This window comes from Chroicocephalus ridibundus, chromosome 8, assembly GCF_963924245.1.
Source record: "Chroicocephalus ridibundus chromosome 8, bChrRid1.1, whole genome shotgun sequence".
Classification (NCBI taxonomy): Eukaryota; Metazoa; Chordata; class Aves; order Charadriiformes; family Laridae; genus Chroicocephalus; species Chroicocephalus ridibundus.
Window position 1 is genome coordinate 18,583,287 of NC_086291.1, and position 116,034 is coordinate 18,699,320.

The following is a 116,034-nucleotide window of genomic DNA, read 5'->3' on the forward strand; positions in this document are numbered from 1 at the left end:
ATGCAAATGTCGAGGTGAGCGCAGACACTCTCATCGCGAAGGGTTTGGAAGAAAAAAAAAGAAAGCAGGGCGGGAAGACAGAAAGCGCGCAGGGATATATTTTTTTTTAATTATTATTATTTTTTTTAACTGCACGTTGTTAACGCTCGCCGGTAACACGGGGCTCCGGCCCCCGGGCAGCGCTGCGGGGCGGGCTGGGGGGACCGGCCGCCCGCGCCCAGCGGAGCCGGGCAGAGCTATCGGGGGAGGTGGGGGTGGTGTAGAAATTCCCAGGCTATCGATCAGACATCCTAATTTATCCTCCGGTACCCGGGAGGGACTAATGGAGGCTTCTCCCTTTGCACAGCCCCGGAGGGGAGGCAGCCAGCACAAATAGGTGGGTGCGGGAAAGAGGTGGCGGGGGGGCCCCTTCCCCCGGCTTGTTCCCTGCGATATAATCATCTGAGCGCACAAGGGTGGCACCCGAGCTTTTATGTCTTTTACAAAAGTTGCCAAATTAAGGCCGGATTAGGGCTCCCTTCAGGATTTGTGGGCTCTTTAGAGGCTGGGAGCTGCCCATATAGCCCGCCAGTGCTTATGAAAAGCTTAAAAAGTAATAAAAGGGGGAGTGATCCCGAGAGAAAGTAACATGTATAACTCTTATTAAAGGAGCAGCGAGCGGGGCTGTGAACTTGAATAACTGTTTGAACTTTAATTTGTTCATTAACAGGATTTGCCCCTGACTGCGAATGTTATTACTTCTCTTAAAAGCGAGGTGCAAATGCAAAGCCATAATGAAAGAGCCTGGCAAAAAGTTAAACGCCTCGTAATTACACTACCCTCATTGAAAACTTAAAGTAATACAAAAGTGAGGAAAACGGGAGCCGGGCCGATATTCTCCCACTGCCCCAGCCTCGGACAACGGCGGCGGCGAGCTCCGGGCCCCGGCTGCCGTCCCCACGAGCTCCCGGTAGCTCCCTATAACCGCATGCGAAAGGGTTGTGGTTAAACAAGTTTAAAAAGCCTTTAAAACATATTAAAAAATAATAATAAAAAAATAATCCGTGTCTTTCCGTTTTCCTTTTCCTCAGTGGGGGAAGCCTGGTTTATTCCTCTGTTTTAAGTCTTGAGTGAAACACGGTGTCTGAAGTCTGATCTAATCTGCATGTTTGTATCCTAAACAGGGCACATTAGCTCCTCTCTCCCCCATCACACCGACAGTAGATAAAACTCTGGAGAACCGGAATAAAACAAACTACTACTCCTCTCAGAAGGTATATGACTTTGTACTGATGCGTTTGCCAGTTAGCTCCGCGCCGACTGTCGTTTCATCTGTCAGTTATCCCTTTCCCGGGTTTGTCAACTGCGTTTTTATAGATTCGCTTGTCATCTGCATCCTTCCTCAACAGGAACATGCAGCCAGGTCGCAATTAAATATACAGATACACGAGCTGTTAGCAAGATTTCACCCTCCCATCCGCAGCCGAGCCGGGGAGATGATTGCCCTGTCACTTCTTCTTTAGACTTAAAACGCCTTAAAACTCGCCGGCAGAGCGCCGCGCGGGTTAGCCGGGCGCTTGCCTTTGTCCGCCTCCCTCTCGCCACCGGCGGCTTCTTTCAAGGATCGATTTCCCCGGCTCCTTTTCTGCCGGCCCCGCTCGGCCCGGCGCCCCGCGGACCCCCGCACCCCCCCGCACCCCGCTCCCTGCCCGCGGGACCGCGGCCTGAATAACGGATTTGGCGCGTCGGGGTGGGTGAGTGGTGGGGGGGTGTGTGCTCCCAGCGCCGGGGCGACACGCTGATGGCGAACCCCGAGAAACGCAGCCGTGCCCTGGCCAAGGCTCTGCCACCCGCGGCGGTGGCAGCAGGCATCACCTCCGGCCGCAATTCCCAGCGCGGGTGAACACGGGGACACCTGATCGAGCCAGGGTTTGCAGTCATGGGTCAGACCAGAGCAAAAGGAAAACGGTGCTTCATAAAGAAAGCGGGACTGAAAAACCCTCTACTACTATAAAACGTTTTTCTACGCTTACAACTACCTGCCCATTGAGGAGATTATGCTATCTTAACACTACGAAGTTGCATCGTTTCAATCACACCACTACAAATAAATACATGTCTTATTTTATAGGTCTAATTATTTACTTCCTACATTTTTCCAGCACCATTAAAATCATTAGGAAAAAAAGCAAAAACTATTTAATCAAATTGGTAATAAAAAAAAAAACCAAAACCTGTATTACTCAAAGAATAAAAAAATTTCTTCAGCTCTACTTGTGCAACCCAGCATGGACAGTCGCCACTGTCACTTGAGCCAAGGTCTGCAAACCCAGCAAGACACAGCTATTATCAGCTGAGCAGCACCAAATGCAGCCTGGCCTTGACCAAGAAGACATCAGATGGGAAGGGGATACCGTTTTCTGTACTTGAACTCATCAGAATTTTTGTACTAACTTGGAAATGGAAAGAAACTTTCCAAAATACTCAGGTCCAAAGACAGTAGCATCTTGTCTACAAAAATACCTTCCTCTGCACCTGGAGGTGAAGCAGCAGGCCAGGCAGGGCGTGGAGCACAGGTGGAATGTGTTTCCTATGAAAAACAGGACAAACTCACACAGCTGCATTCAGAGGCCTTCAGCTCCCACTGCTCTGCTACCACATCACACACAAGCACAAGCGACAGGACAGTTATCTCAAACAGCATCCCCAAAGGAAGTGTCCCAGCCTTCTCACCAGGCACAAAAAAAGCGTTCCTGGCAAGGGTTGCTAAGTAATAGCACACCCAGGCTGTAATCTGGTTAGCGAACAGCACGGAAGTGTCCCGAGAAGAGGAGCCTCACCATGGCCTTGGCCTTGCAATGACCACGTACCGGGACAGGCTGCCGTGCTCACACAACGGTGGTGTGACTGCACAGTGTTTCTTGCAGGATCAGGGCAGAAGCTACTACTATGTTGTCCGGTTCACCCCATCTAACCTCTGATGATTGCTTTAGGTTTGAAGACAATTAGATATAGCGCAGACGAATTGCATCCAAGGCTTCATCAGACACTGATTGAATTGTTCAACTTCACCAAGTGGACTTGATGAACTGCAAACTTGGAGCTGGATGTCACCTTCATAGGAGCATCACAAGCCCATCTATTTCTGCTGGCACCTGCATGCTGACAGGAGGATAACAAAATGGAGCCTGCAGGAGCCACCCCCCAGAGACTCTTGGGCACAGAGACCACTGAGGCTGCTCAGAAAGCAACCGATTACAGGAAAGCAACACCCTCGGCAGCTCGTAGGCCCCGAGGGTGTGTCACCTGGTGGTCAAGAGCCCACCAAAGTCAGAAAAGATTTAAAAAAAATTAGTAGGCATCTATTTGGTTTGCAGGAGGTATTTTTCACTTTTAGCAGGGCAAGGTGCTTACCACTCCTAGAAAGGGCTTGGGCGAGGACTGCGCACATTAGGCCACAGGAGTTTGTTACCAGAACACAGGAGGGCTTTGCCACAGCTTCACCAGGCTGGGGTTGGTTGTAAGATGCTCCTTCTAGCTTCTGCTCTGGTACCTCTCCAGCACCCTCACCTTTGAAGACAACAGGAATTTTGCTTTAAATATGCACTGGCAGATCAATCCTCTAAGTATTTCTGATCATCTAATGCATGCAATTCGACCTGCAAGATATATGGATTGTAACACTTTTATAAATCAGCATTTTACACAGCACATCCTGCTCCTGTGAGCTAACCTTGTCTTCAGAGCTGACAATCCTCAACATCATCGCTTTGAAGCGCTGAAATGGCAAGACGGCAATCTACTGAGCTAGAATATACCTCTGAAAATAAGTATATAAATACCGTACAGTGCATCTGAAGTTGATTTATGAAATAGTCAGGAGTTAAAATCTTGATATATTAGCAAAAATAACTAGACCTTTAAAGCCAAGAAGCCCTTAGGCTGTAGTGAAAATCATTGATGTAGACTTCAGTTGGAGCAGGAAAACCATCTGTATTTCGATGACAGTGCCATCACACACAGGAAAAAAAAATAATCCTAAAACTGTTCTTCCTTTCCTGCAGATAAAAAATAAAAGCGATTTTGCACCAGCTGCATGAAATGATTCCTAGCGAAGCGTTTGCATTTTAACTTTCGGTTATTAGTGATTCAACTTTATATCGCTCCGTAAAACAGCCTGGTCCTTCGCAGACAAAATAATAATAATAAACAAAGCAAGTCCTCGTCCCGGCAGCCTGCGATGATGCTTCTCTCCGGGGTGGATGGAGTAACCCGGGGGTGCCGGCAGCAGCCGGGGCTCGGCGGGGCCGGGGCCGCTTACCTGCACGGCGGCGGAGGGGCGGGCGAGGGAGTGGGGCAGGAGAGGGGAGAGGACTCTCTTCTCCGGGAGCCGCTTTGGAGCGTCGCCCTCGCCTCCTCCCCGTTTTCCTTCCAGGGAACGGGGAGACGGAGCCAGGGTGCGCGGGGTTCCCGGGCAGGGAACGGACGCGCTTTGCCCGCGGAGCCGGGAGGTGCTGCTCCGCCGAGCCCCGCTCCCCCCGCCACGGACACGTTGCGCTTCGGCCCGGGAGCACCCACCCAGGGGCAGCGCTCGGCCCGGGAGCACCGGCGGCGCGGTGCGGGCGGCGCGGCACCGCCGCCGCGCTACGGGCTCATCCCCGCGCCCTCCCCAGATAAAGCCTTTTTTTTTTAGTAAATAAAAGAAAAATATTACTAACACGCGTGCTTGTATCATCAAAAAAACGCTATTTTTAACGGGAAAAGACTCGCAGGGAGTAAAACCCGCGGAGGACGGCAGCAGCACGGCGGCACCTGCCAGCTGTCGCTGTCGGAGGCTACCGGGGCTATGTCCGCGCCCGTTCCAGTCCCCGGTCTGTCTCAAATAGACAGATACATATATATATATTAGATATATATATATATTATTGGCAAACCTCGCTAGCAGGGCGCGGTGGGACAGGGAGCCGCGCAGGGCGGCGATCCCCGCCTAGGCGCCGAGCCGCGTAGCGGCGGCGGGGAAGGGCCCGGCAGGGCGGGCGGCGGGACAGGTGGCGGGACGCGGTTCCCCCCCACCACCACCGGCGCGGGCCGTGCCGGTGATGGGTAGCGGTACTTACGGTGCCGCGGCCGGCCCTGCCGAGGGAGGCGGGAGCGGGCGCGGGCACCGCCGGGGCGCGGAGCCGCCGCCGCCGCGCGGGAGGGGCGCCCCCTGGCGGCCGCGGGGGGAGGCGCCGCGCGTGCCCCCGCCCTGCCGGTGCCCGGCGAGGCGGGATGCGTCCCGCCGGCCCGAGCCCGCCACGGCCCTTTGGTGGCCGTCGCTTGTGCCGCCCCCCGTCCTTGGGCTGGGGAGATCAATTAGCACCGACCAGTTAATCGCCTTCATCCGGCGCCCGGGAGGCGCGTCTCCCGCCCGGAGACACCGCCGCACCGCGACCGTCCCCGGGCCGGGCTCCCCGCACGGGCACCGCACCGGGACCGGCCCGGCCGCCTCCCCCGGCGCGGCTCTGCCCGCGCAAGGAGCCGCCCGCTCCCCCCCGCATCTGGAATCCGCAATCGAGAGCCCAATTTTGTCATTTGGAGCCACTAATTATCTAATCACGCCACGCTACAGAGCGTACTTGTCTGCCCAATTAGCTAGGACAATTATTAAAATTCGGAGGCCTAATTATGTCTCAATTTAATGCTGGCAAACTCGCGCGTAGAGCAGTAATTAAAATCCTCTCCTTGGCTCTGCCTTTAGGGCAGCGGTTGATTAGGACCTGTCAGGGCTGCGCGGCACCGAACCAGCCGAGCGGATTGTGCGACATGACCCCGCATTGTTAAGTGTGTCAACATATTAACCTGAATTCCCTTCAGCCCCCGTAATCACATTTGGTAGGAGGAAGAAAAGGGGCTAAAACATGAAGCATTTTATTAAAAAAACATAAATTCTTTTTAATTAATGCTGTAAGAGATCTGACGCGGCTTGAGCTACCAAATGCTGCGAGTCATTTAAGGCTGGTGCTTCTAATTACCAGTAAAGGAAGGTTTGCTCTTCTCCGTTAAAAAGGCTTCCCTCTCCTCTCATTTAAAGAAAATGATCTTTCTTTTGGGTAGTGTATTTTTTAAAACCCAGCTAGTTGGCTTCCAGTGATAAAGTTGATTACCAGTTTTTTGTTTGATGATGGAACACAAGCGAATATTGACTTCTGCGAGAATCAAACAGAAGACCGGAGGCGTAAATAAAACGGTCAGGATTTAACACTTGAAAGAAGTTAATAAAGTTGAAAATTAAAAATCATAATATTGGGATAATTTCTAAATATTTATTTTTGCTCAGCTCTCAAGTTTGATAGTAATTCAGTGTTAAAACACAGACAGACAAGAGCTGGAGTTAACCCCGTCGGCTGCGTTCCCACACGGTGTAGCACGGATCCTGCCACAGACGAGGAGCCCCCGAGCCCAGCATCCCCCAGCCATGGCCACCGCAGAAAGAAGACTAGCCACGCTGGCCGTGGCAGCAGAAACATTCCCCTTTTTGGCTGGAAAAACACAGCACCGAGGAAGGTGGTTCTTTCATTTCTAGTTCGTGAGTTCTCCAGGGTCTGGGACTGTGGAAGCAAACCTTAATTCCCGGCGCGGAGAAGGCCTGCCTGCTGTGGGGGGGAGCGAGGGAGGGAGGGGGCCTCTGCTCCCACTGTGCGTGCCCTACATCTTGGAAATAGCCCTGCTCCCAGCCCCCTCGGATGGCAAACTGAAGTGCAAATCTGTGTTCTGGCTTGTTCCGGTGGCTGTTGGCGCGTTTTCCTCTTGTCAGCAGCGATTGACTGGTCAGGCTCACCCTTGTACAGCGATTGTAACAGCTCATTGACAGACCGGTGACCCAGCCGGACCCGATAATGGAAAACTATTGATTTCTGTGGGCTCAGCAGATCTAAAATGAATGCCCAATATAATGTCATCAGCTGTCTTGGACTCTGATAAAGAGACAAAGTATCAAAGACGTGCTGCCTATCCTGACAATTTACTTGAGAAAAAAAAACAAACAAAACTAGATACAAACAAACGCCGAAGTGGCCTTTCTCAGTTTTTCCCCTAATAAGCAACGAGCAATCAATGCCTGAGCAAATGCTAAGAAACCGCAGCCCAGATGTGGCGGGGGCTCCAGCTGCCCTTTTAACCGAGGTGGCCCGTGACAGCCCCTCCAGGTTTTAAACCCGTGCCGCAGAAGAAAAGCATGTAGGTGACACCAAACCCCACACCCAGCCACCAGCCGCCGGCGAGGGAGCAAGGTGAGGGGCAGAAAGGCTGCCAGATGTCACCCAACAGGGGCCACCATTTGCTCCTACCTGCAGGAAACCAAAAAAGCTTGAACAAGCCCATGAGGCTTGAGCTAATCACACACCCCTCCCGTGTCACAACAAGTGCCCTGGGCTTAGGAGGATGTTAGGTAATAGTGATAAACCCTAGTTAACAAAAAATCCAATAACGCAAGGTGAAATTTCAAATTTGTGTAGCAGCCCGCATGCGGCTGAAGTGTTCATGGATAGAAAAGTACTGCGAGTCCGATTGAAATTTTGGGAGGGGGGAGATCAATACATAAGGACTTGCAGAATTGCACGGGCTGTTTGCCATAAGCAATACCATTTATAAGTTTTAACAGGAAGAGACACTGGTATGGCAACCTTCTTAGAAAATGTTTGGGGGAAAAAGCAATAGCTCAAAGATTGACTTTTTTTGGTCTTAGGGAACCAAACCATGGGCTGTCCTTCTGAGGCAGGTCATTCCACCTGGATAAAGCAGCCGTCAGTTCCGTGTCCCCATGTCTGATGGGTGGAGCTCAGACCTCACCGACACTTTGGCACATCAGGAAGTCGGTGGGTCATTTACCAGTGGAAAGTCTGTGGGAATAGGGCTCAGACAGATGCCAGTTTTCTGTGGGATACCAAGTGCTTGGAGGAGATGTTTCGCTGTGCCCCAAACCCCTTCTTGTAGGGCTTGGAGCCTTCCAGAACTTAACTCCTTCCACATTAACCAAGTTTCCTGTAAGGGGTGGAAGGAAAAAACAGAGACTTACCCTGGCAGATGCCAGCACACATTTAATTCAAGATCTAATACCAGTGGAGATTAGAACAGCTTTGTGATCCTGGCGAAAAAATTCAAGTGACCTTGGGGAAACATTTCTTTTAATTATGAACAACTGGTCAGTTTTATCACAAAAATACAGGCCCTTCTTGAGTGCATTTTTCATCTTCTGTAGCCTTCTGCTCAGTGGCTTCTCCCCATATGTGCCTCGTACCCCTCGCACCGTTGTTCTGCCCGTGACACACGCACACGTGTGTGTTGCCTTTGCTTTTCCGTGACAGCCCATCCGGCTCCGTGATGTGCTACACACTCTCGTCAAGAGGAAATGACTGCACACATTACGTTAACATGATCGCAGCCGAATATATTTCAGTTCCTACATATTTTCCTTTTCTACACGCTTCCCACTGCGCAGCCTTGGCTCCTGCAGACGGCCCCCGAACCCACCTACCTCCACTCGAGCTTTTACTTCGTGTTCAATTTCCAGATGTTGCTTTCAAGCATTTCTCTTCTTGGCGTCCCCTCAGGGCCTGATCCTGTGAGAGTAAGTGTGCCGCACCTGAGAAGCGTTAAGCAAGGCTGTGCGAATTGCTGGCGACGCTTTGGGTTTTGCTTTTTTAATGATCGTTTTGAATTAAATGAAATGTAAACTCTTGCAGCTTTTTGCGTTGTTTATCCAACACCCACACACCCACACACACGCCCCGACCATTTTCCATTAGCTAGAATGAGGAGCTGAAATCCCCCCATCCATCTCACTGCAGAGTTTTTTAGTGATGCTCAAACCCAGATGTCTTGTCCCCGGAGAGGCAGTTCTCCGTTCTCAGCTCCTCCTGCCCATTTATCAGAACCCCAAATCTTGTGTGAAGCCAAGCGGAGATAACATCCCCACACCGCTCCCTCCCTAAGTACAGCGAACATGCTCAGGCTTTTGGATAGCAAGCTCCTGAGGCAGGGATTATGCTCTGTAGCATTACTGTTGTCATATTTTCCCTGTTGTAATGTTCCATGTACATTTATGTCATTTATAAAATACAATTAACAGACATATTGGAATCCACAATGGCCCAAAGAAGGGAATAAAAGTAGAGTAACCATGTACTTTTGCTTCCTACAAGTAGGCTGGCTGTGGTGACCCACTCCCAACCAGCAGATGAGTAGTAAAATTGAAACACAGTCCTGAATATTTAAAAGGTATGGCAGAGCCATCCACAGTTCCCTTTCACTTAGCAGAGACCTCACAACGGGGTCCGGCTTCTCTCCCTCCGCAGACATCGAGCCCCCGTGTCTCACTGCACACCTCGCCTCCCTCCAGTGAGTACCAATAACTAAGCCTTAATACGGTTATGACCTGATGGTTCATCCAGCCACCAAGAAAGCATCCAAACACGGTCATCCAAAATGAGCCAGTGGAAGGCTTGTACCAAGTCGTTATCCTTCCCCGAGGAAGACCACTCTGACCTGTACCTAGCTGCACTTCCCAAAGATACTCCCTGTGGGACCAGCTGCCCCTTGTTTCCCATGAAAGGCATCAAGGGACTATAGAGTGCCAATTTTTCACTAAAGTTTCTAAATCAATGTAAATACATATTTTATAGCATTCAGTATTTCAATAATGTGTACACATACCTGTCTACTCACAGGTCCGAGCCCACCGCACCACCTCCACGAGCTCTGCTCTGCTGGGAGCTACTGTCACTGGGAGGATCGCAGCCCACCAGTATGGGCTGAGATTTTGTAGGCAACTGTCCTCTGGCAAAGCCCAAATTGTAGGTTTTAACATTTACAAATAGGTTTGCGCAAATAATTGAATCCACTGTAAAGCAACCGAATGAAACTAAAATGAGCAAAACCCCTGCCTTCAGATCAATCTGAAATAATATTTTCCAGATTTCTTTGCTGAAACAAAACAAATCCCATAAATTTTGCAGCGAGGGAAGTGCTTTGTTTCAGCGAAAATGCTTCGTTTTGGGCACTTGCAACAGAAAAAAACCCCAAACCCACAAAGGAAATAAGAGGTTGGATTCACCACAGCTGCTGTCATTCCCTTTCTATCCACTAACCCAGTAATTAGGGCAGTGACCCAGGATGTGGAAGATCCATGTTCAATCCCTTCTCTGCCTGGAGGGATTTGAACCTCCATCTCTCATCTCCGAGGAGAGCGTTGGAGCTGCGGTGCTGGAGGGGGCCCTTCTCCGCCGTCTCCTCTGGGCTGGGTCCCTCCTGGAGAGGTGCTTGGCGCCGGCTGGACGCTGCGTGCCCCCGGGTGCCCCATCTCCCCTGAGCACAGCCCGGCTCCCAGCAGCATCCGGCGACCTCCTCTCCCTCTGCCCTGTGGCCCAGCCCGTGCGGAGATGCCGTGTGCCAGGTGGAGGAGTTCCAGCAGGTTAGACCACTCTCCGATGCACGACACCGACATGTTTAAGGTATGTCCGTAACCCGACCGCCGAGGTGATCCCAGGTCTGGGTATCGAAACCCTAAGGCAGAATGCGAGTCCTCCTCCCTAGATACATACCGTAATGCCAGGGCTTTTCCCCAGTAAATAAGCAATATGCTAAAAAAAAAAAAAAAAGAGAAAAAAGAGGAAAAAATCTCAGTCTAGTTCAGATAAATATTGTATTTCCCTAAACCTAAATCTCTTCCCACTTTTCTAGCCACACCTTGCTACAATTTTCAATTACTCCCATCAATCTTTCCTAACGTCAGAGGCAATTTGCAATAATAGACAAAAATTGTAGCAAGGTGTGGCTGGAAAAGTGGGAAGAGATTTAGGTTTAGGGAAAGACTGATGTTAAGAAGGGTTTCCTGCTATGAACATATTACTTCCTTGTCATCTTCTTTTGTACCTTGTAACCACAACTAGTTTCATAAGCAGCTTACACTTGCCCAGCAATGAGCTGTAAGATACTGGATATAGAACTGAACGTGTCAAACGTCCAGCCTTCTGCAGAGCTTTGCGGGGAAGCTTTGCACACAGTAGTTCATGTGCACAATTTTCATATTACCAGTGAGATGAGTCCTGTTTTTAACTAAGAAAATTTGCCGCCTCAATGCTACATTTTAAATTATCTTCATCATCTTAATAATGCTACTTAAAATTATTTTCTAGTACATATTTCTGTTGAAAGGAACATCCTCCTCCATTCAAATTTTGCTCTACTGTTTCTAGAAGGTAAATAAATTATCTGGCACTTCCTATGAGCAGACTTTGATTACCCAGAAGTCCATAATTTCTGGGTATTTGATAACCTTTTATTAGGGCTGACCTCTGGGGACCCTCCAGACAAGTGGCCACACGAAGTCACAGTCGGAAAAGGGATTCACCCAGCCAAGTGTGAGAAGGACTCCTTTGTAATGAACATTAAAAAAACCCCCTCTACTTTCATCTTGCTTTAAGAGCCTCTAGCACAGCATATTTACGGAATAATAAAAGAGGGCTTCAGGCCTTTTCTTCTCATACATCAGTAACAGGATTCTCATATCACGCTTATATGCTCTGCATGCTATATAATTTACTGTACCTTGCTTCTCATAGCTAATAGTCTCAAATAGAGTAAATGAAATAAATCATCTGATACTGTTCTCACACGAGAATTAAACCACGGCACAAAACTGGCTGAGAATATCCCCGTGACAACTCCTGTCCCCTCCTCCCCCCGTGCAAGCGTTACCCCGTCTCACCCTGGCACGCCGCTTGTGGTGCTCAGGTATCGCTGCCCAGTACAAACCAAATAAATAAATGACCATTTATTTGTACTACCAAGAGGAAACTTGAAATGAAATCCCTGGTACCAAAAGCTACGCAGATACAAAATTAAGATGTTTCCCTTCTGGAATATCTTACACTCTACGAGATGGCACAGACAGGGGGTGGGAGGAAGGAGCGGAGCGTTTGCAAACAGTTGCCACAGAGCCGACTGCGTTCACAAATAGAGGGAAACCACTGCTTCCAGAATTAACTGTGTCTCTCCTTTGCATCGACTTTAGAAAGGACAAAAAACTGTGGAGTTACTAAAGGTAGAAATGAAAACAGTGAATGAACGGCTTGTTCTGGGCAATAACAAGAACCACAATCCATCAAGGTTACCTGAGACCTTCATCTCCAAAGCAATGAACGTCTGGGGTTTTTATACTCTCTTAAGTCAGTGGGAAAATGCTACTGTGAATTATCTGCATTTGGTGTGAATGGGTGTGCAAGTGTGTGTGTATGCGCTCATTGTTTCATTTCATTTTTGTATCAATCAAAGATATATTAAATGGTACAGAAAAAGTAACAGTCTTTCTTCTCATGGTATTTTTAAGCTGAAATTGTGCAAGAGATGAAAAAAACGAGGTCTCGTGTTATTTTGAGTCACAAGGGGGGATTTATTTTTTTTTGGTAATGAAATCCAAAGTGATTGCAGACACCGAAGGAAGCCACCGCAGCCCAGGTGCCCTCATGCCCCCAGCTGCAGCCACAGCCCTGTCCTGCAGACACCCAAAGCGGCACGAGGAGGGCGGGCACCTAGCTGCCGGCACAAAGCCTGTGGCCCCAGCATGGCCATCCTCGATGCTGGAGCCACCACAGACCTACCTCTGGTTCCCACGGACCCTCTTCAGTAAGGAGACAACGTGGGCGCTGAGGAGTCACTCACGGCGCAGATTGAGGGGCGTCCTGCTCTCACACTTGGCCCGCGGAACACTGGGCAGAGCCGGCGCGGCAGCGCTGGCGCTGTGTTATGAGCTGCCCTGGTGAAGAGATGCAGCAGGGAAGGAAAGCCCCGCTTGTCCTGCTCCCTTACATCTCCACCAGTTCACCCAAATGCGCTTTTGATGTGATTTGGGATCATGGCCCAGGAGTCCACCCACAGAATCACGGGCAATGCAGCCCTGTGATCCTACGGGCATCCTCCTTTGAAGCAAAGTGTAAAACGTTAACGATTCCACTGGCTGCTGACAATCCCTGCTAAGAACTCCCCTATTCCTAACCCCATATGGGGCACTCTTAATTCAGTCTCACGTGGAGCACCAGATGCTCTAATCACATCATCCTGATCTTCTGTAAGGTGTATTAGACAAAGAAATACTACATCTGTAACTGCGACAAGTATTATTTTTAATCGTGTCCATGATGGTTTCATTTCAAGGCTCAAGAATCCGCTCCAGCAGGCCCATTTTATGTTTTTACGCAACCCAGGAGCCCCAGTGAGGAATTCCTGAGATACGTTCACTTGTATCTGTTTACGAAAAGCCACAGGCACATAAGGCCATGAACATTTCTTGCCCATCTGCTCCATAAATTTTTCTGTAAGGCTTATTGCGGAACACACTAAATGAGTTATGGGTGGTCAGCTGTTGCTTTTAGGTTTTGCTGCAGTTGTTGCCCAGGATGTTGCAGATAGAGCCCGTACCTGCATCAGTCTGCTTGATACCATTTCTGACCCAATGAAGCTGTTAAGTACGGCATCTGAATTACTGTATCATCTGCATCATCTCTTATGATTCTACTCATGTACAGGCGCTGGAAAGGACCTTGCGGCCTCTAAGTTATTTTGTTGTAGTATTGTAGAAAAGAGATGTTTTTTCCCTTAATCCTGATAACACACTTATAACACAGCCCAGGACACTTAGAAATCCAGTGCCCTGGAGACTGATTATCCAGCACTGACAATTTTCCACATTATCCTTTTTGCTCTCACAAGTGATACGTGTATCATTGCTGGCCTCCATCCTCTTGGAGTATATAAAAAAAACCCCACTTCTAAAAAGTAGTTCTCCACCAACTTTCTTTAAGACTAGCAGCAGTAACATCCAACGTGATGAGTGACATTTCAGAAATAATTGAACGTCTCCATGGCACACAGAAACACAAGACAGAAAGCCAGCGTCTCCATCAGCTGAGACACGCTCAGTGCCAGCCCCCTCGCTCGCTCCAGATCACACACAGTAGAACTTGAAGAGCTAATCTGATTCCTCTCCTGATGCTACTCATTTCAGAGTATGAATTATGCTGGAAAATCAACATATGAAAACAACGACATGTATGTTAAAGGAAAAGGCACAACCTAAAATGATGAAAACAAGCTCACGTCCTGAGCAGCAGCTGCAGCACGGCCACCCATTAAACTCCACCAGGCTCCATATTTGTTCCAGAATAGTCCAATTGACAAATGGGATCTGGGGCAAAGAAGAGAAGGACAAACAAGATGGTGCACCTTCTGCTCCCCAGGCATCGCCAGTCTCGGAGAATTTCGGGTCCGTGTCTCCGCTCTGTCTACTGTTGCCTTAGCACAAGGGAATGCACAGGCAGCAGCCCTTAGGGCAGGTGTCACTGGGTCTTTTGGCCATTGATCCATCCGACCAATTCACTTCCCAAATTTCTTCACCATCAGAATATCATCTGGAATCAGGAATTTCAATCAGGAATCAGGAATTTCACATGGTGAAAGCTTTTGCTGCATCAGCCCAAGTGGGGCAGGAAAGGTCTTCCTTTTGCCTTGTTTGTGCTGCGAACAAGCAGAAGACGACACAAGTCAAATGTATTTGGCTGGAATAACCGTCCTCAGTACTGAGTGTTCACAGCAGGGCTGAGGAGATCTTTCTAAAGAGCTCCGGCACCAGCTAATGTCTGCTTTACTGACATATTTAGGCATTTCTCTCCGTGCAGGTGAAGTGTTGTGATTTCTGCAACTCCAGTATCTCATTTGCCTTTAAATCCTGCCTTTCATCCCTGTAGTTTGTCCTTTACATGGGTGAAAAATCCCAAATCCACCTCCTTTCTGAAAAAGTATTTAATTTAAATATTTAAATTAAAAATATTTAACTTACAGAAACTGTTTCTAGAATTGTTATGTCTATAGACTATCCAGATACTTGTTTACTTCACAGAATAACTTTGACTAACAAAACTGTGTGGCCCAAATAGAGGCTTACAAATCCAGGCACTGTTATACCTACGTATTTATGGCATGTAAGGAAAAAAAGCCATTTTTTTAAACATGGTACTATCAGAGGGAGGGAGATGTAAGGGGATAATTCCCATCAGAGTGAAGACAGGGGTTGACAAGAAAAGCAGAGGGAGAAGTGACGGAGATCCACCCTCGAAGAAGTTGCTTCCCAGGAAGAGCGGGACAGCTTGGGCGGAGGCTTCCGAAGAAGGCGCTGCCTGGCCTGCTGTTAGCAATGATCCCTCTTCGAAGACCAGTGACAGGTAAATAAATCCACTATGCTTTAAAGGACAGCAACACACACCTACACCAGACTCGGGGAATATTCAGTAGATGGCACAGGAAGTTTAGAAGTGGAAGCAAATAAATCAGCCCCCATTAATAACATGTTGACTAGAAGAAACCAGACAAAACTGAAAGAGGGTAGGTTTGGATGAGATATCAGGAAGAAATTCTTTACTGTGCGGGTGGTGAGGCACTGGAGCAGGTTGCCCAGAGAAGCTGTGGATGCCCCATCCCTGGAAGTGTTCAAGGCCAGGCTGGATGGGGCTTTGAGCAGCCTGGTCTAGTGGGAGGTGTCCCTGCCCAGGGCAGGGGGGTGGGAAATGGATGATCTTTAAGGTCCCTTCCAACCTGAACCATCCTGTGATTCTCTGAATTACAAAAAAAAAAAAAAAAAAAAGTTAAAATATGGATGACATGAAAACTGGTGCCTTTTAAAAGGACTTAAAAGCAGAAGTATTCTGCCAAAAGGAAGCTATGGAAAAAGAAAGCCCAGCTCACGTGCCCTTCCCATGGCTGGGCTTTTGGGACAGAGGACGCATATTACAGCTTTACCAAATTTCTTGAGCAAGAGCGTAATGCTGCTCTGCGGCCCACGGTGCTCAGCACAGACCTTCCCCACCTTCCTGCTCAGCACACACCTTCCCCACCGCGCCTGCGAGCGGCAGGAGTATGGGAAGGAGATTTACAGGCATGTGTCCAAGATACACTATATCTTTGTTTTTAATCCCTTTTAAATGACATACTCCCACACGAGGGAAAATTAGGGCCATGTTCAAGCTTTTGTTATGGGAAGTATGCCGTGCCTACTTTAAAGCGAATCCGCTGCGTCCCACCGGGTTGCGCGTCCCTCTCCGCGCCGCGCTCCTGCGGCCCCAGCCAGATGGCCGGAGCGGGAGCCTGTCGCCGGAGCACATCTCCATGGAGGAGGACGTCACACTGTGCTGGGTGACCAGGCTGTCCCTGAATGCAACTCCGTCACGGTATTTAAATCGCATTAAAGCTTTCTTTTATTACATACCCCCTTGTGGTTTTGCCCGGCTACATTCTAATTACCAGCCTTGCTGCAGCACACGCGGGTTCCGCTGCTCTCCACCCCTCCCGTTTTATGGGAAATTACTTATTCCGCACAACCCTAATGAAAATACTGCAGTGAGACAACTCTCTCCTTTTATCTTGCGTTTCCCGTTCTATCGCGTAAGCCATTTTTTGTATGGAAGAGAGACAACAAAATATTCAGGTTTGCATGCATTTTCAGGAAGAGCAGATACACCTATGAAGGGTCCCCAAAGCAGTTCAATCGCTTTTCCTATTTTCTTCCGTAATACCTGATCCTGAAATCTTGAAATCTCAATATGTTTTTCCATGTCAGATGTCAGCCGCACCTGTTCTTCGAAGATATTACATTTTGCATTTCTTATTCTCCACCTATTAACTTCTGGAATAGAGTATTTTAAAGAAGATGCATTTCAGTAACTTCTGATGACTTATACCGCATTCTGTTCCTGAGCACTTTTTTTCAGCAGTAGGCACAATTCCTCTCTCCTACCCAATTAGTTCCCAGCACTAATCAGGTCAGAGGTCATGTGGACTTTAATGGAGAACGTAACACTCAGGACAGCTTCAGGACTAGGACGTGGCTGGGTTCGGTGTGTCGGCAGCACCACCGCTGCCCTCGGCCACGGCTCGGCCGTTCCCCATTTTCCAGCTATGGCACTATCCACACCTCAACGAGACGATGGTTTCACGCCACCTTGCTGTCTTCAGAGCGTCCCTGTTGAGCAAGGTCGAAACCGATTTGACTCTTAACCAAGGCAAAATAATGACATGGTGAAAGGCTACATTTATACTTATTATTTGATTTGATTTACTGCCTAGGTACAGCCCTGGAGCTGGGCCTCGGTAACCCCTGCAGGCAGAGACCACCTTACCTCTGCGTGGGGAAGCAGTTCAGATCTGCAGGGTAACGAGGGGTAAGAAATCTCACCTTTGCGAGTCTTCTAGAATTAACACAGACTTTTAATGAGAAACTTTCTAGTTAAAAACAAGACAACGAACGCTTTCCTGGGGCAGGGGAAAGGGACTGAGAGAGAAGGTGCATGCAGGGCAAGTTCAAAAAAAGTAGGGAAAGTGCTCAGATTTTCTCCGTCGATAAACGAGCTCCCCGCGACAGCAGTGAATACTTGCGCTGGCTGCGGGCAGCACGTGCTGCCGTTTGCTGGCAGCTGGATATGAACGTGAAGCAGTTGAAGCTCTGAGTACCCCCGGTTCAGTTTTCAGGACCCGCTCCATTTTCAGTTTGACCCCAAACGGGTCAGAGCTCGCTCTCTGTGCGCAGTAATAACAGCAACGGCAGAATAGATGTGCCAGCTTCAGTCAAATTCCTCAGAGATAGAAACCTGAAATCAAGTACCTAAATTCACGATGGGGAGCTCTCACCCGCCCTTTTGGAGCACTGGATAGCCAGGATTGACATTTTCAGTCTGTTAAGGTAGGGAAGACACCTGAAATCTGAAGGACAAGAGCAAGATAAGCACCTACTGCTTCAACAAAGGGAAAAATAAAAGATCCGTCCACCGTAAACCTGGCTGCGACGGTAGCAGGTATCTAACGCATCTAGACCGTAGATACTCTTGTGTAACATACCTGCTGCTTTCCATTTCTAAAGTAACGTGAAGAAAACGTAGTCTGGACCACCGTACAACTTCCACGGCCCAGCACACACCGCGTGTCGGGAAAGCAGGGCTTCCCTCCCTCCTCCCCAGCCTTCACGGGATCCTCTGCCGGCTCCTGCGGAGTGCAGGAAACCCCAGGAACCTGCAGGCTGCTGATGTTGTTCGCTGCTGGCAGCGGAGGGTGCTGCTCACGTACTGCTGGCGCTTTTCTACATCTGAATCTGAAACCACAGTCTAATTTCCGAAGAATTTCATGCTATCATCTATCGCATTCATCATTTACTAGTAGATGGGCTGAGATTCTTATCTCTGGTATGTTTTTACCAGTTTTTAATAGATATCCCTGTTCTGCTTTGCTCAAAGCTAAGCAGCTGCTTGTTCACAAAAACCGTTCAAGCAAACGCTTCATTACATAAATACTTCTGTGGTTTCAGAAAGGCTGTCAGGAAAAAAAAAAGAAAAGAAAAGATAGGAAAAAAAATAAAAGAAAAAACAACAACAACGACAAAAGAAAAACACAAAAAATAAAAGCCAGCAACCCACTTTTATGCAGACAAAAGAGGAAGATGGTACAAGATGTTCACTTTCGAGGATGGGCTCATGCTACGTATGGTAACTCACGAGGCAGGAGTTCAGTTCCCAACAGCGGAGTCGGCTCCGGAGCCCTGGGTTGGTACCAACTGTGTAACTTAGGATTTTTGTTCTGTGCAATTTCTCTTCCAAATGTGCAATTTCTCCTCCTCCCCCCACCACTTAGGTACAGACAGCTACCGTCTCCATATAAATCAGAAATCAGGCCATTAACTAAGCTTTTAAGAATACTAAGCAGTACTCTACTGCATTCACTGCGACATAGCTCACAGGATTTTCCAGAAAAGCTTCCTTGCTGGTAGCCAGTGGTAAAATAAAGTCCTAAAGAACAAGAGGGATGAAAAATGAAGAAGAAAAAGCAAATGTGGATATAAGCAAAAAAAGCGAGGAAGGGGAAAACAAACCATGCTCGGAATGAAGATAATGAAAACGGTCAGGCTAGAGCCCAGTGAGACGCGGCTGAGTACCGTCCCCAGATGGGAACCTGGGCCTGAGGGCAAAGAAATGAGTTGGGGATCCTGGAAGAACACTCACATTCTGGGTCAGGGTCTTCAGTCCTTTATCAGCACTCGTGGTCAGCTGCAGCGAGAGAGCACCGGGTTTGGTAGTGGAGGTTATTGCCACGAGGAGAGAGCGTTATAAAACGATGGGTGCCAAATAGCAAAGAGGAGAGGTATTTCTGAGGCAGTGAATGCTAATCCCTACGTGAACAGAACCTGGAAAATTCAGATTTGAGTACCAAATTTGTGAGTGAGGCCATATGTGGGAAGAGCAGCTCATGCTCCTTCATGACAGGACCAAGTGCCTATGGATTTATACGCAGCACTTAAAAAGCATCAGCAAACGTACTCCAGATGGCAAATGGAATGGGTACAGTTGACTTCCAACACAAGAAATTGGATTTAAATCCACTTTTCCCTGTCACTGCCTATTTCTTTCAGTTGGGGGTTAAAACTTATTCCTTGGCTGTTCAGCTAAGGAGAATATTTGCCCTAACCGCCTCTGTGCCGGGAACCCAAACACACCCCTGAAGATTTGGAGGCGCAGCAAATGCAGCCATCAGCTGGATTTCAGGGACTACAAAACAAGTGTCAACCTCAGGCTTAGACTGTCTTCCCCTGTTTGCAGTTTCTGTTTCAACCTGTGGGGGTTTTGTTTGTTTGGTTTTAAAAGATTTTTTTTTCCCCCCTGCTTCTTCATCCAAATAAGGCTATTTTCTTTCTCCTACTTTCACACAATTGTTTTTTCAGGGAAGAGACAGATGAAAGAATTATTCCTTGTCAGCAAGACTTGTACCTGGGTGACACACGATTCCTTATTTGGTTAAAACACAGGTTAACGGCGTCAGCTTGCATTCTGCTTTATCACTCACTTCTCTGAAGCCATTTCAAAGAGCACAATGGGATTCGGAGCTTCAGCAGTTGTCGCTGCAGCAATGAGGATGGATTTGGAGGAGTTTCACGGAGCGCTACAAACATGACTCACAGCTGCTGCCGGTTTAAAGATACATAATCCAATGTTTAAACATGTGAAGTTTCCAGTTTCCTATAAACAGTTTTTTTTGGAAAGTGGTAGATTGTATTTAGGAACACTCACCATAAACGTCAGGTGAGGATGTTTCACGTTGCAGGTCCGTGACACAAATGCAGAAGGATTATCGTCATCGCTTGGTACGTAAACCTCGGCTCTTATGAGTCAAAAGTGTACTTTTAAGGGAAAACAGAAAGCCCAACAGTGTTGCGATTTATACAACATGCATACTACAAACACTTTGGAAGCTGTGAGAAGGCTCCAGGGCTCGCTTCGCTCCCCCGCTGGACAGTAAGAGTTGCAATTTTGAGGTCTCTGGGCTCACAGTTACCAAGGATGACGTTTGCTCGGGCTTTAATTGTAGTTAAAAAAGCATGCAGTGCCTGCGCGAGAAAGGTCTTCCAGGGCTTTTTTAACAAACTTTGCCTCCACCTAGAGAAGAGCCTATATGGGATACAGTTATCCCTGTACCCTGCAGGGATAAATTCATTCCAATTTTTACTTCTAGCAAAAATAACAGCACGTCAGTCTTCAGGAAACACCCGTGAAGTCCCCGTGTAACCAGCAAGTGCACAGCCCCCGCCACCCCCTGCCACCCGGGCCAAGGCACCGCAGCCGGACACCAGCCACTCCGAACACCAGGTCCTTCTACTTGACACACTCGAGCATTCCCAAGAAGTTTCATTCCAAGGCTCTTAGCGGACATACGTTCACACTGGGCGCTAAAGTTAGGGGGATTTCTTGCTTTGGCTTTTAAAATACAAGTTTATCAGCCTAAAGTGCAAGTAGAAATGAGAACGAGCAGTGCCAGAGTACCCTTAGCAAGACAAGGCAGAGGGAACCCATACTCCAGCCCTTGCTTTAAAACAAAAGTGGGAAATAGAAGGGGAAAAGAAAAAAAAAAAAAAGGAAAAAAGTACTTTTACACTAAATTTGATCAGTTTTCACATTTTTGTTCTTATAGTGCATGTGTGAGAGTGGTGGTGGTACGGCAATAAATCCTTTCGTGCTGCAGCAGGAGACTGCGGGGAATGGCGGGCACACAGGGACACCCCAGGTACACCCACCAGGTTTTCCAGAGAACTTGGGGTCCAGGTACACGTGGAAGCCACCACGCAGCTTCTGCTGTAGGCAAAACCAGCTTCCAGCTGGGAAAGAAGGCACCAGAGAAACTAGACCGTGTAGAGTGGGAAGCGTGAGGACACGTGGATGAGAGCCGCTGCTATTTGTGAAGCGAGGGATTTGGCTTCAGGTTTGGGCCCCTGGCTCTGGTGATGTTCCCTCCACCACCAATCCTCCTTCCTTGCCTCCAACTCCAGAATGTGAACACCCTCTCCTCGCCTCACCTCTCTGAATTTCCAGACGGCTACAGCCAGCAAAGCCGCCCCCTTCGCCTCAGCATCCAGCCGTGGAGCGGCAGCGGCGGGCTCAGGCGACGCGTGCCGTGCAGCTCCCCTCGGAGCTACGGGAAGAACACCACGCAGCCTGCCGTGTTAAAAAGGAACATTTTATTGCAAGAGATTACAGACCCGGCACTGTGGCCAAATGCTTCCATTACATCAAAATTGCTACCCAAGCATCAGGCAACAGCACCTACAAAGCATGGTGGATTGAAATATATCATAATGCAGTCAGCTCTTTAAATAAGCACCACCGTAAAAAGACCTTTTTTTAAAAAAACAAAGTCAAAACTATATAAACCAGTATTTTTTTTAATATGAAACTAGTGTAAAGTATCCAGGACATTAACTACTGTGATAAAGAGTGGAAAAGTCTGTTAACCATAGTGCTCAACTAAACAGGCTTCTTTCACAGTCCCTACCACTTAGCTAAAACCAAGTACTTGTTACTCGATGTTAATTTTTCCACCTTTGTTCAGCGCCAACATTTATCTTCTGTAGGTTTTCAGAATCAGGTAGAAGATTTAACAAATAACCCCTCTTCAAAGCACTATTGACATGCAGGATAATCCAGAACCACAACCGGCCCAGAAAAAGCCCTGGTGTCAAAAGAGCTTTGCAGAAAGAGATCTCCCCGTCTCAGCGCCGTGAGGCTGACCTTCCCAGACTTGGGATGGACGCGCTTCTCTGAGCCCCAACTCATGACTCGCGTTCCTCCCGTGATCCACTTACCTCAAAGACCTTGGCGATTTCCCTGAGTGCGGCTGAAAAGGCAGGATTTTGAACAGGTACATGCTCAAACACGACAAGCCTGGCCCAGGACAAACCCCAGCTGTCACAATCCCATCTTTGGCGCTCGCTATCCCTCCCCAATGGCTACCGTTCGCTATTGCCTGGACTGTGCCTTCTCTCCCAGGGAGAAGAGTCAGCAGCTCACTGCCTGACACTGGCTGGCTGAGCCCTGAGGAAGCAGACGGTGGGTCTGCGGGCAGAGCTGGAGCACCTCGGTTTGTGGGAGCAGCCCACCCAGTACAATCCACGCAACCCACACGAAGCAGCACATGGCAAACAGGAGTAAACGCCCAGGGATCTTTGCGAGCCAGCATTTGTTATCCACTTGCCTCCACCTCCCATCTTCCACGCATCCAGCCTGAACACACTGCCACCTGGCAGCAGCTGCCACAAACGCTTTAAAATCGCCTTCCCAAGGTCCTGCAGAAACCTCTTTTCAAGCAAGGCCAACAAGAGTTTTTATTTTTTCCAAGATTATTGGAAACATTTCTGGGACTAGGGGATACAGGTAATCACCTTACAAAACATGGAGGGCGGTCTTCTACTATTTCCCAGGCTTCTCTACGCATTCTGGAAATTCCTTTGTCATTTTCCAGAGGCTGCTACTTAAAGAGAGCTTTACCAGAAACTAGGGCAACTCCAGGAACACACAAGATTGTGATAAGGAACCCAAATCAACCAAACACAAATGATGACGCCACTGCAGCTGTCACCCCAAAGCAATCTAGCCAACGCGGACAGACGAACCCTCCAGTTCATATGTGCAATTCTGGAAGTGCAGCCCTTCAGCACAGACTGCCATAGAGCCTCTCAAGCCATACATCTCAAAACATGAGATTCATATGATAAAGTGACTGGTTTAATTAACTCTCTTCTACCAGATTATTTAGAATCTCTATAACTCTGCAAAGGGGGATTTATATCTCCTTGTAGGTAGTGACAGAATATCTGCATTTCCGAACAACAGAAACCGAGAAAACACACAGCCCCACTTGAGACCTAGCAGCTAAAGAAAGCTTAAGGCTATCCTATCATTATTTTTAAAGATCATTCAGTCCATATCAACCATATATGCAATTAATTTAGTAATCAGAAGAGTTCCAGAACTTCTGTATGTGCTTCAGACGCTGTTGTCCCGGCTGGGGCGCCAGCAGGGCAGGCAGCTCCAGCGCAGGCACCCAGTAAGTCCCGCCACCAGAAACTGCGGCTCCGCATCAAAGGAGTCACATTTGGGAAACTAATCAGGCCTAGACCTCCCTGCTCCTCAGACACAAACTTGCATTTTAGCATTACACAAAGCAGCTCACTGTTGGGGTTTAATGAATTAAATAGAGTAAACTAGTTTTTTTATCATGAACCTAATAAGAGTTTTTTTGCTACTGCTAAATTCTGCACAGTATGGCTTCACCTTAACAAGCATTCTTAGCAATACTAGTTAAATATCATTTGCACTTAATTCATTTTTTTCATCTGTTAAACAGCCACAAAATATGGTGCTCTCACAAGCACCTTTTTTTGGTGAGAAGGGTAAACAAGCACTCTATTAAAGCATTACAAACATTCAAGGTGATTTGATCACTTCCCTCTATTCTGTGTCAACACATTGCTGTAAATCTTCCATTTTCACAGCATATAAAAAAATCCCAGAATCATACACAAGTTTAGTCTTCATACACATTTGTCTGCAATACACTTCAACATCCCAGTTATCTTTCCTAAAATCTCTAACATATTTTTTCCTTCAGCCTTTAAATGTACTGATGTAGATCTTCCAGTTAGAAAAAAAAAAAAAAAAAAAGAGGAAAAAAAGGAATAAATGTTGACAATAAAGCTAAAGTTATCTGTAGCAACCTGTACAGTAAAACACCCAATAGCACTAATTTAATGACATCCTTGACAGAGCTGGCACGGCCTTGTCTGAGGACTCTGTCCCGCACAGCTGCGTATTTTCAGCCCATCTATTTTACCAGAACGTTAACGAGCCTCATGTCATGTCTTAACTCTGAACTGCGCACATACAGGAAGACAGACATTTACTCATATTTTCCACCAATCAAGTGTAATGCTTCCGTGAACAAGTCAGTTTATTGCAAGTAAATGTAATTTTACTTAAGATCATGAGAAGATTCTAATCTCAAGCAAGACAAATAAATTTCACAAACTTAATTCACACAATGCAAATAAATGCTTCACATTATAGACATTTAGATTTTCTTTAAACCTTTTTATTTAGAGATTTTTCTGGTAAGGAGATATACCATAGGAAAGCAATTTCACTGGCAGTGAGGTATGTATATACTCTACCAAAATACTCCTCTTGTTTTAACTGCTTTTAACTTTATTTACATATAAAGAAAATATCAATGCATATCCTTGGCTTAACTACAGTATCTGTTACCCTATATGAGTAAAATGAAATGTTACTTGCATACAAAATTGATTTGTAGAGGAATCTGATTTGATTTAAACAAAAATCATGTTCTGAAACAGTTTAAATGAACAAACACGATTCATCATGACCAAGACACCTGCACCATATTTCCATCCTCACAGCACATTTATTTCAGTAATTCTGTAAGTAGGTCCTTAGCATGAGCATAGTGTTACAGTTTTCATACATATAATCACATCCAAAACAAGCTCTAAATTTTAAGTTGTAAACATTCTCTTCATATGTAGAAACATTTCAATCTGTGTTCGAATTTTCTAAAATGATCAATCTTTTAAACAGAATTATAAATGAAAACTCTACTCTAACCGTGTAGTGAGCAATGCTTATTAGTACATTTCTACAGTGTTAAATAAAATAGTAGAGAGGCAAACTTCTGTAAGCAAGTCAGACTTTAAGTAAATCATCATAAAGAAACAAACTTGTTAACAAAAAGATGCTTTGTAATAAAGAAAGTTGGACTGAATCTACTATGATACAAAAACATAAGGGTAAATACCATCTTTGTTGACAAGTAGGAGGTAGCATGGATGCACCACTTTATTGTCAGTGAGAAATGCAACTGAAGTAAAGAATATTTCCTTACCACAAATTTCCAGTATTATGTACATATTTGTCTTAGAAATTTGTTTAAACAAGTTTCCCTCCACTTTTTAGTACAAAAAGCCTCATGTGATTTAAAAAAAACACTTACACACCTAGATAGAATAGTACTAATTGCCCTATTTGAATGAAACAGTCTCTTGAACTATGAAGTACATGATATTTAATGCCCTAAGTTGAGTAAATTGTATTAGCAGTTCTCGGTATTATACAAAACACTACATACATACAAACAAAATATAATATCTTATTTTACTATGTAATTCTTTTTGGAATAAACAGAGCCTTGATTTGGGTAACACTGAAGAGAACATGGTTTCTTTGTTTTATTAAAATCTGTCTTTTAAGTATTCATGTGCAACAATTTAAAAATGGCTGCCATACATGTAATGGTCTTGTATTGATAGTGAACACGGTAACTGACAAAAAACATAATAAACCTTAAAAACACATCTTCCACCCTATATAAAATATAAAGACTACTTACTGTAACTGTTAAGTATTCAATTTATTTTGATGTTACTGTAATCCACTTCCTCTATTTTTCTGTCTTTAGCATTTATAAACATAATTTAGTGTAGCAATTTATTTTAAAAAATGACAAAGTATTTCAAATTTACATCCAATTAAAATTTAAAATGTTTCCTTGTTCTATGATGCTGCTTCTGCCATCAGTAAAGAAAATGAAGTTTCAGTAATTGAAGCAGGCTTTTTAAGTAGTGACGTAACTTCAACCATGCCAGCTCCAGTCCGTGGAAGATTTGCGTTGACAATGTGTCGCTGCAAGTGCTTTATCCAGTCTTCTTGAACAGACAAAGGTCCTCGAAAGACCAGACCGCAAAACCTATGCAAATATTAAAATTAGTCCATCAAGATACACCTAGCTCTACTGAAAAATTATAAAAGACAGACAATAAGTGGAAAGCCTTAATTTTCTTGAAGTTTGTTTCTATGTATTTTCACTGAAAACCTTGGTAATTCACTTCACTTATAGTAACTATGACTATGAGCACAAAACCTTTGCAGTTTACACAATTTACACTCTCACATTTTTAACACTAGCAATAACAACCTCTCGTTCTTACGTAAGGTTCTTTTGAAGGACACAATATTACTCAGACACGACCAAATAAGACTTTAGCTAGAGAAACAGTTGGCAACCTCATACCTGATTCAAGTCCTCTTGTTCAAATTAATGAAAATAGGCAACTGTCACCCCGCCCGCCCCCACCCCCCCTTATTATTCAATTTAATCACAAACACATTTACAGGATACAATCTTAAATCTTCTTATGACTAAAATTAGCACACTCTTAATAATGTGTTCTTTCAATTAAAATAACCCTGTGTACCTGCATCTGAGTATGTAAACTTCATCAGCACTATGAGGTAATGGCAGCATTTTTTTCTTGCTTCCAGATCTTGACCTTGACTTCTTTTGCTTACAGTCTAAAGCTAAGAAGAGAGAAATTTCCATATGTGAAAGTAATACTTCGATGAGCGTTAACCAGAGATATTTAGTAAGCATCCCCTATAGCAGCAGTGAAAAGACATCTATCTCCTTGTTATTCCACATTTAATTATAATGTAAATCCAAAACAATTACAGTGTATTCTAAGAACTTTACTGACAAAACACACGAAGCTATTTTTTTAGTTTAGTACAGTACTTGCTCTTTAAAGGACTAGATAATTGACATTCAGCATTACACTGTTGTTTTAGTATAAGCAAGCACCTACTAACCTATTGCAGAATGATACAGAAGCAAGGAACCGTTGGAAATTCCCTTTCATGCATAAAACGCTGTCAAAATCTTGGAACTTGTTTTGTAGTTCAAGTACCATTGTAAGACCACTCATGTTCAACCCAGTTACGACTTGACAAAGCTGTAGCTTTCAGCTAATGCAATCAAGAATTTCCAGTTGGAATAAAACACCTGCCATTTGTCCTTTTATTCTAAGAATTTCAAATGAAGCTTCCCCCTCACTCTTGTCTGAATTCTAATGCATCTTAAAAAAATTATGTATTAATCCTTGGCAGTGGGAGCTGGTATTAGGACATTCGACAGAGATGGCAAGGCCACTTTTTAAATTCAGTCTACGCATTTGAAGCTGTGTATGAAAATAACGTGTGCGCACAGGAGATGCATAGCAAATGGGTTCAGTTAGCATAGAGGTCTGTACCTCCCATAAATACATGTAATAGGAATCTGTAACAAAACCTGGAGATTCTAAGAAGCAGCCAAAGTTGGGGGATGAGGGGATTAAGCTCAGTTAATATTGTTATGATAAAAACAGCTCATAAAGCTCAAGAGAAAACAGGAAGTTGGGGACTGCATGAAGTGAGAAGTGCATCTAGCTACACCCTATTCCAAAACACAAGACACCAACGCTGAAAACTCCCCAGAAGCCTGAAAGACAGTAACAAACTGTATGATACTGAAGCATCTTAACAGTAAAATTTTAAAAGTTGTTACACGTGTCTAAGTTTTTACTCCCATAATATAAAACAGAAGAATAAACCTTAGTATTCTGAAGCGTAAGACATCATCTGGTGAGCCAAACCTGCTCATTCAAAGAACACAGTCTTGATTGCATCCTTCATTTTTCTGATGTCTTCCAAATGAGCGCCTTTCAAGCTTTTACCCTGTAGCCAAACTTTGAACTCGTAGATACACCAGACATTTCCCAATTCCACCCCAGATTTAAAGATTTCTACAGTATCTACAAAAATTAGAACGAGTTTTTGAGGTTCGAAGGTACCAGAGAACTAATCAAACAAGTAGAAAGCAGATACAAACCTAAAAAGACTTTCTTCAGACCTTGGGTCAAGCCATCATTAGGAAGATGAGGCTCAACAGCATTTTTTCTGATGGCAACAATGAAAGCAGTGTGGATATAAAGGCAGTAACCCAAGGTGGCAGGGGAGAGATAGATAGAAATGGCCAAGATAACTTCTGGAAAAGTGAATAGGTAAAGGGTTCTTAATGCTTTATCCTCCCATCAAAAGCACATTCTTCATATAATTAGGAAGAAAAAAGTTAACTATCTTTCAGGCTGTAGGAACTATCAAGTAGTATAAATATTTTACATACCGCAAAATCGGTAGCAACATCACCAGAAATGTAAGCAGATAAAATACTGAAACCCAGACACCCAGTCTCTGAAACCAACTATTTGCATGAGGGGCGACTCATCTGAAGCTGTTATTACAGCAAAAGCTTTGCCGTTGCCGATTTTGCACAACATCATGGGAAGAAGGGAAACATAGGTCAGTATTATCTGAATGCAAACACATCCATGAGCTGCATATGATTTCAGTTAGTTGATGTCAGTTGATATGAGTAAAAAAAAAAAAAAGGGCAAAAAAAAAAAGGCAGACAGCAGGCTCCTTCTAAAGAAGCTCCCATGCATTTGAAACAAGAACTAGCATATTTTCTTCATGTTGGCAAACTTAAGACATTCATTCCCATCAAGAAATTTGATTCTAGTCACATACATCCCAATCATTTCAGAGAGCTTTCACTTTCTTACTAGATTTGAATTGGTCTTCTGCAACAGAGGTCCTGAAATCTAACGGTTTTGTGTGTGTAATCTTCTAAGAAAAAACCCCTCTGAACTACTATGCAACCAAACAAACAGAAACACAAACAGAAACTGCCATAATGTACCAGAAGAGGCAGTTTCTACTCTCCTGAAAGGTACCTTTTCCAAGGACAATGAGAAAACAAGGAAAACAAAAGAATGGTCATCTTCTCTGAGCCATTTATGGTGGAGGCTCCAGAGAGAGAAATTGCAAAACAAAGAACACAGAAAGACATCAAGAAAAAAAATTCAGAGCACTCAATGCATTTTCAGAGTAACTTAGCCAAGATTGGAAGTAGATTTGCCCAAGTAAGAAGCCGTTACAAAAGACAGAAAATACTGAGAACACTAAACCTGTGTTCTGCAAGGGGTATTTTTTGTTCCCTTTGTCTTTCGACCTAGTGACCATAATTCCTTCACATTGTAGGGGGCACAAAGCAGCACAATTACATTTTGAAGTTACTCCAATGAAGCTGGAAAGTAAGCAGTGAACACGTAACATCTGGGTGAAGCTGAGTGAAAACCACAATTCCAACACCAGTTATCAGACATCTGTACCAGCGACTGCCACATAAACTTCATTTTTGTCTATCCAGAGAGTAACAAGTTTAAACGAAGTCACACGCACACAGATAAGAACTCTGTTGATATGACGCTTACAAGCACTTGCCGAGCGTCAAGTCAGTCACACTGCTGCCTCACCCATCAGAAAGAGTAACCACGTTTTGACCAAAACTCAGCTACTGTTCTCCCAATGCCTTTTCTGTGACAAAGCATCATCGCCTCAGAAAGTACAGTTTTAGCACTTTCAAGAGGAGATCAAGGATAGTTTAACTCTAGTAAGCTGAATGGAAGTTGCAGACAGAGGCAGGAACTACCTACCGTTAATGCCTAATCATGGCTATCACAGCTCCCAAACTATCATCCTTCCTTCTCCATAAAGGCCCAATTCTTTTGGGAAGAAGTCTCCTTCCTTCAAGTCTGGCCACCTGGTGCTTCCTAGCTGCTATTCCAAAAACTTTTTGTGAACAACCAGTTACACCACTTTGGATGTAACCAACCTCAGATACGGTGTGACAGACAAACAACCCATTTAAAACAAAAGACAATCAAACTTTGGAAGGATCTCCTTGAGGCACTCAAGTTCAATTTCAGAGCACACTATTTGGAAAAATGTATGCTAGGGAGAAAGGCTGCATATAAAACCCCTTCTTTACCTCTGTGACCACTTATCAAGAAAGACTATGAGCAGACATAGGAAGCTAAAATGAGCATGTCTAAGACAACGTGAATTAGAAAAGTCACAATTAGAGGTCCTTCACACCATGATTATTTGGTCTGAGGTTCAAAATTGAAGTGCATCCATGCTCATTTGCATGCTCCGCTCCTTGATGTCCCCCAACGTGGAACACTTCTCATTTCAGAAAGACTGAAGCCGGGTCTTTATTCAGACTTCATTACTTTTGTCACAGCGCATGTAAGCTAACACAAGTTGAATAATTGCATGCATAAATGGATCTAATTAACCATTTAAAAACACTGCCAATTAAAGAGTAAACAAAAAAGAAATATCTTTCTTGTATATTTATTCCTTAATTTTTCAAATTCAATCACTTGCTATCTATCCTCATCATTGCTGCACAGTAAAATGCATTAAAAAACCCCCTCCAGTAATTTGCTCCACGAAGGATTTTATGGGATACTAAAAATCAGCTCATGACACCGGTTGATCAGTTATAACTGTAACAGCAAAGTCAGTGGATCTCAGATTTCTGCTGTAGCTGCATATGCTTCCGCAGTAAACTTCCCAAAGCTACAATTCTGACAAAGCAATATTAGAAATTATTTGGAAGTGTAGAGGCTGCACAAACCGCTACCTCAGTCATGCTGTTGGCTCCAAGGCCAGACTCCTTGCTCTGTATTTTATTGTTCTCTCCCAAACTTCTGAAAAAGCAGTCTCCATCTACAGAAGCAAAGACCAAAGATGAGAGGGGCAATTCCCAGAAGACGACAGCTGGTAAGAATAGACTGAGTGTGTGAAAAGAGTCAACAAAGAGAAGATGTAAAAAGCCAGGGTGCAAGAGAGTATCAAGAGACTTCGGAGGGGAAGAGAGGCCTAGAGACAAGAAAAGGAAAGAAGCTGGATATACAACTGTACCAAGAAGAGCAAGATGCATTTTTAAGATTTTGCATAGGTCTATCTCATGCTCTAAAGATAATCAAAAGAAAGAATTAAGTTTGCCACATGCTCTGAGAAACACTAATGTGTTGCTATTCATCAAAACAGGTATAAAAAGGAAATCAGCACCTACTAAAGATGAGCGATTAAATCATTACACTGTTCAAAATTGAACTGCATCACAACAAAATAAATAATTAGTGTTCCAGTCAAACACCTGAAGAACATCATGCAAGCACTAATACAAAAGCAAGTTAACTATCCAAACGAACCTAGACAGGCATTTGCTATACAGTGGATCCATGCTGCATAACTACAGGCACAAATTAAGTTTAATAAACACTAACCTTCAACAGCCAACAGCCTAGAAACTTTCACTTCTAGGATGTTTTTCTTGAGTCCAGTCTCAAAATTTACCGTTATGCTTAACTATGTCTGTTATACTGCTAAAACTGTCAAGTTGCATTTGAATAAAAAAATAGGGATAGATTTAACTAAATTTGATCAAATTACTGACTCTGAAAAAGGGCATCTGCTAGAAAAGCAACATGACAATAATCAATAACAAAAACATACACAAACTGAAAAACTGAGCAGAACACTAGTACATAAGCTAATGTAGCACTAGGAAAGGTCTCACTTTGGTGACATGCAGAGATTGTTATAGTTCTCTTACTAAACAGTAATGCCTAGCTCCTGTAACAATTGCCAAGTAAAAGAATTACAGCATTCACGTTTACACACAATTATTTAATTACAACAAGAAACCGAGACAAATATTAACCAACATGATTTCTTTTTGGTAGTTACGTTTACTTTAGAAGATGTAAGAAAAGTTTCATGAAAACAGAAGCAGGAACCTTTGTAAATGTATTCTCATTGTCTCCATACAGGTTCCAGGCTGAAGCCAAACTGAAGACATCTCAAAACTGCAACCATTTTTTAATAAGAAAAACTGAGATCTCTCCAAGAACAACACTCATAGTGAAGTTTATAACTAGTGTGTGCTAGTGAAATCTTGCATTAAAATAATTCACAAAACTTACAATATAAAGTGGAATATCAAATAAAACCACTGTTTAAAGGCATATTTTCTGGTCTACACGCCTTGCATTGAGCTTGCTCAAATGAAAAGTCAATGAGCAAAGTTTACAAACTTCACAGAGTTATAGAAGTTTTAATGGTAATGACAAAGTTCATACAAATATACATTGGTTGCAAATGTTATAGCTAGAACTTAAGCCTCTAAGTCATTGGTTTCAGTGAAAGGCCTTTATGCACACAGTACAGGCTATTTATCCGGCCCAGCTCCAGCTTCTGAGATCAAAAGATATTTTTTTAAAGTTTTGTTTCTAACCTTTTTTTAAGCCTTGTTTCTAATCTCATTTTGTTTTGAACCTAATTTTAAACAAACTTCGAGGTCCAATGATCCAAGACTTAGAAGTTTTCTTTCAGTTCTTTTAAAGAAAGTGGCAACTGTTCCGATGAGTATGCTACCACTTCGCTAGCAAAATACATTTCTTAAAGAAAACAAATATCCCTGAAAGCACCTTAACAAGCTACCTTCACTTATCCATTTAGCAAAAGGGAAGCTGAGGTACAAGGAGCGTGTCCAGGACCCAACCTCTGTGTACTATCCTGTTTGCCAGTGTCTCCTCCATTGCACTGCTGTTAAGATTTCAATACGCAATTTAAACATATAGCTATTGAAAAATATTTCACCAGCACATATCAAAGCAAAGTAACTTACCACAGGGCTAATATCACAGCAGTGGTAAATGAAGTCCACTATCATCATCTTTCTACTGAGTAAATATGAAAACTTTCAGAATCACTAACTAAAGGCATACACTCCTACACATTGGATATTACCACATCTGCTGACTTCCTTCTAAAACTACTTTGTTATAGCATTAACTTCGTACAACGTTAAGACCTGGCAGCCACAGGCCCAGTGTGTAAAAACATTTTTTAGCCTTCTGCAGACAAATCATGAAACTCAGTTTATTTGTCATTCTTGTCATAATGAATTACATCTGCAGATAAAAAAAAAAGGGATTATGCATTTTTCCAAATCATTATGTAAAAGTCTGTGCTTGTTGACACAGAAAACTGATGGTTGCCCTTCTTAATTACTGAATATTCCAGACTTTGTATCTCCAAATTTTCCTCACTATATTCCATCTCTGCTCCCCAATTTGCTGTTGATCATACTAAGTCCCACTAATCTCAGCAATAATCCAAGTAAACTCAGAAATTGCCTACAGCCAAGCAAAATGCAGGCCTCTGGAAAAAGAGTTAAAATATGGAATATTAGAGGAATTTCAAAATGAAGTGTGTTTTAATAAAACACGTTAATAGCAGTGCCAAATGCTGTAACTACACTCACTCCACGTCAGACCAGGTAGTTTTGGGGTTGTGAGCCAAACAAGAAATGAAACCAACTACATACAGTATGTTGTTAGAAATACACAAACCATAAAATTACTTGCTTTTCCTATTTTAACTACATTATTCTTAGTAATTATATGTGCTAGACTGCAAAAATTACGTATTGGTTTGTTGTGGGGTTTCTTTGTTTGGTTTTTTCCTCTCCTTTTTGAGGTACTTTCAAACACTTCATTAGAAGGCCAACTAGCTGGTTTGGAAGTTGTGATATTGTGGGAGAATGAATTTAAGTGACCATCGCTTAGTTTTGCTTACATACCTTAAGTGTTGGATCCAAAATAAATGAGTAAGAATGAAAATCAGACATGAGAGTGGACAACAGCAACATACCTTTTCTTACAAGTTGCTGAAGTTTGATGGCAAATAAATTGTTTACCAGCAGAAGCTTCGAAATTATTTTGAATTAACATATGCTTTTGCCCAGTCTGATGAGGAAAATGTATCATAGACAGACTTGCTTTTACATCTGTAACAAAACATACCTGTCCCAGTCAAAAGTCCAGCACTCTTCTTTCGTGCATAAGCGCGTAAGTGGTTGGACAGGCTAACAGCACTTGTAAACGTCGTATTGCAATGCACACACGTTCTAAGCTTCACAGGCATACCTATCATTCAAAAGAAAACTATAATCCAGTTCTCTCTTCAAAAAATGAAATTCTCAAAGCGTTGTAAAAAGTTTTCTGCAATAAAGATGGTTTAAAATATATTCACTGCATTGACGCAATTGTTTAGTATATTAGAAGGATCCAAGTTAACCGTTATTAGTTTTCCATGTAGTGCTTTAAGCCAAACCATGTTATTTGAAAAAGAACAGAAAGGAGGCAACTTGAGCCCATTAGGCTACTCTGCATTTAATACCTACTATCAAGTTCCTACAGGTCTCCACATTAGAAAGCTCCAATCCCAAAATACAATCCTGCAATTCGAATAGCACAATTCTGTAGAGAAATTTCAGAGCTTGCAACATTTCCAATAAAGAGAATTTTAAGAGTCTAGTTGACAAAGTGGTAATTAAAAGTGTTTTACCCCTACGACTGAAGAGTTCAGTACTAAATTAGGCTGCTGTTGAAGACTTGGATAAAAAGGCGGTAAAACACGCCACTGAACAGCTGTTAGACAAAACATTTTGTTCAGTGCATTTTCTGTTCATTACTTTAGATGCGCAATTGATAGTGAAAGTTAACGATTTGAAGTTTTTTGCTAAAATCTTTGTGCTAAATAAATGATCAACAAAGCAACATGCTATTTATCACAGGAAAACAGTGAAAAAATACTGAACTCCTCACTTACCAGACAAAGAAACCTTTATAACTTATTCCCTGCTCAACTTCACCATAACGTTTCTCCCTTCATTTTACCGAAGATATATTGTTTTGGACAACTAATATTTCAAGTTCTCTACTAATAAATTACTAGAAGAAAAAATAAAAAAGCCCAAACTACTCAGCTGGAAAGCCTCTGTTTGCAGGAAAGAAAGAATCCTATTCTCCAGCAGCCCACAGAAGACATGCTGTTTTTTCAGGCAAGTTATGGAAGAAGAACACCTGGTTGGTAAAAACCTTTCTAAAAACTAAAACCAGAATTAGAAATATTTGCCTTTTTAGGGAAAACAGAAGAATTTCAACTTGATGTTAAATATTTTCTTATTAACTCAACTGGCACAGTGCGTTAGTTGTCAAATTCTGTTACCTCAGCCACAGATAATTACAGGGCCCCATTCGTAACGGTTAGTACTATGCAAGCATATGTTTATTTTTTACCTGGTTGTTCGTCACAACCAAACAGGTGCTAACTTGTATTCAGCGGTAAATATTAAACAGAAAGCAATACACAGTGTCAGGTTTGGCAAGCTATTCCTCCTTTAGCATTGTTTTTCAAATCATTAAGCCTGTCAAAGATACACTTCCTTTATTAAACAATCTCCTCTTAAAGGACAACGACAGACGTCCAGAAGACATTAAATGTAATTCCGTTCCACCTCTACTATGCCATTTTAGAAAGCCACCTTTGTTAAGAAATTGATTGCCACACTTTTGTAGACCCTTAAAAGAACTTCTGAGTACATTGGATTGCTGCTGCTGTTTTCATTTGTTTAAAAGAAGAAAAGAATATAGGTGAAAAAGTACTAGGCACTGCCAGTTTTACTAACCTGCACTGGGTAATAACAAGAAAACAACAGAACCAAAAAAGTCAGGGGTATAAAAATAAGATCCTGCTCCTCAATCTAAAGAATCCTGCAGCGTTATAAAGTGGTGTCCAAACAAGAAAGAGGTAAATGCAAACTCTACGTACACATTAAAAAGGAGGTTGTAAGAATTCCCCAAGACTAGAAATAACTCTTACGTGACAAGTCGGTTAAAAACAACACTCTAAAAACCTGCTCTATTAGTATACAGGGTAGCTAGGAAGCTCATTATAGAATTGTTTCATTAGCACAATTCTCAGTGGACAGGCAATCTCTGTCCGTATCGGTCAAGGGCTGTGCATTAGAAAACTGCTGGCTACAACTATTCCAACAAAGCTTGAACCAGCACAGGTCTTCACTCAGCATAGACAGGCCCTAAGCAAGCATCAGTTTCTCACAGCAGCCGCAATTTTGAAACAAATGAGAATTAATCTATGTTGTAAAAGTATGTTTGCCTAAAACCATCAAAATTACTTGACAGTGAGTCACCAATTTGTAATTTTATGCATTTATAATGGTATCAACAGTTCCGTTAGTTTGAGCAAATGCTGCTTTGCACAAACCTCAAAGATTTGAAAGAAGTAGTTCCCAAACCAGCTGTTTTCATGCCCAGAGACAGGCTTACAAGCCCAAACATTTCAGAACTGTTAGTCTACCAAATATGCATGGACACTTCAACTTCTTATTGCAGGATGTGTCTTCTTCCTTACTGAGGCTCATTTTATGTCCGCTTTGAATTTCTATGCCCAGCCATATGCAGAACAGGAACTATGTTCCAACACAAAAACCCCTCAGTGCTGCTGAGGGGATTTTTCACTTTAGGAAAAACATGTCAGAAAAAATTGCTGTGCTACCTCTTGCAGTGAGTGTCCTCTGGAAATGAAAAAAAGAATTAAATGAACAGAATCCCAAATAAAATACTCTGCACTTGTACATTTTCTATGTATTAAAGGATTCTTTGGAAATGTTGTCAAGACAGCTAGAAACATCTTCTTACCTGACTGCATAGTCAAGTCCATTTTTTGTGGCTGATACATCAATGGACTGTCTTCATTTAATGGAAGAACACATTTCTGAACAAACCTCTTTCTTGCAGTTTGATTATGAATCTTTTGAGGAGAAATATCAGGATTCCTTTCTTCTCCTAACCTCTTATTTTTCAGGAGTTCTATCAGTGTGAGTGACTGATTTTTTTTCCCATCATGTAGTACTGCTTTTGTTTCATCACATTCATTTAGGAAACTCAGCCCTTCTTCCTCCGATGCAGACACAGATGTATCTTCAGTCTTTAGGCCATTATGGTATGCTTCAAGAGGTATAACATTCTGAGATAAAAAGTCATCATTTGATGCAAATTTCTGAGCAACAAACGGTCTGGGAATAATGCGGCGACTGTTCAAAGCCTTTAGGATTTTTTCATACTTCTCTTCATTTTGCATCATCTCATTCAGAACACAGATCGGAGACTTGTGTGCGTCCCACTTGGTTTTGCCAAGCCTCTTCAGGTGTCCTCGCACATGATTAGACAATCCAATTTTAGTATCGAACCAGCCTCCACAGAGCTGACACGTATGCTCAGAGGAAGTTTCAGATTTCTCAATCGCTATAAAGAAAATAATTTTCATGGGTTTTGACAATAATATACAGTTAAACATGACAACAGCAAATCACAAGGACAAGAAGAGAAGCTTTACAACAAGATAAAGCAAGTTTGTTTAGTGCTCAATAAATCCTTTTGTCCCCTTTACTTTATACCCAAATTAAAAAAAAAAACAACACAAACACAAACCAACACAACTTACCTTTTCTAACACGTTTAACAGGAGTTCCTGTTCCAGTTCTTTTAAAATGTTGCATTTTGTCACTTGTTGCTATCTGTTCTGGTGAAACAACGTGGCGGGCTTCATAGCTTAGTCCAGCTCTGTGAAGATGTCCTCTGACGTGATTGGACAGTCCAACACCTGTTTCAAAGGTTGCTGGACAGTATGGGCAGGACTTCTTTTCAAGTGACAAATCAGTCCAATGGAAAACTGAATTATGCTTTGGCAATGCTGATCCTACGTTTTCTAAATTCTGAGGATCATGCAAATCATGCAGGAAGTTACTACCCTCAGCATCTTCATAATACTCAAAATAAAAGCCATCATTCTGCTCGTAACTAAGTGAAGATTTATCACCAGCTTCATGATCTTCCATTTTACCTTTGAATATGGGGAATAGGTTTACATGCTCCTGATTAATATCACTGTAAGATTCATCCTCCACAGAGTGTGTAGTGTAATCACATAGTTCAACATTATCCCACGAACTTTCATCCTCCGTTTCATAGCTGTCTTTTTTTTCAGCAGAGTTAAGTTTCTGTAAAACAACAACAGTCATTTTATGCAGAAAATCCGGATAGCAATCCAAATCATCTCCTGTAACAGAGCCTTCCCTCTTGGATTCTTTAACCACTCTTTTTACAGCTACATGCCTACCATCTTTACAGCCTTCCGCCCTTTTGCAATCAAGACTATTTGAATCCATGACAAAACAATTATTACGGGGACTACTCGATGAAGAAAATAAACGTAAAGAACTGACAGAGTTGGACTCTTCCTTTTCTAAATGCAAAGGATAAGAGTCACTAGATTTTTTAATCATCCTGTAGTTTTCATATTTGTGTCTATATAAATAATTACCACTTGTTTGGACACTAGCTTTCTGCTTTGCTGCTTGATGAAAATATTTAGGTTCCTGTTCAATGCTATTTCTAATCAAAAAGGCCTTGTTTTTAGAATTTAGATGGCACACACTTACAGATGACTGTGAAACGCTTTTCCGAGCCTTCTGTATCCTGTAGGGTCTCTTGTGAAGTTTTGCGAAGTTACTGGACTGTGAAGTAGAGCCAAATGATCTTTTTACATCCTGTTTTAAAACAGAGTTCTTTGGAAAAGTAGAAGATTGTTTGATCAACTGTTTTGTCCTGCTACCAAAATCTAAAGATTCTTCTATTATGCCGCCTTTTCTTTTTTCTAGTCTAAGATGGCTACCAAAGGGATCAATGCATGATGCTGGATGCAAATATTCCATGTGTTTTTTTAAAATGCTTCTAGCTGAAGTAGTAAAAGGACACATCTTACACATATATGTCGATGACTTTTTTGAGGATCCTAAATACGGATCTTTCAAGGATGCCTTTTTCTGTGTTTTCCTCTGGGACATGTCGCTACCGATAATTGAACATTTGACTACTGCTCCATGAGCAATCCCTCGATGGCATTCCAGTTCGTTTTCTGTCACAGCCATGAAATTGCATTCCTCACAACAATAATATCTTTTATCTTTTTCATGGGTCTTTGCATGCTGCACAAACGTTTTCGGACAATTGGTACCAAATACACACTGCGGGCACTGTAACCGTGCACTCCTACCCTCATCCTGAAGTTCTTTCAGCTCACGGATTTCTTCCATCAGTTTCTGCCTTCTTTCCTGGTGAATTATCATATGCTTAAGAAGTGAATTACGATCTCGAAATGTCCTTCCACATTCCCTACATGCATAGGGCCTGGGGACATTGAGATGTCGGAAATGACTGTTCCCATCTAAATGGTACATCATATGCCTATGGAGATGTTTCTTCTCCCTAAAATTCACATTGCACTTTGTACAGGGATAAAATGATGGTTCATCAGTACTGAAAGTAGATGGTGATTCAGAATCATTCTGCTCACATTTATTTTTTAAAGTATTGGAAAGAAAAGTGCTTGTGTGAACAGGAGAAGTATCTTCTGCACAGTTACTACTGGGACTATAAATGAGCTGCTGGATAGCATCGACAGCTTCCAGCTCTTCATCTGTGGATTCAGGCTTTACTTTACTCAATGAATATTTTTGCGGTTCTACTATTTGTAGCTCCTCATTCTGCTCTAAGAAGTCAACGTTTAACAGTTTTGATTTACTAGGAATACAACTGGTATCACCAAAACAGTCTTCAGTATAGCGTGTTATCTTACTAACATCCATTTTCCTTTTTCGCTTTTTTTCTAAGCCTACTTTACAGTGAATGGGGGACTTTTCTATTGTTTCTTCATTTGTCATAAGAAACTGTATAAACTCTTTTTGTGGATCCCAGCTGGGATCACATCCCGATCTGAAACCACCTGTACCTGAGGAAATGCCTGTTAATGTATCGACACAATCATCTTTTACTAGTAAATTTTTATCATCCTCACAAACTTCTACTTGGCCTACTAAAGTGCTATCTACACTATTTCCTACTGATTTCTGTGAATCACAACCAATTGAAGCAGAGGTAGGTAGATTTTTAATGGAATGAGTCAGGTTCTTAGCATGTGCTACATCAGGTAACAAAAATAAAACTGGGTGCTGATTTGATTTCTGTGTTGTACTCTTTGCAGGCAGCTGAAGATCATGAACCACTGTCAAAGATGAGCAGGAATCTGTGTGATGACCTACAGGCTGTCCAGTGGTTAATGAAACACCGCCTTTATTCATAATGGAAGTCTTAGTTGAGGTGGAGTGTGAAACTGGTCCATTAACAGCAGTTCCTCTAGACAAGATAAAGTTTTCGCTAGAAACAGTAGGAGCACCAGTGTGTATAAATAGAGAAGCCTGGCCTCCACTTAAGGCTTTTTCAGATCTGTCCCTTGATAGCTCCTCAGGCAGAGTCAATGTACTGTTCTTCTGAAATGAGGTGTCGCTCTCTTGTGGTTTAGGAATGCCACCTTCTTCCTCAGATATGAAATTATCATCACATAGGATTTCTTCTTCTTCTTTAGCACCAGTGACTTCAGTATTTATCTCTAAATCATCCATATTGCTGGTCTGTCCATTAAGTACATTTATACTAAAAAAAAAGCAAGAAAAGAATCAGGCAGTCACAGAAATAAATAAGGGCAGTTATTAAATAAATAATTTACAGTTTTCTTCAGGCTCACCCTTCTTCATGCTGTAATCTAAAAATATGTTTGAACTTTTAAAAAATGTGTGGTTTTTTATTTAGAATACTCAAGACATGTTTAAAATTAATCAATGAAGCAATTAAAAATTATATGTTGCTGTGCTATATTAATAACCATACAGCAAACTCTCACTGCCCAAAATCTTAGTTCAAAAAAAGCCTGAACACCTGTATGCAAGCAAGAGGGGGGGAAATGAGATTGTCAAAAACTGTGCAACTCCATACATTCCACATGTACATTAACATAAACACAGAGTTTATTTTTAGTTGTTTTCTAGAAGTAAAACAAGTTAGGAGTAAAGGCTACCCAGGCATCTGTTCTTCATTTTAGTGATTTTTTTTGGAACAAAAAAAAAAACCCAACACACAACTGCACAAACGTACTTCCCTTTAGCACCTGGGAAACAAAAATAATCTTTAGGTATCTCAAAGTATCACTTTTTTCAAAGTGCTTGTATACAAGTGACCTGATGGTACACAGAAGCCTGCAGAAATATTTACTTTGGTATTAAAGCAGAAAACACAACTGAGCTGATTTCGAACATCTGATTACTGATAGAGACATAGCAAAGGATCAAACTCACTGAAGAAATTAAGTATCTTCCCATTTTCTTCTTGTAAAAGGACCCTACTTGCTTTAAATTAAATAAATCAGATCCTGCTTACGTTACAAGGCCATTTGAAATGATAAGCAAATAAAATAGCATCTTCTCAAAGGTGGAAAAAAAACCACAATTGGAAAGAAACATTTAATTAGGATTTACCTACTAGAAGAAATCACCATGTTGAATCCAGAGCATGACAATAATAGTATCTACTAATACAGATAACTACTACATATTAATTCCCTCCGGGAGGCCTTCTGTACATAAAAATATCTTTCTAGGAGTGACTTCCATTTATACGCAAAATCACCTACCCAATGCTTACTGAGCACAAAGGAGCTGCCTACACATGAAAATCAGTGTGTAACAAATAGGGATGTGAACTTCAGTCTACCCTGGCATTTAGCTCTCTACCTCAGAACACAGTAAGTATAAGGCCTTAACACATCCATCTATGAGCCAGAAACATCTATCTATATTTTACAGACTCACATATTTTACCCTTAAAGAGTACTATTCACTTTGATCTTTTGGGGAATTTGATTGCTGCCATCACACACTTAGTTTCAGTTACTAATTAACATTTTGAATAGAGCTCAGTTAAAAGGAGTCATTACCTAGACTCTTTGAATTAAGATGTTATAACTCACAACTAATATCCATGGCTCCCTGCAATGGTCCTTCATAGAAATCAAGGAAGACCATGCTTGACATCCTTTTTTCCTAAGGAGAAAAAATAACCTGGTTAAATGACACCACTTTCATCTTTATACGTCACACTCTAAGATGAGTCCAACATTTCTATTAGTTTTTCAACTCAACATTATCATAGCTATCCACACAATTCAAAGCTGGCTATCGCGTCATGGAAATTCTCTGTTATTGTGCTTGTTTTGTTTCAAATCAGCAAAAGGCAAAACAAATACTTTAACCTCCTTTAAATTTGTAAAATACAAACCTGAACATAATACAACTTTTTTACTATTTAGAAGATAAAAGTAACTATATTTGGAGTAGAAATATAATGAAAAAATTTTACCATTAAAAAAATGTTTCCTTTTCTACTCAATCATTGAACTAGCCAATTTAGAAATACAGCAATGCTCATGTCAGATGCATAATAAATGCTTAAAGGGTACGGAATACTTTATTGTATTGTTTACCTATAACATACTTTTATGCTAATGTTCTACTAGACGCCTCAGTTTCTCACCTTCCCATTTCTTATATTTTTGCATTTCTTTGCTGTTTTGAGATGGGTCATTTTCCACCACAATAAAGACTTCCAATAAGATCACATTCAAAGCTATCACCCTAAAATGGTGATAATGCAGCACCCAGCAGGAGTCTTTACATCACCTACACAAGTTAGAAATGGGCAGTGCAAACATGCACTAAGAACCAGTAATGCAAAAGTCAATTAAAACAAGTGAAACCCCCGAGAACCCACAACAGCTCCAACAATTTTACAGCTGAATATTGTAAGCTTCATATAGTGTCAGGCAGCAGAGTACGAAAGCGTTCATAAAAAGTTTAAAAGAAATTTAGTAAGCCAATTTTGCTTGAAAGATGTGGTCTTCCTTGTTTTATTACTGCAGAGGTAGACAAATGTATGCTCAGTCAATCTGAGAGCCTATATTAGCTTTTCTCAACAGGAAGCAACGTTGCTAACGAAGTGGTAAATTCAGTGTTAATGAGTGGCTTCACTGTTACCACCTCTGAGGTAAAACCTTCCATGTTCCAAGTTCCACCCATCTGTTCTGGTGTGAGGGGTTCAGAGGAAGAACAGACGCTTCCCATTTAAAGCAACTTCAGCGGTAGCCCCAAAACAGCAGGGAGGCAAACTGAGAATATCGTGCCTGCCTGGAGACTGCAAACCTCATTATCAGAATGGCTCCCGAAAACTTCTCACAGGTTTACGTGATGAAGACAAAACCATGTTGCTCTACGTACAAAACCATGCTGACGCTAAATATTAGTGTTAAAGCTTAAGTTAAAAAGGTGGCTGGGGGACCATATGATCACCTTTAAACTGAGACTCTCTTTAGAGTTCTCATAAGCAATATCTAAAAACATTACACTGTGCACTCTTGTAAGAGACTCCTTTCCATATTGTGTATTTATGGAGATTGTGAACTATTCCATATGGATCTGATTAGTAGTCTTCTATGGTAATACAGCTGTCCCTACAGATTTCAGTCTTTGAATCAAGCCTGAAATGCTTACTGTATCAATAATATCGCTGTTACATTTTAATAATTTTCTGCTAATTATCACATTTTTTTCCAGCTATCAGGGTGGCACCATTCACTATTTTATGTGCAGGACAACAAGAAGAAAGTTACCAGTTTTAATAGCATGGTATTAAATAAACGTATAAAATAGTATTTTTAAATTACGGTAATTTAGAGTCAGCAATGCTTCATTATCTACTCCATGCATAGAAATTTACGCAGCAACAATGACAGGTGTAACTAGACACATGCAAGGAAACATTCCACATAATGCCATCATTTTTGAGGAAATGTTAACATCTAATTCGTACCATTCAGGAATCGCAACACTCAAACTGAAATATTACCTAATCTCAACGCTGGGGGAAAAAAAAGAAAAATCAATCATTGTAACAATTCAGATTTAACTAAGTCTACACGATATTCTTTGGGTATTTCCATCACAGTTTTAAAATTATCTTCTCTGTACCATAACAGAAATACACAAACTATTAATTCTGTCAAAATATATAGTAATTAATCTTTAGTGTATTTGAAAAGTAAAACACTGACATGAAACTTCAAATTTGTTGCAAATAGTGCTTGTTATCCTCTACCAGGGCAATCACTATACAGTTGAAGTGATTTTTATTTAAGCACATAGTGCAATATACCTAGATCTGTAAGTGTAAAAATGGCAATACTCAAAATTCCTACTCAAGTGTTCACAATCCCAGGCTCATACTTTTAAAACACACTTTATCTAAAATGCTAGGCCAAATTCAATCCAATTATTTCAGTTAAGCCTAGAATGACTGTAGTGCAGTTACACGATACTCTATTTATTATACAGGAATTATTTCATATTCAAAAGCAGAAAACAACCAATTACTTAGACAACTAAGCCACATTCCATCCCTATTTAATAATTACTTTTACATTTACATATTTTTAAAAATTGTTTTTCTTCATAAAATATCAGTTTTCTAAATTGTAATGAGTTCTGCAGATACGACTGCCTGTGGCCAGATAGTCTAAGCATTAAAAAAGTGTAAGGTCAGATCTATCTTCAAGCTGACAGATCATCATTTAAATGCCTTAAGCTAATCTTATTGTCTCAAAAATCTTGAACATCAGTATTTTTGCAAACTATCAGCACTTGCTATAACACCCTTACTACACTACATCTTGAGGTTACTACAGAAGAAATGAGGTGATAATTGCATATTAACATAATTATTCAGTAATCCCTCTGAGCAAGCTTCCTAGGTCACTCAGTAATTCAGGTTAGATGCAACCTTCCTGTCATCAGATCTATGCTGTCCACTTTCTGTTCATTAATAATTCTTTTTGATAGGAATGTACGTAATTCCATTGTTCTATGTACATTATTAATTGTATTTATTACCAGTAGGCTTACGACACTTCCAAGTTCTTATTTCATAATGACAACTTTCGCTATGTAATAGGGTCACACACCAAATTAAGAGTATTGCCTTCATACTAGTTCATTAAAACTTATACTCCAGTGCTAAGTGTACTATGCTGTTGCCTACTAGTTGGAGATTTGTCAGTTTCTGTTACAAACCCCACTTTATTTTACAAGGTTTTACAATAGATTTGAAAGCACACTGGAGCTGAAAAATTAAGATGGAACAATTTGGTTGAGTACGTGAAAAGCATGAAGTGCTTTTACGTGTTTTGATAACAAGTTTCTCATTAAATTCATAAATATAAACCAATGAGCTAAAGCACAGAATGACTATTAAGTGGCACAAAAACTTAGAAGCCACCTCCTCAATGGACTGAATTCACTCAGCCTAGTTAAAGTAACTGAAGAAAAATAGCCTTTTGGCAGTGCTGTAACGAAGGGAAAAAATACACTTGTCCTGTGCTAAGTAACTCCTTGTAAGTCAAGTTCTTTAAGCAGATTTGTGAATAACCAGGACACTCAATATTTAAGAGATAGGAAAGGTGTTTCAGGTTTGTACTGTTCCCATTTAGATTTTTCTTCAAGACTTTGTTATGAAATAGAGAAAATTAACAAAACCTATCATCTTATCCACAAGCAGTCCTGTAGTAAAGGTTTCTCAAATGACAGATGGTAGTAAAGATGATGGAACCAAAGTCCCATATTTTTAGGCAATAAACATCAGACCAGACAGAGCAAGCTGAAGTACATCATGGCACAGGACTAAAGAGACATCTCCTTCTATTTTGCCCCATTATGCAGTCTACTCCATCAACTTAATCGTGGCAAAGGTCAAGCATGGAGCTTCCATCAAAACTGAAATGTTTAAGAACCTCTGGAAAACAACGGTTCGTACAGAGTAATCGAGGAACTAGTAGTGTATCAGCATAAACCAGACACGTCTTAAGAAAAAAAAAAATCAAGTTATTTAGAGGATAGCTGGACAATATTTACACTAATGCACCCAGTTCACCTCTCCCCAGTCTTGTGTTTATCTAGCAATATGAATACCCAAAGTCAATAAAACCATGATACTTTGATCATTAGAAGAACACCTATTACTCGTTTTCCACTTTATCTCTTCTTAAAAGCTATCTAGATCCACCCACCCTTCAGACAGAAATAGACCCACAAAGCCTGACAACCGGAGGATGAGTCAGTGACTCACCTTGTCTTCCTCCAGCTCCTATCTGAGTTTGCAAATTAAGTTGTTGAAAATAGATTCCCTTCTGCACGGCAGAGACACTATTTGTAGATTGCCTTACTTAGCTTTGAAACCTAGAAATTCACATGAATATTTCTGGATTTTTTTTTTAAACTTCTGTAGTGAAGAGACAGCTTGTTTAATATGCACACTACCACGAGTACTGCTCTCCCACACCTACTTTACATTCAAGTATATGGTTATTAATATAACCATGGTCTAAGGAGTTCCACTGAAAACTAGTTATCTTCAATTCAGATCCACAGCTGTTCACATGAAAACACAAATATTGGGAAACTCTCATAGCTAATCAGACTCTTCTATTAAAAATTATTCTTAAAGCAGCAAGAAAAATTACTGATACAACACTAAGAAGTTGTATTATGCCTGAAGAAAGAAATACAAAGCTATTGCCACCCGCAGTATAACCTTATAAATCTGTCAACCTTACTGTTGACAGATTACCAAGTTGTCAGTATCTCTGTGGAAAAAGTTGACCAAAGAGAAACTCTGAATTATAGAGGAGTCATCACACAAAAGCATCCATCTTGTCAGTAAGATTATACTCAGGAACATCAAATCTGAAGCACACTTTTTCAGAAAGTTTATTTACCTGAAACTTTGATTCTAATGAAACAATTTATTTAAAAACTTTGTGTCGGGTAGTAAGGAAAAAAAATGTTTCTTTAAAAATGTCAACATTTCAGAAACTTGATTTGTGATCTAAAATGTTTAAGAGTGATATTTTAACATCTCACATGTGAAAGGAGTCAGTACACAAGTGAAGAATGACCACCTTACAATTCAGAAATCGTAGAAGAGAATACCGTTACTGCCACCGACCATTCTTAATCTTATTCCTCTAATATTGATTTGCTTGGGAAAATAAACCAGTTTGTCACAATGGGGTGCATCATGCTAAAATTCAATACTGAAATCAATAAAATAAATGACAATACAATTTAAGTGTCACAAGGATCAGATGTATGACTTAAAAAAAATACTCTTCTAGTTTTAAGTGCTAATGCAGCAGTTTAAGATGGTTTCATCAGTAGAGACTTTTCAAAGTGAATTAGGTATTTCAAAAAGATGCCTAGCCAGTACAAAAATCCAAGACTCAATCTGATAACTTCAGAACAGTCAGTCACACATTGTCTGGCAACTCCACGGGCTCCCCTAACTCCCCTCAGCACTCCACATAGAAGACAGACAAGTACTTAAGACTGCGCATTCCTGCAGCTTTGTCTAATTTGGATTTTCAGTAGTACGATCTAGTTTGAATTGCACTGCTGTTAAGTTTCTATTAAAGATGAGAACTACAATCAAATATTGATTTTTCCTAAATGCAGGCATAGATGGTAATGACTAGCAGCATTCCAGTAAGAGACATAGAAGTTTGAAAAACACAGACTTAATGCCCTGCAATAGTACACACTATTTCTCTCCAGAACTGTTCCCTTACTTACTTCTACGTGCATAGATAAATTCTTCTCCTTTGTCAATCTCACGTGCTCACACCTCTACTCAGCTCTGGTAAGGCTGCATCTGGAGTAGCGTGTACAGCTATGACTGCCCAGGCCAAGAGAAATACGGAGCTATTGGAGAGAGTCCAGCAAAAGGCCACTAAGACAATTAAGAGACCGGAGCATCTCATATGAGGCAAGGCTGACAGAGTTAGGACTGTTCAGCCTGGAGAAGAGAAGGCTCAGTAGGACCTCATCAACGTGTACAAACATCTGAAGGGAGGGAAGAAAAAGACGGAGTCAAACTCTTTCCAGTGGTGTTCAGTGATAGGACATGAAGCAATAGGTATAAACTAAAATACATGAGTTTCCATCTAAAAACAAGGAAAACTTTTTTCCCGTGCGAGTGACTGGCACAGGTTGCTCAGAGAGGGTGTGGAGCCGCCATCCTTGGAGACATTCAAAAGCTGTCCAGACACGGTCCTGAGCAAGCTGCTCTAGGTGATCCTGCTTAAGGCAAAGGAATGGATAAGATCTCCATAGTTCCATTCCAACATTGTTCTGTGATTCTGTTTTAGTACGCTTTGCTACAACAGTATCCCAGTTCCCACTTACTTGACTCCTCTTTAGAGTGCTCCATATGCTCAGACTATTCACTTTTTCCTTTCATTTAAAAATATCAGCAATATAGGCACAAGAATATTTGAATTAAGAAAAAAAGTTTTCAACCACTAACTTCAGACTTATTCTGACAGCTTAAGAGAACTACACAAAAATAATTAGGTATACAGCAAAAGTGCATTTTCTCTATCCCAAGTTATGTAGAACATATTCACAGCAAAACTATACTTTGATGCCCTTCTCCCTTCTATCTCTCTTCCAGTGTTCCTGTTTTCCAGAGTTCTCTCACTAAATAAAATAATATTATCACTCACTAAGTGAAGTAGTATTATCACACTCAAGTTTATATATAAACATGCAGTTCACAAGTCCCACCTCATTTTCTATTGGTATTTCTACAATTCAGGACTTTCCACAGGATGAATCCCTCTTCTATGTCACGATTTACTTAGATGCCTTCTTGATATGTCACACATGTCTTGATATGGCCTAAGGATGCTGGATTCTCAATGTCGGCTTTTCAGGCAATATAATAAAAATATTTCCTCCTCACAGAACCCACTCCCACCAGCAATGCTGTTCTAACTCCAGTCATAGTGAGTGAGACATTTCAAAGAGCACATGTTTAGGAAAGACCTTGCATTCTTCCAGGCTCTAGTCTCACCACTACAGTCCTTACATGGGGGATAATACTAAAATGAAAGACCTGCTGTCATTGCAGAAGATTTTGGCTTGCAGAGAAGCGGAAGCAGTCTCAACATGGAGCCATATGCTGTCAAATTACTGTGTTATACATTGGAATTACGCTTTTCTTTGCAGCAAAGCCAATTAAAATAGCTCCTGCCTTCCTCCACTCCCCCACGTTCCTTCTTTCCCACTTTATCAACAATTTCATTATCCACTTTAAAAAGCTGGGACCCACACACTGCTGAATCGGCACAACCGAGACGCAACAACTCTGAGTAAGGGCACAAACCTTTACTAACTTGGCTGACAGGAAAATCTACAGGGGAATCTTTTCCTAAAATTTATATCAATAAATAAAAAAGTGAAAATACAGAGAACATTTCAGAAGGCAAAAAAGCAGGTTTGTCAGTCCTCTAACTGCGAAAGACAACATTATGAAGAACACTAACATGAAGCAAGTTTTATGTTCTAAAATTACTTGAAGTACATTACTCAACTGAAGTAAAATGCTAGAAGTAAATGCTAAAATAATTCAACTGGGGAACATTAAATACATCTTCTGAGAATACTATTAACACAAGAAACACTCTTAAATTACATATTAGACATGATAGCTAGATTTTCCATAGAGACATACAAATGCAAATACTTCCAGTAGGTTAAATAAAAAGCATTTTCATTTCTAAAACACATCAGTAACTTTTAGAAATTTTAAAACAAATCTACTCCCCCTTAACCTATAGTTTTACAGAATCAAAGTCACTTTATCTGCTCAGAAACAAGTGCTTTTGAAGCCAGGTACTGCCACCAAGTGGTGGTGAAATTCTGTATGCAAATCTAATTACTCCCCACATAGAGCACACGTAACTGAAAACATTCCCCCAGCCGCCAAACATGAGCCATGGAGTACTAACACAAAGACATTTAAAATTAACCGAAGCAGAACTTACAGAATTTTCATATCCAAATCTAAAACTGACTTTCAATTTAAAGCAAAGGTTTTTCCTACAATTCGGTCTTTTTGTTCAGACACATTGTGTGAGCAGTTGGGTAAAGAACCCTGTCTTCCAATACAACTATAGCAATGAACTGATTCTAATAATTAGCTGTTTTCCATTACTCTGTACACATCCCCAGTGATTACAATTACACGGCCACAGAAGTCTTACTTTCACCATAATCCCAAACTTCAGAGAAAGGTGAATTCAGTAACTGAAGCAAAAGATCTCTTAAGGTATAATCATCCAGCTTGTTATCTGGATAAGCTATTCAATGTACAATTGTTAGTATATAAAGATCACAACCAGAATGGGAAGTATTTTTAGAAGTCAGGTATATTTGACTATTTTTGCAGGAATATTTCTCAAGTTCATTAAACGATATTGTTAGTTACCTGCATGAACTAGTCCTGAAGTGTCAGTCCTACAGATCACAGATGAAAACATGTATGACAACATGATGCTCCATAACGGACTGTCAGTACAACTTTCTTAAAGACAACATTAAAAAACAGTTTAACCCAATTTTATTGAGACAGATCTTTGAACATGACACACCTTTCAACTCTGGAAAAATTCAGACCTTATTTCCTATTATATTAAATAAAAGTTGTAATTCTTTTTGCCCAGCGGGACCTGAAACACATCTAGCAATTTCTCATGCTTTTTGCTTTTTTGGCTGATAAATTTGCTGTACATATTTTAATAGTATCACAAATTTTAAGATTGTCTCTCCTGCTAATGTAGAGACTTCTTAACTCCTAAAGCATGCTATCTTTCCCAATTACAAAAAGACTACCTGGAATAAACACTCTGCTTTTAGTCATTTAATTTAGAACCTTAGCGTAATGAATTACATTAGTGATACTCACTCATCCTTACCAACAAACCGGCTCTTGTAATCCTCTATATTCTTCCAGTAATCAAGGGTTAAAAAGCTAGTATGAATGTAAGTAACAGTGCCAGCTAGGTAAGGCCAAAACCCCACCTTTACCTTTTTAGACTAAGAACAAAAAACTGTCAGTTTGGAGAAAGTTATCATCCTTACTGAAGGACATATGAAATAAAGAGTTTTTAAAAGACCTGAAGCTATATAACTGTACATGACCAGACGAACAGACAAAACTCTTAATTCCAAGTGATGACAAAAGATAAGGTAACTCCCCATATAATTAGTTTTTGGTTGGTTGGTTGCTGTTTTTCTTTTTTAAAAAAAGTCATCATCATCAGTGACTTAATGGCAGAAAACTCGACGTCATGTTACCAGGATAATATAAACAAGATGAAAATCCTATGAGATTCCGGTCTGAGCCAAATTAACACAAATCCCACACATGCAAATTTATCCTGTGCAGAATTCTGTATATAACCTATCCTTCCTCAACATCTGTGGTGCTATTATTCATTTATTACATCATCTACTTTTAGGTAAAGCAATACTAAATACGTTCAAGACAGTTTCTGGAGACACGTCTGATTTTGCCTGGTACCTCAAATGCTTAAAATCTGACCTCACTCTACACACTGTTACAGGGAAATTCAGCACAAGCATCTACCTTCTGTAACGTTTCCTGTTACACAGAAGTGTGACCCATTATACTGTTAACACATTGAGACCAAGGTTATTTTTTCCTAAATTTTTCCCCTATTTAAAACAAGATAGGCCCTCCTATGGAGCTCAGAAGATGCAGTCCGCAAGTCAGAAAATCTAAACCCAAAGACTACAGTTATCCCAATAAAGTACATTCAGTGTTTGCAGGAAAATGAATTATGTGAAATTAAAAGAACTAAAACCCCAAATCCCTTACTCAAAGAAAACCCACATGGAAAGCACACTAACAAGAGTCATTAGGAAATGCATTCTGGTCAAGAGTACAAGAAAAATGTTTCAGCAAATCATTAAATCACATGTTCTGCTGTTGCTTTAAGTGACATAAGCTTACAAAAAAGGACAAGTCTGCACAGAGTTGTCCGAGTTAAGTTAATTGTTTAGAAGCCTGCAAGATGCTGCAGCCAGTACACTCATGAGTGGAGACAGAAAACAGAGGCAGTTGGGAAATGCAGGTTGTTATTTAAAATTAAGTCTTTCAGTCATCTTTGCTGCCCTTCTCTGAACCTTCTTCAGCTTTGCCATGTCATTTTTCAGTCACAGGGCTAGATTAGTACTCAAGAAGCAACATACATTGCAATGCAATGCATCTGTGGTACACCACAAATTTATATAACCAGATCTCATTTTTGCTTTGTTCCCCGATAATGCATAATATTTTTGTTGATTTACTGACTATCCAGTTGTCATTTTCACAGAACTGTCAGAACCCCAAGATCTCCTCCAAGCAGTAACAATACTGATCAGACTGCATTACACTGTTTCCATGTATTCTTTTACACATTTTTCTGTCCTCTTGTTATGTATGCAAGAGTACAGGCTTTCTCCTCAGAGATCAGCTTTCTTCTATTATACACAGCTACCCACTGTTAAGGCAAGAGGTCTTTGCCATTTCATTCAGAAGAATTCATGCTTAAAGAACATATTCAGTTATTTATATATTAGACTTCTCAACTAATTTTCTGCATTTAAACCAGTAACGAGGTAACACATACATTAAGGAGAGAAGAACATAAACTGTAAGCATTAAGTACTGAAAGCATTAGAAAACAGAGGGAACAATCTAAATCTTACTGTGAATTCAAGTCCTCTCCCTAGCTGCACTTCTTGTTTTATACTCATCCTCAGATAAAGAGAAGTATTTCCTTTCGCAGCATTATATTTATTCCTAGTTTCAAAGCAGCACATTCTAGAAACCTGTGAAGTCAGGCTAAGGCAGGAAACATCCTTTACGCATAAGTATATGCGGGCTACACTTTTATTTGTTCATAGTATTGTATGCTTTTAATTGTTCATAGTTCAGAAAAATTTACAATCGAAGTACTGAATCAGTTATACATTATACAAAAGAACAACACTGAACAGAATAGTTACTGAAATTCCCCACAAAACGTTCTGCTATAATCAGTATTTTGAAGTTGACAGCAGTAGCTCTAAAAAAAGTCTCATCAGAGCAGAAGATACAAACAAACAGGTCACGTCTATTTTAAAAAGCACGCACTACGTTTTTAAAGTTACATTAAGTCTACATATTAATTGGAGATTAGAAATGAAGAACAAGCTCATTTGAGCAAACGGGATCTCCCTCTCACCTCTTCAAAATACCAAGTCACCACAAGCAGCTGTATTCTGAGATGGCATATTAGTCAAACAGCAAGCAGGAAACCCAAGAAACCCGCTTTTGTTTGTTAGAGAAGCCTATGTACACCAGTCCATCATGCCCTGTCTCACAGCAGAGTTTACCAAACTGTGGGGTCTTACCTAAAGATATTCTTGAAAGACTCCAGCTGAAACAGACTAAAGCAAATTGCTTTTTATTAAATGTTTCACATAATTTCAAGTGAATTCAATAGAATATCAAGTAACATGAAGAGAAACAAAATCTGGGCTTAAATTCCTTTTTCTCACAATAATTGCAGCGGGGGGGGATGAGAGGAGGAAAAGAAATGCCAAAGTTACAGAAAATTTTTCCTAGACGGACATGCTGCAATTGCAAAGGGACACAAGTTCTACAGCTCATGAGTACCAACATTAAGCTTCATATACTTTGTCTTTCAAATAGCTCCCCAAAGGGTTCCTAAGGGCAGGAGTGGGGGGGGGGATCCTAACAGATTTTGATTATTAAAAATTTGAAACGCTATTCTGTTAGGTGGTGAAATTTCCCACACGGTTATTTATTAATAGAATAAGTGCAAGTTTAACATGGTGCTTTGACAATGCAAAGTACAATTTCCGTACTTTGAAACCAGGTGGATGATATGCAGAGGATGAAATTGATTTGAAGTACTCATAATTTTGGCTCTCAACAGCTAGCAGAATGCCTTGATAGCCTTTTTGACTATAATAGTTTATTCAAGAAAAGCATAAATATAATAATAATAATCTTAAAGTATTAGGGGGTGTGTGTGTTTTATTCCCACTTTGCTATCATAGAAGTCTATGTCCATAAATTACGGTAAGCAAGATACAAGTTTCAGTAAAATTTTCACTGACCACTTTTTCTGAGTGTTTAGCAGTATACATTAATAGATCCGAAGGATTTGGAGAAAAAAAAAAAACAAAACACCAAAAACCCACAAAACTTCTACTTACCTTTGTTTGTTTGATTTGCATTAAGCTGCGGGATCTACTTCCACATTAAAACAAACCTGCAAAATAAAACAAGCTGTCATTGTTTTCTGCTTGTGTTCGAGACTATTAGACAAGACAGGCAAGGCTACATGGCTACGTATGTATTCTATCAGTTTTGTCTCAGGACAGAATTATGAAAATTCCAGTGGTCAAATATGTATTTAATTTTCAAGTAACACAGATGTTGGTGTTTTAATTACAAAAAAAAAACCAACCAAAAAACAAACCAACAAAAACCACCAAGAAATCATACCAAATATACATATGCCATTAAACTAAGTGAGCAGAACAGGGGGGAAAAAAGTTCCACAGCAAGGAAACCTGCATTTTCTGTTCGTGCCCTGAAAGCCAGCTATCTTAAGTTCCCTGAATGGGGAATGAAGCACAGAAAGGAAATGGTTACAAATGAAAGCTTTTTAAAAATTGTTTTATCAAAACCAGTCAACGTATCTGAAATTAAGTGTTGGAGGGTTTTAAATCTTAGCCTCACTAATTCCTCGCCTTTCCTAGGACAAAGTTGTGTTTATTATTTTAAAGCTAGCTGGTCCACTTTAAAATCATAACTTACCTTGCCTTTATGAAGGCTGAATAATGTCAGATTAAATGCTCTAATTTCAGTTTTGCTCATGGATCTTTAACAGAACTAACTATACAAGGAAATTTTTCACTTCCTAGTTGGAGATACTAGACTATATAACATTTGGAAGAGACTCAAAATTCTTTAGTCAGGTTTTACAGTAATATTCACACACCTAGAGAAGCAAAAGTGTTATTTTCAAACAGCAGTGGAGCCCAACTGTATGTTACAGAAGGTAAATGTAAATGTACAGTTAAAAACACCACAAAATACACCCTGCATGTTTGAAGAGCCAAAATACCTTCAAAAAAAATGGGAAAGAAGGTCTATGTAGGCTTTACATTAACAAACACTAAGATCGGCACTAAACCAGACACCTCAGTGAACCTCTGCACATCAGCTGGGCAGAGTCAACCCCAGACTAACACTTCTCTCGCTACAAGTAAGAACTACATCAATGACTGTGCCCCCATGCAAAATGATCTCACAACACCACCGTAGCAATTCTCACATCTCCTGAACATTGCAATTAGCTAAACATTAGCAATAACTGTTCTCAACATAGATTTCATGGTTTGTGATTCAAGTGCAGACAGACTCCTTGCATCAAAGGATTTCGGCGCAAAGCCCAGACAACCGTAGACCAGTGTGGCAGTACCGCAGGCTGTCACACAACTCCTTACTCACTGCAACCGCTTTGGCATGGACACACATGACTTCAGACCGAGCCATTTACTCTGTTGACATAACATGGGAAGTCCTACCCTACGCTGCCTATCTGGAGGGCATGTGCTCTTCTACTCACTGAATGTGCTCTTGGGAGGAAACTTAAATGCAAGTACTCTTGAATGTAAGTACTCTTTGGTTCACAGGCAGCTCACACATCACTTGGACCAAGGGGCTGGCCACCGCAGCCCTGTGTTACAAACTTCAAAGGGCCCTGCAGAATTAACTCCCCTTTTTGGGATTTCAAACACGGTGGCATTCAAAGCTCCACCCAATGGAAGACAGCATGTGCAGCAAACATCTTGATGAAGGCAATCAATCCGCATTTTAGGCTCAACTACTGATAGTATTAAGACTTTCACTGTTTAAAACGAGTAAACGTACAGCACTTAACCAACACTCACCTCTCAAAGGTCTTTCTGCTGTCAAGGAAGATTCCTCTCACTCCAGCACAAACAATCAAACTCTAACACCTCATTTCAAGGGTGTTGACATTTGGAATAACTGAGGACCTGAAATTCTTTACCAGCAGATCCAAGAGAAATAGTTCTCCAAGACTCCTTAGGGAAAGGCAAAGATTTCAAAATCACAAATGCTTTGGCTCCGATTTTCCTGTCTTAATTCTCATTATCAGGAAAGGAAGTGAGAATGAAAGCCTCGCTCTCCCTCACCAGGTAATAAAGACAGCATCAAAAGGGACTCAGAAGCAGGTAAGAAATGTAGTTACAGAGCATTCACCCTGAGGCCTTGCCATTCCAGTGGTGAAAAGGGGCCCACAGCAGGTAGAAGGACTGCTGTAAAATGGTTAGGCTTCTGATCACCGATAAGCAGCTGCCTGTTCTGATAAGGGCAGGAAACAGGAAGTGGAAGAAAACTGCAACGGTGGAGACAGGCGATATCTCAGAGGTACCCCCAGCAATGGACTGAAAGCGCTTAAAGGCATAAGCATTTCTCCCTAATCAGTAAACGTGAACCAAGGCCGGTTCAGTGCTCGCAATGATCACCTTGCCCAGTGACAAAACCGAAGCAGCGTACCAATGATACTTCTATTCATGCAACACACGAAAAAGGCCAAAGTAGGCACAAGAAGTTCTCCAGCCTGTACACAATGACAAAGTCACATCTGCGGGTCTTGCTCAGAGACAGAAGTACAACCCCCAGGTATATCTGAGCTACAGACACAAAGAGATTCTCAAAAAGCATTTGCTTGAGGAATAATTTTTGAGGCTGTATACACAGGGTGTAAAATAATTGTTACAGATAATCACACTAGACTAGTTAAAATTTTTAATCTTACTGGCTTAGCTAGAGACCAGCTACGAAAGCTTCCATAATCCTGCGTTCCCAGGCGAACAACAGTTACAGTTGCTACTTCAGAAGTCAGGTTCAGACTGTTATCAGAACAACTAAAAGAACTACTTTCACATCTATAAAGATAGCACAAAAGATTTTATCTATTACTCTTGCATCAAGCTTATAACCATTCACAAGACAAGGTTTATAAAAACAATTGATCTGAGGTCAAATGTAAGTTACTACACAAAACTTGCCTAATTACTCCTCTTGTCATCAGAGCTGGATCTTACGTCAAGACTAAATTTACTTTTATTCACTTTCTGTTTACATTATTAGTGCCCTGTTTGCTATAATAAAGTATCTCCTATAACATGCTCCTCTTTGGGGAAAACGTTTGAGAAACACTAGAATGCAAAAGTGGATAGTGAGTGAATAAAATTTGCAGTAACCCTGACCGAGTTCTGATCTAATTATCTACTGCTTAGCCCTTGTTTCCTAACAGATCTGCGATAACTGACATTTCTACATCTATCTCGGAAAAGACACTTAACCATCTTTAACCACCACCTTCTCTTGAAGCGATTGCAGTCAGGAGTGTAATTCATAGAGAATTTTTTTTGTGTTTTTTTTGTTTGTTTGTTTGGGGGTTTTTTGTTGATGTTTGTATTTTTAAATAGACTTATAATGTAATATAAAACTATCTTTTTCCCCCCATAGCTGATTACGCTTGTGGGGAAGGAAGGAAGAAGAAATAAAGGCTAGAATAAACTACTCTACAGGAATGACTTTTGTTGGTATAAGCTGTGGCTAAACAGTCCATTTCACCAGTTTAACGTAAAACCACAGCAAAACGTTTGAAACTAGTCTTGACTTCAAGCACTTTCTGGGACTTACAAAATGTGATTAGTTGATTGACCATTTACATCTATTAGGATACTGCCGTCACAGCATTAAAATCTGCTAAATTTGAAAGCCAGGGAGAGAAGGGGGGGAAGGCAAGAAATTTCCTTCAAATATCTGATGCAGCTCTGGAAAGTGTCCGCAATCTTACAGAAATCTAATAACCCTAAGAATCAATACAGGAAAAAACAGACAGTGGAAAGCAGAGATTACTCTACAAAAAGGCTATTACAAGAAGCCCAGAAGAAGTTCCAGCTAAAACTGTACACACAACTACCAAGGATAAAATAATCTCAGAAGAGGACTAAAAAAGCAAAAACGTAGCTGACAATAGTCTCCTAAATCAGTTAATACAGCTGAAAAACTCTTTAAATGTAAGCCTATACTGCCACTTTCCCAACCTTTTCAACAATGACCTTGCCTGTACAAAATGTAGTTTCCTGTTTTCTGTCTGCACAAGTTTTGATGCTCGTCAATTTCTATTAAAAAGTATAAAAATAACTTAATCTACATTGAGTACCCACAAATACCTGGAACTAAGATTCAGTGTAGATCAATTTAAATTTACTCGAATTTAAACATGAGGTTTTCTAAAATCACAGATTTAATTCCCTTTGAGAATTTGTAAAATTCTCTCAATCTATGCTATTCCAACCTTACTTTAATCAACTGAAATTAGAAATGTTACAATCAAATTCACCAAAAATAAATTTACAAAGGAAAAATAACAATCACTCTTCTTGTAACAGTTAATGCAAAGCGATATTTAAGTGCCAGTACCCTACTGAAGCCTGAATTATCCAGAAGTCAAATTAAGCAAAAACTTAACACTTCACAACATGAAGAGACAAAATTTAAGTCCTTTTACTGGAAATGCTTCTGACTTCAAAGAATCTGCAGTAACTGAACAAGAGTGAGCAAGCAAGGGACTGCAAGAGAAAAGACTGCCTCCTGCATTTTGAATCTCCTGCTAGATTTTGAGAGTTGTCTGAAAAATAGTTCAAAGAAGCTACAGTTCTTCCTTTGTCTATTCATCAGAGTAAAAGCCACATGCACAGTTCCCAAAGCTGTGGTAGGGCTTTCACGTGGAAGTGTTGAAATCTCTCTTTTTTCTACTTAGAGAAAGTTTTGCTTTTTGACAACACCCCATATGGGATGGTGAAGCACTTCAAGGAGAAGTGTGTCAGCATAGGAAACAAACACAACTGATCATACCTCAGACTGTGAAGCTATTTCAGTCCAAACAAGATTACAAGTAGACAAATGCAACATTAATAGGAGTACCACAGTAGGGGAAAAAAGCAGTCAAGAGAGTAGCTTGAATGGAAAAAAAGAACTTGTGTTTTTACCATCAAGTCAAACAACAAATTTAATTATTATTTCAAAAATCTCTATTATGTAAATTGAAAAAAAAAATGGAAAAGCTATCAGAGGGAAAAATATTCTAGGTAAACTGGGGTTTGGACTAACAAAACACATATTGGTCAGAAAGGTTACTTTTCTCTCCATCACTAAACAGATAAAGAAGTAAGCATTTAAAGATCTACGCAGCAGGCAAACAACAAAGATGGAAAGATGTCTACAAAGCAGCAAGGGGAAGACAACATAACTTAAGAGCTGTTTGCTTTGAGCATACGTTATCCAGTAAGCAAATATGTAAAGGTCCACATAAAAATGAAAGCATCATAAAAGCACTAAACTGAAGCATCAGTTTAAAGATGGAGTTCTGAAAATATTTAGAACATCAAGGCCTTAAGAGAAAAATATTAATATATTGTTTCTGAAGGTTACTTATCAATGCAGTTTCCCCCTCAGCTGAGATTAGTTGTAACATTCTAAATATCATTGATATTTAGTAAGTTTACAGTCCATAAATAGCCAACTAAATTGAATGCCATTATTCGCAATGAGAATCACCATGAGCAATAAGCTGCAGAGAAATAATTCACCACTTTCCTTTATCATTCCTCTACCAGTTAAAGCTACAGATCAACATACCACTTGCATAATAAACACATGTACACTTTCAGTCATCTTTCAGCCTATTTATCTTAGCCACATGAACTAGCTCTTGATTTGCTGCATTTGTAGATCTCATATATAACAGCTTCTCTCAAATAGGAAAAGCTTAAAGCACAGAATGACATCATCTCTCCATTCTGCTCCAAACTACTAATGGCACTGTGCATAACCTTGGCATCATCCTTGACACTGAACACTTCTCCTTTCATTATGCTGCCAGCAAAATCTCATCAATACATTACCTGTGCAGGAACTGCCACTACCCTTCAGCTATGGAATCACTCCTCCAGTCTGAATTACTATGTATTCCTTCACTGTATCATCACATAAGCTTTACATATAGCTCCCCAAAATACAGTGACATAACCTCTGACTGTAAGCACTGCATGAATGCACTTCAGAAAACAGACAGTTACATGAGATCTTGCCTCCCACATAGAAATTGCTTGCAGGTCTTTACAAATTCCTAGGCCAAGCTTGCACACCCAGTTTCTCAGCTAAAACTAAGTAAATGGAAATCAAAAACATAAAGCTTCTTCGCTGAAGTGCTCTTCTAAGGAATCAACAGTCCTATTTAAAAAAAAAAAAAAAACAAAAAACCAACACATTTTGTGTCTTTAACAAATTTTAAAAAAATAGAAGTATCTGAGGCAACACCTTCCAGGTGCTCATTTTAAGAAAATAGACTGTTACATTTCAAGGTTCGTTTTTAAAATACCAAACTGTACAGTGGTGTTAGACATTTGTAGTGTGATCCTCTCCTTTCTACAAAACCCACAGAACTTTAACAAGAAAGTGAAGAAGGCAAAGCCAAGCATAAGAATAAAAAGTTCAAGTTAAAATTGCATGCATCAAATTAATGCATCCTCTTTTGTGTACCACCAAGCAGCAGCGTTCTATCATCCAAGTGACTGTCTTTACAGTTTCTACAACTTGAAAGTTGCATTTTATGTATTTGGCACATATGCCTGTAAATGAGGCAGGATTCCACTGAAATCCATCAGATGACTGTTTCATACAGGATACTGAAAGAATCATAGAATGGTTAGAGTTGGAAGGGACCTTAAAGATCATCCGGTTCCCACCCCCCTGCCATGGGCAGGGACACCTCCCACTAGACCAGGCTGCTCAAAGCCCCATCCAGCCTGGCCTTGAACATTTCCAGGGATGGGGCATCCACAGCTTCTCCGGGCAACCTGTTCCAGTGTCTCACCACCCTCACAGTAAAGAATTTCTTCCTAATAGCTAATCTAAACCTACCCTCTTTCAGTTTAAAACTGTTACCCCATGTCCTATCACTCCACTCCCTGACAAAGAGACCCTCCCATTTTTCCTGTAGGCCCCCCTTAGGTACTGGAAGGCTGCTATAAGGTCTCCCCAGAACTTTTCCTTCCCAGGCTGAACAACCCTAAACTCTTTCAGCCTGTCTCCAGGAGAGGTGCTCCAGTCCTCTGATCATCTTGGCCCTCCTCTGGACTTGCTCCAACAGGTCCATGTCCTTCTTATGTTAGGGGCCCCACAGCTGGACACAGCACTCCAGGTGAGATCTCATGAGAGCAGAGCAGAGGGGGAGAATGACCTCCCTCAACCTGCTGGCCACACTTCTTTTGATGCAGGCCAGGATGCCGTTGGCTTTCTGGGCTGCGAGCACACATTGCCGGCTCATGTTGGGCTTCTCATTGACAAACACCCCCAATTCCTTCTCCTCAGGGCTGCTTTCAATCCATTCACCACCCAGCCTGTATTTGCACTTGGGATTGCCTCAACCCACGTGCAGGGCCTTGCACTTGACCTTGCTGAATTTCATGAGGTTTGCATGGGCCCACCTCTCTAGCTCATCCAGGTCCCTCTGGATGGCAACCCTTCCCCTCCAGCATGTCGACCGCGCCACACAGCTTGGGGTTGTCAGCAAACTTGCTGAGGGTACACTCAATCCCATTTTCCATGTCGCCAATGAAGATGTTAAACAGTCCCAGCACAGACCCCTGAGCAACACCACTCATCACTGGTTGCCACTTGGACATCAAGCCATTGACCACAACTCTTTGAGTGCAGCCATCCAGCCAATTCCTTATCCACCAAGTGATCTATCCATCAAATCCATGTCTCTTCACTTTAGAGACAAGGATGTCGTGTGGGACAGTGTCAAACGCTTTGCACAAGTCCAGGTAGATGATGTCAGTTGCTCTTCCCTTATTCACCAACGCCATGATGCCATCGTAGAAGGCCACCAAATTTGTGTGAAAATAAAGCTGTACAATAAAAATAATACATATGTACAAAGTGAATAAAACACACGTGCTACTTGAGAAATACCCTGGTTTAAGTATAGATATTTGCATTTCAAGTCGTAGGCAACTGTATATTTCAGATGCATACTTTAAGTAAAGGCCTTCTTAATTTTTACCAATGACCACTGAATAATCTTTCTTAAATTCCCTGAATAGAGAATAGTTTATCAGCTCCACCTCCACTGAATTAATACAGTGCCTTTTCAGTTGACAAGTCTGACAGAGAACTTCACTAAAATCCCCCCAAAACCAAAAGAACTACAGAAAAATGGGATCTGCTATAGGTAATACAGGACAACTCACATACACAGGCCTTTGATGAAGAGCAGACACGGTTGACTATCAGTCCATACCTGCCATCAAGTCTGCCACCTGTGGAATCCTGACACTGAAGGAAATGCATCAATTAATCTCCTCACACTCACTACACTTCAGATATCCCTTTCCTGACGTACTTCATTACACACTTCTGAAATTCTTCAACATAACTGCACTCTTCCCTGTTAATAAAAAAACCTGCAAAAAGTTTATTCCACAATACATACACTTATGTCCTTATGAAATAAAATCCCTGAGTAGATTCCACTCTAAAATCTGATCCTTATTTATAAATCTTCAAACAGGATTTAGGTTGGCTGTATTTTTTTATTTTGAACTCAAAATACAAAAACATCTTAAACAAAAGCTTTGCCACGTGAAAAAAAATCATTAGGGCCTTAATTTCTGAAAGCCAGAATTATGTTACCAGATACTACAAACTTCGCGAAATATTACCAGGGCTTTTCAAAAAAATGATTACTGAAAGAGATTAATACTCTGTACTGGTGCAAGTCATTTTATAAGACCATTATGTTTATTAATACAATATTAATACAATGTAAAACTATTAAGCAATTCTTTGGGGTAGAAAATGCATTAATCAGGTTTTTAAAAATATCAACTAGAAATTAGTTTTTCCAATAAACAGATTACTATTCTAAAACAAGAAGCCTGATGATAGCCATTAATATCTAAATGGATTTAAATCTCTGTTCCCGTTAAGGGCACTTTTACCTAAAAGCAGTATCTCGCACAACATTTCCAATCGTAGTTAAAGCAGCACATTAATAGTCAAGCCATGTTGTTACTGTAGCAACAATGATTTCTGGTAGCCATTTTCTTTTCAGCTTTAACACTGTTCCAAAGCCAACAGTCCTTACTGCAATCTCTGTTTAAACCCAAAGGCGGCAAACTGCTCAGCAGTTTTCTCTCTGGCTACATACTTCAGATACCTCCCTCTAGGCTGTCGTCTTCAGTCTAATGTACTCACCTAATAGTATTCTCTAATGCTGGACTCCACACAGTTTCAGTTTACACTAACGAAAATATCACAGTATGGCAGGCAACTTTTTTTAAAGAACCCCTACATTTAGGAGGCTAAACAGTTTGCAGGACACTGGAAGAGAAGAACAATGATGGGATTCATTATTTTAACCTGCCATCTGTAAGAACACAGCCCAAGACAAGACTACCAGGTAGCAGGCTTACAGCCTTGGTCATTACACTGACAGCAGCCACGGGGAACCCCTTCCCACATCACAGACTACAAAAATCCAGGCATGCGCTGTAGTCAAAAGCAATTTCTTAGTAGACTGACAGCTCTCTGAATTTTCTGTATTTAGGAAACCGTTTTAAGACTAAACTAGCATACACATTCATTTCCAGCTCCTCCTCTACATTTTTGCAGTCTTAAAAATGACAACACCTGAAACACTTTCTTGGCTTTCTTAAGACTGCAATGCAGTCTTTTAAAAAGGCTGAACCTAAAAACCTACAGCTCAAAATTAGTGATAAACAACACTACTTTCACTTCTTTCTTAAACAAAAAAATCTCCCTTTCTTGTATCATGACAGTTTGAAAGAAAGCAACGGTGGGAGGGCACCAACAAGAGTGACACACGTAACCATTCGGAACAGCCACAGGAGGAAATAGTGAACTGGTATTAGTGCATAAGTACCCCCTACAAAACAGGATCCTAAGTCCAAAATCAGTTCCTCACAAGTTTGTTCCAGCTGAACGGGTAGCTATGCTGGGATCACGAGCTCTAATGCCTGCTGTTGTCTGTCTAGACAGCGTTTCTGACACTTCCCGTAGACCGTGGCAGGAAAGGGAATCTCCTGGCTCATAGCCTCAGCGGAAGTGTATTTTCTATGCATGTGAAAATGTAAAACCCAACAAACATTTCTTAGAGATTTAATCCACACTCAGATTTCAGTAAGTATATGTAAACCTCTGCTTATAAACTAGTAATAAGTATCTCATATGTAAGGGCTTAAACTTAAAATGAAGGTAGGTTTATGCCAAACTCTGAATTGTTGCGGCTGAGACATTTTATTCCGATATCCCTATGACGGTAACCTCCAGCAGAGGACAGAGTAGACACTCCGGAGTATCAGCATCTTTAAACTCCACTGCTAACGCCCAAAGAGCCTGCTTGTTTATCAGAGGACTAAGCTGTCACAATGAATGCTCCAGTATGAAGACAATAAGCATATGAAATAATCACCTAAAAATATAAATTATAGTACTGGCATTCGTCCTGCAATAGTTTTGTCCAAATAAAATGTACATGTATTTTATACAATAGGATTAAATTACTACTTATCAGATTTGAAGTGAGGCTACAATTGTGAAAAGTGAAGCTTTCTAATTGGGTTCATATACATGCTATTACTTATAATCTATGAAAGATCACTTTGGGGAGCCACATATACATAAGCAGTAATGCAAAGCCTTTCCTTCATTTTGCAAGAGCCTGCTTTTTGATGACAGAGGATTGGTTTTGGTGAAGGAGTAAAGTTAGAATATGTTGTCAACACTATCTCCTTAATAGCTATTGAAAACGGGTTTTAAAATAAGTAAAAATCCATTCCTCACTGAGCTACCCAGTGTTCACTCCTGGTCTGGTGGCACTTTAAGCTTCCAACACTGTCCACCATCTTCTTAAACAGGAAAAAAATATCTCCTACTTTAGATAAGTTGTAGCAATGTGACATAATTAATCCAATTGTGTTTTATTTTTACATCATTATGCTAGATAGCTGCATGAAGTCTTTTTTTTTTTAAATAGGAACAGCCCGCATCTTACAGCCCAGGTTATAATACCACACCTGGCAAGCAAACTGAGGCAAATGCGCACACACACACACACACACACCCCTTTGAAAGGTCGTTTGAGACCACTAGTTACCATTTTGAACACTCCATCATACCAGCCACACATCAGCAGCACCATGAAATCCATGTCTCTTTAGCAAGCTCTTATTCATGGTCCCTGTGTTCAATCAAGAAGTATCCACAGGTTTTATTACTATCATTCTAAATTCATCACCATATGGGACTGTTGCCTAGAGTATGATTTCCAAGTGTTTTGTAAAGTTACTAAGCTTGTCTCAAAAATTATTCTATGAAAAGCATTTTGCTATGAAGCAGATATTCTCAAAATCTTCCCCAAGGTCTCTCTACCTAAGTTATGCGGCACCTTGAGGTCTACTTTCTACACTGTTTAATAAACTTCTACGGAGTCTCCATATCAGATTGCTTCATTAACCCTTCTCTCTTCAAAGTCGAACCCTTTAAATGCTCATGTACTTTGTTCCACCATTCACTTCCTTTTGCTTAGCCAACAATCGGGCTTGTATCTTTGCTTCTTTTACTATTTGAATTAATTCTTCCAAACACATGGCAGCCAACAAACAAAGTCAGTCCTTCAGACTTGTTATTTCTTTAGTAATAAGATACCTGGGATTTCAGGTGTAAGCATGCAGCGTTTCATGTACAGACTTACCTCCATTCATTTGCATACACATAGTAAAGTATACTGGTTTTTACTGCCTTGTCACACCTGCAAATACATATCTTCTGGCCTAGTTTCCATGAGCTGGATGTAATGATACACAACCAATAAACTGAGGCAGGGCATACAGATTCTAACAAATATATTTAAGGGTCACAACATACCTGCCACACCACAAAACAGAAACCCCATTACATCACGTGCATTGGGCCATTTCATCGCCACCATTTGGTCATGTGGCATACAGAGCCATTCATATAGAACACTGATCTCATGATAGAAGTGCTGACGTGTCCATCATATGATGAATTACAGCAGTGTAATTGATATATGATATATAATTGATATTGTAATATGATGAATTACAGCACTTGTTCTGGCTACAGGGAAGCATCCTTCTGGCACGCCCCCAAAGAAGTTGTAAGATTTTCAGAAGAGACAACTGCAAAAAGCACACCATGTTGGCTATCCTCACCTGTGCATATCCAGCCAACTAGCTGTCCTTAGGCACCTAATATGGTTGGAGCTAAAAAAAATAAATAGAGACTTGCTTTGTCAGTTTTCCTGACCAAAACAGATTTCCCAACCAAATTTTCAAGAGTAGCCCAAGAAACAGAAGAGACAAGACATACACTCTAAGCCTGTTTCGTATGCTTTACATTGGATTACGGGGATAGTGCAAAAGAACTGGATTTGCATGGGCTAGGGTTGTACAAAATCAAAAGTGTAAAATGAATATACAAACAGCTGGCACAAGCCATTCACACGACTCTGTTCCAGAATACAGACACAAATGACAGCTTTTTAACTGAGGCAAAGAAACATGTTTCCCATGCCTCCCTTGCACCTTAAAAAGCAGGTAACCCTGAGAGAGAAATATTTTCTTCTAGCAAGGAAACAGCTTATCTTATTTGCACTAATAACAAAGCTTCTTAAAACAACTGAAAGATTTTTTTTTTAAAAAAAAAAAGCATCTAAGACAAAGGAAACGTTGCCATTGTCTTGGACACCCACAGTCAAAACAAAATGACCACCGGAATACCTCCTGCAAAGGCTTCATACATTCACACAGAGATTGACTAATATGTCCCAAAAACTTAGTCACCTATGTCAACAGAGGTTTTGTGCTTACTTTTAGGCCCATAAATAGCCTTGACTATTTACCCACTGACTGGCCCCGGAGCTACTATCTTAGCTCATTCTTGGGAATTTTGTAAGCATAGAAGTTAGATTTTCAAGGTTAGCCCCAGTATTTCATGTTCGTTTTTAGCCGGAACACTGAAAAAAATATGATCAACACTAAATGCTTAGAAAATACCTATGAGTGTGAAATCTTCTGGTTTAAATGGATTAAAGGAGAGAGAGGAACTTTTCCTTAAGTTCATGGACAATGTATAGAAGCAATTAGAGTAATTCTGACAAAAATGCTCAGAACTTACCCAATTCCTAATCAACTTTAAACAGCTTCAGAGAAAATAAGACCCATGAACTATTCCCCAGAAGTCTGTTAAAAGTACAAAGATACATAAGGTATTACTACAAATTTAATTTAAGAAATAACCCATTTTTATCCCCCCATTCACAAAACCAAAGACTAACTCAGAGAACACGTAAAACAGAAAACAAATGAAGTTACAGCACAGAACAGATCAACTTCTCCAAAATTAGACTTCAAAATACCTAACCAAAGCTATTCATTGTCTATATTTAAGCCTATCAGAAAATTGCTGGGAATTTGCAACATTTAGAGGAAAACAATGTGCTATTTGTGTCTTTTAATTTTTTATGAGGTATAGGTAGTCATAAAACAGTCAGATTTGTACTGAAGGCAAGACTAAAGAAAAGGTGAGGGGGTTTTGGGGTGGGTTTTTTGTTGCTTTAGTTTTTGTTTGTTTGTTTGTTTGGGGTTTTTTTACACTAATAGGGTTGTCCTATTAAAAACAAATTGTGAATTGTGAATAGAAAAGTACTGGTAACAAAAGGTAACAGTAATACTTTTTTATTCCTTCAAATAAGCTGTTGATTAAAATCATACAGCTTTGATTTTCTTTTCTAAATGCTAAAATCTCCTTTAAGGTCAGGAAGAAATGCTAATGAATCTACAGTGACAGAAAACATGAAGAAAATGGGACAACCTCAAGAATGTAAAAACCACTGCACTTTCTCCTGCTGAAAATGGCATTCCATAAGATGACTTAAAAATAGGAAAGAAAAGTTGAAGTAAAACTGTTTGGCAGAATGAAGGCGAAGTCACAGAGAGATTACTTTCAACAAAATCACCCTGGAACCTAGTATTAATATTACTAAGTTGGAAGAAGACTTTGTTTTAAGAAGATCATGGAAACCACAACACAAAGGATCACTAATTAATCCTCCCTCCTTTATGTTTACATCCTTTGAAAACAGTATGCATCAGCATGCTTCAGGATCAGCTTACTAGATGGGCCTAAACCAAGTTATTTGAAATACATTAAATAGAACTTCATTTAAAACAGCTCCCAACATCCTAAACATCAAAATTAACACCTCGCACACGACAAACAAACCGACTTTTCTCTAAATGGCTTAACAGACAAAAAACTCAACTCACCGCTAACGCTCCAAATGACATGAAGAAATGTTCTGCTGGGATACTGCAGTACCTTTTATGCAAAAGTAAAAACCTATCTCTTTAATTCCCTAATGAGCATTGCCGGACTTCTAAAGAGACTACAGAACCTGTATGTGTTCACAATTTTACGAAATGTCAATTAATTACCCTAAATGTAGCCTTAATTTAGAATTTTGTATCTTGTTCCATAACACAATAGTCTTACATTGGAAAACAATAAAGAAGATTTTAATTGTGTCTATATAAGCGCTTATAAAAGATCTCTCTGGATAGACAGGCAAAGGAACACACAAACTGTGCACACAAAACTCCTGCAATGATTAAAAAAACCCTCCCACCATAACATCACAATTTTTTGTTTGTTTTTGACATAAATCCTTGCTAGACTACCTCTTGCACATCATCTTCTCTGCTCACCTTGGCTAGAACTTTACTGGACTAAAAAATGGAATGCAAATTCCCAAGTTGTTTTGAGTGTCTAAAAGACATTTCTAAAAATGAATTATCACAGTATTTTTAGCAATAGTGTGACTCTTCAGTTGTATAGGAACCTGAATGGTTTCTCCCAAGTACCATATCTATTTTTGGTTCTCTCCCTTGTGCAGAAATACGTTATGCCTGTTAATGCACATTACTGCTGGTAAAATCGTGAAAAGCAACAGCAATTTTAGAATTGCAGTAGAAAGGTAGACCTGGGGAAGAATTTTTTTCTGCATAGGCTGTTCCTCTTCAGCCAGGAAAGAAACTGGACCTCTCTCATCCACCAGCACTTTCTGCCCCATGTATACCAGTGAGAACCACAGTGAATTTAGCCCGCAAGTCTCACCACTTAGCAAGTCTGAGAACAGGGGCTTGTCATTTACAGGAACATGGCACCGAATACTAGGGATGTACCTACCTTACTTCAAAACACTAACAAAAGGAAAGGTCTGTTGAGAATCTGTGCTAAAGCAGCTAATCAGCAAGTCTGCCACTTCTCATTGCAACATGTGTCACTATCATCCAATACATATAAGGTATAAAAGCTTTATAAGGACACAGAAAAAGACCATCGCTATCCCAAAGTACTTAGAAGAAAACAATTCAGACAAAACAAACCTTCAGAGCTTTCTCCAAAGAAAAGATGTAAAAGAATATACAACAAACAGTATCTTCAGTCATCTTTGGTTTATGTACCACACAAGCAACCCTTCCACCTCAGTTTCATCAGTATTTCAGTTCAGTTTGCATACTAAACAGGCCAGCTCTGCTCCCTCCCATTCTCTAATTGCTCCAAAGCCTCCAAAATTTTTTCATCACAGTTTATCTAGGTCAATTCACCATCACATGCCCCCCCCAACTTATCTTCCCCCTTTTCCCCAGACGAAAACTGCCACAACAGTTCTTTTTTTAGTAAGTACCTGAGTAGGGGGCACTAGCTGGTATTTTGTTCTCAACTTCCCAGAAGATAAAAAACTGTTTTTAAAGTAACTTGAGAGTTCTAACATTTGTTGTAATTTGTATACAATGCAGTTATAGTCATTACATGCCACAGGTCCGTTTTTAAATGTTGCTCAAGAACAGAAAAGATTAGCTGATTTCACTGATGTCAGTATATACATTTAAAAAAAAAAAGGAAGCAAAGAGGACAGAGTGCCCGCCCCACTGTGGGAGTGAGGTGGGAGAAGCCAGCTGCAGAACTGTCAGCTTCCCACTCCCTGTGATAGCACATACAATCAAGACTTTCTCACAGAAGATACACTCATAACAACCGTAGTATTAGAACAACAAAAAGCAGCACTTCCGTGTGAAGAGACAGTTATTTATATTGGAACATTTCAGGGAAAGGCTGCCCACTGTTGAAAATATTGTTTCCAATATCAAGCCAACTTATAGTAACAAAAAAAAAAAAGCTTTCAGAAAAAACATTCCTCTTCTCTCTCCTCCCCAATTATCACAGGGGAACACAATCTAGTGTTTTTGGTGAAGGCTCTATGAACATGTGTAAGAATACAAGACTTCTTTGCAAACAATCATAAATACAATAGAACACTTCAATAACCCACAATCACTGTTTTAGTGGTTGGGAGCCTAATTTTATAAAGTTCCTACCTCTTCTGACTGAAAAAGATAAATTTGGGAAATTAAGTTAATAAATATTAGAGATAGTTTCTGAAACTCTACAGCCACAAAACTGTTGTATTTGCCTACATTTGAAGATGAAGATATCAGCAATAAACATGATAAACATTAAGATCTTTTTCAAAAAGTAGTCAAGACATACCAAATAACGCTCTTAGAAGAGATGAGTGGAATCAGAAGCAAACAGCAGAAATACTCAGAGGACAGCCACTCCATAAGAAAAAAGCTGAAGTTTAAAAAAAAGCAACCTACCAACCAGAACACTCTATGAAAAGCAGCAAACCAAAACAAAAACCCCAAACCATAACCATCACCCACTGACTGCAGCCAGACAAGAAACAGATACCTACCGCTTCCTACCAGCAGCAGCAAGGAGCAGTTTCAGAGCTGCCATGCTTTAGAAGCAGCCGCAAGCAGCAGTTTTCCAAAAGCAGTCCCCTGACATCCCGCTCTATGCCTTTTCTGGAAAGACATCTTGGGTGGAAAACCCATCCCTGTCCCCTTCAAAGGGCCACACTGGCAAGGGAGATGGGATAAAGCACCACTCATGCTATCAATGCACCCGATTATTATTCTGTGAAGAGGCGGGCAGGAGGGATTCATTACTACTTTTCAACATTACAATGATTACATTTGTTAAGGAATTCCTCATTTCTTTCACTCAAGGATAAAAAAGGACACATCAGGTAAAAGCCTGTAAATACAGGTAAATTATACAAGACTTCGCACCTCGTTTTGCTTGTGTTCTACCACTTTGTTGTGGAAAGTATTTTTACAGGGGAGTGCTAAGAGTTGGCCCAGGAAACAGGAAAGTTACAATGGTCTTGACCCCTGTCTTCAGCTACAATTGGACAAATCAATAAGGCACCTGTAAGTCCTTCCATCTTGTTTCCCAAGATGCATCCTTTTCCCGCTCCAGCTGCTTTGTGAAGACTCTAACGTTATCAAGTACTCATTTAAGGCAAGCAAAAATTGTAATCATTCAAATACTCGCAAAATAATGTCCCCTCATGAAAAAAATCTGATTGCAAATATCTCAAGACTGCAACTTCTACCTTTTTTATTTTCACTCAGAAGAGAATAAGACTCTACTCCTAACAGTCTCCAAAACACCACAGCTTTTATAAGTATGGCAAGTATCTCACTTGCAACATTAAGCATACTGAAAATAGTTACTACACACTAACAATAGGCCTGAAATACTCCAAAGCCCAGCAATCTGACCTTTATTCTGATTTGAGCACAAACTTCGCATCCTCTGGATTAAGTTCCAAGAAACACTGAATTACTAAATATCCCATCACCCTTCAACTAGTCGATTATATATAAGATTAAGCACTCAGTATCAATCAATAAATGTCAACTAGAGACTCAAAATTTCCAGTAGCTGGATTTAGTCACATCTGAAACCAGCAATTCCCATACCAAGGGTATCACAATTACACCCACTGGAGGGAGAGTTCTCTGTATTACCAAATTTGCTCTGAAATATTAAGTCAGTTAAAATTTAGCGTAACCAAGACCAAAAAATGCGTACTCACTGTTATGCCACTGTATTCCCCGCCTTTAACCTCACTGGCAATGTAAGGGCATTGATGCAACATTTTATCAACGAAAGAGCGGCTGTGTACAGTCGAACAGTGACAGAAATGCAGCATAACTGGATGCTCATTTTTATTTGGATTATTTTATTTCTTTACTTTTAAATTTTAAAAAGCCTTGCTCTCCTTCAAGGAAGCAACACCACTTAGGAGTAAATACCACAGAATGCTGGGTACACTTTGTACCAAGACGAAACGCTCATTACATGACACTGCATCGCTGACTCAGCAACATGACTGATCCCATGACAATCATGCCCTCTTCAATTTTTCAAAAATACACACATTAGACATTTATGCAAACTCATTATGTGGTCCTTCTTGATAGACAGCTGTGATTTGAGCATCAAATTAAACCTCGCAGTATTGTAGCACTCCTGTACTGTAGAGATGCATTGTATTTGTGTGCCTTTTCACATAACCCGGGAAGTCGGTGACCATTTCACACTCCCGCCTGCCAAAGAGAAGCCTTTCTACAGTTCTGTGACCAATGCCGGCCTCACTTTTCCACCATCGCTGCCATGTGAGCAGTTAATAGTAACCGACACAAGTTTTGATTTAAGGGACACAATGCATATGGGCATGAAAGTATATATGCTTTTTAGAATTTTTTTATTTAAGCATGAAAAGGATATTTTTTCATGACACTACAAACTACATGAAATCCTTTAACCCAGATAGCCCTGTAATATCTTTATACGTATCAGTCAGAATGACCAACATTCACAATTTCCTGGGGTAACTGAAGCTCTTTTTCCAATAGCTACATGAAGTTTGCATCTACACTAAAAAAAAAAAAAAAAAAACAGCAAGGGAAAGCATTAATTATCAAAAATGAACTTATATTTAGACTGCTCAAGAAGATAAATGAACATATTTTTAGAGAAGGCAGACTTGTTTTGGTTTATTTCACCAGGGATTTCTTTACGCTCTGAAGGTGGGTGGACACTAGTTTCACCTGGAGGAACTGGGCTTTGGAGGCTATGCTGACTTAAACCAGTCTCAAAGTCAATTTGAGTGAGTGCAACATTGTTCAGATATAACCTAATTTTATTAAATGATTTTCCTTCCAATCTCTGAATACATAATACAGTATAGTCACAATCCAGAGCACAGAGGGAACTAATTCAATTTGGCTTAAAATAACTGTAACATTAAAGTAGTGCATTTGGTAGTAAAATCATAGCGGGAATAAAATAAGTATCTCAAGGCAGTCCTCTAACAGCTGCACCACTTGAACTTTGCTTTAGACAAAAAGTTGTTTGAAAATGTAAAAACATGAGGAAAATGAGTTATTGACTAGCCAAACAAAGGCAGCCAATCAGTAACTGTTCAAAGACCTTTAATTCAAACCAACTTCAGGTGAAACTGCACAGCAAGTGACCCAACTTGTATGTTTTCCAGTTTTAAGTTCTCAGATCTTTTGCAGGCTGGTAAAAAGTCTGAAAGTGTTTGAAATTAATAACTGTGTGTGAGCACATGTGTGTTTTATTGCTATGGAGAATTTTATTCCTTTTCAGTTGTGTTTTCTGCAGAATTGACTTCAAAAGGCTTGAATAATAATGATAAAAAAAGTATACACGATAGTAAGTTCTGCTAATACTTGCAAGTATAAGCATAAACTATTCCACAAGAAATACCACTGGCACCCCTTGAATTCAGCGTCCATATTGAAATTCAGCCTACACTGTTATTTTAAAGTGGAATGCATTGCCACTATTGTTTAACATCCTGTTTATTCAATTGCTGATGCTCCTATTTCAATCAATTGTTGCTGTATTACATAAGCTCACGAGGATGCTCTAAGTGATCAGTGCCTTTCCCTCCTACTAGCCAGGTCACCTGTTGAGATTTGAAGACAGTAGTATTCTCTTTTAGAATTCACTTAAGAACTTACATACACATTTTCCCAGGCATATTTCTTCGAGTGCCACTCAGTATAAACTAGATGCTGGACTTCAGAAAACTTAAAAAGAAAAAAGGGAGAGTAGTACATCTTTGCTCTGATTTCATTACAGTGACACTTGCCAAGGATTTTTTTAATATAAAAAAATACCATACAGATTAGAGAAAACAAATGAAAAAATACATCTATAAAAACAAAAGATTCTTTGGTGACATTAACAACTTTTTTTACCTCCACAAAACTCCTGCTCCTTGAGTAACTTTTTTTTAATTAAAAAAACTCCATTTGAATGAATGCTAGACATCAGAAAAAACTATTTTAAGACAGTATTTTGAAGTTTATTAATTTCAATTCTCACTGTAATTCTTGTGTAACTCTGCACCACATCCCTCTGCAGTTACATTAGACAGGTTTGCAACATCAGCTTTGATTATAAGTCAGTGTAATAGGATTGTCACACTGCGCTGCTCCTCCATGCATTCTACTTAAACTCCTCTCAAATAAGAAAATTGCTGCATTTTCTCTGCTTCTAAGTGACCCACTAAAAGCTTCTCCACATCTATTTTGCATTGCCTAATCAGCCCATTTATTCTGTCTTCAGACCACTCATCTTGCACAAGTCAGGTAGTGAAGAATTCTACACAGAAGAATCACATTAAGGTACTGAAACTCTGAAACGCCTCAGTCTCAACTGTGAGGAATCTTCTCTTTAGAGATTTGCTTTAAAATTTGAATTAAAAAAATGTTTTGCAACTTGTATATAAAAGTAACGTATTGCACAAACTTCTCAGTAAAAGGTACAATTCTGTGGTGGAATTCCAGAGATGCTTATCAGCCTCTTTAGAGTGTTTGTCCCATGTGTTAATTCATTGATCTACACAACATGAAATGGCTTCTTACTCTAAAATCTGGTGCACATTCATTCCCCATATGCTTCTGAAAGCTAAGTTCCATGACACAATCTTCATAATTAAATTATGTGCTAGAAGGGGGAGGCAGGAATTAGAATATCACTGCGAATGAGATTTTGCTTAAAGGGCCAGAGTTGTACAACATTGATGGAAACCTATTTTGATATACCGTGCTTGTTTTTCATTACCACCGTGACTTGTCAGTTTATAGCCCGCACTACCCCGACAGAAGTATTTCTAATAGACCAAAGGTTACGCATAAGCCATACGAAAGAAAACTTTCTAGATTTCAGGTAAACCACACAGCTCACGACGATGCTCATCACTGCAACCTGATGTAACACAAACTTTCTCAGAGAAACCGACAGACCCTGCAGCAGCTGGGAGCCCCAACACACGACTTTGATACCTGAACTATTTTAACTTTTCCTTCGCTGTTGTCAACCCCCCGGGCTCCAGCAGCCCCGCGCACTGCAGGCGGCGGCACTGCCCCCGGTACGCGGGGCACACCGGCCAGTCCCGCGGCGGGACAGGAACTTGCCAGCCCTCTGTCACAACACGGTGCGTTTCAGAGCCGCCCTACTTAGTGCCAAGAAGGGAGAGGACGAAAGGGAGGGAGGGGATGGCACGTTACCCTGCCCCAGGACAGCAGCAGGCAGCCTTCCCCGGGCGGACCGTGAGCCCAGGCGGGCAGCACGCGTGGCGTCCCGGGAGACGAGCGAGGGGCAGAGCGCGGGTCCGCCCAACAGGACCCGCCGCGCCGCCCTGGCACACCGCGGGGGATGGGGGGGGGGGGGGCGATGCCTGCCGGAGCCCCCCAGGGTGACCCCGGCCACCCCCGACCGACGGCGCCCTCCTTGCCCGGCCGAGGCGGCGCCGCGCGGGGCATTACCTGTCTCCCCGCCGCCCCGCGCTGCTGGCGGCCCGGCCCCGGGGCGCTCTCCCTGCGCCCTAGGCCCCGCCGCGGCGGCACCGGGCTGCCCAGCTCCTCCGTGCCTGGCAATGGCGGCGGCCCCGCTCCCCCCTCCCAGCTCCGCGCTCACTGGCTGCGCCACTTCATGTGACCGAACAAAACCCTCCTCGGCACAGCCCTTTGTGTCCGGCCCGGCCGGGGCACCGAGGAGGCCGCTCGCCGGCCCGGGGAGGGGGCGAGTAGGCGACGGTGGGGACGGAGGGAGGCGACGAGGAGGGCCGGGGACGGGAGAGCCTCGCCCGCCCGCCCGCCCTCCCTCCCTCCGCCGCGCCGCCACCGCCGCCTCGGCCCGGCCACTTACCGCGGCGCGGGCGGCTGCGGCCGAGTCGCGGTGCCGCACCAGATCGGAGGCGGCCGCCATGTTCCCCGATGCGGCAGGATGGAGGCAGAGCCGCCCTCCCCGCCAACCGCCACTAGGGCGGACGGCTCCCCGCGCCGCCCCGGCCCGGCCCGGCCCGCGCCGCCCCCGCCCCACGCGGCGCCGCGCAGAGCGGAGGGGCACGCGCCCCCTCCCCTCGCGGCGGGCAGCAGGGAGGTGGGGGGAGGGTGTTTTTAAAAAAAAAAAAAAAAAAAAAGCATAACGGGAAACTCACGGGCTCGCCGGGGTGTGCGTCACGCCGGGGTTACGTCCTGCGCGCGGCGTCATGACGTCACCACGCAAGCTTCCCGACCATCCACCCCCCCGGCCACTCCGCGCGCGGCTACACACACGCAGCGCCCCGCCGGCGGAGTGCGCATGCGCGCGGCCTTCCCGCCCCGGCGCGCCCCAGCCCCCTCCCGCAGCCCGCGCGCCCCCCTTCCCGCCGGTGGCAGGTGTACGGCCGTTATCGCCGCGCGCCGCCCCCCCCACCCCCCAGCGGGGCTGTGAGGAAATGGCTCCCGCAGGCGGGATGGGCGATTTCCTCACAGGGCCTTTCTTCTGAAGGCAGGCTGCCAGCGCGGCTGCCGCCCGCCCGCCCGCCCACCCGGCGCGGCCTCCTCTCACCTGCGCCAAGCAGCCCAGCGCGGTCGGGAGCGGGAAGGCGGAGTGTCGGTTGCTTGGCGGTGCCTTTCCCCCACAGAAAGTGGAAAACTAGGTCAAGCGCTGGAGGAGCTGTATAAAAGCGGTCGCCGTGCCAGGGAGAAAGGCAGGCTCCCGCGACGAGCCGCGGCTGGCGAACGATGCGAGAGGGGAAGAGGAAACCTGAGAGGAGCGAGGAGACGACCCGGGGGTTGTCAGTCCGTCCGGGGGGGCGGGAAGCTATGAGGTGACAGCGAGAAAGTGGAAGCATGCGGTGCCATTTTTTTCTTCAGATTAATGCTTCTGATGGCAAACACCGATTGAAACGGGCAGGGATTCAGGGGAGAATAGTAAATTCGTAAAGTAGGGACCACTTTGATAAATCAGATTTTTTTTCTTCAGATTTGCTAGGCCCGGAGGATTTCACACTAGAGTGAGAAGTTGATTAAGGCAATGTTAGAGGTGCGAGCGATCGTCATCAAGAGCTCACAAGACAACTGAGATTTCAGGGGGGAGGAAAAGGAAAAACACAGCACATATAATTCAAAAGGGGGGAAACGGGTAGAGCCGAGCATTGTCAGTCATTCCAGCCTCTATTCCCAGAAAGGTATTGAAGCAAATAATCACACATCTTTTAAGTACATGGTACCTAATGAAGTGATAAGTTACAGCCAACATGGATTTGTCAAGAAAATCATATCAAGCCAAACACATCCCATGCTGTACAATATAATGGGCCTTGGATGGGAGCAGTCGTAGATCTGTCATGGTGTGACTTAAGTAAGGCTTTTGACACCATCTCAGAGAACTCAATTAATTGAGCAAGCAAAAAATAGATAATGAAATGACGCCACAGTAGTGCAAAAGTACATCAGCAATGCTTCACTGTGACAAATAGAAGGGTATAGCAAGCATGCTTCCTTGGAGGTGGGTATGTCCTGGGTTTGGTACGAAGTCTAATTATGTGAACAACAGACTACAGTTTACATCAACTGGATCTGCCAGCAATGCCAAACTGGCAGAGCTGGAAGCACGGTGCAGGACAAGAAAAGAATTCAAAATGTTCTTGACAAACTAGTTGCAGAAATAGGATGCAATTGAATAAATGCAGGTGCCAACTTCAACATTTACGTCGGAAAATAACAATTGCACAGTTACAAGACTGGGAACAGATGAGTAAACACTGGGTCTTCAGAAAAGGGGTTGGGGATCAGAGTAGATCACAAATTGAACATGCATCAACAATGTCACACCATTGTGAAAAAACGCTGCAGTACAGAGAGATGTGTAAACAGAACTGTCATATCTAGGACATACAAAGAAATTCTCATATTTAATACTGGTGAAGCCTCAGCTGTAGTACTGTGTTCAGATTTGGGCTCTGCATTTCAAGAAAAATTTCTTTCAAAAAAGTCCAATAGAAGGGAGTACGGGGAAGAGCAAAAAATAAAAATAAAATTAAAATTTTTTAAAAGACATGACTCTAATTGAAAATAGGAATGCTTGAGATATTTAGTCTAGAGAAGACTATGGAGAGAAAAATACATTGTTCACTAAATCCACTGCAAAGAGGGCAAAAATTAACGGTTTTAAACTGCACTGAAAGAAATTTACGTTAGACATTAGCAAAAGTTTTACTATGATATGGATAAATAAAACTGGCATATATTCTCTAGGGGGTTCTGCAAACTTTATTAATATTTTTTAAAACTTAGTTAAATACCCGTAAGAAAAGATTAGAAGCATTTGACTATGCTGTGAAGTAATGGAGGCAGACTAGGCAATCATTATTTTCAGCATCTTTTCATATAACTGCAGTCACTATCCAGATTATCTGTTCTGATCCTGTTTTTCTTTCCGATAGAAATGAATCGCAGAGACATTTAAACATTTAATGTGTTGATGTGATCTTATGCACAGGTGTAGATATCTCCTTTGGGAGTCTTTGTCATGTTACAATCTGTATAGCTGTGTGGCAACATATGTCACATGCTCAGCTAATTTGCTAATTTATAAACTTTATAGATCACTATAAATTCCACATTTAAAAATAATGTGTTTGTTAGTGCTCATGTAACTAGTGTGAATCAAGGCTTTTGCTTTTCTTTGGGATTTTTTGTTTTTTTTTTTTTTTTTTTTTTTTCATGGTACCAGAGATTAATTTTCCCCAGAATCCATTAAATTTTGGGGTTTTTTTCTGGAGCATGCCATTTAGGGGAAGGTAGTGTGAATAGTTTATGTTATGGGACTGAGACCCACCAAACTCATCTCATTAGAGATGACTAAAAGGCCATTAAATAGGCCAATTTTTAATCTCCACTGAGTTACACTGAATTCAAACTGATAGCCCACAGGCAAAAGGCTATGAATATCATTAACAGTACCCTAAAGCACTCAGTCCCCTAATGAGTGCTAATGTTATTCTTCTGAGAATTAAGCTTGTTTTCTGAAAAGATACATTTATAAAACCAAATTCTGATATTTTGGAGCATGTATGGACAGTCTTCCACTGCTCTTATACACAAGAAGCATTATTATTCTTGTGCAATCCACATATTTCTTCTGAGATTCTTGGTCTTATGTGCTTCACGCTAACCAAAACACAAACAATTAAAACATGAAAAAGCAAATCTTAATATTAACCCATGCTTCTTGCTGGATATCACATGTATTATTGTACCCAATTATTTTGATGTTATCACACTTACTAATATATATTTTGTCCCTTAGTAGGTAATTTTTAAGCAACAGCAATTCTTGCTTCAATTCTGCTATTAATAGGTGAAGGAAAATACCAAATTCTATAAAAGCATTAACTCATAGAAGAAGATGCAGTGTTTTATGTGAACAAGTAAAATGGTTAGCTTAAGGAAGTATGAACTTTAGTTCTAATGCTGCCAAATTTCACAATTTTTTAAGAGTTTAAAGATAGCTAGCACTTTATGCCTTAACTTCCTACTTATGCTAAAAGGCCCAATTCCAGAAGCAGTGGTGGACTCTCTAAAAAATGCTAATGATCCACACAATCTGTGGATCCAAAGAAAAATCCACATTTGTCATGAATTCATGGAGCTTATAACTGCAATATTTCATCAAAATGGCAGTGTGGTAAAAGACTGTGACCAGTTCAGTCAGAACTCTTGATTTCTAATGTCACCAGCTTTACCACTTAGGCTTATAGTATGTGAAAAGTAGTAGACAATCTTAAGGGTTGCATTAAGAAGACTTTAGAAATATACACAAAATGATGCAAAATTGGGATTGCATGAAATAGAAATTTTAGGGCCAGCCTCCAGTGAGGCACTCTAAGATCAGTGAAAGAAGTCGCATGAACAGTGAGGTCCAATTCTTGAATGCATACGATCCAATGCTTGAAAATTAAGCCAGATATTGCAGAGCTGTCTTTTCATTTCCAGAAATTCTGACTGTGTCCTGTATTATTTCTCCACCAATACAGACAAGGCCTAGTAATGGTTAAAACAGCATTTGAAAATCTCTTGAGAGAAGGTTGCTACCTAGTTCCTCCTGGCCTTCAAAATGGTTATAAAAAGCTTAAACCAAGGCAGGCTCTTTCATGTTAGCAGCAAAATATGATTAACTGAAACCCATTTAGAAACTGGTTCTTCATATAAACATTTTTGTAGCTGAAGCTGCAGAGGGAGATTTGGAGCAGGTCTAAGCTGAAGCATTTTCAATGAAAGAAGATTGCAAATGCCTCCTTGTAACACACACAGCAAAATCCCAAATGCCTGGAGGGAAAAACTTTTTAATGATAATTTCTTACATTTATATAGCACCTTTTATTCCCTAGGACCCCAAGCACTTCATTAACTCTATGCAAAAAGCTTCACCATGGAAATATAGCCACTATACACATCATTCTTTGAAAATTTCATTTTCAGTTGACACATTTCTTTCAATAACAAAATATTCTGCCTATCCTATATATAGCAACCAAAACTACAACAGATAAAAGATCAAATTATATAGTTTTGAGTTGTGGAACAATTTACGCCTGTATGATTTTCAAAATAGTAATGCACTCATGTAATGGATACATTGCATTTATCCCATCCGTTTCCCCTCTCCATTTACTACTTCAATCTCATTTTTGTACTGTAGCCTTTAGTAGAAAATTTTGTCTTCACAACATTTTCAAAATTGAGATGATCCTTGATGTCTGAATTTTAGACAAAAATGAGGTTTATAGGAAAAAGGAGCATCTTTTATTAAATCTACTACTATAAATTGAAAAAATAGAGAAGTTTTTGAGTACCCAAGACATAATGCTTTTTTTTTCAGCTATGATGGTTATTCTAATAAAATATCTTACCTTTACCTATAAAGTTTGTCTTGTCTTTGCCCTTAGACCCTCATAACTACAAAAACGAGGCCCCAGAAACATGATAGGAAAGATCACTGTGTGTTATTGCTCAACTTGCCACAGAGTTTTTCTTTTCATCCTACAGAGATGTTTCCGGTTTCTTGGCCTTTCTTATAAAGACAGAGTACTAATTTCACCAATATCAACAAATTTAGGAACTCAATGTACTGGTTGTTTCAACAAACAGTAATCAACATTATTTCCATTCAAATTTTAGAAGAACTAACAACAGAATGAATTGGAGCAGTTTGATTTGTTTTATTGAAAGAGGAAAAATGACTTTTCTTAACTTTTTTTTGTTGTTTGAGCTGTTGATTTATGTTTTGTTGGCTTCCTTGTTTCACAGGCTCTTTTGAAACACAGTTGTCAACGTTAATTAGAGGACTGTCTAGTCTTGTCTATTTTTCAGACAGAACAAAAAATGTATTTTATTTATAATATAAATTTAGTCTCTGCTATAAATTAAGATATCCTAGTCATCTTTGTCAGTATCAATTAAATTTATAGAATTGCCAGTAAAACACTAAGAGGGCAGTAAGAATATATAGGTAAAATAGGTGGGGCTACCAAGATGATGAGGGGACTGGAACACCTCTCTTATGGAGAAAGGCTGAGGGATTTGGGTCTCTTCAGTCTGGAAAGAAGACGGCTGAGGGGGGATCTTATCAACGCTTATAAATATTTAAAGGGTGGGTGTCAGGAGGATGGGGCCAGGCTCTTTTCAGTGGTGCCCATCGACAGGACAAGAGGTAATGGGCACAAACTTGAGCACAGGAAGTTCCATGACAACATGAGGAGGAACTTCTTTACTTTGAGGGTGGCAGAGCACTGGAACAGGCTGCCCAGAGAGGTGGTGGAGTCTCCGTCTCTGGAGACATTCAAAACCCGCATGGACGTGTTCCTGTGCAACCTGCTCTAGGTGACCCTGCTCTGGCAGGGGCGTTGGACTACATGATCTCCAGAGGTCCCTTCCAACCCCTATCGTTCTGTGATTCTGTAAGGCTAGTCCTGAAATAAAATATTTTGCAATGGAAGGATATTTAGAAACTCTACCTAGGGCAATATTGCTGCTTGCGTTGCCTTTACAACTGTCGTACTGGTACAAGTGTTTTAAACCTCCCAGATGGGAGAAGATTTCCCACATTCCATAATAAAGACCACCAGCGCACCCTTCTCCCATGGCTCGGCTGCTGTACATAGGCCGAGTCAGCCCTGCGCCCCTTGGCCAGGCCCACGCTGGCCACGACAAACCAGCTTTTGTCAGGGGGCAACAGCGCCGGCCCAGCCTCCCACAGTTGTCTCCTGTTGTCGGTCTCACCACTAAGGAGTGTTATTGTCTTCTGCCACTGCTCGGAGAGGAGCAGCTGCTGGGCAGCACTGTCTGCCTGGCACACGAGGCGCCGTTCTTAGCTGCTCCTCTGACACCACCATAATAAACAATATCAATTAACAAATCCTGGATTAATTATCAATAGTAATTAGTTAACCTTGGTCTTTATGCTTATTTTCTTTGATCTTTTGTTATTCTAATTCATTCCACATTAAAAAGATGATAGTTAAGCCTACATCTTTGTTCCCTTCAGGAGGATCTGACATCTCTCTTCTCATGTCTGAGTTACTGAGCTCAAGTCTGGCAGAATTCAAAGATCACAAGAAAGCAGATTAGCGTAAGAAAATACCACTGTATATTATAGCACTGACCTTCTTAAAAACAACAATGTCTTGCCTTGGAGGGTTGCCATTTGCATCATGCACAGGAAGTATTAATATATGAAAATATGCTATGAGCAACAAAACCATAACAAATTTCTTCCTGAGTCTGTTGATGAATTATAATTTAGTGGGAGAGGAAGAAAGCTATGGCAATAAACGGGCCTTCAATAGATGATGGAAAGGACCTAGATATAATAGGTATAAATTATCATAGCTCTGCTTAACCCGGCCTGATGATTCAGTTCACATTGTAGCGCTGAAATCACATGCAGCGGGAAGACAGAGAGAGGCATTTCAAGTTCCGTGTTTCAGGTGTCACAACGATGACCTTAACGTGTCCCTTCACAGAACAGAGCATAAAAGAGTCCAGCTCCTACTACTATCGACCACATGCCTGACCTTCGCCATGACCGTCCTATGCTGACAATCGCACTAGACCTGTAGAGTGCCACGTTCTGGTCTCCTTCTAGTTGTGTCACACCCCACTTCTTCCTGCACCCACCTCTGTGACTAGCATTAGGGTCACACCCGCGCCTACAGCCTCTATTAAGAGACCTGAGCAATATTAATGTGGGGAATTAGGAGCAGTAATCCTTTCAGGCACGCTCCATCTCCAAATCTGTGACTTCTGCATATCCCAGTGAGGAACACAGGTCCCTCAAGATGGGGAAAGTCACCTGCCTCAGCCGAACACCACTTCAACACCCTCACAAAAAGGAGAAAGTTTTGGCAGCCAACCCCCACCATTTCTGTACTTCAAAGTCATCTGGCCAGATGGAAGTCTGGACGAAGGTCCAAGACAAGACATCTTCACTGAAACCCTTTGCCTTTAGGAGCAAGTGCCATATGTTTTAACAGCACTTGAAAAATGAGCAGCATCTCTCAGTTGTCAATGTCATTGCCAGTGTGTTAGTACAACTACATACCAGGCAGGACTTCAAACCACCTTCTTTCCCCCACAACTTCCTACTGCCCGGTAGGCAATTGCTATGTCAGCAATTGTGATTTTTTTCATTAAGTCAGCTGGACATACACCCGTCCTTATGCTTGACGGAATTATGTAAATCTTTATTATTGTAAAGCACCAGAGGTTTGTGTACAGGAAGACATAATAATCATATTTAAAGAAGAAGTAAAGAAAGCAAAAAAGCACTTAAGCACTTTATTACTATTAATGCGGAAGTACTGAGGAGCTTATTTTGTGTTTAGGTAAGATCACAGCAGCAGAAAGTCTGTTTGATATGCCATACCTTCTGTTTGTTTCTTAATTGTAAGGAATTTGGTTTTGATCAAGACAATTAATTATGAATATAGCTGAGTTTTCTAACATCAGAGATAAAGCTTAAAAAAACTACAAAAGCTTTTTTAGAGTATATTGTACGGTATAGATAAGTATGTGTCTTCAGGGCATCAAAACAGTCATCTTTGTAATTGAATCCTGAAAAGGAGGGAAAAAAACCTAAACAAAACTGATAGTTTTACAGAGTCTTAGAGTTAATAGGCAATTTTGAAAAATTACTTAGCAGATTCTGTGGTCGTACAGAATCAGTATATGGCATGGCAGGTTGACAAAAATGAACAGAGCGAGTGAAAACCTAGGGTCATTACAATGCGAGTTTTGTTACCCAGTAACTTTTTTCTTTCCAACCTCCCTGACGGTCCTTCTCTATGCCAACAGAGAAGCATCTCCCAGCTCCTCAGCTTGGCCACATCCGTTACCGCTCATCTGCCAAAAAGTATCTTCAGTGCAATCATCAAAGCTACATTAGAACTTTTGCTTTCTCTTGTTCATCCAGTATTTCCAGATCACATCCCGCCTAAGCTCTCAGATGAATTATTTTGAACAGCAGTTCATTTGCCATTATCCCGGTTCAGGAAATACTGTCTTGGGTTTGGGATTTGCAGGCAGGTCTTGTATTATACTACTACTGCTTTTAGTGTGAAGCTCATAGGAACATTAAATGTCTCATTATAAGCTTAGTGAAATAGCTGCAAATACTTTAATGAGCTTTCAACCAGGCTCAAAGAAAGAAAATTCTAGTACTAATTTTCCTAGTAATAGAAATATCCATATTCAAAATAACTTTAAAATAGTTATTTTACTGAAATAACAATAATAATAATATATAATAATAAATATGTATTCAGCATGCGTCCTGGAATGCATGCTGAGTAGATGTTTCTCAGACAAAAGAAAGAAGGAAGAAACGTAGAAGAACAGTCATGTTCACTTTTGAAATCTGTCCCAGTTTCACAGCCCTTGACTCTGGTTTCCAACAATGTGCTCATAAGTCAGTGTGTGGAAATGAACTCAGGTAAGGCTTTGGAAGTGTATTTTTAGTTAGACCATGCAGATAATTCGTAGAGTAAAAATGGGGTATCTGTAAAAGCAGAAATAGTCAGCAGAGTAGTTTCATTTTGGGAATTTCAGCAAAAGAAGCTATGTCTGAACACTCTCAGGAAGCGCTCAAATCTACCTACCAGCCTATCAATCAGATGTGTCTCTCTAATTCCACCCCAAGCATATTAAAATTCCTTTTTAAGAAGTTATGTGTGAATTGTCGTTCAAATATACCTTTGGCTTTGAGTTACAATGTTTATATTCTGCTTTAAAACAGCAGAACAGCTTTTACTTACTCTGTGCAAAAGAGAATCCTGATTTTGAATCTTAACAGGAGCCAGATAATGGTAGTTTAATATTTCATGTAGACGTCTTAATCACCAAGTCATTTAACCCAATCAATGTAAGACTGAGAGTACTTTTTAAAGTATCCCATTTACGAATAAGCAATAACCATGGTTTTGTCACATTTTATCAATTATGCTTTCTAAAAGAGAAGGGTGTCATCACATTTGTGATAGTACATTAGGAAGCACAGCTTTTCACAATGACTGTTAAAATGGTACATGCTGGGGAAAACAGTGCTTATTAGGATTAATTTAAGACAATGGGAACTCACTAAGCACAACTTGTATACAATCACTTCTATCATTAATGCATTATATTTTATCTCATCCTTTAAAAGAAATAATTATATATTGGGAATCCTTTTTTTTTTTTCCCCTGACAGAGCTGACAGAATTTACATCCCAGGCCCAGGGAAGGAGTGCAGTGGCTGGAGGCACATGCAGCACTCCTGTTCTGCAGCAGGACAGCGCAGCGGCCAGTTCAGGCCAGCAAGGGCTATGAGAAACAGTGACAGCCCGTCCTTTCAGGAGTTCCAAGTAGTAGGCTCTGGAAAATTAATGATGCTCGACTGTCAAAGCTCATATTGATCAAACAGCTCTCCAGCACACTGAGAGCAGAGAGGCTGAAAAGACCATCCGAGAGGACATACTGCTTTAGCTGCGTAGGACCCACTAACAGGAAATCATAGTGCTTCATAGGTAGTTCAGGGGCTGATACCTGATATTAGCAAGAAGGCAGGGCTGGAAATAACGGTGAACCTTCAGGACATGGAGCCACCATTTCTAACCTGAGGCGTATGTTAGCCTTGGCTCTTTTATATTCCTCCTGCTAAAGTGGGTCAGTATAAAGTACAGCCTGTGTGGAACAGCTAGTGGAAAAGCCCTTGAATGCAGAGATCCTGGGCATCAAGGTATGTGCACAGTGCAGCAAATGAAGCACAAATCTACCCCACAACCTCAGCAGAATACCATGCAAGGCCTTTCTAGTACTCATGTGACATCAGCACATTCGTACCACATACAACCTACACACCCTTTCCTTTGTGTAAAAAGCCCCACCTATCACCACCCTTCTGATCTGCTGCAGCGGGCTGTTGATCCCTTCCCTGGGACAGCCAGCACCTCTCTGGTCTCTCAGTCCATTCTGGGATGACCAACCCAGGTCTTCACTTCAGAAACAGACTCTCCAGTGCTCTCCTTTAGCTTTGCAGACAGTATGGAGAAGGGTGTCACTCTTCCTTCTGGGAAAGAAGGTGGCTACTCCTCCTCTGGGTTAAAAGAAGTAAGAAAGGCTTGTCTTGTAGCTGTGGCCTCCCAAGTATGGAGGAAGACTGGCTGTGAGAAGGACAAAGTGTTTGCAGATGGCAGCCCAGGGCCAGGTGGAGGGGGCAGGGCTAGGGAGACGATGAGGGCACGTCACTGTAAACCAAAGGGCTGCATCGCCAGATGGTGCAGAACAGGTCTGGGCAGGTATGGCACGCATACAGGTGCAGAGCTGCAGTGTAAGGGCCAAGCCATATGGCTCTGTTGGACAGGTACGGACGGGGCTGCTCCAGGGAAAGGCAGCAAGGGGTGGAGATGGTCCAGACTATATGTGTGTGTCAGGGGAAACGAAGGTTTCTGAGGAATTTTCCCCCAGCATCTGAGCTGGGGCACTCCCAGGGAGCCCCAGAGGATGCACAATGCTCAGGCAATAAGGCCTTAATGGTAGCACAGGAGCACTTCTGCTGGACAGAAGGACAAAGCTAGCTGGCCTCTCCACATTTGGCAGTTCTTTTGTTCTGAGTGCGATGAGGGTATTTTACTTGCAGGGAGGCTGACTGAACAAATCCATTTCCCAGCAGGACCAGGAAAATTAAATGGCTTGGGGAGTTCCCCACTGCTTATTTGGAAATGCCATGTGAGTGATTACCTGTGCATCTAAAAGGAAAAATAACCTAACAGAAAATGTAGTATGTATCAATGTCAACTGCAAAGCATCCTAACCATGGGATCCTTTCTTCCAAAGGTTATACGGTTTTCAAAAATATACCTTTGAGGCAGTAAATGAAAAAATTTCTAGTCCTGTGTTTCATTTAATTTAGAAATTACAGGGGTTTTTTATTTTTTATTTGTTTTTACATTGGGCTGGGTTTGAAAAGAGACTATGGAAATAGGAACTATCATGAAAGAGCTTGCAGAAGAATCCAAAATGTCTCCTTATTTTTAGTTTTACTTCAATGGAACTCTAAGTGTAAGACGACTGGCTTGGTCCAGATTTGATCATTCTCTTCTAGAGCCCGGGAGACTTGCAGAAGGAGAGCCTGTGCTTTACATTCTGCATTATGGGAATATTATTTTGATTTTCATTTTACTACTATTTAAAAGCACTAGAAGTTCCTGCAGCTGTTTGGTCACATAATAACAGACAGACTCTAATTTCTCATGCATGGCACCCAGCATGGTGTATCATAAAAAAGGCCCCAAACCTGCTCCTGCATTCTAATAAGTGTGTGTGTCACTTTGTAGGCGATCAGAATCCTGTCCAAATTCTGCATAGTCTAATAGAACAACAGTTGCCAAATGACAAAACCTATCAGAAGAAACAGAGTAAAAAGGCATGTCTTTGTTTCTGATCTTCACAGCTTCAGTACTGGCAAGAGGAACGTCAAGGTTTTCAAAATAAAGCCAGTTAACCACTGGCTGGTAACTGCTATTAAATGTAAACAAGGGCATAAAAATAGAGATGTTGGAAGCCAGGATATGAACATTTGAAACAGTAGCTATGTATACAATTACAGTTTTGTTAACATTGTCCACTCTGGGGGCTGTGCAGCTCCACCGGCTGTGGCTGTGCTGGGAGCAGAGGCAGAGACCTCTGGGGCCCTGGGGCCCGTCACTGCTAACCAGCCATGGGAAATCCCAAAAGCAAAATGGTTGTGCAGTCACGCTGCAGTGTGGTGGGAGAAAAGGGACTGGAGACAGGTGCAGCTTCTTCCGCTTTACTGATATGCAGGACGCACATTCCACAAGGAAGCAGCAAAGAGTACTTTCATTGACCTTCTCCCCAATAACTCTGCTCATCTTAGCAAAGCAAGCAAAATTCATGACAGCAGCTAGTTGTTTTAAAGGCTCCTAGCCAGAAAAGAATGTATTTGATCTACGCTGCCACTGTGGCAATAAGACAGCACGCACCCGCACCTAAACCAGGTAAAATCACTTGGAAGATAATATAGAAGTGAGAACGTCATGGGCATTAGTTAGTGTGTTAAAAATATCACCATTTTTCTTACACAGACACAGCTGTTGAATAAATGCACTGCTCAGCATTGATCATCCATATGACACGGTAAATGAAGATGGCATATTCCTGAGTAAGAATTATGGTCTTGTCTGTACACAAGAACTGCATCCATTTAATTTAATCAGTACAGAAATGGATGCAACACAGCCAACATGCAGACAAAACACAGGGGGTAAAATGACATCGTATGCGTCTGTTCAGCACTTAAAATTTCAGCAGCCTTGTTTTCTGCAGGTATAATGCTGTAATTTTTTGTCTAAGCAAAACTTGTAACGATCAAGATTCTGGATGTGAGCAAGAAGAAGAACAAGACTGTGATTCACGACCTGCTGGAGTCCATGCTGGTCTTTCGGGGAGCTGCTAAAAGAAACCAAACATGATTGTTCATCTGCAGCATTGCACTGAACTGCTATCCAAGATGTGGCCATTATTGGACTATTCTTGGTGCTTCAATTATACAAAAGAAATATACTAAAATAATTAATTGATGCCATTAAACTACTGTGGTGTTGAACATATATTGCACTTGAACATAATGAATGTTGACAATTCATTATTTCAGGTTTTATGACAATACCTCTGTGATAAATATTTCTACAAATTCTAAAAGTCAGATATAAGAAGGAGAAGTCTGCACACTATAAACTGCCACAAAACTGAAGACTTGTCAAAACAAAATGAGCTATAAAAACAGTAATATTCAGGCAACGTCACTCTCATTAAACACCTAATGATGCCACAGGCATATTAGTGGGGAAATGCTCATGAGGCTCATGAGGAATTAGGAGGAAAAAAAATAAATAAAAACCCTGCCCCTAAAACCGCTTGCCAAGCTGTTTGTACATTCTGCCGCAGGCAGTTTCTTGAAAAAGATGGAGACGTGAATGGAGACAGTCAGTGACTATTAGATGCTGATGATGGTGAGGGCAAGCAGGAGAACTGATGCTAGAGATTAAGGGCTGCATTTTGCTTTCAGTTATGTCTCGCATGTCTCAACATTTCATAGTATTTAAATGAATGTGTTACATAAGGCATTTCTCCTGTCTGCACCGCTCAGCAGCCATATTCTCCTTTCTGGTATGGATTGTCTTGGGAAACTTGCCAAGCTGTGACAGAGCAGTGCATAAAAGGAAATCATGCTCATAAGCTGGGGGTGGGGAGAGCTGCAGGTGAACAGATTCAATGCAGCAACATATATAGAGTCTCCTGTCTCAAAACGTCAGCATTTAAATTAAATGGGAGCCAGAATACTTCTTCAAAAAAGCGCATAGGGCTGCTAGAGACCCCACATCGCCCCATTAATTTGCTCCAGGGAGGGTGTGAGCACAGTGCACTAGAATTGCTCAACACTGCACTGGCTGCTGCTTTAGCAGATTGGAAGAACGAACAAGTATTTCCTCTTAAGGTGCTAGAAAATTCCCATCCAGTTTTGGAACCCATTCCTGCCAGATGCTGAACACCTCCTTTACACTTACATCTGGACCTTTTAATTAAAGATGGAGGGAAATGAGGGTGGATCCAGCTTCTTGTAGAACCGAGCTATTACCTGCCTGCCAGGACCTGCCCAAAAGGTCTGGCATTTCCTATAGAATTCAGTGAATGCACTCATTGTTGTTAATATTAATTATTTTATTTATTAATAGCCAAGCTCTCAGGTAGTTGTTGGCTTTTCATCTCTAGACCTCAAAGTGCTTTACAAAGGAGATCATTATCAACAAAGGAACACAGACATCTACATTTGGGCTTTGGCACGTAAAGAGCATCTCAGTTCACCTGTAAAGTAGATTTGCCATTTGAGCTTTACTCTGGCCACCTGCCCTGGAAACAATCTCCAAACCTTAAACGATTGGGGGCAGGGGGAAGGATTTTCAACTGAAGTTCAGTAACACAAACATCAAACACCTACAGGGGATTAGGCAATCGGGCACAATGCTGCGCCTGGTTGGAAGATGTGGAGGTCAAGGAGACTCTCAGCTTGAAGTCTACGACACTGGAGCAACCTCCAGGCGTCTCCAGATCAGAGCTGGATTCATTACTACAAGGTACTGCTGTGGATTACAGCACTGAGCACTTTTAATTGCTCCATCCCTGAAGACAAGATTTACTGTCCTTTCGCCATCTTCAGTTGTTACAGTAAAAGACAGGTGAAGAAATGTGCTTGGACTGATAAATTTTTTGGCAGTTTTGCACTGCACACAGGCTAGGATTTTTCATCTTAATGACCTGCAGCTGAAACAGATGTTTTGCTTTAGTGTTTTAAAGCACTTCACAAAACTTAACACTAATTTATTCTCTCACAGTGCAGGAAAAAAAAAAAAAAAGATGTCTGATATCGTTACTCACATAACAGAACAATGTGAAAAATGGAAACAGATGTTTCTCATTTAAGCATGAATAAGACAGAAGTGAAAGAAAAAAGATGATGTAGTAGTAGTAGTGATTAAGAGAAATATGATGGCTTGGTTAAGACAATTTCTTACGGATCTCCAGTTAGTACTGAAAGATCTTTCTAACAACTCGGTCCCTGATTCTGCTAGCACGTGTAAGTGCTTAACTCCAGCTATGGAGGTTGTCTCACATGCTTCATTTATAATATTTTTAAAAGCTGTACAGCCAAATGAACGCTTTACAGTTAGGAGTTGAGGGATCAACGGCATTGTTCCTGTATACAGTAAAGCACTGACTGTTTTCACAAACTACAGACATCTAAATTTGAATATCAGAATAGAAATAAAGTCAAACTGAAAATACCTTGTTTCCTGAAACACGAAGCAGCGCTTTGATTTTACTGCAGCAGAGACAGAGCACTGTGAGACCCAGAAGCAGCAACCAGGGACCTATTACGTGCTCCCCACTGAGAGTCTCGGCTTCCCCCGAGCGGTGCGGCTCCTGGCAGGAGGGACCTGCTCCACTTTGGCAACGCCTGTTGCTTCTCCCTGTCCCGGCAGAAGGAAAGGTCCAACTTCAGCTGCAGAAGCAGCTTCGGAAACCTCCAGTGACACAGGTTTCACTGAGGAAATTGCAACCCTTTACCAATCCACCACCACGAACAAAATGACTTGCTAGGGAATGAACTGAACCGGGGGAAGGGGTGTATGTAACGTGTCCTGGTATTTCTGTGTCTGGCAGGATTTGGGTGCAAGCAAAGAACCCATTTTTCATTGTTGGTACTACTTTTTATCTTAAGCCTGCCTTGGAATGTGAAGGATCCAAGCAGGCCAGTGCAGACCATCAGGCTCAGACAAGATTGTTCCCCTTCTTCCTTCCCTCCCTCCCTGCCTTCATCCCTCCAGAGTACAGCCTAGGCCAGGAGATGTGTCCTTGCCCAAGAGCCACCCCCCACAGCTTCCACTGGCCTCCAAGGTGCCCTGGGGCTGGCCTCTGTGGAAGAGCAGTATAGAATTCCTTTTTACAGATGAACTCTTAGAAGGAAAAACTGAAAACTAAAATTCAGATCCTCTTGTTTGAGTATTAAGGACAATACTTCAGTCCTAAGAAACTGTGACTTTCCACTCAGCATTTTTAGTAAGAAAATAATGTTTCTGAAATTGTCACTGATTTCAGCCATGTTTGCTGAGAGAGATTTGGCCCTGTATGCAGTCCACAGACTGTGCATGCAGAATTAATAATCTCGTTAACATTACTATATGCAAATGCTCCCAGGATGCAAAGAGAGATTTGTATTTCAGATTAATATTTTATGGGAATTTTGTGTGTACATGATAAATGAATAAATGGAGGGACACAAGGGGACATGCAGAACATGTGCATCATGTGTGAGAACTGCATTAATTCTTAAATGTTTGCAATGGCCACAAGATGGTTAAGGAACAAAAAGATTTATTATTGTAATTACAAAGGAGGAGAGAATAAGAGAAGAAAAATGAGAGATCAAGGGAGCCGTTTCATGTTACAATTTCTCCAGCTGCAGAGCTGGCTTGAGAGGTTCTCCAAACCCTCCTGCCCCTGTCCTTTCCACCCTATGCGCCTTCCCCTAGCTGCAGATTACCATCCCTTTAATTCTGCCAACTCAACCATTTGCATGTTCAAGCTTTAAACCAGCTCTTAATTACAACATGGAATCGCACCCTTAGTCTCCTTGGTCTCTCATTCATTTTCAGCTGCTATATAACGAGGGGCAATGCCATGTAAAACTCAGCACTAATACAGCGTGGATATGAAAAAAAGAGGCACGTCAGAGAGACTGAGAACAGGTCTCAGAATTTGAGGGTTAAAAAGCAGAGTTATTTAGAGAGAACCACCACTGGCTCCCCACTGTTTCAGCTTCTGGGTCACCCCCTTCCCCACCTCTCCAGTTGTCCTTATTCTATTGAAGTTTTATTGCTACTCTGGAATGACATGAAGCTCTCTCATGCTTTAACTATAAGAAATGTAAAATTGTATTTGTCCAAAAACCTACATGAGTGAAAGAAGATCCCTGAGGGGATATTATTAACTGCCTGCTACTTATCGTTGATGGTTATTCTCCGAGACAACTCTCCTGTTTAATCTTTACGCTCTCAACAATAACCCTTCTCTCTTTTTGATCAAGTGTTTAATTTTCTTGAAAGATTTTCTCTGACTTTAGTTATTATTGAAGGGGATTTTAATTTTACCCCAACTCTTTAATGGCTAAATCTTGCATATCCACTATTTCAAATAGGGGTATTTCAGTTCCTCTGAGTAAATAGTTCAAGGATTTGGTCTTGATAGGTAGCTGGAAAATTTCAAATCAAAACAAAATTGAAATTGCAGTTTCTTTTCCACTTCAGAATAGAGTTTTTAGTCTCCCTGAGTGACCTGTCAGTCTACTGGAATAAGAAATGGATACTGCTAGACTGCTACAGAGCATACTCCCGTGTCAGCAGAGTTTCATCAGCATGAGTGGCAGCCCTGTATGGGAAATCGGTTAGCTGGTTATTTCATCTGCAGCTGATCAAAGATAAACAAGATAAAAAAGACAAACAAAGGGAAGTGGTGATGTAGAATGTATTCTTACTTTCCTAGTCTCCACAGGCAATATTATTGCTAAATTTCCTCTAATTGTTTATAGTAGAACTTTAAAGCATAACAGGAGAGAAAAATAAAGAAAAACCCAGTAGAGGTTCAACAGAGAGCAAAGCCCAGAAACCCTTGAAACCTGCTTGCTTTCCTTTCTCATAAGCATCCTCAATCCTTACCCATTGTCACTGCATCTCCACAGCGCAGTGGAAGCCCAGATCATGGGTAAATATCTAATAATATAATAGTTACATTTAGGGCAACCTAATAGAGCAGGGAAAGATTGCACCGTAGGACTGAGAGGTCTTTTGGGGAGGCTTGCTTTGTTTTGTCATACTGGGCACTCCCGTTTCCAATGACTTTGTTGTCCGCAATAATTGCAACAGTTTACAACAGTCTCCTGTTCCTAGAGCCAATAAATTATTAGATTGGGTCCATGATTTTGCAACTCTAGTCTGTATTCCCAATGTTGCCTTATTGTCTTTGCTTCTCCAATCTGAACGTGTGTGAATGGAAGCACAGAGCCCAGGTCTGCTCCCTCCTGTTCAGCCACTCTCCTTTCCTGGTTCCCAGGTTCAAAATGGGAACTCGGCACATCTTTCTTACAGCCTGAAGCAAAATGGTCATTCACTCATCTTCCTCACCCCTTTACCACATAACCCTTCCTCAAGGCTACCCTCCTTCTCAGCATGGACTTGCTCACAGGATGCAATCGGAGGGGTGCGAGGGGCTGCACAGGACACTGCTGCTCCGTGACCAGGAATTCAAGCGACGAAAAGACTCCAGTAAAAGTGAGCAGAGCCAAATGCCTAGTTAGCAAACACTAGAATATGCAAATCTAAATCTATACACCTGAGCCTTAAGTTTCCCCATCTGTAAAAACAATGTTGAAATACTTCCCTATTTCTCAAGAAGGTTACTAAGGTTAATAAATTAATTAATGCTTACATAACACCATATTATCAGAAAAATATTTTCCCTAAATCAACATGTTTTCAAATATTTCAGTTGATGACAGAAATTGATTTTACAAACAGGTACAACACAGACTATAAACAGCGGCTAATAACCTCAAGATGATACCCTTAAGATTAATCTAATATTGCAAGATCTTTCAGAGTGAGTATTTATTTCCCCTGTTGCGTTTCTGTTGAGGCAGTTGGACTCAGCAGCCCCATTTGCTTTCTCAGCATCTGATGCCAGAGTACACAACAGTACGGGTGGAAAGAACGCAGCAAGAGAGAGATGTAATCACCAAAGAAATGGAGCAACAGACTTAAAAAGGGCATGATTCTCACAGCAGGTCAGCTGAAGTGGCAGCTGTGCATTTCTGGGCTAGTACCAAGTGTCCACTACCATCTTACAAGAATTTTTGTAGCTTTAGATTTTATCCTTGTTGACTGAAATACATAAATATTTTCTAACAGTATCACTGCTTTTCAGAGAGTACTGGTCCAGCCCCAGCATAGGACAAACTTTCTCCAGTACTTCATTTTTCTAATCTCCAAGGCTCAAACAAGAGATGTGTGGAGAATCTTTGTGTGTTGCCCTTCACACTTGCATTCAAATCTTCCCTGCTTAATGAGCCATGGGCTGTTGCTCTGAAACAGAGGACATTAACCGTTCAGAAAAAATAAACCCCTGCAGATTAATCACCTGGCTTATTCATGGGCCCAATTCCACTCAGCAGACAGTGTGAAAGCAGAGTATCTCTGTATACACTGCCTGACTGATAAGCATATTAGCTGATCACTACGCCTGGCTTTGACAAGCGTATAGCATATGAGTCTTATTTCATTGTTTATTTCAAATGAATACCAGAGGTCTCCAAACATCCCTGTATTCACAGAAACTAACAAGTGTGCAGCCATTACATGATTCTGTTAGCATTTCCCCTTCCCCGTGCCAGTGAAATAATATCTATTTCATGCTTCTTGTTTTTTAAAATTAATGTTTTATAGCTTTCTGAACAGCACTTAACTGCTAGGTATCACTTCTGAGTCCACCATGCAGTAATCTTTGCAAAGATAAGGATCTCAATTCATCTTGGGAACTACACTTCACTAGAAACTGGCCACTGACTACTAGTGGTTTACCAAGGAGCAGGAATACCTTTAACTTTATTGTTACTTAGCCTGACCACTCCATTTTAGTACAGGAGGGATAGTATGAAAAGGAAACAGGATTAAGTGTTGGCCAAAAGGATGGCAAACCCATCAAATGCCCTTTGCCAAACCTTGAACATAGTGTAGGCAGGACACAATGCTTAATTTTCTGGAAACACAGAGAAAGGAAACCTCCAAACCAACCAGTTGTGCTGTCAGCACGATTTCCCCCATCCCACAGCAAAGTAAGCTCAAAAAAGACAAAGGGGATATGGCATTAAACGGTTAAACAGACCTGAACTGCTCCAATTTATGTAATGACAATACCCTCCCATCATCATAACCCACCTCTTCACCCCTGCCCACCCCAGCTCTCCATGGTTCGGAAGACTTTTTGAACAGAGTGATTCTAGCATAACATGAAGGAAATACCAGCTCTATCTTTTGATCATTTCTTATTCATCTCCTTTCTCTTGTGGGGTCAAATCTTAGTCTCACTGAACTCCTGATTTACCCTATTAGTGGGGAACAGTGAACCCCCATCCTCATTTCTTTCCTTCACATATCTACTAGCTTGTTTCCTATGTTTCCATTTTTATAGCCCTTAGAGGCTACAGGAGCGTGCTGCTTTGATTGCCTTTACCTTATCCTTCTATAGGTCATGCAGGTCAATGGCATACCTGGAATAAACTGGGACTGTTATTTCAACCGTCAGTCACACTTCAGCTGGAGGGCAAAGTCCCATTAGCAGGGAGACTGAAGTGCTGCAGAGCAAAGCAGAGGACAGTAGTGTCTTTGATGCCAACTGTGTGCTTCAGCTCCCACCCGTTAACAGGTATCCATGGGCACCGCTGTTCCCCTGGCTCTGTCTCCCTTTGATCATGTGTTGCCATTGGAGCATTTCAGTAAACAAGGCCCAGAGCAGGGTGTATGTGTCTCTGTGACCATGCATCACAGGCCAGATCCTCCACAGATTAAAAGTCAAAAACAGTTGTGGTGTTTTCCTGAGCTGAGGATTTGGCCCTGTATCCTTAATGCTCCTCTGCCACCAAGCAGGGCCTCATCAGCAAGATGCTGAGCAGCATTTGATTAAGACCAGTGTCAACGGAGTACACACAGCACCACAGATTCCCCAGAAATGGTGCTCTACAAAGAACCACCTGGACCCTACAAAAAAGCCACGTGCAGAGACCACATAAATACAGTGGCACTCCAAACTGGTTGTATTTGTAGACCTTCAGCCTGTGCTGCGGTCACAAGCCCTGCATTTGGGCACGTTAGTTCACCACTTCTTCAAAAAGGCCAAAACACTGCTGACAGGGATGCAAACATGTTTGCTTTATGATGACGCAGAAAGACTCTGCCTGGAGTCTCCCAAACAAGCCTTCCCTTTCCTTCAGTGGCATGTGAAGAGTGCATACTACATGCTTTAAATGGGATTCAAGTCACTTTTTTCATTGCTACTAGAGCAGGTACTCCTGGAGATAAAAGCAACTGTCTCAGAAGAGCCAGTATGACATCTGGTACATAGCACCAAAAATAAATCTTTAACTTCCTCTCATACCTGCCAAACCTGCTCCAAGGAAATAAACCTGGGAAATATTACAAATACACACTTCTCTCTGATTTCAAAGGAAGAACTGACCTATTTTTTCTTTGCCCGCTTTAAACATTTCCTATGACAAGATCAGTTTGCTAAAACAATGGGTTATGTTTGGAATAACCACAATCGTAAAAGAAAATTGCATGCATATGAAAAAGGCAAGTGGCCTGATGTTTGCATTGGAGGTAATTCACGCTAATACCGCTATTTATAGCGCAGCAGCACCTCAGGGACCCAGCCATGCTCAGCACACCTACTTGCTAAGCACTATAGAAACATGAAATCTGATAGTCTCTCCCCTGTAGTGCACTCATACTTGTGATTTATGGAAACTGGTTGTGTAATGCCATATAATTTGGGAGTGGCCCTTTGTTAAATTATTTTCTCTGGCCATATTTGTGTACTAAGTATTTGCCATCTCCTTTCAATAGCTGACCTGGCTTACAAGAATAGGAGAGATTTGTGTATTGGCGAAGATGACCTACTTAAATCAGGAACAATTAAAGACCCAGTTCCTATTTACAAGGTTGACTAAGGAACCACACACACAAAAAAATCAAATTGAAGAAGTCAGGAAATGCTTCTCAGTGCTACAATTCTGGTCATACGGGAGGGTTGGGTCGAGGGGGGGATCAAAAAAGGAAGTGCTTGTGAATCATTATTAGCAATGTAAATAGGACACATTTGGAGGCTGTCACCATCCTGATCGCTCATCTGCTTTTATTAGCCCTCATTCTTTATTGTCTTTGGTTTTCTGCGCTTGTCGTTAAAGTTAGTTATGTTATAGGCATCTGTTTAGCATATTCTATATGAAAATGCAAACGGAGATGAAAAACAGTAAAATAAATATATGCAGCTTCCATGTCATTTATATATTTGACTGTAGCACATCAAATACAAAAGAATTGTTTATCACTTCCAAAGTCTGCTTGTTCATTATGTGCATTACTTTTTTACCAGCAGATGGCAGTTTACCATTATTTTAAATAGGTTCTTTTGTTAATATCAGATGTTTTAAAGTTCTAAGTGGCTGGTAAAAAGCCTTGAGCTCATTTCAAAGTTAATTTTTAATTCAATTTCCTTCTGCATCATCTCCTCTAGAAAAACTAATCAGAACTGAGCTATTTGTTTCAGTTTACAGCCCTGCTGTTGACCGAAGCTAAACATTATCTATACAGTTACCCGACAGCAAGTTCATCCAGCACCAGTGGGTATCAGATCCAGCCTCAAACACTCACTGCTGCTGCCAGCCCCCTGAGGCACACTTTACGCTCCCCAACTCCCAGCCTGTGCTTGGGGAGTTGCACACAACATTACTAACTCTGGTAGCAAGGGCAACGTGAAGGATGTGATTGTACAGGGGGGCCAGTGGTTTATTTACTGCTGTGTTGCTTGGACACTGTCTGAATTTTAAGTGACAAAGAGTTAAAACTACCATCCGGGCAATGCTGTGCTGCCTCCTGCACTGCAGCCAAGGAGGACCAAGGGTGCGGGGAGTCTGTGCCAGGAGATGCAGCCTGCAGGGCACTTTCACAAATCTTGCTGCTACTCAAGGCCATCCTTTAACCTAGTCAGAGATGCAACCATGAGACCATCTCCCCTGGCCTAACACAGGGCTGAGAATGAGAGCCTTCTCAGCAAAAAAACTCCAGCAGGGAACACAAGCAAAATGAAAGGATGAGTCTGTCAGTTCAACACTGCTTTAAGACCTGTGCATGGATTTACCCTGGGCATCACCTGACATGTGCAGCTCTCACAGGCGCAGCAGTGCTTATCCACATCCTAAAATCAGGCCCAGGGGAGAGACTCATGTACCAAGAGCCTCCCTCTCCACTGACCCTCTGATGACATTGCTCAGTCTTCTGTGAGCCCATCTTCCCTTCCTGCCCCAACAACTCCCTCCTTTGTGTCAACACTGGCATTCAGGCTGACTTGATGAGGCAATGAGGCAGCTCGCAGTTGGATTTGTTCCCTCATTCAACTCTGCCACCCACCACAGCACACAAACGCTCCTTTTGGCAGCATCAGCCGCAGAGATTTTTGCTGGATTAAAGCAATCATGTGACCCCCAGCTTCTCGCAGGAGCAGCACCAAAACAGCAACAAAGAGCAGAACTCCTCTCACCTACACCACAGGCATGCCAGCTCGGCCTTTCGCTATGTGATGGTATTTCAGGCACACATCCATTTTCTGACAACTCTTCAGCCACTGAGCACGATGGTGGGTTGAAACAGACTGCACAGAGAGCGGGAAGGAGGAAAGGGCTTCCCTCACCTGCCCACAGCCTGGGGACAGACTGGTTTTGTTGTTGGGCTGGGATTTTGTTCATTTGTTTTTTTTGTTTTGCTTACATGGCAAACTGCTCTTTCCCTAGGGCTGCACAGGTCCTTTCAAGTCCTGCAACTTTTGAATTTGTGTTCCTTGTATTCTCACACTGAAGTGGCAAACAAGAGACTCAGAGATCATTTTGCATCTGTTAAAGAACTAAACAAAGCTAAAAGTTCCAAAACAAAGAGTAGTGACACACACCAGTCTGTAACCTATCTTGGGAACGCAACATTTTCTTTTACAAGCAGTCCCACATAGCCTCTTTTTAATGATCTGCAGAGAGACCGAGAAATTCACCAGTGGTATTAAATTAGAAGCTGAAAACAACAGAGAGCGCAGATGTGTTATACAAATGGGCAGAGAGAGATGAAAAACACGGGAAGGAGAAAAGAGATGTGACAACATTTGGGAAAAACAGGAGAGCGTTACAGTGTGGGGAACAATAGGACACATGTATACATGGGATCAGGCACAGATTTACCAGGGGAGATCAAAAATGTGCAAAGGGGAACAGTTCAGCAGTAGGGGGAAAGAGACTGACCAACAGGTCTTTTCTCTCTAACGCTGAAGATTCCTGAAGATGCACCACACTGGGTACCCATCGTGGTGAAGTCCTCATGGGCAGAGCTGTGCTTATAAAATAACACTGATACAGTTTCAACAGCCTTTTGTTGGAACAAGTAGCAAATGGAAGTATTTAAGAATCACATAATGACTTTTTAGCCTTTGGCAGTTCCCAAACAATCATATAGCCAGAAAATACATGCTGATCAACCTCTCTTCCTCGTGTGGGCAACTGCATAGGCAAAGCAGACGTGCAAGTGAACCCGACACCATCCTATCAACTTTTGTTTCCATCTAAGAAGTAATTTAAATAACATTCAAAGTAGGCTTAACATCAGTTATTACTCTGTTTGATTATTGCATTCCTAAGATAATGGATTTCAAAATTCCATTTCTAGTTGAAGATTAAAGAGCTACTTCTAGACTTCCTACCTGCTTTATTAAAGTAAGACTCAATCTAGTCTCAAAAGTTGAACATTAATATAGAGGAGATTTGCTGTCATCTTAGTAAGTGTTATCAGCAATCATTTAGCATTCCCATTACCTTCCCACCCAGACGTCACCTACTCATGTTGAGAAGCAAACTGGATTTCTTATACGCACATGCCACCTTCATCTTGCAGGTACTCAGGGACACCTAACACTGTTGGACCCCAGCTTTTCTGCTCTGCTTCACAGAGTGAAAGCAGGTTTGTGCCTCAGGGCAGAAAGAGGGCAGCTTTTCACGCCTGTGATGCACAGGTACCCCCCTGACCTTCTAAGCAGCCTGCTCCCCCTCCAGGGAGGTTGCTGCGAACAGAGGAGAACGCTGCTGGCTCACTGCATGGCTAATGTGCAAATAGCATCTAGCCACAGTTGAAGCCCTGGTATATACTGGGCATTGGAAAGCAACACACATTCCTTCAGAGTGCAAGGCAAGAGGCGAATCTTTTAATTGTCCAATCACGCTCATCGTCAGGCAGTGGAAGTCCATTTAGGTAGCCCTGCGCTTTTTGTATACACACCGTCACTTTGTATCGCAGGCACGGAGCCCCAGCACTTGCCTATGACTACAGCATACGCTCCCAGAAACAGGGGCGGAGCAAAGAAGGAAGAGAAGAGATCTCACTCAGCAAGGTGCAGAGCTGGGCCCTCTCGATCTCACCTCACAAAGCCAAGAACAAGGTGGCTCCTGGCGCTGCTGCTGGAGAAAACAGAGGAAAAATCCCACATCCTGATGAGAATCTGGAGCAAAACTATGCCCATGGATTTTATCTGAGATACAGCACTGCCTAAATCAGGTCTAATTGCCACACAATACAGGATGGAGAATCTCTTCATTCCCCCAGAATCTGTCCCAAAGGCTGAGGACTCTTAGCTGCTTCATAATCTTGTGCACTGAGTCATATTAAATCAGTAGCAGGCCTCAGCCTAGGTTTGCCACTCTATGAATGTGCACTGCGTTGGGAGGAAGGAAGAGTTGCAATCTGAGCCTGAAAGTCATGGTGTACATTTCCTCCCACCCTTTTCCCCCCCAGCTTTATGCCAAAAGCAGTGCAGCAACCAGGTGACTTATCTGCCGCCAGCACCTTCTATTTTCTAAGCTTCCTACGAGAGCACAGAGAAACCATGATGCTGAAGAACGACATTATCTCACTTTGCACCAGATTTTCCGCCTCCCTCTGTGATTTACCACGCCAAAATCTTTGCCATTTGAGTGATATGGAATGCGGAAGATGAAGGCTCAAAATCTGCAATTTTGCCTAGAATATGCAGCAAATGTCGAATTAGAAATCAATACTTATGAGCTATGTTCCTCTACTATAATTTGTTCTGCCCCAAAGTATCGCTGCTGCATCACTTAGAAGACAAGAGGGGTTGAGGCAAAGTCTCCTAACAGAGAAACACATAGCAGAGTACCATGTGGGGAGCAGAAGCAGGCTGGAGGCTGACAGTACTTGGCTCTCCAGAGACACCGGCCTGCAAGACAGGGACAGAGGAGCCCACGGAGGGGAGAGCTTCAAGACATTAAATACCTGGTGGCTGAGAGCTGGTGCAGCTGCAGCAACCAAGAAGGGTTTGTCTTCATCTGCTGAGCAGGGCTGTGGGCTCCTTCCCGGTGGAGGCGGACGTGGTTGGGTCACGTGCGGCGGTGTCCCTGGAGTCCAGCTTCCTGCAGCGTGCTCTGCAGAGGGCAGCAGCTCAGGCAGCGCAGGAGCTCCAGCCGGGGAGCAGAACCCGCCTGCCTCACAACGCGTCCCGCTGCCAGGGTGGCCCTCGGCAACACCTCTGCCTCTTGGTTTCTGGGTGGAACTAAGACCTAGAAACGAAGCTCTCGAACCTGGCACCACAAAATGGAGCTTGCAAATAACTGGATGCTTAAGAAAACTGCCCTACAATGTGTGTAACTAAGGTGGGAATTAAACATAAGGCAGAAAGTCAGGAGTTGACTGTGTGTTTAAAGGGGGCCGTGTCCCATCAGAAGCCAACCTATCAGTAAAACCGGGAACAAAACAAGGCCTGAGCACCTACCAAATGGCAAATACCCTCAAACAAAACAAAGAGCTGAAACAAAAAGAACCATTAGAGTCAAATGCCCTTTCACCTCCTAGCAGTACGTAAACACATGAAGGCCAAACTCAGGCAGAACTATTGGTTTTGTGGCAAGTTTTCTCTGACTAAGAACTTGTGTTTTTAGTCCAGCATCTGAGATCTTTGGCCAAGCCGCACGCTGCTACGTACTCTGCAGTTCCACTTGGCTGGGGTGTGGGACAAACGCAAGACTAATTCTTCAGCCAGGACTCATCTACTGTGCCAAATATGATGAATTAAGAATACACTCACTAGGTCAGTGGGTTTTATAAATTACAAGTGTTGCAAGGGTTACCAACAAAAGAAATGGTAGGATATACCGAGTTTCATTTACAGCTTGTATACTGAAAGTAAGGATCCTTACCCAGCAGTGAATTTTGCTCAGTGTAAGTAAATGCAAATAGCCTACACTGAAAACGTGAAAAATAAACAAAATATCATTTAATTTAATTTAAGCGCCCAAGCAAGTCATTCACAAGTCTGTTTAATGTTTAGGAAGAAAAAGCCTTAGTTCAGTCCCTACAAATGGTTTTAGTTACTTCTGTGACTTTCCATCTCTTGAGGATAATCTACTCCTAATAAGGACAATTGCTTAGATTTATTACCCCACTGAGGTCTTGTTAAAGATCTAACAAAAATCCTATTTAAATGAAAAGGACAATAGAATCTTTAAAGTCAGTGTAGAGTTTAATTAAAACCTGAAAGAGAATCCATGTCTTTATGCATAACAAAAGCAAAAACAGATTTCGAAGCTGTTAAACTACATGTAATTGGCATAAACTATCCATTGAGCCAAAGCAAAAAAAAAAAAAAAAAAAAAAAAGCAGGCTATCCTGTGGAAATTGGAGTCTATTAATAAATAACAAACCTGATACATGTGCATAGCCATATTTTTGCATGCATTTTTTAATTTGCCTAATTTGCTAGGCATATATTAGAGCAAACATGAGACATGCTAGCTGTTAAGTTGAACAAATCCAAAAGGGACAAAAAAAGACTGATTGAAATCAATGCATTAACATGCACCAGCATTTAAAAACGTTTCATAACGTTCCCAAAGAGAGTCTGTAAACTGCAGCAGTCTCAGTGCAAAAGTGCTGTTATCTGTGTTCCCATGTAGTCATTATTCACACAGGGGAGTATACAGTTCCTACAATCATTTTTCATGCATGAATACTTTAAAACCCAAAATCACTGACATAAATACACAAGGGGGACCTCCCTTTCAAAAGTTAACATCTTACGAACTCTGAAAGGGAATGTGAAGACAGACACCAGTCCACACGCTGATGCAGCTCTTCTGGAGGGAAGGGTCTGTGCAGAGCCCCCCTGCAACCCCAGGCACACCCAAGCCTTCCCCAGGCTGGGAGTCACAACTGGCCACTCGCCCCCAGCTGCAGAGCCAAACCCAGAAACATACAGACAGAGCAGACTAAAATCTTACCACTTCTCCCTTCCCCCCACCAGCATGCAAGTGGGGCCCCACATGTAGGGAAGGGAGGTCAGCCCAACAGCTGCTTTGGGCATGCAGTTTCCTTTTCAGAAGATAATAAATTTTGAGACAAAAAAGTAAGCCCATAACCTATTTCTGCATTAAAGGCACTTTTCCTTCTCTGTCTTTCCACATGATAAAGGATGATGGGCTGGCTGGGGGCAGGCAGACACACAGATGGGCTCTGCAGAGAGGAAACACACGCAAAGGCAGCTCCATGCAGCGGCGGTGACTGTAATGCTGTGGCTGGAAAAGGAGGTGACAAAATGGTGGCCCTTCCCTCCTGTCTGGCTCAGCTTGCACCCCATCGGTGAGAACGACAAAGCAAAACGGTCACTAGAGAACTCCAGGTCTGAGATGGGTCATGCTATTGATTCCCTCATTTGGAAAAATCCCGAGAAGATGGTATGTTAACCTTCCCTCTGCAGCACGTCTGTCCCTTGTTTAATGATTTAATCACTTTAATCAAACACATTTCAAGCCCACAGTAAGTGGCCATCTTATGACTTAGGCCTTTCCACAAAATTAGCTGCAGTTAAAAAATTACAGCTCTTTCCAGTGCTGTAGTATAGTCAGCACCTTTGCTTTTCAACTGCATTTTTGTACAAGTGACCCCCTGGCACTATGTCTGACTTGGGCAGCTGTGGCGGAATGTATCAGAAGGGCTAGAAGCCATCTCAAGTAAACAGTCGCCTGCATTAACCAATGCTCAGCTCACCTCTCACAGACTTCTGAGACTGAACTGGTGGAACAGCATCTTTTTCAGTATTTAGGGCCGCTTCTTTTAAATTCAGGAAAACCTGCCCAAGGCTAGCTGTGTGCCCAGCCAGCAGGTCCCTCAGAGGCCTGGGAGGCAGCGGTGGCAGCCCAGAGTCCCTGCTGGCAAGTCTCTGTGGCACCCCTTCCCACAGAGACCTCTGCTGCGGTGACTCGAAAGGTCTTTGGATAAATGCAGTGAAATCCACCGTGGTTCGGTTACAACAGCAGCTTTGCAATGCCTCAAACTCACCTTGCACCCGGTACTACTGACACCGAGGTGGAGGGCGCGGTAACACGCGACTGCCATCGGCTAATTTGACCCGAGAGCGGGACCGAGGCGTACGGCCGCTGGCGGGCGGCGGGGGAAGATGGCTGCCGCCCCGCGCCGGGCCGGGCCCGCCCGTCTCCATGGCGACGGCCGCGGGAAAGCGGGGGGGGGGGGGGGGGGGCGCTCAAGGAAACGGTGGGCGGCACCAACGCCAGACCCGGCCCAGGGCGGGGCGGGGGGACGGGGAGGGCCGCCCCGCCGAGGCCCCAAACGCGCCGCCGGGCCCGGCCCCGCCGTACCCGAGCGCGGTGAGGGGACGGGCCGGCATCGCCCTGATCCGGGATGGGGCTGGTTTCCGCCCGCAGTTGTTGAGGGAGGCGGAGGGTGATTCCTCAAGGCGCCTCGGGCCGGCGATTGGGAGCCTAATCAGGGAGGGGAAATGTCCGATATGAGGCCTCTGCGAAAGCCATGTTAAAACACTTGGCGTGCGGTGCATCCTGGGGCTTGTATTCCTCAATGACCTTTTTAAAGAAATAAGTTCTGAAATCTCTTGTCAGCGTCTGTGGGAAGGCACAGAGGTTTACAGATGTTAGCCAGTACTTGAAATTATATTACCGATTCCACGTGGTGGCAAAGATCTCATTTACCATTCCAGCCGCATATAGGCGGGAAACGTAAACTGAATGCTGCCCTTTTTTCAGCTTTTTCACCAGAGATAGAAAACCCAGCACAGTTCCGAGGCAATGTGAAGGCTGCAAAGCTGGAGGGAAATCCTGGAGCATCCCGAGCACTTTGAACCTCCTCTAACGCTCACCAGCAGAACTACATCTTGGTGAGTTATTACTCGGCTACAAATAAAAAAATCCAATTGAAAATACATTCATAGCTGCCAATAGCAATTCCAAGCAGGATTTAGGATCTCTGTTTTGTTAATGTTACGTAGCTCACTTGTCATACACATGAAACAAAGGCTATTTTCCAATCTAAGGATGAGTGAAATATAACTATGAAAGGTAACATTTTGTTCTGCTTTGCTCTTTGCACACATGTGCTTTTTTCCTACCAAGAACAGCACTGCCAAGAGATAAGCTTCCCAAAAGGGTGTGTGGGGAGATTACTCACGTGTTTAACTACTTTCACCCAACAGCCCTGCAGACGCAGGTGGGTGGCAGAGGGCTGCAGCAGAGCCCACATCAGCAACCAGCTCTTCTGACAGAACATGCGTAACCCAGAACTACGCTCTCAACGAGTACTGCCATTACGGGTTACGTCCCTGGGCCTTCACAAGCACACTGCGGTCATACTAACTCCCAAAAATGTCTGGCTGGTCAGCACAACCTTGTCTAGCAATAGGAAACACGGCATCTCCATAAAGTTTGTCTGCGGGAGAGACAGGACAAAATACCGGCAGTGAAGGTGAGGAATGTCCCCAGCTTAACAGGCCTACGTTGCTCCAGAAGCCTCCGTGCTTTGTGGAAGCAACAGATGGTTCCTAAAGCCATGCCTCTGAAGGAGGCAATACTTTGTCCAGTATTTTTGACTGCTGGTTTGTTTTTTTTTAGTTACAAGATTAATTGAATTAAAAGTGTTAGGCCAGATACTGCACTCCTACATTGAAAGTTATGGGAGTGACTTTTTCATAAAAACATATCTTGAGAAGGTTCCTCAGTAATCTTACCCCATTGGAGGAGTGGATTGTTGTCCTTGTCCTGGGGAGAGCTGCTCTGAGAAGGCTGATGATGGACACAGGCTGCTCTGTTTGTCTTCCCTGATCCAGGGCCCTGGGACACTCCCTCACAGGCTGGTATCATGATGTCTCCATGTCTGATACCAGCTCTACCTATGGCTGCAGTCACAGGTTCTGCAGCGAACTCTCACGCAGCTACAGTACCTCTACGAGCCTAGCACCTCCAGAACATATAAAGGGTATGGAGGAATACAAATAAAGGACTTTTTACTTCCTTCTGTGCACCATCCCACCCCAGGAAAGGAAACAATTTCTTACAGGGCTTCCAGTAAGCAAAAGGTGTGGCCTACAGTTAACTGGGGCCACAAATACAAACATTTTGATAATTACCTCAATGGATAGGTAAGTGTTTCAGTGCTAACACCTGAAACCTTGAAATTAGATGACACATTTTAAAATCGGCCTCAGAGTGATAAAACCACCCAAAGGAGAATATACAGCTACTTTGGAAAGCGTTAATGCAGATTAATCAATAGCAGAAGTCAGAGTTCCTCATAAACTCTTCTGGTCCTCAGATCTGCTCTTCCAGAAGAAAAGCCCTTTAAGAGCACGACAGACACTTTGCTTTCCAGCACACTCCAGGAGATCTCAGTAGAGCTCACAGATACCCAAGTGCGCAGGAGTTCACTCAGGTGAGCGAGCATGCCTGTCCCACATCTGTTACAATTTACACACTTGCACGACCAGCACACAGTTATCTCTGTAAAGCTAAAACCAACCAACCAAAACCAGAAAAAGGCAAGGTTTCAGAGTAGTTGGCTCTTTTTGATCCTATCTGCAGGGATCCTGAATTAGCAATTGTCGGTAGGTAGAAGCTTTTCCTTCTGATAAACATACCCACAGAATCCGGATTTCTAAGAGTAGGTGTTATTAGAATGGCAGGACAGAATTATTCTTTAAATCATGAGAAGTGTGATCTTTTGGAGAGCTACATTAAATAGAAAAGCTTGAAAATTAATCTCACCATTGTGTCACCGTAGGGTAAATCTTTCTTTCCAGACTTACTTCCAATGTCAAAATTCCCAAATGGTTCACAGAGCACCACAGACACCCCTCAGCCTGCTCTAGGGAACTCTCCTCACTCCTGTCACTAAAGCTTGGCTCCGTCCCACAAGCAAAATCGCAGCTCCTCCACAAGATCTTTGCTCACTGCTTTTCCTTTCTCTACCCCACTTGGCAGTGCCAGATGTCTCCTCCCCTAAGCACTGCTCAGTTCCTCTCAGAGGAGGAGACATCTGCCTCTTCCCCCAGTAACCCAGAACCCAGGAGACAGGCTCGTGCCCTCCTTGCAGCTGCCTTCTCCATGCCCTGCTCACGTCCCAGCAACAGCGTCTAACAAGCTGTACCACTGCAGTGAACTACGTGATCATCACAGACACGAGTAGGGAAAATACAGGACAGTGGTTTACACGAGGAACAACTGAAAAGGGACTTGGGTCTTTCTTTGAGACAATCTTTTTTGTTTACGCAGCCTGTAGAAAAGTCAAGTTTTCTTGAGTATAGTTATCTTTTAAAAGCAGGAGGCATTTTCTTTGCTCAAAATTCAAAGGGACACTCAACTGCACTAAATATAAACTAAACTAAATAAAAAAAAATAATTTTATTAGGGAAGCTGCTTCTACTGTCACTATGACTAGTCCTACCTTACTGTCACCTTTCCCCCATTATTTACTAGTGCTGCATGTCATACACACGTACATGCAGATACACCCACCTACTAAAACAAAATGCAACAAAGCCTCTACCCACTTCGGATCTGCTGAAACTGACAGTGAAGCCACATGGTACGCGAGGAACTACCTGTAAGTATTCTCAAAAATATGCAATTAAATAAAAGAACAAACCTAAGAAAAAAAAATTACAGCAGGTCCTGTAAGTGTGTTCAGACAAGAACCTGAAATTACACCTCACTTCTTTTCAGGTTACCATTTGTTTTGTATTACATTTAAATACTGAAGAACGTTGGCACGAAAAATGTTTATGTTGTTACTCTTCTAGTGTTTCTCTAGACAGTCATTCTCCAGCAAAACTCCTGCAGGGGTAGGCTCTGGTGATAGAATGCATTTAAAAATGATGGCCAGATGGTGGCACAGTAAACGCCCTTCTTTGGAAGGGCTGTACACGTCTATTAGAAATATTTCTTGTTCCATATGCATATCACAGAGTATTAGACACATGCGCTCCTCACACAGAACCACCACCTCCCAAAACACGTCAGCAGAGTATTTACTACCAAATCCAGAAGGAGTTTATGGTTCTAACATTGTCCCCATTAATGAGAAAAATGTCACTATATAAAAGCTCTTCTTTTTTTTCTCCTTCTTATCAAATCCTTCAAACGGCTGATAACTAGCTTTTATAGATTGGAGAGTCAGATAGAATTCTGAATCTATTATTTTACTAAAACCCCAGGGGTCAACTTATCACCTGAAAACCATTTTACATGGACAATTTGACTTTCATGTGGAGTGTCAGAACATACCCTAGATGGAAATCTAAAATAAATTATATGGAATGCTGCCTTCTTTGTGCTGAAATTTATCGGTCCCACACTACAATAATTTTGAAAATTGTATCCCTTAAGCTACAGTGCTGAGATATTATTAACTGCGTGAACTGAAAGAGCAGTTCTGATTGGCTGCTATAAAGTCTATGGACAGAGACTAATTTCTACTGAACCACATGCTTACCCAAAGCCGTTTTCCACCATTCCAAGCTGACAACTTTATTTTCTTCCAGAACACACTGCCCATTTTATTACTATCATCCTCAGTATGCACTGTCACTTCAGTAAATCGTTCCAGAAGCTAAGAATATGTCTAAGCTTCTGCTGATACGGCTGCCTGAGACCATCATACCCGAGAGAGAGGGAGGGAGACCGACCCACTGGTACCTCTTATCCTCCTAATACAGGTTATTTTCCTCACTAAGCACGCCTCCAGTCTCTGAAATGCACCTCTGTGATCTATCCCAACATAAGCAGATCTATTTCACGGCCCACACTTTCTTAATCACTTCTACTACCATACTTTTGAAATAAAATTATTTGATAATGTGTTGGTGCTTTGGTGAATGCTCCTTTTACGTCTATTAGTACAGTTTTTAGAAATCATGCAACTGACCTCAGAGCCTAAAATCTTTTTAATTGAGAAGATATGTTAATGATCCAGATGCTGGGTGACTATTCTTTGAGTAGAAATTCTCAGTGAGGCAGAAAAACCTCCTCTAGGCATAACATGTAAGGTACAAGAATGGAGCCTTGGGATAAAAGAAGTTTATTTCCTGCACCACCCAGTAACCTAACAAACCTGGACCACAACAGCTAAAATATTACACCACAAACAGAAAAAAAAAAAAAAAATCAGAATCCTAGTAATAAACTCTACTGCCCCATATTTATTCACATAAATTAATAACCTTTATAAACTGAAAGAAATGCTAAAAAGGAAGTTCTGACCTGCACATTCAAGTTTCTAGACAGCACTACTTTCACTTTTTCTTTACTAAACAGTATTAAGCCTCTCCAAGAGGCATTCAGACTAATGATGATGCACTGTGGCAAATCAATCTCTCTGAGTAGACAACCCATTGCTGTTGGCAATGGCATTCAGCTCAGTGAGGCCTTTGCCAAGCAAGGATTTGAAAAAGGTGGTTTGGCAGGTCTTTTCCAAACCCTTTACTGCCTGACCAACATCTTTCTTCTATGTTAGGATATATCTAAGAAGCAGCAGAAGCCTGTCAGTAAGTGAACACTCCATTGCAAAGTCACAGTCACAGCTTTTCAGGGAGGGAAGTGGCTAGTCATTGAATGGAACCCCATGTTCGCTTTCTCTCATGCTAGCTGACTTCCCAAGCTGATTCCTCAAGGATCTGGGGGAGCCCTGCCAGCTTGCCTGAGTGTGACAGGGGTCTGCTCTGCCGAGCTTGGCTTTGCTAGTGCCTGAGCTCTGTATGAATACTGGTGCCGAAGCCATGCTGAGCAGTGTAACATCCGAGTTCAGCAATTAGACAACTACTACACTGAAGACAGTTCATTATTAAAATCATCTAGAGTTCTACTGAAATAAATATCATATTTTAGAGAATTTGTGCAGTGAGCTGCGACAACTGTGGTAAAATGGCATATCTAGCTTTAACTTTGAAACACTTGTGGTTTTGTTTCGGCCAAGCATCTCAGTGGGTCAGTGACAGCCTATGTCAGGCAGAAATTTTAAAAGCATGAACTTATCTTTAATGGAAAAGATAACACAAGGAAATTATTTGGGACAGTAAAAGTAATATACCCATGTCTGCTTTAATTATATCCTACCATTTATTAAAGCGACTAGAGCAAGTTAGCAGGACTTTTTCTGTCTTAGGCAAACAATAGAAATTTCCTCTCATCACAAATTCACAGTACTGGAGATACTGAAAAGTGCCGAGTTTGGAGCTGTCCACTTGTATTGATAAATATTCTGAGCACTTAAGTGCTTAAACTGTTGAGATGTATGTTTTGAGATCTATTTCTACAAATGATAGCTTAATTACCTCAAAAGGAGAAATTCACAATTCCGTAGTGGGCACAACTGATACAGCCTGAATCTAGCTGGAAGTGTGATCAGGTATCAACATGCAGCAGCTTAAAAAAAGTTACACAAGCTGACCTTAAGACATGTGACTATCAGGTTTTCACTGTAGAAATACATATCTTTCAATATCCTTTTCTGAGCAGAAATCATGTCATTTATATGCAAATCAGACTATTCTGCAGCTGTTTCTTCTGTGCTGAAGCCATGGGAATTATTTGCACTTAATAAAGCCTCATAAATAGGTTTTGCCTCTAAATGGGTGGGGGAGAAGCAAATATATCATAGCCATTTACAGTTACAAGCATCTTTTTATTTTGAAACTTACATGCATCCTTTAATAGGAATTTTCACAGTTACAAAAGAACCATTGTTTCATTTATATAAACAATACCCTTAGAGCCTTCAAAACAAAGTATTTTGCATTCTTCCCTATGTTCAGCTATCTAAAATGTAGAAATTGCCATGTAGCATCAATCAAAAGGACAGTCTACATCATCACTACATGCTAGCTACACGTAGTATATATTAAATATAGGAATAAATTCCTTGCTATTATACCTAGGCACTTTTATTATATTTGAAAGGACATATACCTTCTTTATACCAAGTATGTCCACCCAGTATAATCTACTACATTTCTGCAAAATATGTAACATTTTCATTCACCACTAATCAGATGTACCCTGCAAGTCCTGGGCACATGGAAACTCAGGAACACTTGAAGCACATCCCACAAGACCAGAATGAAAGTGTAGTGTTTTAGTGTGGCAGGCAGCATACTAAACCTAACTGGGAAACAACTCTCCCTAACTGGTATAAACTGTTTGGATTTGTACCTCTTGTTAAGCGCAGGACATGCAGTTCAGGACTGCAGGTTAACAGGAACACAGCTTTTCCAGTCACTTTACAACCACAGGGAAAAGCAACAGTGACTGGCACCACCTAGAGAAAGGCAGGAGACAAAAGGGCCCCAAGGGCCGCTATCACTTCGGAGGATGCAATCCTTACCCCAGCCCTCTCCATGCGAAACACTGTCAGGAGCACATGGAGACCAAGAGTTAAAACACTGGGAGAAAAGTGAGGGCTTGGACAGATACAGTTTTATCTCATACAGGTTTAAAGAACAAATAAAGTAACATGGCCCAACCGGGGTGACCCTTATCTCAGCTGAACAGTGGCAGCCAATAAACCACTGCCCTTTTTCTATCCAATTTTTTTCAGTCAAGCTGAACTTCATCACTGCAAACTATCAGCACGCTGTCTGTGCCTCAGTTTACTCTCATGTAGGCCTTCAGTAAATTCAATGTGCTGGCAGCCCTCTGCAGGAAGTGAGTTTTACCCAGACTAGTACCTCTATCTCCTTCTTAAGCAAAGGAGCTAGGAAAAAAAACCAAACAAAACACACAACCAACCAACACCCACAAAAAACCCCAAGCAAAACCAGGCATTCGTGGATCTCATTTCATAGGTATTGTTTAAAGATTCTGTCAGTAAAACAATTGACATGATACTGCTCTCTTGGTTCTACGCAGAAAGCAGAAGGAGTAACAAACAGGTAACCCAAGATACCCTTTCTTTTAAAAGGGATACCACTCATTCTGTCATAATGATGCCTTCGAGAGGTTTCATTTGTGCTCTACAAAATGACTGATTTCAACTATTTTTCAGGTGCTTATTGGTTCCATACAATGACTTCTGCTCACTCTTTATCATTATGTTGACTGCCTTTAAGAGCACCAACTTTTATACCTCACGTAACTATTCTGTGAAGGTGTATCTAAGTAAAAATACACCCAAATAACAAAAATCTGCCTTATTTTAACAATTACTGTAAAGTTTAACACATTAAAGTCTTCAAATACGTGAATAAAGGCTATGTAATTAAAACAATCATGAGACATCCTGCATACAATTAAAATGACGTCACAATACATTTACAGTATTCTATATGCTATAAAGGTACCTTATACCCAAATATGTCTGGCAACATGTTTAAACACTATACTTATTTTTCTGCTACCAATTTTTGAAGATCATGGTTTTTGAGTACATATTGCATTTTCTTCAGGCACAGATACGGCTGACCTCAGTTTATATTTTGAAACCAATATATGTGATAGGACAAGGAAGCATATAAGGAAGTTGAAGTTAAATTAAAAGCAGGTATGAGCATGTATTTTATTACGGAGAATCAGACAAGATAGTAAAATCTGACTTCTTGTCACATTGAATTTTCTTTCACTACTCCGTTATGGGAAACAGTATTTTTATAATGTAAATTTTATAGAATCATCCCCAGACTAAAGTCTGTGGCATTCTACTGTATCCCCAAAGAATTACTTACACAATCCCACAGATTCAAACTCAAGCCACTCATTTAATGTTATAATTCTATGCAGAATTAAAAACAACAATCCTTTCAGACTTTAACAATGTTTTTATGTATTCTTGTCTGCATTTTATCTATTGGTAGTAGCTTAATGAAATTGTCTGACGTTATCCCGTTGAATTTAAGTAGTCTGTTCTTTCATCCAGGCAGCACCTGAAGGAAGCTGCATGCAGCAACATTAGTGGAGCTCAGCCATCTTTTGCTGTATAGAAATAAGACTATTCAACTTAGAAAAGCTGGATCCTTACATGGATAAAAGAACCCAGGCATCTCACGTGCACAGGAAAGGCAATATTCAGTGAGGCTGGCTGTGAATTTACAGCACACCAGCTTCTCCAGCCTAACTGTATGTGGTCACTTTCATCATAGGCAATTTGGTGAGTTCCACCAGAGAGCAATTCAGCCCACTTAGAATCTGAATCGCGTTCTGACAGTGTCTGCCTCTTCCTAGTGATTACACAGGGAGTCCAGGTAAACTAGGTTTATCACTTAGGGTTATTCAGTTAAATGACTAAAATTAGACAGCTCTTCATAGCTACATCTATATTTAAGTTTTTGGGGCATGACCTGGGATTTTGGTACCCTAGTGATTCATATAAAGCGTCTGGGGAAAAACACCGCTGTTTCTGCCTGGGAACCATCTGATTTCCACGGAAATCAGAAGATGGTGATGGGCAGGAGGTAAACTCTGCATTCTTAAATCTTATCATGACACAGAACTGGGAGGTGACTAGGATGTACATGACTAGGACTGCTGGGATAAACATAGCAGTAGTACAGTAATTCTGAGTTATCTCACTTTGGAAAATTAAGTTAAAAAAGTAGTAATTCAGATTTGACTCATTTTTTCTAATTCTGCAGTCAATTTGCTCTTTCTGCCTCTATTTGTTTTAAAGTATACTCACTGTGTATCTTCAATTAAATATTGCCATAGAGACCTACTATAGTTATCACTTTTGATCTTTCAATTATTATGATTTGAAAAGTGGAACAGTAACAAACGAAAATTGTCAACAAATGAAAAGTCATTCCTTCTCCTGAGATAGAGAATACTTCAGCATATAAGTACTTCCAAATTGGTCTTCTGAAAGTGATTTAGACTTTAAAGGGTCATAGAGCTAATATGAATAACGAAGCAAAACCACAATGCCAAATAAAGCACTTATCTATAGAAAAATGTTTTTGCACCAGAGGTTCAATATTACTGTAAAGACACTGCAGTATTGAAAAATTTCTATTCTGAAATCTGTGAAATGCCATCAGCAGCAATAGCATAATTTTGTAATTTTACAAGGATGATACAGGATGCTGATCTCTTGTGAAAAACAGAGACAGGAAACAATCCTATAAACCACCCACAAAGTACTCTGAATAGTCTTGAAAGTACTGAAATGCATTTGTTATCATGAGTTCTGACTATGCATCAAATTGGAAATAAAAGCCTTTTAACAAATCAAAATGAAAAAAATTGAATACAATATCAGAAAATTAATCAGCCTTGAATCTTGAAGAAACACAATAACAACTACAGAACTCCTGCAGTGGGGAAAACTAAGAGGAAAATAAAACACCTGCCTGCAAGGACAGTTTTCTCTGAAATGATAGTCTAAATATAAACTTACTCCTAGTAACTAAAAAAAAGTGGTT

The 116,034-nt window shown here is 41.6% G+C and overlaps 1 protein-coding gene across 13 annotated transcripts; it reads right to left on the reverse strand.

The window, feature by feature from the left end:
• Window positions 1–24,557: 24,557 nt before the first annotated feature.
• Window positions 24,558–77,080, reverse strand: ZNF644 (zinc finger protein 644). Of its 13 annotated transcripts, XM_063343070.1 has the most exons (9): window positions 76,226–76,471; window positions 54,115–54,170; window positions 41,874–41,979; window positions 38,488–40,537; window positions 37,491–38,046; window positions 36,686–37,291; window positions 33,986–34,108; window positions 26,645–26,747; window positions 24,558–26,136 (listed from the first exon to the last, which is right to left on the reverse strand). In XM_063343070.1, the coding sequence occupies exons 4-9, from the start codon at window positions 40,504–40,506 to the stop codon at window positions 25,944–25,946; spliced, it is 3,600 nt and encodes a 1,199-aa protein (XP_063199140.1). In that variant the 5' UTR covers window positions 40,507–40,537; window positions 41,874–41,979; window positions 54,115–54,170; window positions 76,226–76,471; the 3' UTR covers window positions 24,558–25,943. The 13 variants fall into 13 exon arrangements, with proteins under 13 accessions (XP_063199140.1, XP_063199132.1, XP_063199136.1 ...); XM_063343062.1 differs by lacking the exons at window positions 33,986–34,108; window positions 76,226–76,471 and adding an exon at window positions 76,910–77,080 and having other exon boundaries at window positions 37,491–40,537; XM_063343066.1 differs by lacking the exons at window positions 33,986–34,108; window positions 76,226–76,471 and adding an exon at window positions 76,518–76,640 and having other exon boundaries at window positions 37,491–40,537; window positions 41,907–41,979.
• Window positions 77,081–116,034: the final 38,954 nt, after the last annotated feature.

Excerpts from the sequence above, each read along its gene's own strand:
- ZNF644 (XM_063343067.1), bottom strand. The coding sequence starts at position 40,506 with ATGGATGATTTAGAGATAAATACTGAAGTCACTGGTGCTAAAGAAGAA. Across the intron at positions 37,292-37,490 it reads TGTTAAACGTGTTAGAAAAG|CGATTGAGAAATCTGAAACT; the intron begins GTAAGTTGTGTT and ends TTTTCTTTATAG. Across the intron at positions 26,137-26,644 it reads GTTTACATACTCAGATGCAG|GTTTTGCGGTCTGGTCTTTC; the intron begins GTACACAGGGTT and ends ATATTTGCATAG.